This window comes from Polyodon spathula, chromosome 13, assembly GCF_017654505.1.
Source record: "Polyodon spathula isolate WHYD16114869_AA chromosome 13, ASM1765450v1, whole genome shotgun sequence".
Taxonomy (NCBI): Eukaryota; Metazoa; Chordata; class Actinopteri; order Acipenseriformes; family Polyodontidae; genus Polyodon; species Polyodon spathula.
Window position 1 is genome coordinate 16485231 of NC_054546.1, and position 144179 is coordinate 16629409.

Below are 144179 nucleotides of genomic sequence, written 5' to 3' on the forward strand. Positions count from 1 at the left end.
TAATGCATGACAATCAGGATTTTATTGGTTAAGAGTGCAGTTACTGTCATTATGCACTTTTATAAATAATATTTACCCTTTGTTTCCAGGGCTATATGAAGACCATGATGAAGCTGAAACTGAAAAATGAGAAGATATCTGATGTGCAGAAGGCTTTAGGATCTGGATCCAAGGAGCTGGAGTATGAAGATTTTAAAAACACCCTGAGACAGTAAGTCTGCTGGATTTAATGAGCGGTATGAGATTTAATGAGTGATATGAGAAGCTTAAGTCTTACTTCCTTGATCCCATGCTTACACTGGTAGACCATAGACAGGGGACTGACCTGTGACTGGGTAAGGAATATTTTTAACCCTAGAGCGTGACATTTGATAAATCTGCACATTCCCAATTTAGAAAACAAAATAACAAAGCAAAAAATGAGAGATAACATTGCTGATGTTAAAGAGTAAGTAGATTCAAATGTACTCAAATCTGAGTGATTATCACCGTGTAACAATTTTTTTTTTTTTTTTTTTTTTTTTTTTTGTTCCTGGGTAGTAAGTGTTATTTCCTAATTTCTTATGCCTCAGAAGTGTAGAAAATGCCTATTATTCCCCACAAACTTTGCTTTTGTGACCAGGACAGTGATATTTCAAAATATCACTATTTCCAATGGGAAAACGGGCAAATGTGTGTCTTTTCGTTCACATAAAGTCAGAAAAAAACAACATATGAATCCAAATTAACATGTATTTATACTAAAATAATACAAAAATGACTACAAAAGATTTAGAAGTGGGCAGTTTTTCGAGATTTACGATTATACTGTAAATACAGCATAATCGTAAATCTCGAAAAACTACTCACTTCTAAATGTTTTGTAGTCATTTTTGTCCTGGTCACAAAAGCAAAGTGTGTGGGGAGTAATAGCCATTTGCTATACTTTTGAGGCATAAGCAATTAGGAAATAACACTTACTACCCAGGAACAAAAATTGTGTTACATAGTGTTATGGTTTCTGAAGCTCCAATATTGAGGTATTATATATTTTTTTCAAAATCTGCTTTTACTTGGCTTTGAGCTATTCTGGACAATATTATGATTACTCTTCATTATCATTAAAGAAGGTATACGAATCCTTTACATTACAGCAGTGTTCCAGTTATGCATATGGAGCGAAGCCCAATCTATACAAAACTGTATTCCTCCTCAGATTTTAAACCACAGTACAAAGCTTCACTCAGTAACCTCTAAAATCATAATTTTTCAGAATGGGTCACAGTGATCATGAGATCTCTGAAGCCTTTACTAAGTTTGACCATGATGGAAATCTTATCTTGGATAAAGAAGAGCAGAACAGAATGATAAGTGACCTGGAGGAGAAGAAGGTAAGATACTGCATTAGGGACTCACATCTTACATTGCTAGGGAGGAGTTGGAAAGAAATACCGTTCCTGAAATGATTTGGGTCCATGGTGGAAGTAGTCCATGAAAAAACTGTATGTGATAATTAAGTATAGAAAAGATACCCAAAATATTCAGTTAACCCAAAGAATCAATATCTATACATAGTTGGATATAGTTGTATCAATGTGTGACACAACTCAGTAAGCTAAGTTCCTAACTTTAATTCCTAGAAACTGAGCTCACAACATAAGTCCTTGCTAATCCACACTGATATAAGGAACTGTGAAACTTTCCTATCCAAAACCTAACATTAATAACAAAATCAACCAGCAGCATTTTGTTACCTCAGGAATAATTTCACTTGGCTAGCACGTGTTAACTAATCATGGAAGAAACTGCTTCTTGAGTTTTATTGTAAATGGCACATTGTACTAATTCAACTACTGTAATACAGTAAGTAAGTTTCAGATACAGTAGGTCAGTAGTAGCAATGGCTAGGAAGGAGGAGCATGGAGAACCAAGAAGCTGAGAGGAAACACTCAATTCAGAAGACAACAACTTTAAAATTATACTTCAAATATGAGAACCATTCATAATGTCAAACTAAATGTTAAATTAGAAACTTTCAAATGCTGTATGTGATTTGTACTGAAAACCTCAACACTGTATGCGTATGAAGGAAAAAGCACAGGAAGCTTCCAACATTATTGTTCACTTCAGTATGCTTTGGTAATGATGTCTGTGTTTAATAGGGCAGACATATACCGCTATTGTAAAAGCAGAGACGTGATTTCATAATACTTTTTTTTTTCTTTACCACATTGAATGTGCAGTTTACCCTAATATAATTGTATAGTAGTAGATTGATACAAAATTAAAATGTATACCTTTTTAATCTTTTCCTGTCATTTCTTACCAAACCTGGTGTTTTACAGATTTCTCTGAATGCAGAGATAGAAAACCTTGGGAAAGACTACAGCAATAACACACTTGGCAAACCAGTGAAGAACAGTAACAGCAATGACGTATCACAGGCAGAGTTTCAGATGTATGTAATTATTTATTCTTCTGTCTGTCTGTCTGTCTGTCTGTCTGTCTGTCACCATTACATTTTACAGGGATAAAGCTGAGGTGGGTGTCCTATGACCTATGTCACAATTTAGAGATTTGCATATATCTAGGGAATTGCTTATCCAACTGTGATATGTAAGCAGAAACCCATGACAGGGTGTGTGGTAAGACATGTCTTGCACGTGCCTTTACCTACCCAGAAGTGCAGTAAGATATGTCTGACTGCACACCCTGGAATGGGTTACTGCACATAAGATGGCTGTATGTTTATTTTCTAAAATGAAAACAAAAACAGAAAAATAGGATTTTGAACTTTAAGTTTTATTGAATGTACCCTTCACCAGTGCAGAATAGTTCCTACACTTTGTCTGCTTATTTACATGTTTTATACACTTTGGTAAGAAAAGTTAAAATTTGAAATCACTGTTTTCATAGTACAATAATCACACTCTACCCCTTTTATATTCCTCCAAATGCGTCTCTTCTCAACACTACAGTAGTTTAACTTATCCAGAGTCATGCAGAATGTCACTCATATCAGTTTAACTGAACAAAACTGCTCACTGCATTATAATACACACTGATGTCTGCAATTAGCGTGCATTTACCTTTTACCATTTTCTTGAAAATATGAACCTAGGGTTGTTTTGTTTTGTTGTTTTTTTTTGTTTTTTTTTGTTATAGGTGATCCCTTTGTTGTTAAGCTACAATGCAACTGACCTCTACCCTAATTTCAGATCTTGCAGTCCGGCTGAATTTGGTACTTCAGCCTGGGGCTTCACAGGAACTGTCGAGATTGAGATTTTGAGATTGTAAAGAAATTAAATCTGAGGAAATGGATTGTCATTTCAATTTTGTATGATTCTGCTTAATTTCTGTTAACTGTCAGTATGGTGTCAAGAAGTATTTTATTTCTGTTTTTAAGCTGTTGACCCAGACATGCTTTGATCTTCAGAGATGATTCTCCCCTAGCTGTGCAGTAAGACAATTCTTACTGCCCGGTCATGTGCTTTTGTTCAGCCAAATACGGCATTTACTTTATCCAACCCATTTTATAAAAAGCTCTAGGAACCTTACTTAGCTCCAGTTATTGAGTGCACCATAATCTGGGGGTATATGGAGGCTGTTTGATTACATGTTCACTAAAGAAATCTAATTATAATCGAACTTGTACTTCCTGTGCTTGTATGACTGCTGTGGTGGTGGGGGGTGGCGGTGGGGCGTGGCGGTGGTGGGGAGGCTAACATAAAGATCTTCTTATTCACCACTCATTCTCAATTCATGGGGCAAGAGCCAGGGCTGGAGTAAAAGGTCGTTACTTGGAGAGGTAGTTTGAGGAGTGGCCTCAGGGGATAAGATAGGAAAGGAAAGAGGTTCCAGACCGGCAGAACCCTTCTTGACCAGAGGAGAGAGAGCAGCCTTGAAGGCAGGCTATTGAACAGCCTCGGGAACCAGAAAACACATAAGATAGATTGGCTTGGTGGAGCCCATGACAGGCTCTGCGGAGCGGCAGTCATGTAGGAGGAAAGGCTCTTCCGTTGAAGAACCTGGAAAAGGAATGATAGAATAGGGAGCTGGAAATACAGCCCAGTCTCAATTTGAGCAAGACAAAGAGCAGGAGCTGCTAAAGGATACAGTGTGTGGCCGGGGGTCCCTTCTGACTCGTGTTGAGAACCGCCCCTCAGCGGAGGCGCAGATGGCAGCAGCCATAGAGGTCGGAGAAGTGAGCCTCACTTACCCCCAGAGGAGACTTTGGGACTTTGCAATGGCAATGTGGGTAGGAGGAGGGGAGGAGGGGGAGAAAACTAACTGAAAACGCTAAACAGCGAGCTGTGTGAGACTCAGACTTAAATAGGAAATATGAGAAGATTGACAGGGAAAGCAGGGTGGAACCCTGGATCTCATCCCTTGAAATAGGCCTATAGGCTTGCTCCTCTGCTCCTTGCTATATTTTGGTTTACTACTAATCGAATTAGTCATGTTTCCAACAAGGTCCTTTTCTATAAACTGAAGAAGCATGTCCAAATGTGAGGGCAGCTCATGCGGAAATGATTATATTCTGGCTTAAGAGATGCACTGGTGTTTAAAATCCTACAGTAAAGTAAACTCACTGTGGAAGATAAATCTGTGATTGAGCCTGTTTAACAGAGTCTCTGTTCTTTTAAAAGGCTGGTGCGACGAGTTGTTCAGCTGGAGCAGTCTATTGGCAGCATTGTGTCTAAGATCGACGCAGTGGCAGTGAAACTGGACACACTTGATGAAAGTAAAATAAAATGCAAAGACCAGATGGGCAGGCTGTGGAATATCAAGGAGGTGAGTTTTTTTTTTGTTTTACACTTATCCAGTTCTTAACACAGCCCCCGTCCACCCATAGTATGACAGTCTTGTAAGTTGGGTTACAGGTCTCTGTCATACTGCAGGTCATAGGCTGACAAAGGGAAGGTAGATGATCAACCTTTAGCAGTGAACAGTGAAAGATAATGAAAAAGCTTAAACATTTTAAAGCATCATACATAGCTTAACATTTCATTGTGTTGTACATGCCTTATTTTTCAATTGTAAACAATTCTACCTTAACTGAAAAAGCTTTTATGCTGTATTTTGTGTGAAATGCTGTTCTGTTTTATTTATTGCTGCCACATTATACAAAAATATGTCAAGTTTTCCAAGTTGGCTGATATGTTTTTTCTACTGTTACATTAACATTACCATAACAACAAATTAATTAATAGCCTATACAAAATGGCGGAATGACAGTTTACTAGGCTTCTGGTTACTAGTCTTCTGGTTCAGCACAAGATGACAACCGAACGCTGGTTGTGACCTCAGCTCACAAACATAGCAGAGAATAATAGGTGCATCAACTGACTAGTTGCCCGACACAATTCATAATGCCTGACCAGGAAGATGGGCAACAGCACAGCAAGGTCTAATACACCACAGGTATTGTTACAACTTATGTGGAGGTGATACTGGCTCTTTAAGTACCAATAATGTAAAACAAAAAAGACACACAATTACTGGTGGGGTTCTTCATTTACCCTTAGGCTTTTTGTCTTGTAATAATCAGCTCCATCTTCATCAGTAAAAATGTTAACTTGTTTTAAAACCTGTGAAACCTGAGCAGCAAAGAAAAAACTAAACTTCCTATAGTTGTTTTATGGTCAAAATACATACTGCAATAACGTTTCCCACATTTACATATATAGATATATACACAATACTGAACGCACAACAGTTGGTCTTTTATAAAATATGTTGATTAAAAATAACTATGTGTAGGGGATTAAATATATAACAATGTTTTCTCCAGGATGGGAAGCCTTTTCAAGGCTAGTACTTGGTGACAGAGATGGATGATTTGGAGGGTCCTATGTTCAGAGCCAAGAACAACTGGCTTTCCAACACAGGACAACACAACACCAATCAGCAAACATTTCTAGAGAAAGAGTCACAACCCCCTTCTGGCCTGATGTACACTCCCAGGGAGAGATAGAAAGAAAAATAGACATATTTTAATCGGCCTCCTTTAAAAACGGTACTGAAAAGGTATTTCTGCCATTCTGATATGACATTCATTTCAAAAACTCCACTGTGGCTGTACACATGTGTTACATTAATGTTGTAAATGTGTTTATACCCCACTTGGTTATCTTCCCAGTCTCAAAACTTCAAGAAAATGATGCTGTAATGAATGTTGTAAAAGTGTAGTTTAGGACATCAGAACATTGTGGCTACCCACTACACTCACACACACCTAATATTGGGTTAGTCTGCCTTTTGCCACAGTGACAGCCTGGAGTTGTTCAAGGCACAGTATGATCATTAAAAAAACTGACCAAAAAAAAAAAAACCTGTTTCAAATATAATATGAAAAAATTCAATTTCCAAAAATGTACTTTAAAACATATATAGTACAGTATAGTCCTGTTTAAAACAACTGTCAATACATGTTGTTCTTGTATGGATATCAGTTGTATGATTTTGCATTCTGCCTTGTTGGTTTTAGTTTTAGTGACATTAGCCACCAAGAACTGCTTTCTAAAAAGCACCATGCTCAGAAGGCTATACTATGGCAGAGTACAGTGAATTATATTTTAGTGTACAGCTATAGCCAAAATGTTTGCATCACCTACAATTTTATGATTGAGACATAATAACATTTTTAACTATATGAACATAATTTAGATATTTTACTTTGTATTGTGTAATCAAAGAAACTACAGAATTATAATGCAAAAGTGTACCAGAAGCCAAAATAGTAGTTCAGTATTTCATGTTATTTGTTAAATATGTGGAAAACTACAAAGCATTATGTGATTCAATACATTAACCTAACATTATTTAGCAGGTTTCATTCAACTTTGCGAAGCAAAATTAGTTCATTCTATAGTAATGCATTATAACTGTAATGTTATTGTGGGACACCTTTAATGTTAACCCTGTAGAACGAAACAAAGCTTACAATTTCAAAAGGCCTAAATGTATATTGGTTTATTGTAAGATTGGACTTTAAAACAAAATAGACATGTATTTATTCAAACATATTTGTTTAATTATAATAAATAATGTAATGTGTACTGCATGTGGGTGTGTTAGATGATGTGGTGGAGACTGGAGTTGCTGTAGTATGTAATGTTGACAAACTTCTTCTGGAAGTTGCCAGTGAGATTTATTTTGTGACCTGTTTTTTATGTAATGATAGGAACTGTATCTTGTGTGTCTTTAGTGTGTAGAAGGACAGCTATATATTGAATGACATTTTGTAATGAAACGTAGGTCCTATAGTCAAAGCTATTTTAGTTATTTAAATGATGTTTTTTTCAGTCTGTTTTTGATTAATAAAATTAAGTTTGATATTCATAAAACTGGTCTTGGAGTTTGGTAAAGGAACCAACAGCAGTCTAAAAGAGTTAAGTGAATACCAAACTTTATTTAATCCATTGAAACAGATTATGTAATAACTTTTTTTTTTTTTTTTTTTAAAAAGGACATTAAATGTATAGTTTCATTAGGGCTTTGTAACATTAACTAAGTGTACAATTGCTGCATTTGAAATTGCAAATAAAGTATCTGACATGCGTGCTTGCCTTTACTTGCTGTAGCTATCCACATGTTCTGACTGCTGTGTTACAGGTCCCCGAGGAGGAATAGAGAAGCATAAAGTAATACAGCAAAAAAACTGTCCTTTGTGGTAAATTTGGGCTTTCATGTGTCAAGCCCCAAATCAGATTTCTTCAATGTTTTTGCTGTAACTATGTGGAGATTCAGTGCTTTCCAATGGGTCATTTTAGCCTATGGGCCCAGCCGCTGTTATCACAACACACAATTATAGGGGCTCTGAAACAGAGATCAAACCTGCTCTTTTCAGCTAATATCACTTTCGAATTCAGCTGGTGATTGGTCCCAGTTTGACATACAGCTAGTATTACATTTATGGGTGAACTTTTGACAGCAATGCAATAATTTTCCAGTAAGATTCTGGGAAGCAGAAGCACAGGGCTCTACACATGGTAGCGAACAAAAGTTAGGGTTGAAATTGCAAGATATACCGGTACCAGTGCACAGTTAATAAGGGGATCCAAACTCATGTAATAAATACAAAAAGAATGAGACTTCTCATTAAAACAGAGCAGTAAGTCTTAGGATTCCTTATGTAAATCACAGTTACAGTCTGTAATTATGTCTACATAATGTTTACAAAAGTAATATTTGATTAAAAAACTGGATGCCTAATAAATACATAATTCACCATGAACCAGGCATGAGGTGCTTATTATTCAGCTGGCTCCCGATTCCTTGCCACTGAGAAAATAAATTAGAGGTGTGTCCTGGAAAAAACTTTAAACCCGCAGTTTTGATTTCTTTAGATATGCTGCCTTTGCTTTATATCAACAACGTTTTTTTTTAAAAATGAGATGCTTGTTGATTGTCAAGTGTTTCAACCACAACATTTTCCGATGAACATATGAAGTCCAACTTGTGGCAGATCAAGTTTTTCCATCCCTATTTTTTCAGGTTCACACAGGTTCTTTTTTTCCAGAAATTATTACTCTGAAGCATTTTGCATGTTAAGTTTTGTATAACTTAAATGACATTGCAAAAGTCCACCAGAAGCTATAATATTAATACAGTATGTAATGTTAGATTTCAAAATGTCACATACTATTATAGCTTCTTGTATAATATTACAATGTCATTTTGTAGTTTATTTGATTACATGATGTTAAATAAAAGATCTAAATTATGTTCATGTTGGGGGTTTGTTTGTTTGTTTGTTTGTTTGTTTGTTTGTTTGTTTGTTTGTTTTTATTATTATTATTATTATTATTATTATTATTATTATTATTACTATTTCCAATCCTAAAATTCTAAGTGATTTGGCCTTTGCTGTACTTTCACTTTCTCACGCACAGCCAAAAATGCCAGATAAAGGGAACCACCTAATTCTAACCATGACAAGGCAGATAAACATTGGTATTTGGCAGTGGTGCAACGCATGACACCTATGAGCTCTGGAATGTGAATGTTAGCAGACTGTAATAGGTAGGGGAGTTGAATCTTCCAATTCTATATGCATTGTGACAGAGCAGAATCCCATATCAGAGCATAAGAGAATATGAAACTGAACTAACGAGAGGAGGCCATTCAGCCTGTATTATGTACAAATTGTAATCCTTTTTTTAAATTTAACATAAAATGTAATCCATTACCACATTTCATTACCTGTCTTAAAAGATTACCATTACAGTTACAAGTTACTGAGAATTACAGGATAACTCATAGTAATCTGATGGTCATTATGGCCCTAGAATTGTTGGTTTAATGGGTCAATCTTGAATTCCAAGCTATGTTTATATAATTTCACAATTTAAATTTTAAAATGTGTGTGTTTCTGTAGAAAAAATTTATAAAATCACCTAAAAGCCTTGGTAGTGGGTAAAATTGACGTGCAGCCTCAAAAGCTGCTGCCGGGGGATGGTGCCCCCTTAAAGCTTCCTTCTTAAAAATTATTATTTTGATCTTCAATAAACCAGACTACAGAAGCCTGAAAAACAAAACCAAAAAAGAAACACTAGAGGGGAAAGAAAACCAAATATATAAAGGTTATTTTTTAAATCTGGACAACAGTTTAAATGTTAATAATTACACCTCTGTTTCAAAAAGCATTGTAAAATTTTGACAAATAATTTATCTAATGTTAAAGAGCTCATCATAACCACTGTAAAAGCTTTTAACATTGTTGGAACAGGAAAATGTCTTCATAAAGACTGAAAAATGCAGTCAGAAATGAGGCTAGTAGCCTACTATTCCAATATTATAATAATAATAATAATAATAATAATTATTTATTTATTTATTTATTTATTTATTTATTAGCAGTTGCCCTTATCCAGGGATACTTACAATTGTTACAAGTTATCACAGTACAAACTATCGCACTATAGAATATCACATTACCGGTTATCACATTATAAAATATCACATTACAGAATATACATATACTCATACAGATAAGAACAGATATGAAAGTACAATTAAATCAATTAAAGTAAGAGCAAAATAAAGCATACATTAACTTATAAGTAAGAGTGAGTTTGACTAAGTGCAGTCAACCCTTATAGTAACTATTTGCTTATATGAGTAAAGTCCAGTAAGAACATGCAGTAAGTGCGATAAATGAATGAGAATGATTTCAAATAAGAGCAATTACAGAAAACGTGAGTACAGATACCTATAAGAGTAAAATCAAATACAAGATACAGTAAGTAGTTATAGGTAGGAGCAGTAAATTGCCACTGGACAAGACACACTGGTTTCACTCAAACAATGCTAAACAATGCCATTCTCTAATTTGGCAAGTCAATGTACATTAGTATTTCTCTTTGTAGTAGTGCTGTCACTACTGAGATGTCCTTGTTCTTTGCTTGTAAGTAAGCTCCTAGGTAAAGTGTTTTTTGTACTGCAGGAGAGGTTAACCAATATATGTTTAGTATTGTACACCAACATTAGCTAGCACTTGCACAAATCATTTATCTGACTTTAAAGAGCCGATTACAACCATAAAAAGGGTTTGTAAATAAGCTTGAGCAGGAACAGTTTAAATGGCTTTGCCTTCTTGAAACTTTCTCATTTTGAATTTACGGCCATGGCTGGGATAAATGTTACCGATATACTTTTTTATCCTCTGCTATATAACAGCCGGAAACATCTGCTATCTGGTACAGCTGTTTCACTTTCAAATTAAGTTGATGGCACACACAAAAGAGGTGGGTGTTCTGTTGTACTGTTACTTTTCACCCAGATGAGGCCCCCAGCCTGCCACTGTACTCTTCAGCAGCAGGCAAAATCAGTTAATAACCAAAAAACACTACAGACCACTGAACTGAATGCAAAGCCACGGGCTGGACGTGAAACGCAAACCTCACGGATCAAAGACAAACATCTTAAGTAAAGAGCAAGCTGTGCAGTCGACAGGTAAACACGTGTCTTATGCTAATGTCAATATTACGAACCCATGAGCTGCTAAGAAGAGAACCATTATAAAATCTGTATAAAGAAATAGTTGTATTTGATAATATATGGAATGCAGTTTTCCCATGCATGACTAAGATTGTATTCTCTGCACACTGTGCATTCCAGTGTCTGTTTCAATTACATCCTTTATAAGGTTAAAGGATATGAAATGTTCTGGAGCATGTGCAAGTACAAGACACCTTCATGTGTATGTTCTGTCACATGAGAGCAGATCATGTTTGTGCAAGGCAACCTTTAAACTGCTTAAACAAACAGTATGTTGTGAAATATGAATCTGAAGTGAATAAAGCATATGTGCCCAAAGTTGAGCATATAAAAATACCAAAATCATTATGATGTTATATATGATACAGACATGTGATGCACATATCAAATGTAAAGTAATACAATTATTTTTAAGTCAATAAAAATGTATATAGATGGATTGATGGGCTCCTTAACATGTTGCAAAGGGTCCAGATGTTTGAACAGATCTGAATATTTATTTTTGAATACTTAGAGATTAGATTCCACATTAAATCTATGCAAGTTAAAACACAATACGAACCCTAAATGTTAATACAAGAATACCACTGTTACCGAGGAGGAAATGGGAGGAAACGTGGTATTAACATTATGTAGCATAACTTACTGAATACTAGATTCTTTGGATTAATAAGGGTGTCTGTCTGTCTGTCCATCTGTATGTCACACTTACATTAAAATCGTCAAAGACAACAGAAAGGCCGCTATAGAAGATTTACATTATCACTCAGAACAATATAAAGTTATATAAATTCACAGTGTTTTTGTATAAATTTTAAGCACTCTTTGGCAATAACGTTTTGTTTAAATTTAATTATTGATCTTACAGAACATTTATGAATTATTTAACTATTGAACTTCACGAACAAAAAATGAAAATGACCAAAAGCAGATTACAAATATCAAAGAACTATTTACATAGATGGCAGCCACGGTGCTGCAGGTTCGTGGAAACGAGATATCAGTTTAAATTCTGTGAGGCTGTGCAGCTGGAATACGTGATAAGACTCCAGCTGTCCGTATCCATCCAGCACAGCTGTAACCTTGCTCGACCAAATCATGGATTATAAATTAATATATACAACGGTCATCAACTTGTATGTCACACTCACATCTCTAATTCTGAACTTGTTATTATTTGGTCTTTGAAAGTTACAGAATATATACGCAACAGACGTGGTATTTATTTGTAGTTATTTGTTCTAGAAGTAACTCTATACTACAGGTTATATACTGTCTGTATTTAAGGAGATTCCTGAATTACCTTTACACACAGTCGTAAGTTGTTATGTCATGCTGCTGTCAAGCCGGTATCTTGAAACAGGTTTGATCACATTTGATCAGGGAAGTGAAACTGCAGGTGTTGCGTGAGAAGTGAGAAAGTTCACTTCTTTACACGCAATAACTAAGGACCATACTAAAACAGTATTGCACATTGGCTTTTTTCCTAACATACAGAATCACAGAAAAAAAGCTCACATTCACACACTGCTATTAAAAATAAATAAATAAATAAGATCTGAATATTTAATAAACTTACCTGCGTGACGGGGTACTCCACGCCCCTGTGCATACTGTATTTGTTTATTATTATGATTTATGCATTTTATAAATGACGGCGGAAAAGTTATGTATTATTTAGCAGTACGAGCGAGGTGCCGTGAGCCATTATGTTATTGTTTTGTTATTTTAAAAAATACCTCGTGAGAATGCGTGACTGTGGTAATTTAACTGACTGTCAAGCAGACTATGAAACTTGTGCAGACTATAGGACCGTGGGGTAAAAGATGAACTTCCAATTTGAGTACACAGACAGTGTGAAACTAAGTTGGAAAGATACGTGTTGCGTGTAAACTGCAAAGGAACAAAACGAATGCTAATTACTTAGAACCATCCTGAATGTCATTGTGTCCTTTGTTTGTGTTTGTTTATTTTGGCCACCAGGTCGTTTTCTTTTATATTTGAAAGTTTGTTTATTATTTTGTAAATAAATACAGAGCACAGCCAGCGACTCTTTCAACCGGCAGGTACGTTGTTTATTTGGATTCATTTCCTGGTCTGTTCATCCACCAGCTTATTTCCTGGTCTGTTCTCTCCACCATTAAAAATAAATAGATAACCAATTTTCTAAACCTCAATTGGATACCAAAGCGGTTGTTGAAATTAGACCCCGTTCACACTTACTGAGCTGGCCTTGGGTCCTCTCTGGGCCGCCTCAAATTTCCGTTCACAGTTTAGGTTTTAGGGGGCCTAAGTGCGTTCACATATGTGGCTGAAAAGGAAGCCTATATTGAGGCGAAGTGCTTGTCGAGAATGTAAACGGTGACGTAAACACCACATTCCCGGAAGTTAAACATAAGAGATTGAGCTGGGAGATTTGCAAACATAAAAGTAAAAAAAAAAAAAAGAGAAAAAAAAATTAAAAAAAAAAAAACAGAAAAAACAAAAAAAAAAAAAAAAAAAAAAAAATGGTGTCACCATATATATATATATATATATATATATATATATATATAATCATAACAAAATGTCTGGTAATATGCAAGCTAAAATAACATTTCCATTTTGCTTGCATTTCCTTCGATGAAATCCGTCTTAGGCTTGTATTTCCTTGGTCATTAACTCAGAAATGCATTGGGTCAAGTATCTTATTGGCTGCATCATTTACAGCAGTCAGGATTACGAATGTTAGCTTTCTTATAGAAAACTGTGACAATACGTGTTAGATGTACCCATTGGCCAGGTGCAGGTCCTATACAGTTATGGCCAAAAGTTTTGCATCACCTAGAATTTTCTCTAGGAAGTACAAAATTATATCGCCAAGGTCTACTGGAAGCCATAATAGTAGTACAGTATTTCATGCTAGATTCTGAAATGTCACATTTTTCAGTTTGTGTAAGTTGTTTGTTAGGTCGATGGAAAACTACAAAGCGGTATGTAATTCAATATGACCCCATTCACACTTAATGAGGTGGCCTTGGGCCGTCTCTGGGCCGCCTCAAATTTCCGTTCACAGTTGAGGTTTTAGGGGGCCTAAGTGCGTTCACATATGTGGCTGAGAAGGAAGCCTAAATTGTGGCGAAGTGCTTGTCGAGAAGGTAAAAAGTGATGTAAACACTTCATTCCTGGAAGTTAACATAAGAGAGTGAGCTGGGAAATTTGCAAACATAAATGTGGCCATCTTATTTTTTGCAACACTGTTGGTATTGTACTTATTGCATAAGATACGACAAAGGCGTGTGTTGACAGTGCAGTCAGTTACTGCGGAAAGAAGCGATCGTGTTGTATCATGAGTAAATGCAGCAAACAAGGACGTGTACATTACATTAGTCACAATAGAGATTACTATATTAATGGTGACTGAATACAGAACGTCGTATGCATTATTTGTCAATATTGAGATTTACAATCTTAGCTACAATCTATAGTATATAGTAAGTTTTATTGTTCTAATGAAAGCTGTACGATGAAGAAATACTTACTATTCTTCATCAAAAGTGTCAGTGTATTCAGTGCATTCCCCATTGCTATTTTCCGGGCTGGAGATCACCGTAGGTCCCATAGAATCCAAGATCTGTGGTGGGTTTATCTCTGGCCTGCTGCTCAGTATTTCTGAGAGTTCTTGGAAAAACTTGCAGGTTTTTCTCTGAACTCAACTTAAAAGGGCGTATCTGATAGCCCCTTGCACCACAGAGATAACATGGACATAAAGGAGATCGCTGCTTCTGCATCCAGCGCTCAAAGAATATCACAGACATTTGGAGAGCTTTTTGAGATGTTATAGTAATAAAATAATGACTTGGATTGCATTATTGAGGAGTTTGGTGATAAAACGAGTGATCAGGAGAGGATTTATCAGTATGAACATCTATAAAGAAGTATGTGAAAAATACAACGAACAAGGGGTGTGACTTGGCTGGAGATTCAGTACTGAGTGTACTTGTGATACAGTGACTTTTAACCCTGTTTTACTATGAAAAAATATATATATTTAAAACAGCGCGTGTAAAATAAACAGTGCCTGTGAAAATAAATTGGACCTGACACGTCTGACAAGCGCTGAATAAATGAACCACTAAGGGTTCATTTCTGCATCATCCAAGTTGCTACCTCTTAAAACCGACATTGTTTGATCTACTACGTTCGACCTAATAGGGGAGTGGTTTGAGCTACGTCACCACATTGATGTGATAAGGCCAGCCCTGGGCCTGCGCTGGGTTCACACATACAGATAGGCCGGCCCTGAGGCGGCATTGGTACTTTAGGCCACATCAAAAAGCTGGTCTAAATTTCACCATGCCCAGGGCCACCTTTTCATTTTTTGAGCATTCAGACATGAGATAAGGTGGCCCTGAGCCAACCTAAACCACAAGTGTGAACGGGGTCCATGTTAACGTAACATTATTCAGCAGGTTTAATTCGACTTCATGAAGAAAAATGTGTTAATTCTATAGGGTGATGCAAAACTTTTGGCCATAGCTACAGATCTAGCTTAAGGACTGTGGTGTACCTGCAATCATGACTCATGGTACTGTAGTTATTTCTTATGAAAACAATTCATGAGAAGGGAGCCAAACTACCTGGGGGCTGCTACTGTAGTCTTCCGTTTCTTAAATAAATTGTGGCTATACACACTATTGGAAGCTGAAAATATATATAGCATGCTAACATTTAGTTATATTACCCCACCACAAGCTTTTAGCCTGAAGTCTATAGTCTTTCTTTACCTTTTAGCAGAAAACTTGTTTCATGGGTTAACTTTTGTAATGCATGATTACCTTTATAGAGTTTACTAGAATTCTAGTCGTTGATAAGTGAAATGGTAGCCGTATCAGTCCAGATATGATAGACAAAGAGGAGAGGTGACAACTTTTATTGGACGAACTACACAATAATTAATCACAAGCTTTAACATCAAAAACATCAATAGTTGTGATTAATTTTTGTTTAGTTAGTCCAATAAAAGGTATCGCCACTCCTTCTCTTTGTCTAGAATTCTAAGAAAGGCTAAAAGATTTTAACAGATAATCACTACCATTCAGGCTCCTTTTGCATTTTAGAGTTGTTAATTAGAAGGATTTGAAGTGTTGTGCCTTGTCATAGTATATGTATTGCCCCCAGTCTTTTAGGATATTTAGCTACAAATGCAATTTATATCTGTTGGTTTGAACCCCTTTGTTTGCTTTTTTATGCAATAATTCTATTGCTCAGTTGAGATTTAACATTTTTCAACCAAAAACATACTATTTAAACTTTCATTTTGAACAATGTCTGTGTTGGGAGTGAACTGTTCTCTAGTTATGTCACGAGCTACATTCACATGATGCAGGTTTCCTGCAGGTTTCCTGCAGCTCAGCCAGAATAAATTCATTGTAAACATGAAAACTCCTTCCTGCCTTTGGTCAATTCAATCTGCTTATCACATCTGAATTGAATCTAAACTATATTGTACCGTGAGATCTAACTTCAAGAGATACAGAACATCCTGTTTATAAAAACGCATAACATTATCTTTTGATGCTTTAGTTGTATGAATCGTGGTATTATATTTATCCACATTTCAATATATTTTTGGGTCAGCTGGGAAATAAACATGTGACAAATGACTCTGCCCATTGCATGCACACAATGTTCCCTTCTGCAACAACACTTCTTTAATGAAATTGTAAAATCATAATATAAATAGTTCAGTACTAATACAAATATAACTTTTATATTTGTTTAAGTTGATCTGCTTAGTGTATATATTCAAACAAGAACATAAAAAGGACACTGTAAAGCTAAAAGCTATATAAAACACTATTTTATAAAAAAGGGTAGAAATATGATAACTGTAACTGTGACAGAGAAAGAATGACTCTGAGTTACAAATCTCCCTCCCGACCTGTGAGTACGCTGTGTAAAGGGAACAGTGTGCTCCGGACTGGATGGTTTGACAATTCATTCCAGGGAAAGATGGAAGTCGGCCATCTAGAAAGGGGGTGGAGTCACAGTACACCAAATCATCGCCCCAGATGGGAAGCGATGTGGCAATTGCGCATTGGAGGAAAACGATTGCACTCGCTAACCAAGGGGGCATGGCTGACACTATAAAGGGGATGTGACGATGTGAACTGTTCCTTACTTATGGTTACAGACAAACCGCTGAAGGAGGCCAACCGGCGTCTCCCAAGCAGCATGCGGCTCTTTTGTGGTCAAAATGCGGCTCTTCGAACTTCCCATATATTTCTTTACACAATGATTTATTTATTTTATTTATTTATTTATTTAATATGCGAATAGCTTACTGTACTCTGTAAATCTCCATGGCAACATTTGGGCAGGAAAACTACAGTATGGCTGATAAAATAAAAAGAAACCCAAACTGGACAGAGGAGGAAAAACATAATACTTATGGAGGAATATAATAAAAGAAGCAAATAATAACAGGCAAACTATGTCTGAATTTGACAACTGCCATGAAGCAGAAGAAATTGGTAGAAATAACTGAATGTGTGAATGCAAGAAATTTAACGGTAAATTGCAGCATTCACAAGATTTAAGATTTAAAAAAAAAATATATATATATATATATATATATATATATATATATATATATATATATATATATTCTGATTTCAGAAGAGCATCACAGAAAACAGGTAAATCTACAAAAAATGTACACTAAACATATTTGTTTAAACAATTTGTATGGTTGTGTTTGCAACAAAAGTGAGAGCAGTATCTTGTATTTAGCAGAATTAACCATTAATCTCACTTAAGATGTTATGCAACTGGCCAAATGTGTTTTTTTTTTTTTTTTTAAGTATATACTTTTATAGTGATAAAATGCCACCAGTAGCAAAAAACGAAGTGCTACCACTGTTTTGAAGGGAGCAGTGCGTGATTTCTTCTTGTTTGGGGTTGTTAATCTGCTTCAAGCATTATACAGACATTTAAAAGACAGTATTTCGGTCAAATCAATAGTTTGTTATTAATTGCTCGTCATCCATTATATGCAAAGGATTTTCTCTGCAAATCCTTCTGCTACGTGTGGCTCTGTCCTCTTCAATTTCCAAAAACACTGCCATACCATTTTTTCGATTTAAGGGGCCTCAAAAGGACATTTAAGAATTTTCACTTAGTTATCCCCTAAAGTTGTTTTGTGCAACGGTTAACTAACTTAAGGGACATACTTAAATAAAAATATTACTTAAGTAGAACATTTGGGAAAACTAAGGGGGGAATTTCACTTAAGGTGTTATGCAACTGGCACTTATGTTGCAGTTCAAATCTTCAAATCTGCAGCGTTATTTCACTACAAACCATGCCCGCATTGACAAAGAATTTCCAAAAGATTCTGAACTTCTGTCTTTAAAAGTTAACGCTAGAACCGCCACGATAGTCAAATGTAAAAACAAATTTCAGACCTGCAGCTCTCACATCACACGGTAGAACACATCCATCTCATATCTAAACAGTGACACTGAACTACAGCTGCATTCAGAACTCCAACAATGTGCGTAGTAAAGAATGCCAAAAGTCACACTGAGTACAGATCCTGCCTGTATGTGGTATAAGAAAATAAACGATAGTTAGATACTCACCCAAATAAGAAAGAAAAACAGAACTATGCTTTTATATATTGTGAAAATGTATTTGTTTGGATATCAATATTACTTATGTACTGGAAAAAATAAAGGTCAGCTTCATTTAATAGTGTGTGTGTGTGATAGCAATTGTAGTAAAAAATATCAGTGAAATGCTAAATTAAGAACTTTTTAAAGTTTGTGGCTCTTTGTCACTGTACATTTTATTTCTTTGGCTCTGGGTCTATGAAAGGTTAGCCACCTCTGCCCTAGAGGATTAGAGATGGCACTGCGCAATTGTGCTAGATCCCTCCACAAGAACACCTAGCAGACTTGTCAAATGGTAGTGTCACTTTGGCTGCCTACAGTGACTCTACACCTAAACACATAAACACAAAGAAAACGTAGTTTCATAACAGTAACAGACACAACCCAGCGGTGTGCTTATTTAATTGTAACCCAGCCCACTGTGACTTTTTACATACTACACAACCACTACGTTTATTCAGCGGTCATAGTGCATTTATATAACATGATATCCACTCCACAAAAGGTTTAATGTCATGTAATTTTCATCTGATACCGAGTGACTTGGCTGAATATTGAAAGTAGCACTCACCAATCAATTCTTCATTTGCCCAACCAAAAAGAAGCCATGCAAGTAAATGTCACCTCCAATATCCAAGTTATTCCTAAACATGTCAGAGTGACATAGAGCAAGTGAGGGTGCTTCCACAATATCCCTGTTCCCACTGATTTGCATTACCTGCGGGGACAGCCAGCCATTCACTTCCTTGTGATTTTCTCATTTGCAACACAGGTTTATTCAACTTACACCATGGTACAGAAATACTGCGTTGTTATGATTTAAATATATTTACACATGTTCTGCCATTAACAAGATTTCTCAAATGTTGCACTTTTATCAATGTATTATTTGATCAAGTATTAATTTATAATGTGTTTGAAGTTGTTCAAAATCTGTAGATTAACTTTTAAATGTAATTTAAATGGTAAATGTGAATTCCAAATTCCATTCCTTTGGAAAAATCCCTGTAATATTAACTACGTAGGACAAAGAACGATGACCTAATGTGCTATATTCTCGAATATATATATATATATATATATATATATATATAGAGAGAGAGAGAGAGAGAGAGAGAGAGAGAGAGAGAGAGAGAGAGAGAGAGAGAGAGAGAGAGAAAGCTAGCTTTCAAGATATTAAGTATTTACTGCACTTAAATTATACAACACCATCACATCATAGGATTCTTCCGCTTTCCATAATTTGAGGTTGTATAACTTTCTTTGTTTTTTGTTTTGTTTTGTTTTTTTCATTGACACGAGCAAAGATTATGAAACCTGTAATCTGACACTAAATCCAGACTCCAGCCTCTGCCAGCACTGGCTGGAAGTCAATACATTTACCAGCAGTATATATACAGGTTATGGTACAGTACAGTATGGATATTTCATCTTCTTAACAGGCATAGTCAGACAAAAGAGTGAGTTCATAAATCATATCGCCACATCGGTAAGTTATGTTTTGCAGAATAAAGCGACATACGGTGTGCATTTTTGTTAAAGTAGAACTTTAAACGCTTAAATAAAAAAACAAGAATAATATCGGTTCGTATTCGTTTTTTTTTTTTTTTTTTTTTTTTTTTTTTGTATAGCAAAACTGTTGTTTTTGATTGATTTTGTTTGTTTGTTTTGTTTTTAAATTTTTAAAAGTTATTTTGCTTGTATCGTTTCTGTTCTGGAAGTCGCCCCGTTAAGGAAAGGAAGACCACCCTTAACAAAACTTAACTTTTAATTGCCTGTTTGTTACAAGAGTTTCCCATGTATTAATCATGCCTTATTTCTGTTACCCTGATTATATTGATTTCACGATATTTCAGGAGATATAATTATGTAGTTGAAATCCATGTATCTGCAATTATTTGTGTTTTGAATAACAACGCATGCTTGCTTTGTGTCTTTGTATCTTTTTCCCCTAACCCTTCCAAATCTTTTCTTCTCGTTTTTTTTTGAGAGGGTATTGCTGCAAAACGCAGCCTCGCACAGCGTAGCTCTCAAATACAGCTCACACAGGGTAGTGCTGCGCGCGCAACTCGTAACAGAAGTCATCATTATATGCTACAGACCGATCACATAATAAGCGTGATGAATTTAGGCGCTAAAACTAATTTTATCTAATAACAATAGCCTAACCCTAAACCTATGGTTCATGAGGTATTGGCCGTGGATCGGCAATTAATTCTCACAGGGTAAACACTATGTTCAGTGTTCTCCTGCCACAGCCTGTTTATGGTCACGTGGTAGAGGTGTTGAAGTGAATGAAGAACGTAAATTACAAAATTCACACACAGCACTACCCTATGTGAGCTCCCTGGGAGAGCTGTCCAGGAGCGACATACCTTTGGGTTTTTCCACACCAAAGCTGTGCTGTAAATACTAGCCTATGGGGCAAAAGTGATTTAACTTACATGCACTAACTTAAAACAGAGTAACTTAAACGTGGTGAAGCCTATTTCAATTTATTTATTTAAATAAAGATTTAAAGCATATGCTTTTTTTTTTTTTTTTTTTTTTAGATCGTGCCTGGCCAAAATGGGAAGTAAAACCAGTAAACGAGATATTTCTAATACAGGTATCCCAGCTGTAGAAATAGTTTCCTACAAAAAAAAAGTAGGGGATATCTGGGCTTCAAACCACAGTATGGTCTCTGTAACTGCAGAAGAGGAGGATACATTCCAGCGAGCTGTGCCGACCAGAGAGTCGCTGAAATGTCCCAGCGGCTCGGTGGTCAGCTTCCATAACATTCAGTATAGCGTCAAGATGTCCAGCGGCCTGCCCTGTAAACGCAAAGTCGTGGAGAAGCAAATCCTCTTAGGTGTCAAGTGAGTATGCAAACTGAGATAATTCAAATTCCAGCACTGGGCCGCATTGAATTAATAATCTTATACATGTACACACTCACTTGTGCTTTATAATGACATAATTTAGAAATACATAAAAAAAAAAAAAAGACAAACTAAAAATGTTCAATCTCTTTAAAGGCTTAGTCCAAGTGTTTGTAATTAAATGTATTAAGTTTCTCTTAGTGTTTCTAAATTAAGCACTATGGAGAGGTTAATAGTTATGGACGCTTTATGAATACTGTCTAAATCATCGTTTCTTATGCGGCCACAAGTGTGATTTTGTGTGGCCACAGCAGCTCCTGAGTAGCCCCTCATCAACTCCTTAATTAGTGTTGCTATGCCACTTACTAGTGCCCTACCTGATTCACTGCAGTGAAAATAGCTACACAGGAAGGTAAACTTGTACTGTGAGATGTGTTCTGAGGTGCATTAAATATAATGTGTAGCTACACATAATAGTACAGTGTAGTGCTATGTTTTCTCATGGCATCTTTACCTTCTGGTGGGTGTAGGCGGCAACACAAAGCAAACGAGAGAATGCAGTGCCATGCTGAAGACGCAGCGCTAATACTTTGGGAGAAATGTCATGAAATAACAGCTTTTTGAATGCAATATGGGAAATGTAATGTTTTTTTTTTTTTAAAAGTACTTGAACGAGAGAAGGCTTTGGTCGAGCTACATGAAAATAATAGAATGGATAACAAAGGGTTTTTTTTTTGATAAATTATTAGTACTGTCAGAAAATTGTTGCAGTCTGATAATAACGTTACAGAGACATGTAGCACCAAACTGCTAAGAAAAGCAGAACATGGAAAGAAGAGAAGTGAACATTTCAGGACCAGTAGGAAACCCAGTTTCTTAAGCCAAGCAATTCAGCTTCTGAGCAAGTTGCAGCGTGCAAGGTGCGCAACACAACTTTTATCAAAAAAATCCCAAAAAATCAATTTAACCGTTTCCTAAAATGGACTGCTTATATCTAAAAATAATACAACATTCACCCATATCTGCAATACCCTTCACCTTTAGCTGCAATACATCTATCTGTCTATCTATCTATCTATCTATCTATCTATCTATCTATCTATCTATCTATCTAGGTATTCTGTGTAGTGGTGCATACTGGGAGAGTGAGGAGTGTGTGTGCTGCTGTGAGAGGTGAGGTTTTTGGTGTGATTAGGTGAGCATCTTTTTTTTATATTTATATTTATTTGTGATACATAAGTGTTAAAGTCTAGTGTTTTTGTGTGACAACTAAAAGTAAGCTGACTTAGTCAGCTTTAGGTCAGCATGGTCAATTCGAGGGAGCTCCCCCAAACTTTTCTTTTGAAAAGTTAAGAAGCCGTCATTGGGTGAAGATAGTGACAGACGGGTTTGTTTCTTTAGAGCAGTGTGTTTTGGTGTTAGGTGAAGTTGAATGGATCAATTGTAGCTTTTTTGAGCAAAATTGATCTCATTACTAAATTTGTGGAGAAAGGAATTGTGGTAAATCATGCCTATGTTAAAGTGTTACCATTGGCTTTACATTCCAGAAAGGTAATTCTTTCAAGTGTTCCTCCTTTTTTGTTAAACGATCTAATAGAGAATGCACTTTCTCGATATGGTCAGATTGTTTCAAGTCCCAAGATAATCCTGCTTGGCTGAAGCATGTTGTCAGGGCTTTACGTTTAGATTTTTAACTACTGGCCCCTCAGGCCACCGAGCCAGTGTTTTTACTGGCCTGGATGGAATTTTATCTGGCCCAATATATTTATATATTTTTTTTCATGATGGTTTTTATTTTCATTATGTTTCTAACTGTGTATGGTAACCAAAGAGAGCCCACGTCACAAAAGCAAATGGCTAAACAAAGCCTTTCAATATATGTTACTTGAGCCATTTAACATATATATAGCAAGTGCTGTAAGAAGTAATCCAAACTTGGGTAACATTGAAATTAGAAAGGTAATTTAACGTTATGACTAATATAAAGACATACTAAATGTTAAGCACAACAACGCAGTAACTATAAGAAAAGGCAAGGTACTTGGAGTAGGAAAATAGTTTTTTTTTTTTTTTTTTTTTTTTGAACTCTGAACTGCTGCTCAATGTAAAACATCTACTGTTGACTTTGTGTGAATGGATGGAGTAAGGACAACATTTGCACTGAACATTAAAAGTACAACCAAGTATCCTTGTTTTGAATTATTTACAGGTTATTGAATACACAAACTTGACTTAGATTTATCTGATGTCAGTACTTGATGGCTAGTTGTAATTAGTCATGTTAAACTATTGTAATGTTGGAATGTATTTTTTATTTTGGCCAGGTTACAAAATTTACACTAAGATTATTTTATAAATGTTATTTGTTAGAATTAAACAGATGTAGAATATTTAGGTTGCTATATGACAGGTGTAATTTTATTCTGAATACACTACAGCAAAACTTATTTGGTGGTTTGCACAATATTATGCTACTGTTGCTTTAATAGGAAGAGATACGCGTGTGACGTTGTTGCTTCTCATTGAGTTATGCACTTCAATTCACTAAACAAAACAAAACAAAAAAAATGTGCCTAAGGAAATAGGGTACAGAGGAAAGAAATCTCGTCTTGGACATTGTTTGAACACTTTGTGAACCCGGCTAAACTTCACCAGCTTTCACCGTTATGCTGTCTGCTTGTGCACACGCATTTACCTTTCACTCTTAAGGAACTAGAGTTTGGGTAATCGAATACAGAAAAAGGTTGCACCTTGTGTATTCAAATAGGAAACAATTCGAAATTCCCACCCCTAATCCTAATTATAAACACTATTAAAACAATATTTATAATACAAAATAATAGCAATCCTATATTGAGCGTTGTCGCTTGCGTAGCCTCTCCCAAGTCAGCGCTAATCTTGCTGAGTGATACCAGCGAGTCCTGTAAAGTTTGTGAATGGCATTTTTGACCTGAATGCATCGGATCCCAAATAAAAGTTTGACAGTTCGATCGCGTATCCATCGGGGCATCTTACTCTGAGACGAGATATGATGTAAATGTTGAATTCACAACAAATAAAGCTGCTATTTGATCTGCAAGACTTGGAAACTGACGCCAAACAAGGCTAAATGTTACTTTTTTTTCTCTGTCATAATGAAGCCTCCACTCTAAATGTTCGTTTTTTTCATAATTACATTCTTTATGATTTATTGATTTCAGCTCTTTCCTTTGGCTTATTGGTTGCTTAGTTGTAGAAAACCTGATTTGTAAAATATTTGCCGTAGGAACAAGTACCAACACAGCACTTCGGTACGTAGTCTCAGATTCTGACAGTTCAACAAATATGACGTGCAGCGGAAAAGTTAGGATTAGTTCGTAGTTATGTTTTTAAAAAATGGTTTGTTAATTATTTTTCAGCTTTTTGACACACTGGCCCATTTTCCTGGATTCATAAAAAGGAAGCCAAATGCACTATATATTATACTAGTTAAATGTAACTGGCCAAGTTGTGCCTGTGGTGCTTCATAACTACCTGCCAAACTTCGCTTTATACCGACCCCTGACCACCAGGCCATGGTTAATGTCGAACCCTAATTGTTTCGTTTTGCAGACAAGACAATATGATTTTAAAAGATGTGAACAGAGAACTAAATGTAGCTCTCAAATCTAAAATAGAGGACTCAGTACATCATTTTTGCAACCACGGATGTAATGAAGTGTCCATACTGTGGTAAAGAGGGGAACATTGTTAGTGAATAAAGATAATGATGAAGGAGAAAAGGATGAAGGAAAAGAGAATGAGTGCAGGCAGGGAGAGAGAGAGGAAACTGTGCAGTCAAAGGTGGAGGAAGCTGGAAACGGCTTTAAGGACCCCGGCAATTCAGAGAGGGGTAGTTGTGAGATGCAAACTAAAACTCTGGGTGATGAGTTGCTGGCTCAAAAAAGTTGTGCTGAGGCGAGCTGACAGTCATTGAAAAACAGGGCAGTGAGGAGGAGGGAAAGTCTGCTCCGACTGTAGATGGTAGCACTGTAGAAGCGGAGAGCACTAGTGAGAAACCTGGCTGTAGCAAACAAGCAGAGGGAGAGGATGTGTCTGCAGAGCTGAAACAGAAAACAGATCATTTTGGAAAGGGAATAAGGAACACACAAGATTAACAGAAGGTATTGACAATCCAGTAAAACAAATGGAAGAGGAAATAGTAGGGTCAGATTTTGAAGTTAAAACTCCTATAAAGAAACGACAGAGGAAAAGGACAGCTGATGGAACTGCAAAGAAAAAAAGTAAATGTGTCAAATGATAGTGTGGCCGAGCTGAATACAGCTCCTTAAGCAGAGTGAGGTGACAGTGTCGTGGACTGTTAGTGCTGCCTGCAGAGCTCCAGAGGAGAGCTCAGAGATAGATAGTGAAGAGGAGGCGAGTCTGACTGACTGTTCTCAGACATCAGATTCCTCTCTTTCTGGAGCAGGGTGTAGAGTTAGCAGTATAAAACAGTTTTTAGAGATTACAAAAGGCAGAAGAGGAGTTAATGTGCAGGGTCATTTTCCAAATCTTAAAATGTTTTTATTGTCAGCACTTTTCACTTTATAAAAAGCGTCCGATTCTAACCTCACTGAACAGGAGTGCTGGCGCTTGAAAAATGTAATCAAAAAAGTTAGTAAGCAGTTGAAAAATGAATGCTTTTTAGATGGATTGGAAAATATTATTTTTCTTTTCTGTGTGCTTGCTGTTTATTTTTCCTGTTTGCTTTTCTATTTCTCTGCCTATTATGAATGCTATTACAATTGAATCATTAAACATTAGTAGGTGTAGAGATGAGCTAAAGAGAGTTGCTTTATTTGAGTATCTTTGTCAGAAAATTTTTAAAGTGATCTTTTTACAAGAAATGCACATTGATATTAAAAATCAAGTAGATTGGGCTAGAGACTGGAAGGGGGATTGTTTTTAGCCACGGGTCCAATGTAAGCGCTGGGGTGGACGTATTATTTTCAGAAGGTTTTAATCAACAGTCCTTTGATGTTATTTAGGTGGTGAAAGGATGGCTGCTTAAAGTAATGTTTATGCCCTGAATGATGGCAGAGAACGGGTTCATTTTTTTAAGATTTTAGATCAGGTTTTAGATGACTGTAATGGTGAGGACAGGGTGTTTTTAGCAGGTGATTTTAATTTGACTTTAATTCACTTGGAGGATAGCAACCATCTTGAGCCTTACCCTCAGTCTGATTTGTCAGACTTCGTACGCACTAGTTTTATTTATATCTATGCTCTGAGCACACTCTTAAACCCAGAAATGTTCAAAACTCCTATAAGTGGTTTTGTTCATGCACTGGGGAAACTTTTAATGGTTAGGTTAAATGGTCTAGGTAAAATTTTACAATAATGATGTGCCCATGGCCAGGTTAGACCTTTTTTATACTTTTAAACAGCATTTTAACTTGGTCAAAAATGCTTTATTTCTCCAACTGGGTTATCAGACCATTCCCTTTTAAGTATAAATGTATTGATACCTGTGTCGTTGCTGTGTATGGACTATAAAATCATTTCAGAGGCACTCGTGCTGTGTTGGATTATGTCATACATCCTGACCAAACCTACTGTATGCCCAATAGATGCATCTTTGATAATATTTTTTAATTCAAGACACTTTGTCTGTCTCCAAGCTTTTTGATTTCCCTGCAGGCCTTATCTCTCTTGATCAAGAGAAAGTCTTTGGCAGACTCGACCACAGAGATGAGGGTATTCAGATTTGGCCCAGGATTTATATCCCACATGCAGTGCCTGTACTGTGACATTTTCAGTTTGCTGAAGATCAGCAGTGAGTTGAGTGCACCTTTCCCAGACCACATGGGTATCAGGCAACACTGTTCTGTCTCAGGAATGCTTTATTCTCTTTCTATTAAGCCTTTTATTAACAGATTTAGACAAGGCTCTCAATCCCAGGGAACCCAACCCAGCCAATAAAAGTATCTGCTTATGCAGATGACATCTCTGTTTTTGTAAATAATCAGGCAGATGTAGATATTTTGTATGAAAGCCAAAAAAGTTCTGAGAGAGTTTCATCAGCTAAAATAAACTGGCAAAAAAGTGAAGCTTTTTTAGTTGGCGATTGGCAGGGATCTGCCGGGTGGGTTACAGTAGAGTCGGGAGGAGGTGAAGTACCTAGGAGTGTATCTGGGCAATGAGAAGGCAGCTGAGAAAAACTGGGAGGGAATTTTAGAGAAGGTGAAAGGACTTCTGCAGAAACGGTGCTGGATTTTACCAAAGCTCTCTTACAGGGGAAGGATTTTAATTATAAATAATTTGGCAGCCTCTATGCTGTGGCATAGATTTGTATGTGTGGAACCTCGGCAAGATTTTTTAAAGGAAATACAAAAGGGATTCTTGAGTTTTTTGTTTTTTTTCTGGGATGGATTACGTTGGTTGAGGCAGAGTGTGCTGTACCTACCTCTTCAGGAAGGCGGGCAAGGATTGATGGACTTGTCCTGCAGAAGTACAGCATTCAGGCTGCAAACTGTAAAGAAACTGTTTTATAACAGCGAGAAACCTCCTTGGACAGACTTGGCTTTGTTTTTACTGCATCAGACTGAAGGCTGAGTTTAGACAAACGGCTTTTCCTTCTGGATATTGCCAAGGTTGATTCTTTTAAACTGCCTCCTTTCTACCAGAGTCTGCTGAGGACATGGCAGTGGAGACTCCTGCACACCATTCTCACTGTCCATTCATACCTCTGTATCAGGAGCAGTGGAGACTCCTGCACACCATTCTCACTGTCCATTCATACCTCTATATCAGGAGCAGTGGAGACTCCTGCACACCATTCTCACTGTCCATTCATACCTCTGTATCAGGAGCAGTGGAGACTCCTGCACACCATTCTCACTGTTCATTCATACCTCCAAGTTCTGAGCATAGAGCCTGCTGGTGCATCAAACAGTGGATAGCAATAAGGCCTGGTTTCTCTTTTCAAATAAAACTGGCCAGACCTTTGTATTTACCGGTCATAGAATGAGCACCATCTGTTGTTACAGTGACTACGTTTTTAAATTCAAGTCCAAAATTAGAACAGACCCTTGTTAATACACCTAACCCATAGACATTCTATGCATATCCTTGATATCTGTTGACTCATCAAGTGCCAAGCTTATTGCGGCAGCGCCTTCTAATGTCCCCCGCAACTGAGCATTCTTTCGTTAGTTCCCCATCCACTAAATGACTTGCATTTTCTTGCTAGAAGCCAGCAAATACGAAACAAAGCTAAAGTCACCAACTGAGACTCGGTCAAGGCCGCAGTGAGAGATGCCTTTTGCGGTTCGAAATCCCGTGTCAAATTCCTTCTTTTTAAGATTCTGTCTTCACTACCAGCGGGGTATTTCTTGTGGAACTCTGTATGCCGAGTTTCAAAACGTCATTTTATGTTATACGTCTTGCAAACTGACAGGAAAGATAGTCAAAGCTGACAATATGGCTTACCCTGCTTTTCAGTTAAACTCTTCCTGGATGCTCCAGCTGTGTTGTTTCAGTTTCAGTACCCCCTTTTCTTTTGAAAAGAAACTTATCCATGTTCAGGACAACAATTTTATAGTTTTCAGAAGCAGTTTTAATTCAAGCCTGAGTCTTGTTCTACGTTTGACCGTCAGCGCGTGAAGCACATTTTAGTGACGTCACTCGCAACAACTGCTGTTTTTTATTGTGCTGAACATTGTTTTTGTGAGAGAATTTTAGGTTTGTCAACCCTTTGTGATCGGCCAAGTGACAAACGCATGTCGGAGTCTGTTAGAGCCAGAATGGAGGAATGCCACATTAGCTTTGACAACATGTGCAGCTTCACAGCCGACGGAGCAGCACAAGTTGGCATGTGGAATTATTTCCAAGAGAGCTGCCCCCAAAAGCTTTTTATGTTTCACTGTTTTGGCAACCAAGAAGTTCTTGCAAGTAAGGCTTCCATGAAAATAGTGGATGAGTTTGAAACCACAGTGAAAAAAAGTATAAATGCCATCAACACTAGCAGTGTACCAGTTTGCAGAGAACTATAACTCCCTGACTAAAGTTACTTTGCTGTTCCCTACTTACTGAGAAACAAGCAGTGAAACTGCCTAAGTGAAGCAAGCTTTGCTCTTAGTTTCACAAGAAACCTGTGAGCCTGCAGACTTTCCATGTAGTAGCTTTTGCAAGTAGTGAGTCAAATCCACATGCAGTCCACTAACAGTTTTGGCACTATATTGCATGAGGTTAAAATTAACCGTAGCTTATTTTTTTAAACATAGAATTTCTGGGGTGTTAAGTGGTCACAGGTTTAAACAGAATTTTTTTTTTTTTTTTTTTTTTATAAACTGAAAAGTGTTCTTATACTAACTCTGGCTGTTCTTTTTACTGTTCAAGTTTTGTGCAAAAAAAGTTTTCATAAATGTCAAAGTTTTAGAACATTTTAGATTGCTATTATAGCCTTTTCACTCTGCACACCTTAGCGGAGCTGAGCGGAGCCTTCATGGGACGGCTAGTTTCACACTTGTCATTTTGTTGAGCCGAGCCGAGCTGGAACCGCAAGATATCTCGTATTAGCTCGGTGCTGAGCAAGAGGCTGGGGGCAGGGTTAACTCATACTGTCCAGAGCAATAAAGTCTACCAAAAGATTTAACAGGAATTGAAAAATACGGGACTAAACCACAGCGCAAAACAGTGTTGTAAAAAAATAAAACAGGATTACAAAAAACTAAAGATCATAACAATAAAGCTGGTCAGACCGCAAAAAAAGTAAATATTATGATTTAATGGACGCAGTTCTTGGTCACAGACCTGCAATGACCGATATGGAGTACACAACAAAATATGAAAGCTGAACATTAATTTCAACAAAGAACAATAGCAACTTTTTAATGAAAAACAAACATTGTAGCCACTTTAATAGGATCATTAGCCTGTTATATGAAACCAAAACAATAATAAAAAATAACGATCTGGTTCTCTCTTGCCTTTTTCAATGAATATAATTTAATTACTAGAGAATAAAAACATACTAAGATAACAACTACCTAGCCTAAGTTTAACTAATCATTTTTGTAAATCTGCCAGTGGCTTCTGTTGCATTCACATCAGACAGTATGACCTTGTGATCCATTCTGAAAACAAATCCACAGCACTCCTCTGTGCGCCTGTGTCCACTGATTGTGACATCACGTTCCACAGCGCAGCTTCAACTTTGAACAGTAGTGCGAACGCACCCGAGCCACGCTGGGTGGGCTCAGCTTGTTTCCGGCTTGGCTCGACTACCTCTGAATTGTGCAGCAAGTGATGATTGTTATATTTTATCTGCTGACACAGACACTCAAGTTTTACCTGTTATCAGTGCAATAATAATAAAAAATAAACCTTGCAAGTACCTGTTTATTGTTAGAAGGGCCTTGGAATTAAGATCCAGTAGAAATGGACTGTTGTCATTTTGCTTTATTACAGAAATGAATGAACACTATTTAGATATGTGTATGTCTGCATATTCTATATTTATTTAGATATGTGTATGTCTGCATATTCTATATTTAGTAAACAATTAACAAATTATATCTGAGGCCACCAAAGAAAATTGTTTGAGAACTGCTGGTCTAAATGCAGGTGGTGTTCCCTAGTTATGTATGCCTAGCGCTGGGTAAAGGCCAATGTCCATTTTGTAATTTCACATTTTTAACCGACTTGGATTTAGAACTGGGATTGCCTATTACCGTACCTTATGTTTGCTATTCGAGAGGTTCCCCAGGCGTCGACAGGGTTTTCACTCTTCGAGCTGTTGTATGGGAGACATCCCAGAGGTTTGCTTGATATAGCCAGAGAAACATGAGAAAAAGAAACCACCACCTATAGGAGTGTAAATGAACAAATTACTCTGATGCAGGATCGCATCGCAAAAGTGATACTGATGGTAAGAGAGCACATGAGACTAGTTGAAGAGGCCCAGAAACAATCATATAATAAGGAAGCAAGAATAAGGGTGTTTCAATCCGGAGACCAGGTGCTGGTTTTAGTACCGATGATTGAATGTAAATTCAGGCAAAATGGCATGGACCTTATGAAATCCTCGAAAAAGTCGGGGAAGTAACTTACAAGGTTAGCCAGCCAGGGAGATGGAAAACTGTTCAGATTTACCACGTCAATTTGCTGAAAATATGGAAAGACCGCACGTGTAAAATAAACAGCGCATGTGAAAATAAATTGGAGCTGATGCACCTGACAAGCGCCGAATAAATGGACCGCTAAGGGTTAAAGAAGTGTGCTGTATGCACCCCCGGTGTTGGTAGCGCCTGATTTTTTCACTGAATTCCTTGTCCAAACACATGCATCTGATGTGGAGTTGGGAGCAGTTCTCTCCCAATGAAACACCCCATTCTGTTCCTTAGCCGTAAATTGTCAGTAATTGTATGCTATCGTAGAGAAGGAATGTCTAGCGATAAAATGGGCCTTAGATGCATTAAAATATTACTTACTAGGCAGGAAATTCTGACATGGATGTACCTCTGACAAAATAAAGAGCGCAATGCGTGTTTCACCAGATGGTTTTTGGAATTGCAACTATTTAATTACCAGATTGAATGTCGAGCTGGCAGCAAACAAGGGAATGCTGACGGACTCTCGAAGGTACACTGCATGGTGTCCGATGGATCAACGCTGCGGAGGAGGATATGTGACCATAAATGTGGGCTGGTCACGAATGGCAAATATGTAGGTCCTAGCATAGTAAATATACATGACTAGGGCACTGGAAAATGCCGGATTGAGCAGGGAAAGACTACATCTCCCAAGAGACAATGCAGGAGTTGTAGTTAATAGAGCCTACAAAAAATGGCAGCCACCAAAGAAACTACAAGAGCCAGGCGCGCATAGGGTTTAATTAAAATGTAAACCAGCACAGCTGCAGGTGTTTAAGAGGTGTTAGTTTTGTAATTGGCTGGACTGGTTGACAATTGACTGTAATAGTGATTTTGATGGTCAGACTTAAGAATGGCTAAAAAAAACTTTATTTCAGCAACATTGATTTGTTTTTTTTCATTTTCTGTTTAACAGACTAGTTTGTGTTAGTTTAGTCTGTAATCAGTTGATTACATGGGATGCACCACCATTTGTTCACATATAAACAGATAGGTATTTTGAATATGTAACACCTTCTCTTTTTCTGTAGTGGGATAATGAAACCTGGCTTAAATGCTATCCTTGGCCCAACAGGGAGTGGCAAGTCTTCGTAAGTATCCTTCTAGGTGTATAAATACGTATTAATGCAGGAGCTGTCTCTTTATAGAGATTGTTTTCTTAAAGACTGTGTACTTTATTTCAGCTGTTTATTTCAGCAGTGCAAGCACCAATACAAAGAGATACCTATGTAGACCATACTCAATCAGTCACTGCATTCTCACAATGCTATTCTATACCAAGGTCAGCATATTCAGTTTAAGTCCATGACAATTTAGATACCATGGTATTAGCTCTTCATAATTTCTCATAATTTCTGTAAATCTCTTAATTTTACAAATGTACGTGTCACAGTTAAAGGATGACTTATAGAAAGCATTTTTGCATTCAGACTTGCATTTAAATCAACCAGCTTTTGCACATACATATAATAATAATAATAAATAATAATAATAATAATAATAATAATAATAATAATAATAATCTTTATTTTTATATAGCGCCTTTCATAGTGGACCACCATCACAAAGCGCTTCACAACATACGAGACTAGATACATTATGTTTTTTTTTAATGGAACATAATATTTAATCCAACTTTTTACCCCTGAATTTTTTTATTATGGGAAGCTACAATACAAGGAGCAATGTTACATACAAGTTTTACTTAGTTTGCTGCAAGTTACAACAATGGCTTATCTATACAAAACTAGAGGTAGAGCATGATGTTAGATATTCGTGTATTTGAAATCAGTTTTTAAACTTTGCAGACAGCTGGTCTGTCTCTCTCTCTCTCTCTCTCTCTCTCTCTCTCTCCTCTCTCTCTCTCTCTCTCTCTATCTCTCTCTCTCTCTCTCTCTCTCTCTCTCTCTCTACTTTCCTTCGAACTATGTTACATGCAACCACCTGTATTTACGTTAAAACAGTTTATAACTTATATAAAATAAAAGGGAGCATGATTTTAGTTTTGCACCATCAAAACCACCCAGAACAAGCCTTGTTTTAACTGCTGCAAGCCCTCATTCCAGATTGCTGGATGTTCTGGCTGCAAGGAAGGATCCAGCAGGTTTGTCTGGTGAGGTGTTGATTGATGGAGTACCACAGCCTCCAAACTTCAAGTGCATCTCAGGCTATGTAGTCCAGGTAAGTGATTCACTGTAGCATGTTAAAAATATAACATCCACCACCCCCCCCCCCCGTTTCCCCCCCCCCCCCCCCCCCCCCCCCCCTCCACGGCAGTACATTTAGTGTTTTTGAAAAGTTGGTCACCATGACATATAAACAGTATGTACAGAGTATTATAGAAATATTATCTAGATATATGCAAAAACTTAGTTGGGTTGGTGAATCGACAGGCAGGCCCCACCTGTATAATTGATACTTTAATGACTAAAAAATAATAATAATAATAATAATAATAATAATAATAATAATAATAATATGAACACCAAGTTTCATGGCAATTGGATAAAGTGGTTCTTCAGATATATTGTAAAATCTGTGAGATGTGACATACACATATACTTAAGGATAATCTGTGTGTGTGTGACATATACATGTAGTTAAGGATGTATGACCACCTTCATTATGTCCCTAAATGGAATATACTTTAAGTCCAAATGGGTTTAAACTGATGTTATTTTAAAGGGGGAAAAAACTGTTTAGCAAATTTTCAAAATCAGCATATAAGGGAACAACCATCTTATATATGTAAAATCTATTTTTAAATCCATGAAAGGCTTTACACCTTTTAAATATGTTAAAAATGAGGGAACTACTCCTTTAATTGGTTACACCTGTAGGTTATGAGTTGAACTGCTGTAATTAAACAGATATGATAATACTCTCTTAATCTAGGCAACCATGTTGAGACATTTTAGCTGCAGATGGTTGTGAAGGTGGTATTTCTAAGCAGTTTACACAAATAAGGTGGTCTCAGCTGTACACATTCTTAATATTGCTGTCTTGGTTTTCAATCTCCAACAGGATGATATTGTCATGGGCACCCTGACGGTCAGGGAAAACCTCCTGTTCTCAGCGGCTCTCAGGCTTCCCACCTCTATTACCTACAAGGAGAAGGAAGAAAGAGTGGCAAATGTTATCTCAGAACTCGGGTTAACAAAAGTGGCTGACTCCAAAGTAAGTAGATTTTTAAGTTCTCCGTTGTCACCAGCAGAAAATAAAATAAGCTAGGTGATTTAAACACTTCAGTATTGTACTGACATTGTAGATCTAATGTGGGGGTATTTTTTTTAGCAAAAACATTAGCAGTGCTAGTCTTTGCCAACCATTAAACTTCCCTTGACTTAATTTTGCCACAGCACAACACTAATGTGATACCAAATGACTATTCCATTCAATTTCTGAGTCTGTCAGGCTCTTATACTTTGTACTACAGTGATTGTTACAGTATCCAAATTGCAACCCAACCCAACAAATGGTCTCTCCATAACATAATTTCAAAGATGTTTTCAGTAAGTAGAAAAACACCAAATAAAGTTACCAATCCAGCATTTAAACAATTCAGACATTTGTTTGAGGGACTTTTTGGATGTAGTTTCTTTTTTCTTTTGAATTGTAATACGTTGTCGATAACAGTTTGGAATGAACAGTTTTGAGAATCTGGCCTTTAGTTTGACATTCTTTTGTCAAGTACCGAATGATGTGCTCAAGCATTTGTTGTGATAGTCCAGTGGAAGTCTGTTTATGTGAAATGCGTGTTCGTTCAGGTTGGCACAGAACTGATCCGAGGCGTTTCTGGAGGGGAGCGAAAGCGAACAAATATTGGGATGGAGCTGATAACTGAGCCCCCTGTCCTGTTTCTGGATGAACCAACAACAGGCCTAGATGCTAGCACAGCCAAGGCAGTACTTATACTTCTGAAGAGGTGAGGCGCACATTGACTTTTTTGGCTATACTGGGTCTTATCATAATGTATCCATGTAATGGTTATGACACAGTGGCTTTATATCAGTGATGTGAATTTCATCCTTGACACCTTGCAGAGACATTTGTTACATTAAGTGATTTTGCATTTTGTAAATGGGATCTAATTCTGCTTAAACCCGTGAATGACATATAGATGTGAGATCACAGGTTTCTGCACCTGGACAAATGGATATTTGGGTTACTAAAACACCTACTACTGTCCTTGTTATAAAATGTACCAGTGATCTGAGCTTCTTACATTTTCTAGGCTTTCACGAAAAGGGCGAACTATCATATTTTCAATTCACCAACCCCGGTACTCTATATTTAAGTTGTTTGATAGCCTGACGTTATTGGCTTCTGGGAAAATGATGTACCATGGGCCATCCAAATCTGCACTGGAATACTTCACTTCTATTGGTGAGCATTGTTTCTAACATTGTACCAGATTGAGTATTAAAGTTTTTCTACAAAATATGCTTCTTTCAAAACAACATTCATGAGAACTATATATGGTAGCGAATGAAAGTGCACAACAGGTTAGGTTTTTTAAATGCTTTGGTTCGCTACAACCGCTCAGAAGTAAATTACATTGATATAACTTTCAGTGATGGAAAGATTTCTTTGTAGCTGAGTGCTTTCCATTTTCTTTCTTGCAGGTTATGAATGTGAATCCTTCAACAACCCAGCAGACTTCTTTTTGGATATCATCAACGGAGACTCTACTGCTGTAGCAGCAAGCCAAGCTTTCGATACAGACAATAAGGATGGAAATAAACAAACTGGTTAGTGTTTCCAGGGACTACAGATGTGCTGAACTTCAAGTATTTAAATTAGGTAGTGCAGATTGCTGCTGCCCCAAACTATTACTAAGATTTAGAACAGGTGTCTAGATTTAATACAATTCTAATGTAATATGCCACAAAGCTCTGCTATAACAATCAATATGCTGTGTATATCATGCAGTTTGCACGGGATGACATCTGTACACCGCATAAGATGTGCAGGGATTTTGAAAAATCATTAAGTCTGCATTCTGTGAAAGATGGACCACGTACAGTATTTAAGAAATCGTTTCTTTATGATGTTAAACATTGGTCTATATGAAAACACTGGATCGCGCACTCAATTTTACATGAAATGTACTACAGAAATACAAGCTTTTCTCTTGAATTTGCATGTGCAGAAAATGGCAGTGAAGATCCAGACACCATTGAAATCCAGGATCCAGAACACATTGATAAAAGCTTAGTGGATAAACTAAATGAACAGTACATGAAGTCGACCCAGTACAGCAAAATGCAAGAAGCCTTGACAAAGATTGAAGCCAACAGGGGCGAGAAGAAAAAGAAAAAGCTTCAATCGATCACTTACGCCACTTCATTCTTCAATCAGCTTTACTGGGTTACCAATCGTTCCTGCAAGAACCTGGTGCGCAACCCACAGGCTTCAATAGCACAGGTACGGGAAGGGCTACAGTCTTGCAATCAGTATTGTTAAACCAATGGACTCGCACAGCTGTATTCTACAAGGGAGTTTAATTTAATCCACATGGGAAATGTATATCCTAGCACATTCCATTTCATAACTCAACTTTAATGAGGACATTTTGGAACATTGTTTATAAACAATAGCTCAGGCAAGTTCAATTTTTGCATTAAGTAGGGCATTGTTTCTACAATACAAAAAGCAAAAGGAAATATGAAGGCTTTGAATATCAAGCTTAGAGTGAGTAAAAGCATTTACAGTTGATTTGTTTTTAAAATATATTCACAATTGTTAATGTTATGTTTTGTATTTAGTGTGAACATAGTGTATAATATTGTGATAACAAACTAATATTATTTTAGTTGTATACATGTTGATATAGCTTAAATATCAAAGCTGAAATACTGAATTCCTAGAAAATCAATCCTGGTGTTTACAGTGACAAGCATATTTCAAGGGTAGAGTGGTGGGACTTTAACCCTTACTGCTAAAACTACCTTTGGGAAAAGTAAACAAACAGGACCTGCTTTTTAAAAGCACAGACGGCATTATATTTCAGTGTGAAAATGAACCTGATTTTGGTACATTGCAGCATTATCATATAATTTAGTGCTCAGATTCCATTTTAGGGTTCTGGTGATGTTGAACACTTCTAGTGGGTTTTATCCTGTCAACAGAACATCTCTATGAAATTACAACATTATGATGTTTTGACAGATTTATAATATATGTATTATTATAACATTTATAAGTCACATGTTGTAATAATACTTTTAAAAAATACATATAGTACCTGTATAGTGACTTTTATCATAACGATTTCTCTGCAAAACAACATCATGATGAAATGCATCAAAATGCTTTACAACAAAATAAAATAAAAGAGAAACCAAACCATCCTTAGCTGGCTTAAACACCATAAGCCAGAGTAAACTAGTGTGTTTTAAGTTTGTAATTAAAACACAGAAATAGAACAACTGTTTTGAATATATTTAAGCAGCAAACTGTGTAATTGGCACAACCAAGAGGCTAGACTCAGTTAACCTGTGCTGGCTCCTTTGTATCTTTCCTTCTCCATTCAGGACCAGGGGTTAGGAATCTCCATTGTAAAACCAGGACCTGATCAGGGGACTTGTTACAAAGATAAATCAAACCAAAATTACCATTTGTGAGATATGTTTACAGATAACTTAGATGAGATTGAAGCTTGTGCAGGTTTTTTTTTTTTGCTAATGAAGCTGGCATTTCTTGCAGGTGGTAGTAACAATCGTTTTGGGTGCAATTGTTGGTGCAATCTTCTTTGGTGTAAAACTAGACCCCAGTGGAATTCAGAACAGGTACAGTGCACATGTTAACTTGTATAACACAGTCTCTATAACATTTAGACAAGCATAAACAGAAATGTTTTTTGAAGGAATGTAAACAAACTGCTTTCTGACAAAATGCACATAGTTAAACTATGTAAACATAAAGTCAGCAGGCACCATATATGTATACAGTCTACTGTAGATAAGAGTGCATCTAATATTCTTGTATGAAAGTATATTTTTAAGGATTTTTTTTTTATTATTCTTTTGTTTCAGATTTCCCAGGGATTTTTGATTTTGTTAAAGAAAATAATTAATTTCCTAGTTTTTTGGGTTAATACCAGGGGTAACTTGGGGTGACTTACAGAAAACAAGCAAACATTTATTCACAGTGAATGCTGTGAATGTATCTGATAAAATTAACCTGCAAAAGAACTACTCTACTGTATGTTAAACAGACAGTCACGTATTGCACTAAAATAATTCAGTGGGACACTTTTTTGTTGAAAAAACTACCTATACCTATACTTTATAAAATCCGGAAATTGTTTGTAAAAATAAAAAAAATAAAAAAAAAAAAGGTTAAAAAAAAGTGGTAACGGTCAGCAAATTATGTCATATAGTACCTACAAATATATATATATATTTTTTTTTTTCCAGAGTGGGCTCTCTCTTCTTCCTAACCACAAATCAGTGTTTCTCCAGTGTGTCTGCTATTGAACTGTTTATCAAGGATAAGAAGTTGTTCATGTAAGTAAAAAGGTCTTTCCATTGCCTGTGTGTTTGCATTTTTACCATTGAAGAATATAACTACCTTTCTTACAATTTCATTCAGTAATTGGTGTCTTCTCCTGCTTTAAAAAGGCCTGAATGTTTTAACCGTACCAGCTTGCCTTCATTTCCTGTCCCCTTGCACACGTTTGCACTTGTTCTAGAATTCGTTTTGCACATGTATATATTCGTTTTATCTTTGACACATTTTGGATAAGGATTTCCTATTTTTCTCAAAAGGTATTTGTTTTGTTTTTTAATTGTGAAGAATACCAAATCACAGGTTTGATCCATTGTTATGCTTTTGTAAAAAAACAAAACTAGTATTTAGTAGATTCAAATGGTATTTTCAGAGTGGTTCTTATTGCACAAAGTTACAATAGTTCTATTTGCTTGCCAGAGATATATGTAACAGGCTAGGTCAGTCTAAATTAACCCTTTGCAGTCTGTTCCGACATTACAATTTCAAAAAAGACTTAAAAGCATAAGCCTCTAGTTGTTTTTTCTACTGAAAAAGCCACATCAGACTGAAAAAGCCAAGAACTCTAGTTGTTTGAGTTTTTAAAGTAAAGTTAAATGGCCGAGCTCAATGGCCGACTGATAGACTGATAGGAGCGGAATGACCCCCCCCCCCCCCCCCCCCCCCCCCCCCCCCCCCCAAAAAAAAGGGCGTATCTCTTAGCCCCATCCACTACAGAGATAACATGGACATAACAAAGGAGGTAGCTGCTTCTGCACCCAGCGCTCAGAGAATATCACAGACCTTTGCAGAGCTTTTTGGAGATGTTATAGTAATTAAATAATGACTTGCATTGCATTATTGAGGAATTTGGTGATAAAACGAGTGATCAGGAAAGGATTTATCAGTATGAGGTAAAGAGGTATGTGGAAAATACAGCAAACAAGGGGTGGGGCGGGGCTGGAGATACAATACCGAGTGTTCATTTGCATTTCAATGCCTTTTAAACCTGTTTTACTCTAAAAAAAATATTTTAAGCAACGCATGTGAAAATAAATTGGACCTGACGTGCCTGACAAGCGCTGAATAAATGGACCGCAAAGGGTCAACATAGGCTAACATAGGCTAGGTCAGTCTAAATTAGCCAAGAGTCTGCATTACATATAACAACTAGAACTGAAGTGCTGCTTCTAAACTTGTCATTTACATCTGCTTACTCTTATGACAAGAATAAATATTAGTTTAATAAAATCCACAAATCTAGTGTAAGAAGCAAGGTCCTTACAAGTTGTAGGCAGCCTATCTAGCAAAGAAATGCCATGGTCGTTCTGATTTTCATTCACCTTCCCATGACCTGATGTCAGCAGCTTTTAAAAATGGAAAAGCACTCCACCATTTGCAAATCTTGAATTGTGCCTTTTTTAAAATATCTTAGACACCAGTATACCAGTGGTTACTACAGACTGTCTGCCTACTTTATTTCAATTCTGCTGGGAGACCTGATTCCTATGAGGACTGCCCCTGCTGTTTTGTTTTCTGTCATCACCTACTGGATGATAGGTGAGTATCTGTGACATCCTTGGTATTTCTTTGGATTGCTAATGTACAGAAACATTACATTTTATGTCAATAGAGGAGATGTGGTCAAATTCTCAACATGGTATTGTTTTTGTAGCAGTTAATGATGAGATATTGGTAGAACTGGTATTACAAGTCTGTGTTTAGTTTGTATCCCAGCCAATCTGCTTCAGGAGGTCACATGAAATAGAAAGACTGCTGTGCAGGATTAAAATAAGTGTGAGGATAACTGGTCAATATTTATGTAAGAAAAATTATTTTAGAAGTTGGTTTTACTAAAAAACATATTTCATAATCGTCATGTCCTTTAAGTACACAAACATTTCTCTACTTTATTTCTTTGAGTTTCTAAGAGTTTTAACTCAAATTTATAGGTTGCACTAAGTATTGTATTCTGCGTTCAATATCCTATGATTTCTTTTTTCATTGCAGGTTTCCAAAGATTGGCTGGAAACTTTTTCTTCTTCATGCTCACACTGGTGATGGTGTCATACACAGCCACCACAATGGGTCTTGCTATCAGTGTAGGGATGGATGTTGTTGCCATAGCAAATCTCTTTATCACTATTTGTTTTGTCTTCATGATTGTAAGTACAGTCAGGCACATCTTCCAAACATGCCCAAGTTTAACATTTATAATTCTTAAGCAATACAAAGGAATCTAATCCACCTAGTCAGCAGAACACATGGAATTATTGCTCATGCATGCTTTTTAAATCTTTCTTAAAGAAAGATTGAACAGGATCTACAAATGTAAGTCATTTTTTTAAAAAACAAAAATTAACCTGTTAGATTGTAAATCTAAGTTTAATAGCCTCTTATCTTACAAACCATTTGAGATAGGGGCAGGGTTATACTTTATATACTGTATAATCTGTATAAGCCCTTCATATTTAATGTGTTGCTGGCCATAACATTAACTCTGCTTTAATATGGTTGCCGTCTTGCTGAACTCAACCACAATTCCATTTGTGTATACAATTTGTTTCATTGTAATACTAATATGACATTCTTTATTTCATCTTTCAGATATTCTCTGGTCTTCTAGTGAATCTTCCCTCAGTCATGGGTTGGTTGAATTGGCTGAAATATTTTAGCATCCCAAGATATGGTTTAACAGTGCGTTCACAAGCTTAAAATGCTTTTTAATACTACGATTGTTATCAATAGTTCAGATTGTCTGTGACACTGTAAAGTGTGTTCATTCTGGATCATTGCTTCTTTCCACAGGCATTGCAAGTGAATGAGTTCAGAGGTTTATATTTCTGTGGCAGTAAAACAAACAACGAAACATCTTTCCAATCAGCTATGGTGAACTGTTCAACGAGCGCTTCAAATTTTGGAGGACAGTAAGTCTGTCATATTATGATCTTTTTCACTGTTTCTTTCTTAACCATCCTGGAATGCATTTTAGTAACATCATAATATCTAAGGTTATATAAATACTTAATTTAAAACATGCCAATAACCATGAGCTTGCCCTGAGATCCAATATGGCTGCCGTATTTCTCTACTGAGATACTTCTCTTTTCATATGATAGAGGCTATATACGTATGCTTCTGTAACTGCATGTCTAAATTAAAGTTCAAAATACAATGTGTGACAGAGGTATACTTTTTTGAGTGGTAGAAAGCTAACGCACAGGCAATCATGGTAAAGTACATAAAAGTGAGGCATACACTATGACTTCATTTTAAACTGTCCACTTAATTCTCTACACAGATGCTATGGAGAGGCTTACCTCTGTGGACAGGGCATTGGGTACAATGACTGGGCAATGTGGGAAAACATTGTTGCTCTTGGCTGTATGATTATCATCTTTCTAACAATTGCTTACATGAAACTCAATTTCATGAGGAAATTCACTTAGATCTTGGGTGTCTTTCCCCCTGTTAAATATTTTAATCGCAGGTAAGAAATAAGAAAATGTATATACAAGCAAATTTAAAATTGATACAGCTTGACAGACTTGGCCATCAGAAAAAGACTAGCAGTATTCTGCACTTGAAGGGCAAAGATAGATGGTGGAGTAGCATGCATTCATTTACTGGAGATTTAATCACAGCTAAAAATTCAGAACATGTCATTTATTTAGCCCATTTATTTATTTTGTCAGTTTTTTACAGAATAATCAACTAGAATTGCTACTTTGTATTTCTGGAGAGCACAAATGTGTTATTTATTTTTTTTTGATACAGTCTAAGTTAAACCTAATATTAAGATTCTGAGTTTGAGTTATGAAAAAAATACATTACTTTCTCCATAAATAGCAAATATGACTCAGCATTTATGTTGGATTTGTGCTGTTCATTATGACTACAATCATAACATTTTTCACAGCAATTGACCTGTATATAATGTGTTTATTGTTGTGTGTAAAATGTTGGGAATCAGATAACTTTAATTTGTACATTTTTTCACGTTACATTCAATAAAATGTTTAAAAAGAAACATTGCGTCTGTTTTTCATTTGTTTTGTCAAGGATGGATAATCCTCCTAATATCTTTCGGTGTACTATCTATCTCCCAAGTTAATAATTACTAGAAGGTATAACTTTAAATATTAACGAGCTTCACAGAAAATAAACCAGCAATTGCTTCCCACTACAAAATGCGTACCATCAAGCCAGTTATGCAAGTCTACATCCAGATTCCAATTATAATCCAGGTGCAAACTTGTTTAATGATTTGTATGTCCAGTGCCTGACAGCAAAATAAACAATAAATGATGTTAAGTGATACAGCAGCGTGTATTACTTAATTTGTAATTCCCGGGTTTGTCCCAAAATAATAATCCTGTTTATTATACAACCACACAAAACACATACACAAGTCTGGTTAGTGTGTGAATTAGTGCTCGTGGTGCAAATACAGTTTCTTCATGAGGGAGATTTACCATCAAGAATCATTGCCTTTCTATCACAACCCTTTATGACAAATGGGGCTTTCAGGCAAACTTCTCTTGTTTTACTGTAACGTGCCAAAACTTGGTTTTTGACTCTTCTGGTTTGGAAGTCAGGAATCAAGCACACCAATCTAACAAAAAACAGAGCAGAGAACACAGGACATAAACTGAGACTCAGAACAAAGAGTAGGAGAGGAATAGGTTGCAAAGCCGCATTCTTGATACTGAATCACTGGGATCCTTTAAGACCAGACTTGACAACGTTTTGGCATCAATCAGCTCCTAGGAAATGGTGTAGCATTGATGGATAGAATAACAGCATTTGTCAATAAAGGGTTAAACATATTCCTCTAAATGGTGTTAAACAAGATAGATTACATTAAAAAAATACATTAGTAATTAAATCTCAAAACGTAAAACAGTGAAAATAGTGAATAGTGATGGCAAAAGTTAACTAAATCTAGGTCTAAAAGTCAGCAACACAAGTATGCAGAAGCCCTCTCTCAGCCTCCTGGACCTCACCAAAACTAGAATGAAACTACCTGTTATCTTGAAGCACTTTAACAGTAGTGTATGGCAGGGGGCTTTCATCACTATGCCCTGAGGGATAGTTTTAGCTATTGTTTAATAAAATACAGCTACACATATACTGCATCACCATGACAATTAAAAAGCAAATCAAATATTAGTGTAAACAATGTTTAATGAAGCAACAACCACACTGCACAACTCACTATGCAGAATAGTACTAACTGAAACTGAAACAACAGTAGCTTTCAAAACACTGCAGGAATTACTCTGATCATTATTTAAACAACTCAAAAGAGCAAACTGTAAATGGAAGCTGTGTAAAAGTAAGTTTAGAACAGAAAGAGTTATCAATGCATGGTATATAAGGTGAAATAGTGGGATCAAAATCACTGGAAATATTTTTAGAAAATCTCGATTCTGTCCTATTAAGTTAGATTCCCTGAGTAGAGGCACATGGTGTGCCAACAAGGGGTGAAGAGCCTCTTCTTGTCCCCAAATGTTTCTTATGTTCTTACAAGTTAAACCTATTGCATATGAACAGAGCCATGCGCATCATATTCCATTTCAAACTTCCAGTCACTGTATTTTCAGTTTTATGTAAGGTTCAATAATTGTTTTTGCCATTATATATTTTGGTGTGAAAGCAGTGCTATTGCACACACACAGAAAGAGACAAAAACTGTTAGTGAGTAAGATTATCAAGGAACGTGCAAGAAATGCTGCAGAGGTTCAAGAAACAAACTAAAAAGAAACACCAGACTATTAGTGGAAATGTTGCTTAAACTGTTTGGCAAAAATACTTACTTGGCAGGACGCAAGAAGGAACTTGGGGCAGGTGTGGATAACACTGTAAACAACGTAACATCAAGCTGCCAGACTTTTCTTATTGTATATAAGGGTCAGTAATTACAATACCTGTTAGCAAGTTAAATGTAAAGTAAAACAATTTAAAACTAAAAACTAAACCTTAACGACTGACACAATTACTATTTTATTCATGTTTAACTGCAGTCTTCAACATTTTTTTTTTTAACAAACAGCAATAAAATGTGATTGCTGTTGATCAACACTATAAAAACGGTTATACTGTTGCAGATTGCAGTTCCAATAAAGCAATTCAACTTTAAACTCTGCTGTTGCCTCAGAAGTTTACCTGCTTTCTTTGTATGCAAAAACTGAATTTTAACTTAACCTTTTTAAAAGAACCATGTTCATTCACCAGGTTGTTGTCAAAGAAATGTATGTGTTGATTCATAAGGTATACTTTTTATTGAGCATTTCAAGGATACGTTGGAGAAAAAAGTTTGTTATAGAGCTATGAAACTTTGAAGGTAGCTACAGCAGACAATGGGTATGAGAACTTTCAACGTAGAGGTCTTTGTCATGGATCATTTGTGTAACAGATCGACCAGGACACTGCAGAACAGCAGACACATGATTTATTATGCTGTCATTTACCATAAAATGTTTGCATTATATTTTTATGTCTTCTATGCTGTCTGCAAAACTTAGTGTGACTTGTAGTGAACACGTAAAGAAACTAAAAAAAAATTTAAAAAATCATTCTGACAGTATACAAAGTTCTGGCACATTGTACTAATTCAACTACTGTAATACTGTAAGTAAGTTTCAGATACAGTAGGTCAGTAGTAGCAATGGCCAGGAAGGAGGAGCATGGAGAACCAAGAAGCTGAGAGGAAACACTCAATTCAGAAGACAACTACTTTAAAATTATACTTCAAATATGAGAACCATTCATAATGTCAAACTAAATGTTAAATTAGAAACAGTCACATTGTAGCACCAAAAAATGTATTTCAAATACTGTATGTGATTTCTACTGAAAACCTCAACACTGTATGCGTATGAAGGAAAAAGCGCAGGAAGCTTCCAAATTTATTGTTCACTTTTAAATTGTCTACAACAGTATGCTTTAGTAATGATGTGTGTGTTTAATAGGGCAGACATATACTGCTATTATAAAGACAGAGACATGATTTCATAATACTTTTTTTTTTTTTTTTACCAAATTGAATGTGCATTTTACCCTAATATCATTGTATAGTAATAGATTGATACATAATTAAAATGTATACCTTTTTAATCTTTTCCTGTCGTTTCTTACCAAACCTGGTGTTTTACAGATTTCCCTGAATGCAGAGATAGAAACCTTGGGAAAGACTACAGCAACAACACACTTGGCAAACCAGTGGAGAATAGTAACAGCAATGGCATATCACAGGCAGAGTTTCAGAGGTATATCATTAATTATTCTTCTGTCTGTCTGTCTGTCACTGTTACATTTTAACATTTTAAAAGGATATAGCTGAGGTGGCTCTCCTATGACCTATGTCACAATGTAAAGATTTGCATATACAGTGCTGTAGAAGGGCAGTAGGAAAGCCCTGCCCATAAAAAGGGGGCAGGGCAAAGCCCTGCTGTAAAATGTAGTTTTGTATTATGATTTAAAAATGTGTTTATTTTTAGAACGGGGTCTCCCCCTCCGCCCCTGTGTTATTTTGTGTTTGTTTATTTATTATTTTTTGCATTTATGTATGACAGCGAAGCGCCGTGTGTTTTGTTATTGTTTTATTTTTCAATGTGATCTGGCAGAGGTGATGTTAGAAAACTCATCCTCTGCCAGGAATGATTAAAAACCTTGTGCAGAATGTGGCCATCTCCCAAATTAAACTCTGAGGCACTGACACAACAAAATGTGAAAAAAGTTCAAGGGAGTGTAGACTTTCTATAGGCACTGTATCTAGGGAATTGCTTATCCAACTGTGATATGTAAGCTGAAACCCACGACAGGGTGTGTGGCAAGACATGTTTTACACACGCCTTTAACTACCCAGAAGTGCAGTAAGATATGTCTGACTGCAGACACTGGAGTGGGTTACTGCACATACAATTGCTCTATGTTTATTTTATAAAAAGAAAACCCAAAAAAATACGATTTTGAACTTTAAGTTTTATTGAATGTACCCTTCACCAGTGCAGAATAGTTCCTATACTTTGTCTTTAGAACCTACAGGTTTGCTTGACAAATGTATGACTGTGGAGTACATTTTGTATTATTTTATTGATATATTCAAGGTTATTTTTTAAAGTGTAGATTAAATGATGTATTATTTTCCTGTAAAGGAAAACTACAAAAAAAAAAAAAAACCCTAAAAATAACAATCTTCTTATTTCCCACTTATTCTAAATTTTCTCAAATCATTCAAAACCTCTTCATCCCCTTGCTCCTCTGCTCCTTGCTATATTTTGGTTTACTACTAATAGAATTAGTCATGTTTCCAACAAGGTCCTTTTCTATAAACTGAAGAAGCATGTCCAAATGTGAGGGCAGCTCATGCGGAAATGATTATATTCTGGCTTAAGAGATGCACTGGTGTTTAAAATCCTACAGTAAAGTAAACTCACTGTGGAAGATAAATCTGTTTAACAGAGTCTCTGTTCTTTTAAAAGGCTGGTGCGACGAGTTGTTCAGCTGGAGCAGTCTATTGGCAGCATTGTGTCTAAGATTGACGCAGTGGCAGTGAAACTGGACACACTTGATGAAAGTAAAATAAAATGCAAAGACCAGATGGGCAGGCTGTGGAATATCAAGGAGGTGAGTTTTTTTTTTTTTTACACTTATCCAGTTCTTAACACAGCCCCCGTCCACCCATAGTATGGCAGTCTCGTAAGTTGGGTTACAGGTCTCTGTCATACTGCAGGCTGACAAAGGTAGTTGATCAACCTTTAGCAGTGAACAATGAAAGATAATGAAAAAGCTTAAAAAGTTTAAAGAATCATAGCTTAACTTTTCATTGTATTGTATATCTATTATTTTTTAATTATAAACAATACCTTACCTGAAAAAGCTTTTATGCTGTATTTTGAATAAAAGTGAAATGCTGTTCTGTTTTATTTATTGCTGCCGCAATATACAAAAATATACTTTAAGTCAACTTTTTCAGAGTTGGCTGACTCCAGATGTGCTTTCAGATGGTACTTTTTGAGTAACGGCTTCTTTCTTGCAACCCTCCCATACAGGCCAGTGTTATGTAGAGCTCTTGATATGGTTGACTGATGCACCATTACTCCACTCCCAGCCACTGAACTCAGTAGCTCCTTCAAAGTGATTGTTGGCCTCTCTGTGGCTTCTCTCACAAGTCTCCTCCTTGTTTGAGCGCTGAGTTTTGAGGGACGGCCTTTTCTTGGCAGTGCCTGGGTGGTGTGATGCAGCTTCCACTTCCTGATTATTGATCCAACTGTGCTCACTGGGATATCCAAACACTTGGATATTATTTTGTACCCTTTCCCTAATCTATGCATTTGTATTACTTTATCTCTAACTTCTGTAGAATGCTCTTTGGTCTTCGTTTTACTTCAGATTCACAGCCTTACCAACAATCCTTCAACACTGGGGTTTTTATCCAGAAAATGTGACTGCAACTTTAATGGTTCATAGGTGGAGGCCAATGGTAAGATAATTGTGGCCTCGTTAGGGCAATTTCTTTCATCGGTGCAAACTGGGAGTTTCGACAGCACAGGGGTTGAATACTTATGCAAGCAAGATATTTCAGTTTAAAAATATTTCCCAACATAAACCAATGTCACCTTACAATAACTGATTTTGAGTTTCAGTGTTTTAAAATAAAATATCAAACAGAACAAAATTTCAATGTACCATTTGTAATTCGGTAATATGAGAGAATTGGTCAGGGGTCTGAATACTTTTGCAAGGCACTGTGTGTATATATATATATATATATATATATATATATATATATATATATATATATATATATATATATATATATATATAAACATACACATACGCACACACACACACACACACACACACAATACTGAATGCACAACATTAATTAAGAATAACTAAAAATAACTTTGTGTAGGGGATTAAATATATAACAATGTTTTCTCCAGGATGGGAAGCCTTTTCAAGGCTAGTACTTGGTGACAGAGATGGACGATTTGGAGGGTCCTATGTTCGGAGCCAAGAACAACTGGCTTTCCAACACAGGACGACACAACACCAATCAGCAAACATTTCTAGAGAAAGAGTCACAACCCCCTTCTGGCCTGATGTACACTCCCAGGGAGAGATAGAAAGAAAAATAGTTATCAGATATATTCGAATCGGCCCCCCTTAAAAACAGTACTGAAAAGGTATTTCTGCCATTCTGATGCTATATTCACTTCAAAAACTCCACTGTGGCTGTACACATTTGTTACATTAATGTTGTAAATGTGTTTATACCCCACTTGGTTATCTTCCCAGTCTCAAAACTTCAAGAAAATGATGCTGTAATGAATGTTGTAAAAGTGTAGTTTAGGACATCAGAACATTGTGGCTACCCACTACACTCACACACACCTAATATTGGGTTAGTCTGTCTTTTGCCACAATGACACCCTGGAGTTGTTCACAGCGCAGTATGATCATTAAAAAAACTGACCAAAAAAAAAAAAAAAACTGTTTCATATGTAATATGAAAAAATGATGACTGTGTACAGGTGCAGGAGTGATGCAGTGCGCAATGAACAGACAAAGATTTGTAATCCAGATAGACAATGTGTATTGCACTGGAAACAAACATGTATCTTTCCCACAATGTACAAACACGGTCACCAATCCTGGGTGTGTGCTGCAGTGCTCGTGGTCAGTGATCCAAGTTTACTCGTGACAAAAGTGAAGTGCTGTTCCGGGTTTTGTGCTGGCCCATGGCGACAGCTCCGGAACGTGTTAGCTGTCTAATAATTACAAGGAAACAATTATTGACAAACAAAACAAAACACTCACGGTACTTTTAATCAGTGGGTCTTTCATGGGTCCTTACAGGTTTAAATGCTCAAACCAAAAAGAAGGAACAGATACATCACTTTGACCCCTTTTTATACTGTCGCTCATGACCCCTTGGTAGACGATTGCAGCTGCTTTTTATGATCTGCACCTGCCACATCTTTTGCCCTCCGGGTCAGTGAGTTAGTGTACCGAAGCTCTGTCTCTTTTCTACATGACCGACTTCCTTTAAACCCTCGGAAAGAAGTGTCAGGTCAACTAGTCCAGAGTATTCTGTTCCCATTACTTAGTGCCCTCACAAGTCAAGAGTGAGACTGACCACCAAGAATCGTTGTCTTTCTGTCACAGTCACCAAGAACTGCTTTCTAAAAAGCACCATGCTCAGAAGGCTATACTATGGCAGAGTACAGTGAATTATATTTTAGTGTACAGCTATGGCCAAAAGTTTTGCATCACCTACAATTTTATGATTGAGACATAATAACATTTTTAACTATATGAACATAATTTAGATATTTTATTTAACATTGTGCAATCAAAGAAATTACAAAATGATATTGCAAAAGTCTACTGGAAGCCATAATAGTAGTACAGTATTTCATACTAGATTTTGAAATGTCACATTTTTCAATTTGTGTTCATTTTTTGTTAAACATATGGGAAACTACAAAGCGGTATGTAATTCAATATGTTAACATAACATTATTCATCAGGTTTCATTCGATTTCATGAAGCAAAATGTGTTAATTCTATAGGGTGATGCAAAACTTTTGGCCATAGTTGCAGATCTAGCTTAAGGACTGTGGTGTACCTGCAATCATGATTTATGGTACTGTAGTTATTTGTTATGAAAACAGTTTGTGAGAAGGGAGCCAAACACCCTGGGGGCTGCTACTGTAGTCTTCCGTTTCTTAAAAAAATTGTGGCTACACACACTATTAGAAGCTGAAAATATATATAGCATGTGTGAACAGGATGGCTTTGCAGGGGTGACATCATATCAGAAATAGACTCCACAATCAGGACTGGCAGATGAAAACTAAGAAGCTTTCGCAGTCAGTATATTTATTAAATAATAAAGAAAGATTTAAACAAAACACACGACTGAAAATAAAGGGCACGTTGGCCAAAGTAAATAGACAAACAAACAAACAAACAAACAAAGTGGATGGACAGAAAACAAGTACCGTGCTGCAGCTTCCAGCACGAAATAGCAATTGTTAACAGACTCTCTCCTTCTCTCGCCCGTTCTCTACTCACGAACACATAACCACGAGGGCGTGAAAACATGCAGCTTTTACGCAGCTGTACCGAGACTCGATTGCTAATCAATCATTCAATGGAGTTGCGATACAACTGCACGTGAATTAATAAAAGTGCAATTCCCTGTGCTCACATATTATTTTACCTGCACGTGAAGTGCTGTGCAATCCTCGTGCCTAAATACAAATATACATTTTAAACACTCGTGTTACACAGACCTGTTTATATCCCGTGTACCAATGACCATACACCAACATTAACACACAACATACAACACAAAATACACACAGGGGTGGGGCACTTTGCCACAGTACCCAATAGTGTCACTTCCAAATAGTGTCTCCAGTCTGGTGACACTATTTGGCAGTGACACTATTTGGCAACTATAGATGCCACATTCTGCCAGATGACACTATTTGGCAGTGGCACTTTTAGGCATAACACTGGTCCGCGAAAGTTCTTTAAGTCGGTTTGCCGGTCCAGTAATAGAAAGGTTGGGAACCACTGTCCTAGAGGAGACAGCACTAAGCAATTGGGCTAGATCCCTCCAGAACAACACCTAGCAGATTTATCACATAGTACTGTCACTTGCACTGTCTATGGTGACCCTCCACCTACTAACAGTTTTATGGCAGGTGTTATTTGGCCAACCCTCTGTTTGCATATCACTTTAACACAAAGAAAACCTGGTTTCATAACAGTAACAGACACAACCCAGCAGTGTGCTTATCTAATTGTAACCCAGCCCGCTCTGACTTTTCACATACTACACGACAGCTAAGTTCACTCAGCAATCACAGTGCATTTATATAACATGATATCCACTCCACAAAACTTTTAATGTCATGTAATTTTCATCTGATACCCAGTGACTTGGTTGAACACTGAAAGTAGCACTCACCAGTCAATTCTTCATTTGCCCAACCAAAAAGAAGCCATGCAAGTAAATGTCACCTCCAATATCCAAGTTATTCCTAAACATGTCAGAGTGACATAGAGCAAGTGAGGGTGCTTCCACAATATCCCTGTTCCCATTGATTTGCATTACCTGCGGGGAGAGCAAGCCATTCACTTCCTTGTCATTTTCTCATTTGTAACTCAGATTTATTCAACTTACACCATGGTACAGAAATACTGCGTTATGATTTAATTATACTTACACATTTAAAAATGATAAAGTTGAAGTCTAGGAGCAGCAGTAAAGGTTCAGCACAGTCCCGAATTGCCAGCACACAAAAACAATATCATTCATGAGTCAGGCTAATGAATCAGACCTAGTATAGACCATTAAAACCAACCACCGGGGTCTGAAGCTGAGACCAAAAACCTGTTCAGGTTCCGGTGTTTACAACAAGCTGGATCCATCTTTACTACAAGGACCAGTGATAAAAAAACGTGATCTGAAAAACCTTGGTCATGACACCTTTATAAGAATAATGTTTAACCCCTTCAATGTTAACGTAAGTTTCTGTATAGTAGTGAGAAAAGGCAAGTAAGAAAAATAGTGCATCAGCTGTATTGTTATGCAAGTGAGCGCAAGCATGTTTTAACATTTGAGGCCAATCCTTCCTCAACTGTAATTGTGCAAGTTTAGACTTTAACGTCCCATTTACCAAAATAAATGTTCCCATATATATATGTGTGTGTGTGTGTGTGTGTGTGTATAGTATATATATATATATATATATATATATATATATATATATATATATATATATATAGATATATATATATTCAATAAAGGAGTTTCTTTTTTAATTGTATTACTGGCATATTTTTCAGCTGGACAAAACTAATTCAGCAGTGTGCAAGGAGTGTGTGTTAAATTCGTTAGTTCTGATGCTAGTGTATAGGAAAATGCATATTAACACTTTATTACAACTTGCATTAATCTAGTACTTACTTTTACCATTTGTATTATCTATAGCATATTTGAATATGTGAGAACAATGACATTATATTTTACTAAATGCAAAATGTACCAGTAGACAAACGTGTTCTGCCAGCTTTCTCAAATGTTGCACTTTTATCTGTGTACTGTTACTAACAATTACTAACTTATAATGTGTTTGAAGTTGTTTAAAATCTGTAGATTCACTTTTAAATGTCATTTAACTGGTAAATGTGAATTCCAAATTCCAAATTCCATTCCTTTGGAAAAATCCCTGTAATATTAACTACGAAGGACAAAGAACGATGACTAATATATATGAGCATTCAAGACATTAAGTATTTACTGCACTTAAGTTATACAACATAACCCGATGAAAAAAAAAAATGGACGCGTTACATCTTTGACAAATATAGGGTTCTTCCGCTTTCCATAATTTGTGGTTGTATAACTTTTTTTTTTTTTTCACTGGCACGAGAGCGACATTATGAAACCTGTAATCTGACACCAAGTCCAGACTCCAACCTCTGAGAGTCAATACAGACACCAGCACTATATATACAGACGAGAAGATTACGGTACAGTACAGTATGGATTTTTCATCTTAACAGCAAAAGAGTGAGTTCATAGATCATATCTCCATATCGGTAAGTTATATTTTGCAGAAAAAAGCGACATACGGTGTGCATTTTTGTTAAAGTAGAACTTTAAACATAAAAAACAAGAATGATATCGGTTACTCGTTTTTTTTTTTTTTTTTTTTTTTTGGATGATACTTTACCGTTTGTGTTACTGAACATTCTAATAAAACTGGTGTTTTTTTGTTATTTTGCTTGTACCGTTTTTGTTCTGGAAGTCGTCCCGTTAAGGAAAGGAAGACCACCCTTAACAAACTTAACTGTTAATTGCTTGTTTACCCTTCCAAATCTTTCTTTTCGTTTTTTGAGAGGGTATTGCTGCAGAACGCAGCCTCGCACAGCTTAGCTGTCACAGGCAGCTCACACAGGCCAACTCGTATTAGACGTCATCATTATATGTTACATCCAGATCTCGTGATAAGGGTGATGAATTTTGGTACTAAAACTAAGTTTATTTCATAACAATAACCTAACCCTAAATCGGGGTATTGGCTGTGGATCACCATTTAATTCTCATAGGGTAGAATGAATCCTGCTACAGCCTGTTTATGGTCACCTGGTAGGGGTGTTGAGGGTGAATCTACATTAATGATTTAGATTCTGGTATAGTAAGCAAACTTGTTAAATTTGCAGACGACACAAAAGTAGGAGGAGTGGCAAACACTGTTGCAGCAGCAAAGGTCATTCAAAATAATCTAGACAAGATTCAGAACTGGGCAGACACATGGCAAATGACATTTAATAGAGAAAAGTGTAAGGTACTGCACGCAGGAAATAAAAATGTACATTATAAATATCATATGGGAGATATTGAAATTGGAGAAGGAATCTATGAAAAAGACCTAGGAGTTTTTGTTGACTCAGAAATGTCTTCATCTAGGCAATGTGGGGAAGCTATAAAAAAGGCTAACAAGATGCTCGGATACATTGTGAAAAGTGTTGAATTTAAATCAAGGGAAGTAATGTTAAAACTGTACAATGCACTTGTAAGACCTCATCTTGAATATTGTGTGCAGTTCTGGTCACCTCGCTATAAAAAAGATATTGCTGCTCTACAAAGAGTGCAAAGAAGAGCGACCAGAATTATTCCGGGCTTAAAAGGCATGTCATATGCAGACAGGCTAAAAGAATTGAATCTGTTCAGTCTTGAACAAAGAAGACTACGTGGCGACCTAATTCAAGCATTCAAAATTCTAAAAGGTATTGACAGTGTCGACCCAAGGGACTTTTTCAGCCTGAAAAAAGAAACAAGGACCAGGGGTCACAAATGGAGTTTAGAAAAAGGGGCATTCAGAACAGAAAATAGGAGACACTTTTTTACACAGAGAATTGTGAGGGTCTGGAATCAACTCCCCAGTAATGTTGTTGAAGCTGACACCCTGGGATCCTTCAAGAAGCTGCTTGATGAGATTTTGGGATCAATAAGCTACTAACAACCAAACGAGCAAGATGGGCCGAATGGCCTCCTCTCGTTTGTAAACTTTCTTATGTTCTTATGTTCTTATGAATGAAGCACGATGTAAATTACAAAATGCACACACATCACTACCCTATGTGAGCTCGCTGCGAGAGTTATCCGGGAGTGACATACTCTTGGGTTTTTCCACACCAAAACTTTACTGTAAATACTAGCCTACGGGGCAGCAATGATTTAACTTACATGCACTAACTTAAAACAGAGTAACGTAAATGTGGTGAAACCTATTTCAGTTTATTTATGTAACCTACAGTTGCTGCCTGCAAGTAATTACATTTAACTCTGCTGATGATTCATTTTAGATTAAATGTCAGTGCTGTTATACAAAGTTAGATTGTTAGAATTTAAATATATATTTTTTGAAAATAAAGATTTAAAGCATATGCTTTTTTTTTTTTTTTTTTTTTTTTTTCTTTTTTAGATTGTGCCTGGCCAAAATGGGAAGTAAAACCACTAAACAAGATCTTTCTAATACTGGTATCCCAGTTGTAGAAGTAATTTCCCACAACAGTAAAGTAGGGGATATCTGGGCTTCAAACCACAGTATGGTCTCTGTAACTGCAGAAGAGGAGGCTACATTCCAGCGAGCTGTGCCGACCAGAGAGTCGCTGAAATGTCCCAGCGGCTCGGTGGTCAGCTTCCATAACATTCAGTATAGCGTCAAGATGTCCAGCGGCCTGCCCTGTAAACGCAAAGTCGTGGAGAAGCAAATCCTCTTAGGTGTCAAGTGAGTATGCAAACTGAGATAATTCAAACTCCAGCACTGGGCCGCATTGAATTAATAATCTTATACATGTACACACTCACTTGTGCTTTATAATTACATAACTTAGAAATACATAAAAAACTAAAAATGTTGTTCAATCTCTTTAAAGGCTTAAATGTTTGTAATTAAATGTATTAAGTTTCTCTTACTGTTTCTAAATTAAGCACTATGGAGAGGTTAATAGTTATGGATGCTTTATGAATACTGTCTAAATCATCGTTTCTCATGCGGCCACAGCAACTCCTGAGTAGCCTCCCATCGACTCCTTAACCCTTTGCTGTCCATTTATTCAGAGCCTTGCAGGCACGTCAGGTCCAGTTTATTTTCACACGTGCTGTTTATTTTACATGCTCTGTATAAAATATTATTTTATTGAGTAAAACCAGTTTAAAGGTCATTGCAATGCTAAGCGACATCAATACTGCATCTCCAGCTTAGCCCCACCCTGTGTTCACTGTATTTTTCACATACCTCTTTATAGACATGCATACTGATAAATCCTCTCCTGATCACTCGTTTTATCACCAAACTCCTCAATAATGTGATCCAAGTCATTATTTTATTACTATAAATTTTATTACTATCTCAAAAATGTCAAATGTCCATGATATTCTTTGAGTGCTGGATGTGGAAGCAGCTACCTCCTTTGTTTATGTCTGCTTACCTCTGTGTGGTGCAACTGCTAGGGCTATTGCTCACACACCCCTTTTTTATCGGTTTCATCCGGCTCCTATTGGTCTCATTCGGCCAGTGAATGGTTTTCTTGGCTTTTTCTGGAGAAAAAACGACTAGAGACCTGTGCTTTACGTCTTTTCGATGATGTCGGACAGGGTCCGACATTGGACTGGAAAGGGAAAATTGTAATGCCGGACCTGATCCGACATTGGACCGCAAAGGATTAATTAGCACCGCTATGCTACTTACTAGTGCCATACCGATTTCCATTACATGAGAGTAGATGTTAAAACTTCATGCTGACTTGAACTCGGCTCTCACCAAGATAAGCACCAACTAAGATGTAGCTTCGCAGTAAACTAATGTGATCCATCTGCGTCTCCATCCATTTGCATTTTTTTTCCATCTGATGATGAAGATATCTTTCTACCTGCTGTTGATGGCTGAAGTGTAATCCTGTTACAAAGTTAAATCTGTGATGAATGACAAATCCAGCAGCCACTTGTCATCACTGAACTGAGCCACATTGTGCATTTTTGTATATTTCTGGGAGCAATTCAGAAAATCTGCAGGACCCGACCCCTGCTGAGCCAGCGAACTTCTGTGTGATAAAGTCCATAATAGGTCAATTTCCTATTTAACAGACTACTTTGTATTTCTGTATGGGATACACCACCATTTGTTCACATATAAACAGATAGGTATTTTGAATATGTAACACCTTCTCTTTCTCTGTAGTGGAATAATGAAACCTGGCTTAAATGCTATCCTTGGCCCAACAGGGAGTGGCAAGTCTTCGTAAGTATCCTTCTAGGTGTATAAATATTTATTAATGCAGGAGCTGTCTCTTCATAGAGATTGTTCTCTTTAAGACTGTTTACTTAGTTTATTCACTTTGTGCCTGCGGGGCCAGCACTGGTCCATCCCAGTAGTGCAAGTACCAATACAAAGAGATACCTCTGTAGGACATACTCAATCAGTCACTGCATTCTCACAATGCTATTCTATATCAAGGTCAGCATATTCAGTTGAAGCCCATGACAATTAAGATACCATGGTATTAGCTCTTCATAATTTGATTTATCAAGTTAGCAATGTGCGATTTCTTGTACATTGTAACATTGCCTTGTAAAACAGCATTAAATCAAAGTTAAAGATTTGCTTAATGAAAATGGTGCTTGTGGTCATATTTCAGGATTTGATCCAACATTGAATAAAAGCAGTATTAATGTATAAATGCTGTAATTCTCTTAATTTTACAAATATAAATGTCACAGTTAAAGGATGACTTAGTTATAGAAAGCATTTTTGCATTCAGACGGGCAAATTTAAATCAACCAGCTTTTACACATTCATATAATAATAATAATAATAATAATATATTTTTATATAGCGCCTTTCATAGTGGACCACCAGCACAAAGAACTTTACAACATACAAGACTAAATACATTATGTTTTTTAATGGGGCATAGCATTTAATCCAGACTTTTTCTGAATTTTTAATTTTAGGGAAGCTAAAATACAAGGAGGAATGTTACATACAAGTTATACTTAGTTTGCTGCAAATTTCAACAATGGCTTATCAATACAAAACTAGAGGTAGAGCATGATGATAGATGTTCATGCATTTGAAATCAGTTTTTAAACTTTGTGAACAGCTTCAGGTGCCTTGATGGAAATGCTGTACTGTAATTAATACAGACTAACTTGGTAACATCTTCTACGTAATTTAAGCCATTAATATGATTCATATTAATGAAACCTTGTCACGGTTATAAAAGATGCCAACCAGCTGTATTTAGTTTAAAACAATTTATAACTTAAGAGGAAGCTTTTAACTTTTACTAACATAGTGCATGATTTTTAGTTTTGCACCATGAAAACCACCCAGAACAAGCCTTGTTTTAACTGCTGCAAGCCCTCATTCCAGATTGCTGGATGTTCTGGCTGCAAGGAAGGATCCAGCAGGTTTATCTGGTGAGGTGTTGATTGATGGAGCACCACAGCCTCCAAACTTCAAGTGCATCTCAGGCTATGTAGTCCAGGTAAGTGATTTACATTAGCATGTCAAATATATAACATCCCCACCCCCTCACCCTACATGGCAGTAGATTTAGGGTTTTTGAAAAGTTGGTAACCATGTCATGTCAACAGTTTGTACAGAATATTATAGAGATATCTAGATATATGCAAAAACATAGTCGGATGGGTGAATGGACAGGCAGGCCACACCTATATAATTGATATCTTGATAAATAAAAAAACAAAAGAAATAGGAGTGGCTGCAGTCGTTTACCAAATGGTCATGAGTGACGGTATAAATAGGAGTCGAAGCGATGTATCTGTTCCTTTGCTTTGGTTACAAGAAGAACAAGGAAGGTCCCGTGCAGTATTGTGATAACACTATTGTCACGCATTAAACTGTATCACCAACCACGAGCACTACAGCACGCACCCAGGACTGGTGACCGTGTTTGTACATTGTGGGAGGGATACTTGTGTTTATTGTTTGGGACTGCAAACCCGTTATTATTTACCCCGTGCACTACACACTGCTGTGTATTGCCAGGGATCATTGTTTGGTCACCAGACCTGGATTGTATAATAAAAGTACTTTTCTAACTGGATTACAAATCACTGTCTGTTCATTGCACACTGCATCACTCCTGCACCTGTACACAATCAACCATTTCGCCATAGGGAACTACACCTTTAATTGGTTACACCTGTAGGTTATGAGTTGAACTGCTGTAATGAAACAGATATGCAAATACTCTTAATCTAGGCAGCCATGTTGAGACATTTTAGCTGCAGGTGGTTGTGAAGGTGGTATTTCTAAGCAGTTTACTCAAATAAGGTGGGCTCAGCTGTACACATTCTTAATATTGCTGTCTTGGTTTTCAATCTCCAACAGGATGATATTGTCATGGGCACCCTAACGGTCAGGGAAAACCTCCTGTTCTCAGCGGCTCTCAGGCTTCCCACCTCTATTACCTACAAGGAGAAGGAAGAAAGAGTGGCAAGTGTTATCTCAGAACTCGGGCTAACAAAAGTGGCTGACTCCAAAGTAAGTAGATTTTTAAGTTCTCCGTTGTCCTCAGCAGAAAATAAAATAATAAGCTAGGTGATTTAAACACTTTGGTATTGTACTGACTCTAAAGATAACGTGGGGGTATTTTTTTTTTAGCAAAAACATTAGCGATGCTAGTCTTTGACAACCATTAAACTTCCCTTGACTTCATTTTGCCACAGCACAGCACTAATGTGATACCAAATGACTATTCCATTCAATTTCTGAGTCTGTCAGGCTCTTATACTTTGTACTACAGTGATTGTTACAGTATCCAAATTGCAACCCAACCCAACAAATGGTCTCTCCATAATATCATTTCAAAGATGTTTTCAGTAAGTAGAAAAACACCAAATAAAGTTACCATTCCAGCATTTAAACAATTCAGACATTTGTTTGAGGGACTTTTTGGATGTAGTTTCTTTTTTCTTTTGAATTGTAATACGTTGTCGATAACAGTTTGGAATGAACAGTTTTGAGAATCTGGCCTTTAGTTTGACATTCTTTCATCAAGTACCAAATGATGTGCTCAAACATTTGTTGTGATAGTCCAGTGGAAGTCTGTTTATGTGAAATGCGTGTTCGTTCAGGTTGGCACAGAACTGATCCGAGGCGTGTCTGGAGGGGAGCGAAAGCGAACAAATATTGGGATGGAGCTGATAACTGAGCCCCCTGTCCTGTTTCTGGATGAACCAACAACAGGCCTAGATGCTAGCACAGCCAAGGCAGTACTTATACTTCTGAAGAGGTGAGGCGCACATTGACTTTTTTGGCTATACTGGGTCTTATCATAATGTATCCATGTAAAGGTTATGACACAGTGGCTTTATATCAGTGATGTGAATTTCATCCTTGACACCTTGCAGAGACATTTGTTACATTAAGTGATTTTGCATTTTGTAAATGGGACCTAATTCTGCTTAAACCCGTGAATGACATATAGATGTGAGATAACAGGTTTCTGCACCTGGGCAAATGGATATTTGGGTTACTAAAACACCTACTACTGTCCTTGTTATAAAATGTACCAGTGATCTGAGCTTCTTACATTTTCTAGGCTTTCACGAAGAGGGCGAACTATCATATTTTCAATTCACCAACCCCGGTACTCTATATTTAAGTTGTTTGATAGCCTGACGTTATTGGCTTCTGGGAAAATGATGTACCATGGGCCATCCAAATCTGCACTGGAATACTTCACTTCTATTGGTGAGCGTTGTTTCTAACATTGTACCAGATTGAAAATTTAAAAAGTTTTTCTACAAAATATGCTTCTTTCAAAACAACATACATGAGAACTGTATAGAGTAGTGAATGAAAGTGCACAACAGGTGAGGTTTTTTAAATGCTTTGGATCGCTACAACCGCTCAGAAGTAAATTACATTGATATAACTTTCAGTGATGGAAAGATTTCTTTGTAGCTGAGTGCATTTTATTTTCTTTCTTGCAGGTTATGAATGTGAATCCTTCAACAACCCAGCAGACTTCTTTTTGGATATCATTAACGGAGACTCTACTGCTGTAGCAGCAAGCCAAGCTTTCGATACAGACAATAAGGATGGAAGTAAACAAACTGGTTAGTGTTTCCAGGGACTACATATGTGCTGAACTTCAAGTATTTAAATTAGGTAGTGCAGATTACTGCTGCCCCAAACTATTACTAAGATTTAGAACAGGTGTCTAGATTTAATACAATTCTAGTGTCATATGCTACAAAGCCCTGCTATAACAATCATGCAGTTTGCACGGGATGACATCTGTACACTGCATAAGATGTACAGGGATTTTGAGAAATCATTAAGTCTGCATTCTGAGAAAGATGGACCATATACAGCATTTAAGAAATCGTTTCTTGGAGATGTTAAACATTGGTCTATATGGAAACACTGGATCGCGCACTCAATTTTACATTGAAATGTCTTACAGAAATACAAGCTTTTCTCTTGAATTTGCATGTGCAGAAAGTGGCAGTGAAGATCCAGACACCATTGAAATCCAGGATCCAGAACACATTGATAAAAGCTTAGTGGATAAACTAAATGAGCAGTACATGAAGTCGACCCAGTACAGCAAAATGCAAGAAGCCTTGACAAAGATTGAAGCCAACAGGGGGGAGAAGAAAAAGAAAAAGCTTCAGTCGATCACTTACGCCACTTCATTCTTCAATCAACTTTACTGGGTTACCAATCGCTCCTGCAAGAACCTGGTGCGCAACCCACAGGCTTCAGTAGCACAGGTACGGGAACGCTACAGTCTTGCAGGTTAAACTAATGGAATTGCACAGCTGTATTCTACAAGGGAGTTTCATTTAATCCACATGGGAAATGTATATCTTAGCACATTCCATTTCATAACTCAACTTTCATGAGGACATTTTGGAGCGTTGTTTATCAACAATAGCTCAGGCAAGTTCAATTTTTGCATTAAGTAGGGCATTGTTTCTACAATACAAAAAGCAAAAGGAAATATGAAGGCTTTGAGCATCAAGCTTAGAGTGAATAAAAGCATTTACAGTTGATTTGTTTTTAAAATACAGTCACAATTGTTAATTTTATGTTTTGTGTTTAGTATGAACATACTGTATAACACTGTGAAAACAAACTAATATGATTTTAGGTGTATATGTGACAAGCATATTTCAAGGATAGAGTGGTGGGACTACTGGTAAAGCTACCTTTGGTAGAAGTAAACAAACAGGACCTGCTTTTTAAAAGCACAGAAGGCATTATATTTCAGTGTGAAAATGAACCTGAATTTGGTACACTGCAGCATTACCATATAATGTAATTCTGAGATTCCATCTTAGGGTTCTGGTGATGCTGAACACTTCTAGCAGGTTTTATCCTGTCAACAGAACACCTTTGAAATCACAGCCTCATATTGTTTTGGCAGATTTAAAATATATGTATTATTATAAGTTCATAGCATAGATATCGTAAATCACATGTTGTAATAATAATAAAAGAATACATATAGCGCCTTTCATCATAATTATTTCTCTGCAAAACAACATCATGATGAAACCCATCAAAATGCTTTACAATAAAATAAAATAAAAGAGAAAACAAACCATCCTTAGCTGGCTTAAACACCATAAGCCAGAGTGAACTAGTGTATAATATGTATAGTAACTAGACAGAACTCAAGTTGTACCTTCTTTCCTTTGATATCTTCAACAAAGAAATAAATCCCTGTGGTCACAGTTTGTAGGCATTTTTGTACATTTTGCCACAATTCTGTTTTAAATCCTTCGTATTTTAACTGCAATTCAGCTTTAAATCCCACTAACACTCCTCCATCCTGTTTGTAATCTCGTTTTAAATGTCGTAAGCGGAGTCTCCAATAGAAATGTAGGAATGTGCTGTCACTCAGTAGTTGGGGCGGGTTTAAAGTATTCAGAATGAATCAATGATAGATACAGGTCAGGAAGGCGGCACATTGCCCTGCAGCACTGGGAAATGTATGTATTATTATTTTTGTAGTAGGTTTTATTTTTCAAAGGGTTAAGGGGAACCTTAACCATTTCCACAGTTTTTCCGCTGTTTTCCGGTGTTTATTGGCTATCCACCGATTTTATATTTTTTGTATCAGGAATGTTTTGTTGGTAAAAAACAAAAATCAGAAGCTCTAAATATATATATGCAGCAAACTGTTGGTGTCACAAAGCCACAACGACCACCAAAAGTGGCTTGTTTAAATTTTGGCACCAGAGGATAGACTCAGTTAACCTGTGCTGGCTTCTTTGTATCTCTCCTCCTCCATTCAGGACCAGGGGTTAGGAAACTCCATTGTAAAACCAGGACCTGATCAGGGGACTTGTTACAAAGATAAATCAAACCAAAATTACCATTTGTGAGATATGTTTACAGATAACTTGGATGAGATTGAAGCTTGTGCAGGTTTTTTTTTTTTGCTAATGAAGCTGGCATTTCTTGCAGGTGGTAGTAACAATCGTTTTGGGTGCAATTGTTGGTGCAATCTTCTTTGGTGTAAAACTAGACCCCAGTGGAATTCAGAACAGGTACAGTGCACGTGTTAACTTGTATAACACAGTCTCTATAACATTTAGACAAGCATAAACAAACTATTTTTGAAGGAATGTAAACAAACTGCTTTTTGACAAAATGCACAGAGTTAATCTATGTAAACATAAAGTCAGCAGGAACCATATATGGATACAATCTACTGTATATAAGAGTGAATCCAATACTTTCATACAAGAATATATTTTTAAGGATTGTTTTTTTTTTTTATTATTATTTTATTTCAAATCTCCAAGGAATTTTTGATTTTATTAAAGAAAATAATTAATTTCCCAGTTTTTTGGGTTAATACCAGGGGTAACTAGGGATGACTCACAGAAAATGAGCTTACCTGTGAATATATCTGATAAAATTAACCTGCAAAAGCACTATTCTACTGTATGTTAAACATGCAGTTACATATCGCACTAAAATAATTCACTTGGACACTTTTTTTGGTGAAAAAACTACCTATACCTATACTTTGTAAAATCTAGTGGCAACTTATGTCATATAGCACTACAAATATTTTTGCACCTTCCTACAAATACATGTGCAGTTTACAAGGATATATTTGTTTCATTAGTGTTATATTTACCAACACAAACTATAAGCCTTCAAACTTTAAATGTATGCTATAAAAAGGATTGTAACTGCTTTTTTTTTTTTTCTTTTTTTTCCCAGAGTGGGCTCTCTCTTCTTCCTAACCACAAATCAGTGTTTCTCCAGTGTGTCTGCTATTGAACTGTTTATCAAGGATAAGAAGTTGTTCATGTAAGTAAAAAGGTCTTTCCATTGCCTGTGTGTTTGCATTTTTACCATTGAAGAATATAATTGCTTTTCTTACAGTTTCATTCAGTATTTGGTATCTTCTCCTGCTTTAATAAAGGCCTGAATGTTTTAACCGTACCAGCTTGCCTTCATTTCCTGTCCCCATGCACACGTTTGGACTTGTTCTAGAATTCATTTTACGTATGTATATATTCGTTTTATCTTTGACACATTTTGGATAAGGATTTCCTATTTTTTTAAAAGGTTTTTTTTTTTTGTTTGTTTGTTTTTTAATTGTGAAGAATACCAAATCACAGGTTTGATCCATTGCTATGCTTTTGTAAAAAAACAAAACTAGTATTTAGTAGATTCAAATGGCATTTTCAGAGTGGTTCTTATTGCACAAAGTTACAATAGTTCTATTTGCTTGCCAGAGATATATGTAACATAGGCTAGGTCAGTCTAAATTAACCCTTTGTAGTCTGGTCCGACATTACAATTTTCCTTTTACAGTCCAATGTCATAATCAAAAAGATGTAAAAGCATAGGCCTTCAGTCGTTTTTTCTCCGGAAAAAGCCAAGAAAACGGCCGAGTTCAATGGCCGAGTGAGAGTGATAGGAGCGGAATGGACCGCAAAGGGTCAACATAGGCTAACATAGGCTAGGTCAGTCTAAATTAGCCAAGAGTCTGCATTACATATAACAACTAGAACTGAAGTGCTGCTTCTGAACTTGTCATTTGTATCTGCTTACTCTTATGACAAGAAGAAATATTAGTGTAATAAAATCCACAAATCTTTAGTGTAAGAAGCAAGGTCCTTACAAGTTGTAGGCAGCCTATCTAGCAAAGAAATGCCATGGTCGTTCTGGTTTTCATTCACCTTCCCATGACTGGGTGTCAGCAGCTTTTAAAAATGGAAAAGCACTCCACCATTTGCAAATCTTGAATTGTGCCCTTTTTTAAAATATCTTAGACACCAGTATACCAGTGGTTACTACAGACTGTCTGCCTACTTTATTTCAATTCTGCTGGGAGACCTGATTCCTATGAGGACAGTCCCTGCTATTTTGTTTTCTGTCATCACCTACTGGATGATAGGTGAGTATCCGTGACATCCTTCTTATTTCTTTGGATTGCTAATGTATACACACATTGCATTTTATGTCAATATGAGAGATGTAGTCAAATTCTCAACATGGTATTGTTTTTGTAGCAATTAATGATGAGAAATTGGTAGAACTGTTATTACAAGTCTGTGTTCAGTTTGTATCCTAGCCAATCTGTTTCAGAAGGTCACATGAAATAGAAAGACTGCTGTGCAGGATTAAAATAAGTGTGAGGATAACTGGTCAATTTTTCTTTACTAATTGCCATAAAAAATACCTTAACATGTTTGATCTTTATATAGGAAAAATTATTTTAGAAGTAGGTTTTACTAAAAACATATTTCATAAGCTTCATGTTCTTTAAGTACACAAACATTTCTCTACTTTTTTTCTTATAGTTTCTAAGAGTTTTAACTCAAAAAGATAGGTTACAATAAGTATTGTATTCTGCGTTCAATATTCTAAAAAAAATTAATTGTTTCAAAACTTGCAAATGTGGCACCCAGCTCAGTGGTGTGTGGACAAATTAGGCATGCTCACTGACATATTCCACTTACACTGGTGTGGGCATCTCCGATATGTCTCTTGTTTATAGCAGAGAGCATGTTACATGTCCATTAGCTGGGTTACTGTGGTACATTAGCCAGCTGTGTTATCCCATAGAAGGAGTTCTCGACCACAACCCTACCAGAAGGGTATGTGGAAACTATCCCCTTTGGGGGAAACAGGAACTGCATAGTGTGCGACATCTTGTTAGTAAGGGGAAAGTATCCTTTAGGATATCAGGAACTATAGAATTAATACTTTAACATATGTATACTTTTCATTGTTGGCATAATGCCTTGTTCAACTGCTAGACTGGAAAGTATCCTGATTTCTTTTTTCATTGCAGGTTTCCAAAGATTGGCTGGAAACTTTTTCTTCTTCATGCTCACACTGGTGATGGTGTCGTACACAGCCACCACAATGGGTCTTGCTATCAGTGCAGGGATGGATGTTGTTGCCATAGCAAATCTCTTTATCACTATTTGTTTTGTTTTCATGATTGTAAGTACAGTCAGGCACGTCTTCCAAACATGCCCAAGTTTAACATTTATAATTCTTAAGCAATACAAAGGAATCTAATCCACCTAGTCAGCAGAACACAGGGAATTATTGCTCATGCATGCTTTTTAAATCTTTCTTAAAGAAAGATTGAACAGGATCTACAAATGTAAGTCATTTAAAAAAAAAACACTGCCTTAGTGTAACAGCCTCTTATCTTACAAACCATTTGAGATGGGGGCTTCATATTTGCAGGGTTATACTGTATAAGCCCTTCATATTTAATATGTTGCTGGCCATAACATTAACTCTGCTTTAATATGGTTGCCGTCTTGCTGAACTCAACCAGGTGTTCCATTTGTATATACATTTGTTTCATTGTAATACTAATATGACATTCTTTATTTCATCTGTCAGATATTCTCTGGTCTTCTAGTGAATCTTCCCTCAGTCATGGGTTGGTTGAATTGGCTGAAATATTTTAGCATCCCAAGATATGGTTTAACTGTGAGTTCACAAGCTTAAAATGCTTTTTAATACTACGATTGTTATTCATAGTTCAGATTATCTGTGACACTGTAAAGTGTGTTCATTCTGGATCATTGCTTCTTTTCACAGGCATTGCAAGTGAATGAGTTCAGAGGTTTATATTTCTGTGGCAGTAAAACAAACAACGAAACATCTTTCCAATCAGCTATGGCAAACTGTTCAACGAGCGCTTCAAATTTTGGAGGACTGTAAGTCTGTCATATTATGATCTTTTTCACTGTTTCTTTCTTAACCATCCTGGAATGCATTTTAGTAACATCATAATATCTAAGGTTATATAAATACTTAATTTAAAATGTGCCAATAACCATGAGATTATCCTAAGATCCAATATGGCTGCCAATTTCTCTTATGAGATACATCCCTTTTCAGATGATAGAGGCTATATACGTATGAGTCTGTGTGACAAAGTGCCCGCCCCTGTGTATATTATCTGTTATATGTTGCGTGTGGTGTGTTAAATGTTGGTGTATAGATATTGGTACACGGGATATAAACGGATCTGTGTAACACAAGTGTTTAAAATGTATATTTGTATTTAGGCACGATGATTGCACAGCGCTTCACGTGCAAGTAAAAAGTAGTTAATATGTGAGCACGAGGTTGCACATAATTAATTCACGTGCTGGGCTTCAAGTGAATAATTAGTAATAGAATCCCAGCACAACAGTATATATAGATGCACGTTTGACTCACTCGGGGTTGGGTGTTCGGTGAGTAGAGAACGGGAGAGAGAGGAGGAGTAATAGAGCTTGTTATCAATTGCTATTGCGTGCTGGTGGGACCAGCACGATACTTGTTAGTCTGTCTATCTGCTCACCATGTTTGTCTAGTATTGTCCGTTTTGTGTGTCTATTTTGGCGTAAAGTGCCGTGTCCTGTTTTCTGTTTGTTTAAACCTTTTATTTACAATAAACCGGCGCAAGCGTCTTCATCATTTCAATTAATTCGTCCTGTGTTTGTGTATTTCATTTCCTGGTCTGATGCCACCCACTCCGGCTGTCTTTGTGGCAGTCTGTAAAGCATTTCAAAATTAAAGTTCAAAATACAATGTGTGACAGATGTTTACTTTGAGTAGAAGAATGGTAAAGCACAGGCAATCACGGTAAAGTACATAAAAGTGAGGCATACACTATGACTTCATTTTAAACTGTCCACTTAATTCTCTACACAGATGCTATGGAGAGGCTTACCTCTGTGGACAGGGCATTGGGTACAATGACTGGGCAATGTGGGAAAACATTGTTGCTCTTGGCTGTATGATTATCATCTTTCTAACAATTGCTTACATGAAACTCAGTTTCATGAGGAAATTCACTTAGATATTGGGTGTCTTTTCCCCTATTAAATATTCGCAGGTAAGAAATAAGAAAATGTATATACAAGCAAATTTAAAAACACAATAATAAATTAGTTTAAGATAGCTGTGCTATTTCATACCTGTACCATTTTTATGTGATACAGCTTGACAGACTTGACCATCAGAAAAAGACTAGCAGTATTCTGCATTTGAAGGGCAAAGATGGTGGAGTAGCATGCATTCATTTACTGGAGATTTAATCACAGCTAAAAATTCAGAGCCTGTCATTTATTTAGCCCCAGTTATGTACAGAATAATCAACTAGAATCGCTACTTTGTTATTTATTTATTTTTATTTTTTCTGACTACAGTCTAAGTAAACCTAATATTAAGATTCTGCAATTGTTTGTGTTATGAAAAAAATACATCACTTTCTCCATAAATCTCTTGTACTTGGACATTGAACTCATTGAAAGCATGTACACAAGCCTAGCACTATTCCACTGAGCAGTTGAACTCTTATTTAATATCAAGCTGCCGTGAGAAGTATTATTCAAGTACAAACCAAAACTTAAACAATACTAACATTAATGGAATGTAATCTGGTATCTGATGTACATTCCAGACAGTGTAATCCATAACTATAGTTTTGTTTGGATAGCAAATATGACTCAGCATTTATGTAAGATTTCTGCTGTACATTATGACTACAATTATAACATTTTTCACAGCAGCTGTTGTGTATATAATGTGTTTAATGTTGTGTGTAAAATGTTGAGAATCGGATCACTTTAATTTCTACATTTTTTCACGTTTAATTCAATAAAGTGTTTAAAAATAAACATTGTGTCTGATTGTAATTTGTTTTGTCAAGGATGGATAATCCTCCTATAATCTTTCGGTGTACTATCTATCTCCAAGTTAATAATTCATTAAAACAGAGCAGAGAACACATGACATAAAGTGTGACTCATGACAAAGAGTAGGAGAGGAATAGGCTGCAAAGCTGCATTTTTGATTTTGAATCATTGGGATCCTTTAAGACCAGACTTGACAACATTTTGGCATCAGTCAGCTCCTGGGAAATGGTGTAGCATTGATGGACAGAATTTGTCAATAAAGGGTTAAACATATTCCTCTTAAACAAGATAGATTACATTAAAAAAATACATTAGTAATTAAATTTCAAAACATAAAACAGTGAAAATAGTGAATAGTGGCGGCAAAAGTTATCCAAATCTAGGTCTAAAAGTCAGCAACACAAGTATGCAGAAGCCCTCTCTCAGCCTCCTGGACCTCACCAAAACTAGAATGAAACTACCTGTTATCTTGAAGCACTTTAACAGTAGTGTATGGCGGGGGGCTTTCATCACTATGCCCTGAGGGATAGTTTTAGCTATTGTTTAATAAAATACAGCTACACATATACTGCATCACCATGACAATTAAAAAGCAAATCAAATATTAGTGTAAACAATGTTTAATGAAGCAACAACCACACTGCACAACTCACTATGCAGAATAGTACTAACTGAAACATTAGTTATTAACAGTAGCTTTCAAAACACTGCAGGAATTACTTTGAAAAATCTTTATTTAAACAACTCAAGAGAGCATACTGTAAATGGAAGCTGTGTAAAAGTAAGTTTAGAACAGAAGGTGGGAAGCAATTTTTTTACACCAGGGGTTGTAAATGCATGGAATAGCCTATAAGGTGAAATAGTGGGATCAAAATCACTGGAAACATTTTTAGAAAATCTCGATTCTGTCCTATTAAGTTAGATTCCCTGAGTAGAGGCATGTGGTGTGCCAACAAGTGGTGAAGAGCCTCTTCTTGTCCCCAAATGTTTCTTATGTTCTTACGAGTTAAACCTATTGTATACGAACAGAGCCCTGCACATCATATTCCATTTCAAACTTCCAGTCACTGTATTTTCAGTTTTGTGTAAAGTTCACTAATTGTTTGTCCATTATGTATTTTGGTGTGAAAGCAATGCTATCGCACACACACAGGCAGAAACAAAAACTGTTAGTGAGTAAAATTATCAAGGAACGTGCAAGAAATTCTATAGAAGTTCAAGAAACAAACACCAGACTATTAGTGGAAATGTTGCATAAACTTTTTGGCAAAAAGACTTACTTGGCAGGCAGCAAGAAGGAACTTGTGGGGTGAACAATGTAACATCAAGCTGCCAGACTTTTCTCATTGTATATAAGGGTCAGTAATTACATACCTGTTAGCAAGTTAAATGTAAAGCCAGTAAAAAATATAAAACAGTTTAAAACTAAAAACTAAACCTTAGCAACTGAGCCAATTACTATTTTATGGATGTTTAGCTGCAATCTTCAACAATGAAAGATTTATAATTGAAAGGCCCGGACAATGCATTTTTAAACAAACAACAATACAATATGATTGCTGTTCATCAACACTATAAAAATAGTTATACTGAAGCAAATTGTAGTTCCAATAAACCAATTCAGCTTTAAACTCTGCTTTCTTTGTATGCAAAAACTGAATTTTAAAATGACCTTTTTAAAAGAACCATGTTCATTCACCAGGTTGTAGTCAAAGCAATGTATGTGTTTTCATAATGTTACTGTTTATTGAGCATTTCAAGGATACATTGGAGAAAAAAATCTGTCATAGACCTATGGAACTTTGGAGGTAGCTACAGCAGACAATGGGTATAAGAACTTTCAACGTAGAGGTCTTTGTCATGGATCATTTGTGTAACAGATCGACCAGGACACTGCAGAACAGCAGACACATGATTTATTATGCTGTCATTTACCATAATGCAGTATAATTTTAGTTTAATAGCCCATTCTTCTGTGCTGTCAGCACAAATAAGCGTGACTTGTAGTGAATACTTACAATGTGCTGATTGTAGTCAATAACCTTGAAAAAAATGGGAAATTGCATAATGTGAAACTGCTATTTTATCCAGTAGGGCAAAGAAAACAAAATATGCTGATCTACTCCTAAACTAATTAAAATGTTACCATTTGCTATTGATTTCCCTTTTATAACTGATTTTGTAAAGCCCCCCCCCCCATTACTAACGTACCGTTTCCATAGTAAGAAATGATATACCCCAAAAATGTTGAGACAAGTTAACACTGAATGTTACCTTCTTCCCCCATTAATCTTGGTTACCAGCTGCAGCCAACCTATGACATGAGGCTGGGCGTGACCCTACGACCATACACACCGCAAGCGCGCACATCTTACCCGCTCTGCAAAAGAGCCTGGCTTGTTTACAGTTTTTGACCTCATCTCAATGACAGGGGTTACAATCTGTAATGGCACTGCATCACATGACACTGGCAATTACTTTATCACATACCACTGTACAGTAGCTGCTCTTGTGCTACTCCCTACCTCCTTTAGAACCATTGCATTCCCATTGTTCCGTGGAAGGTCATTTGGGAAAGGATTTTACAACCAGCGTTGTCAGCAAACTCCCCACAGCAACAGACCAGATCCCCTAAACAATGATACTGCCACTATAGCCCTTTTGTAGTGGCATTGGCACTCGTATAGCAGCAATGCATCAGTCATTTAGAATATTGTGTATCAGTTTACTTTTACTGCCTCCTCCTCTGCACATACTGTTGAACATCCTACTGTAATTGTTATTGTTTAGATAATTGTATCCAAGTGTTCAAGGGAATGCTGTCAAACACATACCATACATAATATCTATGGGGTGTGTTTACTGGAGGTCACAAGATCAAAAGCAAAAAGGTGAATACAGTTTAAGAAAACAGGAAACACCCCTACACAAAAAAAGTTGTATAACAGCACTGCCAAATATGCTTAGGTAACAGCCTCAAGAAAAAAGTGTGAGGCTTAAAATTAAACTACAGTGACCTCTAATGGCTTGGTAGAGTAAGATTATAGTAATGCTAAAAGAAACCTAATAGTTTTTGACAGACAGTTCCACTAAATTGCAAAAGGTCATCAGTTGAAGACATTCATTTATACTTTTCTTGCAGGATTTCTACATATTGTAGCATTGAATGTTTTTATGGCTAAGTATGGAAGAATAACAATGTAAACTGCTTTTAATACTGTATCAAACACTTAGGGGGCCTGGCGTACTATCAAAAATCTGTGACTGCCACTGATGTATAACCAACATTTAGAAAACCAACTAGGTCACACCTAACATGTAGGAAACTATTGAATGTTTAGTAGTTATGGAGGAAGTTATTTGACATCTAAACAGTTTCTACATGTTTTATAGAACACAAGGATATGAATGAAAGTCAATGTTCATACAGTGCTGTTTTGTGTGTAATAGAAAAGGCTTATGAAAACAACACACAGTTCCTGAGTATTTTACTTATACCTACAAAGTATATAGCCAATGAGCAAAGAATGAATTCATTTTTTTGGTATACCTCCAGTTTTCACCACAAGAGGGCAGTCTATACTAAATTGTACAGATGGGAGGATTTACTGTATCCAACTTACCTGCAGTGCCAAGTGAAAGTGCACACACCTTCATTATCCAGGTCTGTTTCAAATGTCAGCATCTTTTCGGAGACTTTCCTTTTGACTGCTGTTAGTGCCCTTCATGTGCACCAATCTTCTCAATTCTGCAGTCCTGGTACTGTCTTTAGTTATTGAGATGCTTCATCTACATATATACCACTTAAATAAAACAATATGCACTAGCAGTAGCCATAGTCATTATCCCTTTTATACAGAAACTTTAACACATGGTACATGTCTATATTTAAGTAAAAGTTCAAACAGTGAGTAAAACTGAGTCAATGCTAATCCCCAGCACTGTCAGGAGCAGGCTGTTTCAAATTGCATTTCTAATAATCCTGCTTTTACTTTAACCAATTTCAGACAGTTAACTTCTGACACCTTCAGGTGAGGAGTGGAAACATTTTAATTTTAAAATATATTTCAGGTAACACTTTTTACAGCGTGAGACCACCAACACCACAATAAGGTATATAAAGAAAAAATACATGTATTTTGTAGGGAATTTAACAAATCTATCTAATTAGTGGTTCATCTGCTTTTCAACCAAAAATAACTGGGCTGAACAATCTAACCAGCATTTTTGTAAATTGTTCAAGCAACCCCCCCCCCCCCCCCAAAAAAAAAAAACAAACACACACTTTACAATGCATCTTTAAAATAATTAGTTTTTTCTTTACAAACATTTATGCTACATAAATTTACAGCTATACAATGAATTAAAATACATTCATCAGTCCGTCCCCCCCACAAAAAAACATTGTCAGCCTACTACAACCTCTGGTTTAAAACAAATGGTTCCATCTGAAGCTAAAATGGGGAGGAGTGATGAAAATGGCACTTTTTGAAGTGCATTGCAGCACAAATCTGTAAACTTTCATAAACAAAATGTATGGTACAAGAACCTCTTAGGTCCAGATGTCCTGCTTGCTGTGCTTCACTTTTCAGAACAAAAGGCGGACAGCAGATGTGGTTTGCAGAGTACAAAAAAATCAATATTATACAACTTAATCCTTTGGGCACAGTAAAAAAGACAAACATTTTTCACAGTATCAATGGCATGAAGAAATAAGACATGTGACAACAGTACAAGAAATACATAACAGTCATGGCTCAACAGACCAATCGTACTGCATTTCCAGTTAACTCCACCGGCCGCTAGCCACCATGATTCTTCCAAAGCTTGAGGATGTCAGGGCATTCTTGTATTTTCCCCATGCGCCAAGTGGCACCACCATCGTAGTTACATTATCTTGCGATCCATACTGTAGCGCCTGTCAAATTCCAAAGCATGTCACTCAAAACACCAATCAAAATTTCTGAGTATATTAAATGAATATACTATTAAGTGAATATGCCAGTTGTGTCCCTGATAAGTTATGGATAAGCTTTTAATATAAAACTCTGCTTGGATAGGATTCAAATTCCAAGCCCCCCTTTACAAGTTAGGTTCCCAAGTATTTTCAACCATTGAGGTATTTTGTGGCGAGATATGGAATTGCAAGCATTACTTTACAATTGTTGCACACCTCTTGATGACCTATCATTTAAGTACATAAAGACAGTACTATAGTGTTGCTGTTAATACAATCGTGTGTCTAGGTCTGTTTAGTAATAACATTCCAAACTAGCATTTAACTTTTTGTCCTGTATATATTAGTCAAAAGCAGTGTTTCTGCAACTTTTACTGGCTGGAATCACTACTGTAGCTCTAGATAGACATATACTTACTTGATCAGCAACAATAAGAGCAGCTTCTGATGGGTCCTGACACTTCTTCACAAGGTCACACATTTCCTGTCCTTCAATGAACCCACTAACTCCATCAGTTGTTAAAACCAGGAAGCAATCTTTATTATGTTGCAACTAAAAAAGACAAAACAACTTAATTTCAGTTGAACAAAGGCGGGGGTGCAAGAGAAGAAACAGCAGCAGTACATGAGGAGATCAATGCTCATCTTACCTTTACTGCAGTAATTTCAGGCTCTGCTGTCACTCCGTAAGGTTTAACATGGACATCACCAATACTCCGAGTCATAGCTAGCCTTCCGTTGACATAAGGCTCACCACAACTGTTCCAGTCAATGAAACCACCACACTGCTGAATTCTGCAAAAAGTTTAAATAAAAATGTGGAATGTGGATAGTGGGTAGTCACAGGGGAGGTGGGTTGATAAGGTGAATGAAACAGACCAAGCTAACATTTACTTTGGCTAACCTGATGGCTTAAGAGCCAGAGGACCAATAGTTCATCTAGAGATCCCCAATGCAAAGTTATAGCAGTGGGCCACCTTCATATACCCCTTCCCAATTGCTGGCCTGTGCAGTATGCAATCTAAAAAAAGGTACAGTTCTGTGAATGATACTCTTTAGGGATCTTGACACTGGACTCACCTTTGCCTTTCATCTTTACGCCTTGGGCTATGATCTTCAGTTAAGGGTTCTGCTTTCCCCTCACGGCAGAGAACAGCTGGACTGTCTCCAACACTTGCAACCACAAGCTCAGTCTTACTGCGCAACAAGGCAACTGTCGCAGTCGTTCCAGCAGAGAGCACAACATCTAAAAGGAAGAAAATTAAATGTCAGCAAACTGAACTACAAAAAAATGATACTGCAAAAATCAAAGCCTTTAAACCATATCGCATTAAATACAATATAAAAAATGCATTAATTTATTAATTGAATTTACATTAAAATGTAAAATTTTAAAACAAATAGGTTAGAATAAATTTGAACATGTAATTCATCAAATGCGTAATTAAACATTTTAAACTATTTTAGTAAGCATCTGGAGTTACAATGGGAACAGTAATGTTGTATCAGTACTGCTTGGTTTACTTTTAACTGTACAAAAAGGTTGAGATCTGCTACATAAACTACAATTTCAAACCATAAAAAAAAAAAAAAAAGTTAATAATTACTGACAATCTGTGCAAAACTACTCAAAAGAAGAAAGAACTCACAAGGAGTTTACATGGTTTTTAAAAAACATTCGCAGTCTTCAGTAGTCCAGACATGGAAGGGCTGGACTCCATCACCTAGGTTGAGATATAAAAGTAGTAACAAACCACAAAGCAGCCAGCTACGGCTTCATCAAATGCCTGTTAACTCAATTTCAAGACAGGAACAGCTCTATTCCACTTTGCAATGCTTAATCCAAGAAAGGCATTGTATATTATACAAGCATGGACATGTACACTTAGGGCCTAGAAGATCAAATACAGTTTATATTCATTTCAGCTCATGGAATAGAGTTGTTGCTTCAAACTCCATACATAAAGCAAATCAAAAGCCAGCCAACAAGATAGATCTGCCTTTCAATACAGTTTGTAGCTTTACTTTAGCGGGCACTTTCCAGTGCCATATGCTTGCAAGCCATTTCACAACTTGCATTTGTCTGGTCAAATCCAAACAAATGCATATTTAAACAAATCCACCAGTTCGATAATTATCATTAGGGATAAAATATGCTGGATTACCACTACCCTGCATAAAATTGTTCAACAAAACTTTTAGCAACATTCAATGGCAGATGTGTTCAGAAGAAACCAATTACTGATGAGCCACGTGTGTATTATGGTCTTACCAGTTACTACATGCCATTAGGTAAACTCATTGTCTAACCTATTCATTTACAGCATGTTTTCCATACAAAGCAAACCAGCACATGCCCAATTTGCCTTGCAATTAATGCCCCCTCCACAGAACAGCAAGGTTTCACAGTAAACTAACTCAAAATAAAATGTAAAACAAAAGTTGAATATGTGCCATACCCTGTGTGAAACCCATACTGCTGTACAGGCAAAGCAATTTAACAGCCAGTTAGTTTAAACTGACAGCATTTCATTTTAAAATCTCACCTTCTCCTGAACTGTAAATGCTCTGCAAGAAAGCATTGTCGATTTGAAGGAAGGACTTCACTAGAACTGATTCCAGCTCAGACTCCAGCTGAATGTTTCTCCTGGAAAAGATGGGCCACAGGTTATTAGAAATGCTACTCGCATGTTTAAGGTATAAGGCATATTTAACAGAAATTAATTACCACTACATTAACCTCAACTATAATAACTTACATAATGAAGTGTCGCAGATTCCTGGAGCAAAACTCTGCTGCGGCAGCTCCGCCATGCCCATCGAACACCGCGAAGAAATAAATATTGTCGGAAAGCTTTTCAATGCAGTAACGGTCTTCGTTCTCTTTTCTTTTTCCAATCTGACTTGCACAGCCAACATTGGGAATGTTAGTTTTTATGTTGTGGCTGGTATGTACTGAACGAGGCGGAAGCACAACAGGCTCGTCTAACCAAATTCCGAAACTGTCCCATGCGGCGGGCTGCTGAACACGCCTCTCTGCTACTGCTGCCAAATTCTTTCTTCCGCTGGTTGATGAAATCCCCCGTGAGATTTTGGGGCAAGAATTCTTACTACAGAAAGCGCCGATATTCACTGCTCTCTCAACCACAACCCTTCCATGTTTGAAAAATGCGATGGCCATAGACATAACTATCTGACGATTTAAAGAGTAAATAAATACCTGCAAATAAACAAAACAAGGCACCAAGTTGAGCAAAGCATGCATTTGTTATATTACAGTTTACATACAATGTACTCAGTGTGTGGGGTGGGATATTTCACATTGCGACTGGGATACGGTTATAATTCTTGCTGCTTTTATGAATAATTGTCAGTTGTGATGTAAATAACGCATTCATAATTAATCCCATAATACCACACAAACCCGATTTTTGATTTGCGCAGCTTATGCTACGCATGCGCAGTTAAATTTGTGGGGGTGGGGGTGATACCAATGAATATTTGCCGGCTGATGCAATACAATCGATTAAAGCTGCATGTTTTTTGCAGAAAGAAATCCTTGTTAGATAAAAATGTAGCATGCATTGTTTTGGCATATAACAAAAACAATATAATACTTGCATAACCCAATTAAATAATGTTACACTTAACATTTTAAAACAGTCTCATATATTTAACCGCCACCGCCCACCCTTATAAGAGACTAAAAATGACATTTACATTTATTTAGTCATAAGTTTAATGGAAAAAAAATGCACAGTTCACCAGCGTTTGTATACATACCTACTGGGAAGCGTATGAAGCAGTTGAAAATAGCCCGGTCTCTACGATGCTGTCTGAAACGTTCTGCAGCTTTCAGTTCAGTCAGCAACTGGCGCTGCACGCCACGGTTTTTATAACCTATCGGTGGGCGGAGTAATAATACCCCACAGACTGGCCTGGGAGGCGTGGATCTCTTCGGGTAAAATAGCCTCAATGTAACTGAGCATGCGCTATTGACTACAGCTGCTCGATGTAAGGAACATTACAATAGCTTGGGGCTAGGGGTTGGCTACTTGTCCATACACGGACATCCATGTGGAAAGAGTTCAGTGTCCGTTTCAGTGAATATGTCAAACTAACACACACGCATGTGATTGTACATAACTTCCGTTTTGTTTTTCCGTGAACAATGTTTTTATTTTATTTTATTTTTTTTTTACATGTCCGTCAATTTCAAAGAAGTCTTATATTTGTTTGCAAAAACCGGATTTATTTTCAGTTCTCTGGCGAATGCAACGCCCAAGTGAAGCCACCAAAAGATACAGAACATTCCAGAAAAGGCAACAGAGACCAAACTGTCTTAAATTTAGGAAACCTAATGCTTTTTATTTGCACTTTTATCTAGTGGAACTGGTAATCACCACTGCAGCATTCCTCCACAGTTTAGCCTTTCTTTAGTACATATAAATCAAAACAATACCACCTTTATAAAAAAAAAAAATGTTCTTGATGGAGCTGAAAGTATAGAAACTACAAAAAAAAACAACATTTTATTTAGAAGGAAAAACAAACCAATGACAGCAGGAGACTACTGTATAGAAAATCTGCCGAGTTGAGAATTACAGCCACCTTCTTTGTAAAGGTAATAATAGGGTTAACACATATTGTGCCTACAGTACATGCTTACTATACAGCAGGCTATGTGACTTATGTAACCCTCAGAGGGTATACACACAAACTATTAAGAACAAGTTCAAATGCCATAAAAAAACTAAAAGACAAAAACCCCATACAAACAGTATTGTAAACTACCAGTATTTTACATTGAATTGTAATCAATTGATGCTCAACCACTTAACTTGTAGAGCTTCTATTATTTTGTAAGGAAGAGAAGTAGCATTTGGACACTAACAAATAATTAAGGATTGTAGGATATATAACTCCAGGGAATGATTCACTAAAAACAGCAAATAACAAAGGCTACTATAATATTAGCATTTTATTTAGGATGAAACACATTTATACCAAAAATTTTACCTTCCTAATTATTGCAGTCTTAACAGGTATATTTTAATTTTGCTGTGAATGGATCTAAGTCATCAAATACAAAACCCCACATTAGATCTATTCATAAGTGGCCAAGGGGGTGTTCTCTCCAAGCAGATGATGATTGGTTGAAAATAATTCCCAGCCTCCCTGAACATCTGGAGAAAAAAGAAATGCATTATCCCTTGTAAATCTGACAAGGCATCAATTCAGTTCTGCATGCAACCAAGATCTCTGGATAGTTTACAAATATCCATGTAGTTCACAATAATTTACAAGCAGGTAGACAGTTATTTTTGCTGTTGCTTAGTCATATTACCCAGTATGAAAGTTCATTGATTGAATGAACACTAGTTCTTCGGGTTAGAGCTGTTTGATAGGGTTAAATTACACACAGGACTAAAAAAAAAAAAGAAAAAAGAAAAAAAATTACATGGCCATTGCAGTGGTGGTACAATTAATACAAAATTGGTGAATAGAAAACTTGACTGGAAGGTGGATAAAAAACAAATCTATGGAAACCTCTGCTATATGGACAACATACAATTTACCATTTACATTTATCTATCCCACTTTCTTCACAGTGAGACTCCCTGTTTCAACCTCTCTTCCAAGTTGTCTTCACTTATTAGAACCCCCAGAGAGAGAGAGAGAGAAAGATGTGTATATATACACATGCTTTGCTGTCCTGCTTTAGTGAAACTATGTGAGGACAGAATGTCTCAGAGTTAAACATTTCCCATTAAAATACATTGTGCAGAACAGGGAATATTGGGTGACACCAATACCTATAGACCAACATGGATATAGATGGCTGCTACAATTGAACCTTCAGAGATGTTTCAGAAACAACAGATTAGAAAGTCAAACTAAATAATAATAGTAATATGGGTATGATAAGGGGGCAGTGGAGATGGCACTGAAACTATAGCAATGAATGCAATGGGACTTGGGTATGTTTGTTTTCCAGTGCAGCAAAGTGGAGTGGTTTAGCTATTTGGGACTCTAGAATTACAAATAGCTGAACCAAATACAAAACACAAACTTTAGTAAACAAAATACAAATAAATAAAAACCCAGCTGAAATTCCTAAATTTAATAAAATCCAGACTCTAAACTATTAGATAATCAGCCTAAGTGATATAAAAGATCAAAAAACAGGACACAGCGCTCTTAAAATGGTTAGATTTGGGGGTTACACAAAGCCAAAGGTTAATAAATGTCTTGTACCGGTCATGTAGTATTCAAGCAACATAAGGCAGGTACCGAACTGCAGCAGAACAAGGCCATTATAAGAAAAGCCTTAATTATAGTGGATTCTGTCAAAGACCCAGCAGTTGGGGGAGCAATTGAAAAGGCAAACAGAATGCTTGGCTTTATAGTCAAAAGTGTACAAATCAAAGGTTATGGTGAGGTTGTATAATGCACTGGTGAGACCAGACTAAGAATGCTGCATTCAATTCACAGTGCTGCCCTAGAACTTGTATAATGCATCCCTTATACTGCATTTTGTTGTATTTAGTGAAGGTAACAAAGGGGTAAAAATATTTGAGAGAATGCACCAATTAGATCATTTTATGGTTAAAGGTGTGACTGTATTAAGATTTGCCACCATTTAAATAATTCAGATAAACCCATTATGTAAGAAAAAAATGCTGCTGTAAAATGTGTTAGAATTTGGGAAGATTTTGAAAAATATTTAATAGCTGCTCATGTTTCCAATTGGTAACACTAAAACTTTGAGTTCTCTAAGCCAAGAGACAGCTGTGCTTCTGCCAGTATTCGATAATTATTGTTTGTATGCCAGTAAAAGTTTTCTGCAAGATTTTAGCATGTTAAACAATGGGACACTGTTGAACTAACATTGGTAAAACATTACAAGTTCATCAACTTGACACGTTCAGACCTGAAGTGTATACAGAAAGATTAAAGCAAATGCAATCATGGAGATATTTTTCAAGAGGTGTTCCTTTTTTTGGCAGCATCATCATCATCAAATTATGTCAATGCAGTAAAAAAAACTGGAATGTGAATTTACTCATGCTGATTTCATAGGACTAGCACACAATGTGTATGATGACATTCAATGAAATGGCTACATGTAGCAATGTATACAACTAAATATAAATTAATATCCATTGCAACAATACCGATAAGCAACTATTGAATTATTTGTAAATTAAGGAAGGTATTAAAGAAGGCTTAAAAGTGATAACTTGGTCTTGGAGCTAAAAAGTATCGGATCTGACAACCATCCCATAAAGATCTGTAGAAGCCCTACCAGCTCTTCGGCTTTAATCTCCCATGTCTCTATTGCCCATTACATTTATTTTGAACTGAGTTATGGTACGAATGGTAACTTACATTGCTACATAAAGAATAAGTAGCTTCAATGACAGTTTAATAGCTTTTTTAAGCTTAATACTGAACCATCATTTGTAGCTAACTGCTTTTTATCAATGAGCAATATAACTGTTGAAATAACACTTTTGAATCCAATGTACAGTAGAAATACTTAATTCCTGAGTAACTAATTTAACATCTGTTTCTGCTTTACAAAAAGCCCTTGTTAAATGCTTACTAAGCATATTGGTAACACCTTTCTGCATGCTATAACAATTTCCTCTGGAACTTAATGTCTTCTTGGCAGCTTTTTGTTGGTTTTATGTTACTGGCGAAGCCAGTAAATTCCCAAAGGTGTTTAAGACATATCATATTTCAACAGGCCTTTTCAAGACAGTATCATACAGTGCTTTTTATAACAATTCTATAACTGGCATGCACATGAAATAGCATTTTGGAGACAATAGGGGCCTGGTTAGTTCTGTAGAAAGATCTAATGCAGCTTCTTGAGCTAACAAAAAAGAAAAGACAAAACACTGGTGCTTCATCTTATACATCATGTCCATCGAATTTGTGTATATATTATTTTGCTCTGTTTATTAACCCTATTATCATCAAGTATTCATGGGTATTTGACATTAAATTAAACTTACCAAGGTGGAATTTCTCTAATGAGGTGTAAGTCATATTGCCTTCATTAACATACAGATCAAGTCATCTAAGTAATACAAATTCAGACTGACAAGTCTGAAAAGTTCCTTAATCAAAAACACCTGTGTAATCAATACAAGTCCCAACACCTTCACTTCAAAGGAATTGCAAACTTGTTAATGTTCCAAACACTATTCTTAAATTCAAATCAGACACAAAAGAACCCACGACTAACACCTCCAGGAAGTGTCCACTCTGCCATAAACTAGCCAATCAGAGACTTTTTGTACCCCCCTTTGTTCAAAATCATATAAAATTGGAGGCCTTTATGACAATGCCAGCTGAAGCCAGTTCTTGTTGCGCCATACTGCTTTTGTCTAACGACACAAACTGAAACCTCACAGTATTACGTTAAGGCTAATGCTAATTAAGGCTACCTAAAGAAGAGGCGAGCCATCATATGCGCTTCCAATCTATGCATGCGATTAAACAACAAGTATCTTGCCGTATAAACTTTCGTTTAAAAAGCTGTTCTATTCGGCTGATTGTATTCAGTGCATTACACAAATATCTAGATACAGAACCAGATATTTCAGAAATGAAGCGCTGCCTTTTAAAACCAACAGCTTAATGTTTGTTTCTCGTTTGTATCGATAATGGGACACTAGAAAGAGTCCCCACTGTAATTGCAGTTTTAAACTAAGTGATTGAATCTCCTACATTTAATACTGAAGTTGCTTTGATGGATTACCTAGATGATGTTATTGCTGGTTTTGTCATGTTTTACAAATAAATCATTCTTTTTTTTTTAAAACAAACTGAATAGTCTCATCGCAAGTTTGCTTATATATCAACCGGAACTTGAATCAAGTGTAATAGTCTACTGATTGTTAGAGCATATAAATCTGATGTTATTTTTAAAGGATGACACCACAAAGGATTTATGCACAGTGGATACTATCTATGTTAAATTACTTAATAAATTATACCTTTGCTTAAATATTCCCTACAAAGGCCACTGAGCTTTCATTAGTGGTGTATACCATCAATTGCTGACAAACTCACTCTCTCAGGGGGGCATAACTTGCTCCCGATCTGCAAGGGATGTCTAAAAGCTTCAAACAGGTTTAAGGAGGTCTCTAATACTCCTTTCACACACAAATGCTACTATCGAGCTGTATCAGAGACATTTCAATTTATTTATTTATTTTTTTAAATACCCTTTCACACAGCATGAAATTACGCAATCTATGCCAGTATAATACTGTCACAACCCTTTCACACATGCAAGTACAACTTTCAAAACTGTCAGTCAACATATCATTTAAGGAAATGGAAACCAAACAAAATTGCAAAACAAACAAAAGTAATAAATATGGTTGCATTTGGTTTGCTTTTATTTTATTTTTCAGTTATATTATACATGTAACAACCTGTTAAGTGTCAAGTTGCAGAAGCTTGAGGCATAATGTAGGCTGCGTATTTTATTGCAAACTAGCTGAAGTACCCAGCGTTGCCTGGGGAAACACAATATTTCAATATTTCATGCATGACAAATTGGGGAACGGTAGCGTTATGGTTTTTCATACGTTACCGATCGTGGGTGTCGCACAATGCGCTTGGACCCCTTTCCCTTTTTTTAAAAAAAAGTTTCTTGTTTTTTTTGCCATTTTTTAAATGGCTACTGTATACATGGCTACTGTATTGATCCAGCAATGGGGTTACTAAATAAAGTCAATTTTGGATCCAAACATAGCCCTCGACCTTCCCCTGGATGAAAGAGGAGGCCATGCATAGTTTGGTTTTACTGGCTCCTGTGGGGTCCGAATGCATAAAGGAACAGACAGACAAACATTCTTCTTTATATGTTAAGATAAGGCAATGCAATATATTTAAGAGAAAGTAAGTCCAGCTCCTCAGGCAAAAGCAGAGAGTGAAAATATGGTGGATGCTGGTATTTGCTATATATAAAGGACGCTCGTGTGAACACTCCACTTGGGTAATGGAACGCCAGCATTGTGATGTGTTTTGCAACCAAACACTGGCAAGATTTTCGGATAGTGAGTGGGAAAAAAACATTTCCGCATGTGAAGAGAAACATTTGAGTACCTGGCTGAACAAATGTGTCAGGTATGTAGTCGTGTGGGAAGTTTGCTTTCAATCAATACCGACTCCAACAATTCAGTACCAGTGTAGTATTATTTTCAAGAATGCGTTAAAAGTGGTATGTTGTTCAGTGCGCTTGATCACACGTGCCTTAACAACTGCCGTTAAAACACCATTCAAATCTGGTACGTTATGCTATTTCCAGTCTTTTACGTCATTTTTAATATAATTTATCATATTTTTCCACTATTAATATGCCAATATTTATCATAAGCAATATTGGGTCTTTGCGATGGATTTCTCATTTTGTCTTGATCGGGAATTGTTTTTTCATTTCTAGAGAAATTGATTGTCCGTTTCCAGTTTAAGTTTGCAAAAAAAAGAATATATAATTAATGGTAAATGTACCTCTTTTTGACAATAAGAAAAATCCATCAGATCACAATTGATTGTACCTGTACCAAAAATCTGAGAGCATACCATTTTCTGACATTATGTGCGTCACGTTTTTGTACACATACCACTACACCGGCATTGCATATTACACAGGCAGTTAAGTAGGTTCTGTGCTATCTCTGAGCCATCATAACTTGCCTTTATGAAAGGAGCAGGAGATGTGAGTTGTACAATTTTGCAATTACTTAAAATTAGAAATATTTCAACTTGAATCCACTAATTCAGGAAGAAGCATCTCAGGACACTACAATACTGTAGTTGACAGTGGAACTTTAAAATAAAACATCCAGCCTTAAAAAAGCAAAAGGAAAGCAAAAAAAAAAAACATTTAGAAGGTACATTTGAGATTTACAATGTTTTAAGCTGCATTAAAAGACACAGTTATGGATTTATATTCACAATAAAAGTTGAACATTTTCCTGGTAAATTAGTTTGTCTCTTCAGTACGAGGTTAGATAACAACCAGTGCATCCTTCTGTAATTTGTACTATTGTTTGTGATCGGTTCATCAGTAAGAATACTAAAAGAAATTAAGTTAGACACATGTTAACATCTTAAATTGTTCCTTAACATGAAAAACATAATTCTGAACAAAAGCAGTACTACACTGAACAAAAATATAAACACAACATGTTTCATGAGCTGAAATAAAAGATCCCAGAAATTTTCCATATGCACAAAAAGCTTAATTTTCTCAAATTATGTGTTAGTGAACATTTCTCCTTTGCCAACATAATCCATCCACCTGACAGGTGTGGCATATCAAGAATCTATTAAACAGCATGATCATTACACAGGTGCACCTTGTGCTGGGGACAATAAAAAGGCCACTCTAAAATGTGCAGTTTTGATTGCAGGAATGTCTCTACCATAAGCCGCCTCCAACGTCGTTTTAGAGAATTTGGCAGTACATTCAACCGGCCTCACAACCGCAGACCACGTGTAGCCACGCCAGCCCTGGACCTCCACGTCCGGCTTCTTCACCTGCAGGACCATCTGAGACCAGCCACTTGGACAGCTGATGAAACTGTGGGTTTGCACAACCGAAGAATTTCTGCACAAACTGTCAGAAACCGTCTCGGGGAAGCTCATCTGCGTGCTTGTCGTCCTCACCAGGATCTTGACCTGCTGCAGTTTGGCATTGTAACAGACTTCAGTGGGCAAATGCTCACCTTCGATGGCCACTGGCACGTTGGAGAAGTGTGCTCTTCACAGATGAATCCTGGTTTCAACTGTACCGGGCAGATGGCAGACAGCATGTATGTTTGCTGATGTCAACGTTGTGAACAGAGTGCCCCATGGTGGCGGCGGTGGGGTTATGGTATGGGCAGGCATAGCTACGGACAATGAACACAATTGCATTTTATTGATGGCAATTTGAATGCACAGAGATACCGTGACGAGATCCTGAGGCCCATTGTCGTGCCATTCATCCGCCGCCATCACCTCATGTTTCAGCAGGATAATGCACGGCCCCATTTCTCAAGGATCTGTACACAATTCCTGGAAGCTGAAAATGTCCCAGTTCTTCCATGGCCTGCATTCTCACCAGACATGTTTGGGATGCTTTGGATCTACGTGTACGACAGCGTGTTCCAGTTCCCGCCAATATACAGCAACTTCGCACAGCCATTGAAGAGGAGTGGGACAACATTCCACAGGCCACAATCAACAGCCTGATCAACTCTATGCAAAGGAGATGTGTCGCACTGCCTGAGGCAAATGGTGGTCACACCAGATACTGACTGGTTTTCTGATCCACACCCCTACCTTTTTTTTTTTTTTTTTTTTTTTTAAGGTATCTCCCTTTTCGCAATTTGATCATATATCTTTAAATCAAAGACTGAAGAAGTTGTCTCTTTTCTGTTTCGTTCTTCGCTTGTTTGGTATTTTACATTTCCCAATTTTATCAAAATAACCTTTCATTTCGTTCTTTGATAATTATTAATGCTCAAATCGCTAAATGGTTATTTGCCAGTGATTGACCGAATCCTGACACAAATTAGGTGTGTATCCATCTGAAAATAAGAACGGATAGTGTTGGAAAACATGGATTGAGAATTGGTTGGCAGTTTGCTACGCATGTGGACTGGCAGAGCTATACTGGTGTTTTTTTCTGAAAAGAGACTAATATTGCAGATAGCAGACTGGTTCAAATTGCATGTACTGCTTACAATTGATAGAGACGATGCGTCTACAAACTGCCCAACAATGAATGCCCAACTAACAATGCTGTGGACTAGAAGGGAACAGGCTCTAGACTTCAGAGAGATCAAAAGAGATAATCCCACTGGCATCAAAGGGGGTCGCAAGGAGATAACAAAAGGCAGATGTATGGACCTTTTGTCTCCAGGAGTGTGAAGAATGCACTGAGTTCAGAGGTTGTCACACTAGACTACACACACAGACACACACACATTAACACTCACATAATAAATTAAATTACCTTGACCATTGGTTAATGTCAGAGAAAGGGGAGGTGGACCATCTATACAGAAGGGTATTTAACGTCACGCAAACATTGTAATGTTGAGTATTGTGTTTGTCCTGTACCTGGGACCAGACTCCCTGCATATCTCAATAAACCTGGCAACTGACTGAAGAAAAGGACTCTCTGCATTTTCTTGAATCTACTTACTCACCATCTATTTTTTGTAAGTTACTTCAGATAGTATCTTGAATTTGTAATGTATGTTCTGTTGTTCAGTGGTGTTTCATTATTGGCTACTTCACTGAACCCCCACATGCACCCAAGATGTATTTTAATAACTTCTACCACAAAACCTTTGGAAATTAGGCCCAATGAGTGCACCCAACCTCATTTTTGTGCACATGGAGAATATTGATTTTCACAATTACAGTAAATATAAACCCACTGGGTAATGGCAAAATGTATACTTTTGTATTTAAAATACCCAGTACACACACATACAATGAGCCTCAGTCGTGTAATAATCACACAGTACCCGAAAAATATTGGCATAAAATCAGATAAGAATGTTTATAGGAAGCGAGTGTGACAGACAGACCGACATGTTCCACATGTTATCCAAGTTTCATCACAACTGAATAACTGCTTCTCTAGGAACAATATGTAAAATGTAAGTGTATGACGTACGGATGGACAGACAGACATGTTGCTTCCATAGAGCCTCAGATTCTGATGCTAAATGCTAAAAAGACTGCTCTTATCAATTGCAGAGATATGGTCAGTTGAACAGCCTCCATATATCACCCAGATTCTAATGCTATCAAATACTTGTGCTACAGAACTTAATTTTCATCATAATCGAATGATTGGTGAATAACAGTTCTGAGGTTTCTCAAAACATGGGCTGAAAAATACTTTAAGCCAGCAGTGTAACCTTTTATATAACACTCAACGTCGTTTCAGCCAACCAGAACTCAGACAGCCATTTATTTATTACATTGCAACAGCACAAACTCAACCCATGTATAAATACCCTCAACAGTTTACTGTTAAATGTGTAACTATATCCATGCAGTTTAACTACAGCCCCAGATGAAACTGCATCAAAGTTGCATCATATTTAGACTTAAGGTCTTTATGTGCAAGATCTAGCTCAAAACAGTTACCCCCATTCTATTTGAGTGGGCTACTGTACCTACGGTGGTACAATGGATCAGCCCCCCTGAGCTCACTACAATAAAACTATGCAGATAAACTATAATATAGGTGGTGTTACATAAATGAAATAATCAAACCGCATTACCTGGTAAACTCAGTAATAATTACTAAAATGCTGTCCACGGGTACATATTTCCTCGGTAACCAGGCGCTGTTGTTGAATATTTCATGAACTGTATCAAAGTCTTTGCAATGGCTTGGATAAGTGTGAGCAGAGAACTGAAGTTTTTGTTGGCAAGGTGTCAACACCGTCCATATAATATTTATGATACCAAGTGGGAACAAGAACCTGCTAATTACAATCATAGCAAAAACTTCCAACATGTTTTTCAGGTGTTGACACACTTACTGTATAAACAACTCGATTGGTTGAAAACAAAAGCGACAATATTAAATATCAGGTAAGGTCAGGCTGTATAGAGCAATATTGTTGCAATATTATCACGTACAGACACAGCTCTATTTCAGAGGCGGTGGAATGATTTTAAATATTGGAACAGATAGTAAAGTACTCCGCTTCAACGAAGGTCACTGCCAGTTTTGGCAGTAAATAAAAGGTTGGCATCTTCCCATGACTGTCATTTAAAAATAGTCTTGCAAGGCCCATGGCATTCACAGTTCCAGTTCCATGGTTTATTACCAAGGTCAATGCACTCAAAGGACTACAGATATACACGTACAGCTTTGCACTGTGCACCGGAATGTAGGCTCTATTAACCCAATATAGTAATATATATATACCCCTGTATATATTTACTAGTTTTCTATAGATATTCTGTCGTTTTATATTTGAAGTACACCTATTTTCTGTCATACCCTCATTTGTCTCTGAACTTTATATTATAAAATACACTGATAAAATACAAACATAAAATAACCGGTTTGAATACCATAACAATAACCTCCTCAGTCCCTGAATCCAAAACAGGTTGCGCTTGTTGCCTTGAAAATTGCCAGTTGCCAGTAACAATTACTAATGCATGTTCTCCAGAAGCTGACAAATACAAACAGCATTGATTTAATGAAGCATCCTCAAACCACTGCAAAACAATGTCAAAATAATTAAATACAAAAGGAATAGTGTAGAAACGTTGCCTATTGAATTTAGATGCCAACAGTAATGAACAAAGCAACAAGATTAACTACAGTACCACCATAGGCCATAAACAGCGCTATAGGAAAAGACTGCTCAGTGGTGCATCTCAATATTGCTGCTCTTTAACTGAACATTTATCCAGCGGAGGTTTTCCCATTGAGGTGATTGGATGCCCCACTAATTAATGTCCCACTAACACTTTAGGAATGTGGAATTAAGAGCAACTTGGTACAGGTATCTTACAAGATATCATAACTGATGTGTTCTTGTTTAGATTCTCTTTGTATCATTTTTTGTTTGTCATTGCAGCCTGGGGACTTTCTAAAAAAAACTTTATTAAAAGCAGCACAGTTGCTTCAATGGCACGCCAGAGTACACTAAAGTATGACGATGAACCTGTCCCTCTGTAATATTTCTACCTTCCACTACGGGTAGTGCTGCAGAAGGCCAGGTGGACCCAGTGTGAATGCGAATGGGTGTCTACTGTTACAGCGACGATCTCAATTCCAACCCTGCATGATAACATTTCTTATCACACGTTGAAGTCCCCTGCTGAGGGTCCGCAGTATATCATGGGACAGTATCGAGGTTCCTGTAGATACATACCTCTGCATTTTCCTTACAGACAACCAATGAATGACTAATATATATATATATATATATATATATATATATATATATATATATTATGCTCAGTATTTCTTTCAAACAAGGACATTTTCACAGAGGAATAAGATCATTTTCACAACATAAAACTAGCAAGAAACTACTCTGTACCCATCGTGCACTTTCTTTGTGTTGATTTGAAATGTACAGCTTTGAAAGTTAACATGTGTTTTCATTATAAAACATGACATCTGGTACTGCACTATGTTAAAGGAAGTTCTCCGTTTCTCGCAGGATAATCTTATACATCTACTTCATAGGTCATTTCATATCAGCAAGGTTTTTGGGGTCAATGCAGTATATGACAAATAGAAGCAGACAACCCACAATATTTATGCGATTACTTTGTTAGCAAAAACTACTTTATGATAGTGCCAAGCAAATAAACTTGGTAAATAACTGAGATTTGGAAGCACTTCTCCTGAGCAATGTATAATGAGCACTAGTAGTAATAAAGTACTGAAAGCATCTGTGTTTCTACAAACAGAAAACATCAGTGTCGCAGAATTTCTTACAATTTTTTACAATGCTAAACATGTTAAGCTGTTGTAAGCACGGAAAATCATGATAAACTGCAAAATGACTGCACAGTAAAGTTTAGTAAGCAACTAAAATAATGTGGCTTGGGACCCAATTAGGAATTCCGAGATTAAGTGTGTGAATTAAAGTAATCCCTGTCCTTTAGAATTGACAGATCAAGCGAATAAATTAGAGAATTTGAAATTTATACCTTTATTTCCTGTCAATGTTACTTTTGAAAACAGTAAAGACATACATACATAAATAAATACATACATAAATAGTAGCAAGTCTCCCATGCTTACCATGTCAGGTTTGTGTTTGTTTTTAAGGTGTGTGGGGGAGGTCTTTTCACCACCCAATTTTATTAAGAATTGATGTTCAAGTACTAAACAAACTCTGTCAACAGAATATAAATCAACATAAACCTTGCTTGTATTTGTTATTTCAGGGAGTTTACATTTAATATTTTGCGTGTGTCTGTGGTCAAGTCTGATGCCCTAGTCCCTGCAGCATTTACTCTCTTGACGTCTTGGCTGACATACCAAACCTTGCTACTTCAGGTGTTACTCATTTTTACAGTAGTTTTCCACCTGCAACTTGTCTACTTTACTGTGACCATTAGGTTTAGCCTATTTTAAGACTGTACTTTTAAAGGTTTGCAATTCAATGCTCTACTGCTTGCAAAACCAGCTGGTACATTTCCACTGTGAAGTGGTTGTTGCTTATAATTGCATAGTATTTGTTGGAAAACATGGATTGAGAATTGATTAGGGGTTTGCTACGCATGTGGACTAGCAGAGCTATACTGGTGTTCTTTTCTGAAAAGAGACTAATATTGCAGATAGCAGACTGTTTGGTTCAAATTGCATGTACTGCTAACCACTGATAGAGACGATGCGTCTACAAACTGCCCAACAATGACTACAAGCTAATGAGATAACAATGCTGTGGACTAGAAGGGAACAGGCTCTAGACTTCAGAGAGATCAAAAGAGATAATCCCACTGGCATCAATGGGGGTCGCAAGGAGATAACAAAAGGCAGATGTGTGGACCTTTTGTCTCCAGGAGTGTGAAGAATGCACTGAGTTCAGAGGTTGTCACACTAGACTACACACACAGACACACACACATTAACACTCACACAATAAATTAAATTACCTTGACCATTGGTTAATGTCAGAGAAAGGGGAGGTGGACCATCTATACAGAAGGGTATTTAATGTCACGCAAACATTGTAATTTAGAGTGTTTGTCCTGTACCTGGGACCAGACTCCCTGCATATTTCAATAAACCTGGCAACTGACTGAAGAAAAGTACTCTGTGCATTTTCTTGAATCTACTTACTCACCATCTATTTTTTAAGTACTTCAGTATTAATTTACATATCTTGTCAAATTGTCTGCTTGATTAAATACCAGAACATCAGATATCACAAAAAGTGATTGCACAAGCACTGCTATTGAAATTTGGATTTCCAGGATTAGTGTTAAATTAGGCATTTTGACATTTAAACATTGTTTAAGATCAAAGGTGTAGCACCCCAAACTAAAGTATTGAATGAAATTAGTAACCCAGACAATAAAGGTTTAAACAAGGGAGATTACAGCAATCCAATCACTGTTCAATCAGACATGCAGAGAATGCACCCATTCAGTAATGTAATCAAGAATAAATACTTATCTAATCCTGCACCTTTTAATAATTATTCTAGGTTCGGGGTGCATATCCAGTTAATAGAACCTCAAATAGAAACTGCTGATTGTACTAAAGTATGTTTGCATTCCAAAGCTTGCCAGAGCATTTACTCTGTATTGGAAACATTATTCAATCCATGGAAAGCTCAGGGGTCATATTACACACTAACAGAGCCAAAGAAACTGAGAACATCAGATCAGTCTGAAGATCTGTTAGAAATTCCAAAAAGGGCCAGCACTGGTTTATTATGCCAGAGCAGTGCTGTTGGTTTTCAGCTGGTCATGCCAGTCCAAAAGACTGTGTTGCAAGTTAAGAAACTAGCTATACAGGTTCAAAGAAAATGCCAAGTCAGTATAAACCTGTGTGGGAGTTTAATTCTTTAGTAAGAAACCATTAAATAAGCCCAATTCACAGCTGGAGTTTTCAGGAGGCTATTGGGCCTGGAGGTGTCTCCTAAATATGCTGGTTAATACAGCATGGAAAATGCAGTTAGATCAAACAAACTCATGAGGATAGCCATAAGCAACCCACTCAAGCCCTCCAGGGGATAGTGTATTAATTGGCTATCCAGGGTCATAGAATACAGTACTGAAATTCCTCTATATATGGTACACGTTTTTAAATCTCCACAGACTACACCAGTAAGGTAACTTGGACGAGCTTGTTTACTGACCATGTTTATTTCTTTTGCACTAAGGGCGGACATGGCTTTACTGTGTGCCTTGAGCTCCAAATATGCTCTTAAGTGTTTTTCTTCTGGAAAACATTCAGGCAACACAAAAGGAAATCTGTTTACCTTCACCATTTAAGAGCACATGCAATATGTGCCTGTAGCAAAGTGGTGAATACGTGCAGGTGAGTGCAGTGCAGAGCGGATTAATCACACAGACGAATGATTTACAGGTGCAAGGGTGTTTATTAATGATTATAATCTCCAGCGCCTTATGGCAAAACCTGCAAACAATAAACAATGATGCAAGTGGTACAGCGGCGTGTATCACTCCTGTTTGTAAAATCCCACGGGTTTGACCCGCAAACAAAATCCCTTCTTTTCGCACCCACACAAAACACAAATACAGACACAGTTCCGCCAGTGCGTGATTTTAGTGCTCAAGGTGCAAAGTCAGTTCCTGTAGTAGAAAGGTGACTGTGATATCCGAGTTTATGGTGGCCTGCGGCGGCAGCTCCGGATCGTATTTAGTACTCTTTAGTGAGAAGACAAACAACACAAGACACACACGGTGTTAGTACACAGACTGACAACACTCACGGCTTTCTGCTTAATAATATGGCCTCCTTCTAGGTCGTTTCGTATACCCATATGCAAACGAACCGACCACCGCACCTACGCCCCCTTAAATATACCCTCGCCCATGACCCCTAGGTTAACGAGCGCATCCGTTCCTCCAATCCTCGGATGCCACGCCGTCTACCGTCCGGGTCAGTGAGCTTGTGTGCCGTAGCTCAGCCCCCTTCCTAAATAGCCGACTTCCACCTACCCTACGGAATAAATTGTCTTGCCATTTGATTAAGGGTACTCTGTTCCTTCTTTCTAGTGCCCTCACAGGTTGGGAAGGAGATCTAACACCAAGCGTCATTCGATCTCTGTCACAGTGCCTGATTACTGGGACCTGATTATCTTTGTAACACATTCAACAAGGTATTTGTTTAAAAAGCAGTTTCTCCCACAGTCATTCTAGATTTTGATTATATGAAATTGCAGATCTTAAAACAGGGTGCAGAGAAAGTGCTACCAAGCTCTATGTAAATGAATTATACAATGATGAACGTGTCATGGCATGAAATAGATAATTGGACCATTCCTCCACTAGACTGCCTACTAAGACTTATCAGAAAGTAGATCTAGGATATGTGGCTCTGTCCCCTGATTACTGCTTGCTTCACAGCAGTGGACTTTGCAGAAAAACTTTCCATTTGGCTTTGCAATGAATAGCAATCACTGTGTTGGCTTACTACTAGGATATACTATAAGCACAACAATAACCCAGACTATCATGGTTTTAAAAAGTAGCATAAAAATTGCCTTTTTGTTTAAGACGTTGAAAATTTTCATCAATGGATTCTATTCATATGAGTAACCCATTGTAACTGAACTTAGTCAATTCTAACTTGTTAAATTGCTTAACACCCTTACTTCCAGAGACCGCTCCTTCTCCTCCCTTGCTCCTCAGTGGTGGAACGACTTACCCACGAATATCAGGACTGATCTGCCCCTGACCACCTTCTAGCGCAAGACACACCTGTTCAGACAGCATCTGTAAACCTCACAACTCTCAACTGTACTGGTCTATATAGCACCCAATTGTACCAGTACTTTTATCAGCTTGTACTTGTACTGAACAGCTCCATACCTTGCTGTATTCTACTACTGCTCTTAAGTGTAACTATTCACTGTATCTTGTACTTGATTCTACTCTTTGTTATCCCTATTCGCGTTTTTGGTAACTGCTCTTATTTGAAATTGTTCTTATTCAGTTATTGTACTGTATTTATTATAAATATTTGATTGTTTTAAAAGAGGTACTCGCTCACTTGGTTTAGTCGGAGGGAGGGGTAAACCCCTTTAGGTATATATGCTGGCAGCTTTGGTCATTATTAATGGTGCCTTAATAAAAAAAATTGGGTTTGCACCAACTCCTTCTGTTCTTGCCTTCCCTGTATGACAACACACACCGCTGGCTGTGACTTTCTGTGGCAAAGTGCCCGCCCCTTTGTATATTTTGTGTTATGTGTTGTGTTTTTTAATGTTGGTATATAGTCATCGGTACATGGGATATAAACGGGTCCGTGTAACATGAGTGTTTAAAATGTATATATATATTTTGTCATGAGGATTGCACAGCACTTCACGTGCAAGTAAAAAGTAATAATATGTGAGCATGGGGAATTGCACTTTATTAATTCACGTGCAGTTGTACCGCGACTCCAATTGAATGATTGATTAGCAGTCGAGTCTCGGTACAGCTGCATAAGAGCAGCATGTTTTCACATACTCGGGGTTGTGTGTTCGGTGAGTGGAGAACGGGATTGGAGACAGAGGTAATAATAATAAGAATAATTGTTAAATCAGCTCACTGTGTTTGTCTGTATAGTTCGTTTTGTTTGTCTCTTGTTTTGGCGAATGTGCCATGTCCTGTGTTTTTTGTATGTTACAGCCTTTTTATTTTCTGTTCTGTTTCTTTAGCAAGCGCTCAGCTCCACCAAACTCCACCTCTCGTTGTTTATTTCCTGTTTTTGGTCTGACATCACCCACTCCGGCCGTCTTTGTGACACTTTTTGAGTCTGTTTGTTTGTTTTTTTTAATTTTTTAAATAGTCTTTAAAATAAAGTGATCAAAACTAATGATGACAGAAAAATATGCAGTTATCCAACTTCTTTCTTTCAGCATTGAGGCAAATGTTGGAGATTACCTAACAGGACGTCATTAGGGTAGTACATTTTCCACGATCTGATAAATGTTTTGAGCCTTCATAAATTGAGGTTAAGGGTTGCATGAAGGAGGCAAACAAAACATATTGGGCTGCCATGAACAGTTCCAATATGTTTCAAAATCAAATAATCTTCTTATTTTTGATCAGCACCAGAGAATGAAAACATTCTTATCTTGCAACACAGCAGTGAGACCTTGAGCAGAGGATTTCCTGTCTATCTTGTAAAGCAATGCCTACTTCCTGTCTGATCGGTAACACTGTGGTTGTAGGTTTCTCACTTGTTTCAGTTGCCTGTCTGGTAGAATTGTCCTCACGGTAGGTTTTGAATAGTTATTCAGTCAGTAGGCCATTTTCAATAAGTCATGCAAAGATTCTAGGAAACCTTTGAACCCAAAGGTCACCAAATGCTCAGCCTTTGCCAATGCCATTCCAGCATTTTGTTTCGGGGGTGGATGGCGACTTTTTGTTGATGGTTAATAACACTGGTGCAGCAAGAATTTGGTCCCGGGGGATGTTGGTGACGGATTGAGATTTTTGCACATGGCTGATGTTTGTTTATTTATTTATTTATTTATTTATTTATTTATTTTTGTCCCATGCAGTTAAAGAATTAATTTGGAAGGGGGTCAAACCCCTGAAACCACCCCCTAGTTATGCCACTGGCCTCTGTGCTGTTTGAAATATATCCAGGGACCGAATTTAGGTCATGACAGATCTTAAAAATAGGCCCAATCCACATTTTCCTTGCTGAAAATAGTAGCAGAACCTGATCCTATTTGACTATAATTACTGTTAGATACAGACTTCTGATTTTCAAGGAAATAGGTCATCATGGCTGTCATCTTTTGCGAGGCACAGTTCACAGATTCTATGATGATTTTGTCTGTGTAATGTTTAATAGACTTCATGGTTCTAGTCTATATTAGGATATGAATATCTTCTTGTTTAGTTACCATAACTAAGTAATGAAGTGAAACAGGTTGTGCAGGCACAGCATGTTAACTGCATTGTGGCATCGCCTGCCAAGGGGGCATCTGCAAATTTCAAGCATGACAGGAAGGACTATTTAAAACATAACCACTTATGTATAGTGACAGACTAGGGTGAGGAAGGGAGAAAAATGTAGTCCAAGGAAGAAGCTGCAGTACTACAACCCCCAGAATGCCACGGGAGGGATCCAGGATGGGGATCACCTGGCTCCAGCCTTTAATCATTATCTGCCTGTAATTAGAAGGCAGGTATATAAACCTGCAGAAATGTTTGTTCCAAGCAGTTTCTAATCTGTGTGAAACAAGGCTGTTATAGTGAAGAGTGACTAGTGAGGAAAAAATAAATAAATAAATAAATAAATAAGGTACTGTGTGAACCTTTTATTGTTTTGTTCGTGTTTGTATGTTGACATTGGCAAGCAGCTTAGCTGCCCAGTTTGTTAGTTTAGGGTTTTGTTTTGAAAAGTTTAGTCAGTTCTTCAGTGTGAGCTAGGTTTTTGTTTCTGTTTTATTTCTTAGTGCACAACTGTGCTAAAACCATCAATCTTGTGTCTGGGTCTGTAACTGCAAAGAGCAAAACAAACCTGAACTGCAAAGCTCGTTCACAATATATATAGACACACACACACACACACACACACACACATGCACACACACAGTGCTCCCTCACTATAACGTGGGTCTCGGGACACATAATATGAGCGTTATAACCAAAGACTGTTATAAACGGGGGAGGAGGTGGGGGGTGCTGCAGGACGCATAACACACATCTGACTGAAATACAAAATAAAATAACTCCTCTATATTGCACATATAGCGAAGGAAACATGTAACTTTCTGTGAACTAACCATGCATAAAGCACAAAGTAATCAACGCAATTTTTTATATAAAAAAAAAAAAGGTTCCCACTCATGTATCATTTTAATTATCAATTTTTAAACTATAACTAGCCGGGCTAAATGGCATTCAGGAGTTCAGTTCGAAGCAACAGACAAGCAAACCAAGTGCGAGAAAGAGAGCAAGTCGGGTCGAGGGGATGAGGAAATGGGCTTGCCTCTGGTTCTGCTGCTAGAACGTGCCCATCGAGGTTCTTCTCTCTCTTATGCTGGTTGGTCTGACCAGGTTCGCAAGGATCATTATGTTCATCACTAGTTCTATCCACTCAAGTCCTCCTCACGTCTATGACAGGGGTGCTGATATCCTGCAAACTGTGGTTTGCTTCCTGTCGCTGGATTTCATTCGACTGACTTGACTGACTTCGAAAGAAGTATTGATAAATGCAAGGTCCTTGTCCCTTCTCTCTCAAGCATTTCATTCTCCCTTGATGAATTTTCAAACCCCTGACGTTGTCACCTTGCTCCAGCCACAGACACAAACCTGGAGTTCCATGCCTTTGCTAACTGCAGATTTTGAACTAATCTTTTGTGAAGTACTTTCCATTCTCATATCCTTTTCCGTTCCTAAGTCATTAACCGTGTTATCCAATGTTGCTGGCTTCGGGGATCAACCACAGTGCGGTGTCCCCAGCACATCAGCATGACAACCGTTTGGATTGAACTAAGTGAGGTACATCTCTGGGGTCTTCAAGTAGGTACCTTCTGTCCTTGGTGTTTCGTCGACTAGCCCACGACACCTCAAGAGGGCTCAGCAGTGACTCTGGCGTCCCAGCCTCACTCCCTCTGTCCCTCACTCAACTCAGCCCAGCTTACTTACCTGTACACTAGCGCTGCTATCTTTCTATTGTGCTTGAGATCCCCATCCAGAATCTTTCAGACTCAACCACAGCCAATTAATGCTCTTTTCTGCCTCTTCAGATAAGTTCTTCACTGTGTGACGCAACTCTTGGCCACTGACCCGATATCTCTGAGAAACCGAGTTGTGTGGAGAAAGCTGCAGCTACTCTTGCAGCAAAAACATAAATGTATTCGGAATGATAACCACATAATAGGCCTAATATTTTAATTATAAAATGAATGCTGAATAAGATGTCTGTTATAAAGTGTAGCACAGCTTTTCTTCAGTTCAGATACTGTAGCAAAAGGGAGAGACAGAAACGGAAGTTAGGCTGAGTAGTTATTTACAGTTTGAACTACACCAGTACTGTATTTACTGTAGAAGTATTGCATGAATCACTAGTATAGGGAATTGGGGGACATGCTGTAGGAGCGTTATATCCGAGGTGCGTTATAATCAAGAGCCTTACAGCGAGGCACTATATAAAACCTACTAATAACTACAGAGGACATTAATATACGAGGAGATAACAGTCTTCCAAGTGGATACAATCCAAAACTAAGTCTGGGATGTTAAACTAGCAGGGGTGACTTGTCTCCAAGGAGACTCCATGCGTCCTCTAGCTATTTTATGACAAGTGCTTTGGTCTTTCTGTGTTTTAAGGTTTTAAATAAACCGCTTCTGCTCTGGGTTTGACCAAATCAGCTCAGCTACTGTTGCTATCCTGTCAGTGGGTTCTTTTTAATGTTTGTTTTTAATGTTTGTTAACCCAATCTGTACTGTATAATTTATCAAAGGATAACATTACAATATTGTTTTTAAAAATAATTTTAAAAGGTGGTGGGGATGGGGGCCTATTTTCAAATATTTGTCCAGTTTCTTTTGTCTATGTGTTACTATTAAAAAGAGAGAGAAAGTATAACAGTGACTGCTGCTATAGAAGTTTCTTATAAGGGCATTAGACTAATGTTGTGCACCGATCATACTTGGCAGACCTTCAGAAATATTCAGCTTATGCTTTTCTTGGCCTAGCAGTAATCAATCACAAACTATACACAATTTGCATTACATCATACTGGCTGGGATTTCCTTACACTTTAAACATGCCGAAAATGTGTTAAATTCCATAAATGTTTCCTGTCACGCACTTACATTTACTGTAAAGGTTTTTGGATTCACTCTCAATGTCTTTGGATTCAAAGCATGTCAGCCATTAGAAGAAGCAGCTGGTTTGTTAATGACAGGAAAGAAGCCCTTCTTTCACAATTGCACACAAGAGGCCTACATAATGGAATGGAAAAGCACAACAGGTAAGATTTCTGGAATTATTTTATTAGCTCTAATTGCTTTAAGGTGTATTTTTAGGCACTTTCAGCAACCCCTTCCCCAAGTCTAATCAGACCAACATTGTAATCGTTTTCAAAACCATATGGCATATATAACTGACAGACACCTTACTCTTTGCAAGCTTACTGTATGACATCTATTGACTAAAATGTACAGTAGCACTCTTTGTTCATATTCCTGGTGTTGAGAAAGACCTTTCTGTCAGTAAGCAGACATTGTGGGGGAGCAATTAAAAAGGTCAACAGAATGCTTGGTTATATAGTCAAAAGTGTAGAGTGCAAATCATAGCTGGTTATGATGAGGTATAATGCATTGGGTGGACAGTACTTACTGGGTTAAATTCCTTGAAGAGAGTCCAGAGCGTTGATTGGCCAAATGGCCTCTTCCCTTTTAATTTAATGAATTTTGTTTGTGTAAAACCCTGTCCAGACCTTTAAGTCTATCACCCTCAAAATCAATACAACACGTGTTAAACAACGCTAGAAAGGGCATTATATTCCATCAACTTGGAGGTTATCAAGTGTCACAAAAAATGTAAGGAGAACGATTGTCACATGGTTAATTAAAACTCTGCTATACTATCACCATTAACAACGCATTACCTTTTGATCTGCAATGGCCTTTTCGTCAAACATTAACATTCACGCTTGATAATGTCAGCATCCTTGATCTTTTCAGTTTGATTGCAGTCAGCTGTTGCTTGTACCTGCCAAATATGCCAACACACCCGGTATTGCAGTCATGGTTACTTGGCTGCCCTGTATCTTTAGGCAAAGGACGATAATGAAAACTAGATGTTCCAAAGTGTGACTAAGCAAGGCTGCCAGATCCACACAGCCACACAGTGATTACAGCCAACTGACAGTTTCTAGTGTACTGGGGAATTGTGAAATGTAAGCACCATCTGAAAGTAAACAGCCTTAAAGTGTTACAGAACATTTCTGGAGACTGAATTAAGGAATCTAAGGACTGTCAAGCCTCTTCTGCTGGTGGATGAAAAGCCTCCAGTTTGCAACATCTGAAGAGAATCTTATTTCCCACCATGGTGACATGGTGCTCCCTCATTAAATAAAAAATAAGCCAATGGGAATTTGGTCTTTTTAAAAGCATTTTCTTTATTATATTTATTTCAGTAAATGTATCACATTTTCACAGAACATTGGTTGTTTACATAGCTACGTACTTGGCTTCCTTGTGCTTCTAAGTTCTGAATCTACATTTAGCAGAACCTGAGGCACCATAGAGATTAAGCTCTCCAGAATCTTGTTACAGGTTCCTGAGAATATTGTAGCTATTCACAAGTGATTTCTTAATATGCTGTTGTAGTCACAAATCAGAGAAAGTAATTCTATATAATTACCTCTATTTGAAGAATTGTGAATTGGTTCTTTCAGGTATTTCTGGTATTGCAATTATGTCCCGCCTCTGCTCACTCATAATTGGACACCTGTGTAACAAGGGCAGATCTTAGACTCCCATTGGTTAAACCTACTAAAGACCTTCAACTGTTTATGTCCTGACAAATTATTTTGATAAAAATGTAAAATGTTAAACAAGCAAACGAAACACAAAAGAGACAGCTTCTTTGGTCTTTGAAAAAGTGATATACTCAAATTGCGAAATGTAAAATACCAAACACGCAAAGAACGGAAACACAAAAGAAGACAGGTTATTCTGTCTTTAGTCAGCTGGAGGATATAGTCGGAATTAATTTCAATTGTCCAATAGTTAATTGCTAATTTGGACGAAGTACCCAAAGAAAACAAACTTTCTCTTGGTACAGCAGCAGTAGCTGCTTCTGGGGCTATGGCCTTAATTTTTGTCAAGCAAAGAATTGCTACAGTGCCTATAGAAAGTCTACACCCCCTTGAACTTTTTTCATATTTAGTTGTGCCACTGCCTCAGTTTCATGCATTTATGAGGATTTTTTCCACTTATCTACACACTTTACTCCACACTGTTAAGGGGCTCTGACTGGGCCACTCGAGGACATTTACCTTTTTGTTCCTTAGCCACTCCAGTGTAGATTTGGCTGTGTGCTTTGGGTTGTTGTCATTCTGAAAGGTGAAATTCTGTCCCAGTTTCAACTTTCTTGCAGAGGGCAGCAGGTTTTCCTCAAGGACTTATCTGTACTTTGCTCCATCCAATTTCACTTCTATCCTGACAAGTGCCCCAGTCCCTGCCGATGAGAAACATCCCTGTAACATGCTTCACAGTATGGATGGTGTTCTTTGGGTGATGCACTGTGCTGGATTTGCGCCAAACATAACGCTTTGCATTTAGGCCAAAAAGTTCCATTTTAGTTTTGTCAGACCACAAAACTTTTTGCCACATGGCTACATATCTCCTGAGTGTTTTTTGCATACTTCAAATTTGATTCAAGATGGGCTTTTTTTAGTAATGGCTTCCTTCTTTCCATCCTACCATACAGGCTAGATTTGTGGAGTGCTTGGGATATTGTTGTCACATGCACACTTTGACCAGTCTTAACCATAAAAGCGTGTAGCTCTTGCAAAGTTGCCATTGGCCTCTTGGTAGTCTCTCTGACCAGTCTCCATCTTGCTCAGTCATCCAGTTTGGAGGGACGGCCTGATCTAGGCAGGGTCTTGGTGGTGCCATACACCTTCCACTTCTTAATAATTGTCTTGACCATTCTCTAAGGGATATTCAAGGCCTTTGATATTTTTTCATACTCATCCCCTGATCTGTGCCTTTCAACTTTAGTGCCTTGGTGCTCACGAGTCTTTGCTTTGAAATGCACTACCCAGCAGAGGGAACCTACAGGAACTGATGAATTTTTTTCACTTGAAAGTTGTGGGGTGGGATGTGTAGATAAATGAAAAAAAACGATTTGAATGCATTTTAATTCCAAGCTATAAGGCAACAAAAGCTACACATTTTTAAAGGGGGTGTAGACTTTCTATAGGCACACTGTATATAGATATATCTATATATATTATGAATATATCTAATATATATATATATACATTGTTCCTCTGGTCATGAGACTCAAATCAAGAGACAGAAACAGGATTCAGGGGCTAACAAACTAATTTATTAATTAAACAGGGTCCGTGTTTGGGTCAGGACCACACCACAAAAACGATAAATCTTTTCTCCTGTCTATCCTGCAAACTCGCACACTCTCTCCCTGTAAACACCACCCACCCAAGCAGGCTCTGTCTGTCTTTTAGTCCCCTCCCACACCCACAGAAGTGTAGCATGCACGGGGGATGGCAGCAGCAGAGCTGGTAAGTGACGTAATCACACATGAAGACATAAGCACGATATATGCTCCTTGCAAAGGAGCCGGCTCTTTTGTACAGCGGTATTTTGCGCTATGCTTTAGTGTGAGAGGTCCCAGGTTCACGCCCACCCTCTGCCTGTGTGCGGATTGCCTCGCCCTGTGTGATGTGCCTGCCTGTGTTAACCAAGATCTCTACAATATTTATATAGACACACAAACCACAGAGCTACAAACACCAAACTTGCAAACTGAAAGGTCTAACACTCCACTTTCAACAAGAAGTATGCAATCACTCAACCATTGATGCAATGCATAAGCAGCTGGTCACAGGGAATACAAAATTACTGTACCAAAAATGTATCCAGAAAGGTGAGTGTGGCAGGGTAAGGCCCTGTCTGTAAATATTGTTTTGTGGTGATTTGGGAGTGGTTTTTGGCAGGGATGGGGTTAATTTCCTAACCTTGCCAAAATACATGTGAGAATGTGGCTGGACCTAATTGAGTAATTGATAATTAGGCTCCAGACACATGCTATAAAAAAGGGGAAAATTCCTTTGTTTGTTGGAGGTGTTTTGGGGTGAGTGTTTCTGAATTTGGTTTGTGTTACAAAGTTCAGTGAAGGCTCTGAACAGTTTTTGTTTGACCTTTTTTTTTTTTTGGCTCTGTGAGCAGTATTTTATTTGACTTTTTGATTTATTTTTGTTGATTAAAACAGCCCAGCAGCACTTTAACTGCAGTTTAACTGTCTCTGAGTCTCTGGGGGGCACTATCCCACTACTAAAACCACGTGTGACAGGATAGCTGGGAGGACAGAGACTCTGAGACAGTAAATATGCAGTTAAAGCGCTGCTGCGCTGTTTTAATCAACAAAAGTAAATCAAAAAGTCAAACAAAACACTGCTCATACAGCCAAATACAAAAGGTCAAACAAAAACTGTTCAGGCTGCGCAGAGCCTTCACTGAACTTCGCAACACTCACCCCAAAATACCTCCAACAAACAAAGCCATTTCCCCCTTTTTTATAGCATGTGGCTGGAGCATAACTATCAATTACTCAATTAGCTCCAGCCACATTCTCACATGTATTTTGGCAGGGATAGGAAATTAATCCCATCCCTGCCAACCACTCCCAAATCACCACACAACAATATTTACAGACAGGGCCCTGGCCTGCCACAGTGAGGCAGATTTATTAGGAGCATTTTAGTTCTAAACAAAGCACAGGGTTTTGTTTTTTCAAGCCAAAAGAGCCAAGCTGTAAATTTGCATTTTGTTTTTTAAAAAAGGCACTAAGTTAACTCAGGTATTGTATTGTATTACTGTACTGTATCCTTGTGTTATTTGACAGATTGAGGGTGTAGATGGCAGGCGTCCACATTTAATAATACCACAGGAAAATTCAGTTTTCAGAGTTAAAAACATTTTAGTTACGATGAACCTCCATTCCCAAGGTGTTCGGAACTCTGAGGTTCTACTATACTGTGTGTGTATGTATGTGTATATAAAGCTGACTTACCGATACTGTATATCCACCACTGGAGGGTGCCCTTTCCATATAGTAATACAACTCAACAGTCAGAGGAGCCAGATATTTATTTTATGTAGTATTGTGGGTTCTAAAGAAAGAACATCTATTTTGGAATGGGCTAGGCTTACAGTGGGTTAATGTGCTAGCTAGTCACGCTGTTCTCCTCTGAAAGCCTATTCCAACACAGCAAGTGAAACATGGTTTATCCACATCAAGAAATACAATTTGGTATATGCCTGCTCCCAAGAGGTCTTTTTGTCAATTTTTGTAAAGTTCCTGGGGCAGAAGATGGAGCTGCAGACTATTTCACTAGCCTTTGCTACCTTTCACCTGAGCTCAAATCTGGGTGAGGATACAAGGTGGCCTAAACCTAGCTCCCAGTGGAAATGGCCATTAATATTGCTATTACCGAGCTTCATAACTTGACAAATATACTGTATAACCTTTGCAGGGGCTTTTTTTATATCTATTGAAAAGGAACTTCTTATAAAAGAGTATCACAGTGAGGATAGGTGGTCTAAACTAGCTCCCAGTAGAAATAAATTAATTTGGAAATAGTTTTAAAAACACTTGGTAATGCCGCTATTTATAGTATGGCACATAGGCAAGGCTAGAAGTCAAATGTATAAAATTAGAGAAAAGTGTGTTTGCTGATTCCTAATGTGAAATATTTTCTGGTATAATGAGGTTATTTTGTTTATTATGTATGGGTGATCTGTTATTTGTTGTGCTATCAGTTGTTGCTCCATTTTTCTTTTCTGGCAGCCTTTTGGCATTTCTAAACTTACCATTATTAAGTGTTTTATAGTTATGGGTGAACATTAGTCCCTATCACAAAACCATCACACACTTCCACATATTCAACTGTGGTCTCTCTCAACAAACATTATGTAGGCCTGCCTTTTATGTCCAGGAAGGCTTGGATCAGGGAGCTTGATTGGTTTACAATGGCCCTCAAGTGTAAACCCTTTGTCTAACAATGAACCTTGCAGACCTTACCAAGATGGCCAACAAGAACTGCCCACCTCCCATATTAGTAAAGGCAGCTTCCCTTGATACTCTAATAAGGACTTCCAGCTCTCATTGTGCGGTTTTTCACATAAACATCAACACACAACACAATTATCAGTTTCACCTGTGAGAGGGCCAAGAATGAATAGCAAGGTAATACAAGTCAAGGTTAAAGTGCAGCCAATCTGTGGGCCACATGTTTAAAAACAACATACAATCTAACCTGCATGGTTTAATGGACTACTATTGTAATCTGGTCTCTTGTACTATATTTACTTCTATGGTTATTAGGTGGTGCTATTGAGCTATTTAAAAAAAATATATATTTTAATGACAATTGTATTTATATATTGAACTGAATAAATAATTGTAAGTAAGAATTAGCAACTAAAACTATCTATTTTTATAACTTGTTTTTCAGTGCTGGGGAGTAGCACATTACATGGCACACATTATTGTAATCTTTAGGGGTGTGCAGAATACTTACTATTCATTATTTTCTTTAAGAAGTATTTTTTAGCAGGTCTCCAGTACATCAATTCATAAAGTGTTAATTTTAAAACAAAGAAAGCCATCTCCCTCCTGTTTCCAATTGAGTACCAATCAATGGCAATTCGACATTGAGCGCTTTAAAAGCAGATTGGAAGCAATCTTTCCTCTCACCAGGGAAACATTTTTACTGTTGTACTGATGTACCAAGGTCATATCACATTAATGTTTTCTAGAGCTGCAGCAATTCACCTAAAAGGGCAACTAGCTCTTGAACTAGGGCAAAGACAACACAATAAAAATCAGAGAATCTTTTCATATATGGATTGAGCCTAGTCTTCTGTGCTGAAGTTTTTAAACCTTCCACATAGACAACAGCATTACAGCTTTAAAAAAATAAGTAAGTAAGTAAATAAATAAACAGATAAGCTTGAATAGACAGGGGAGCATTCTCTACAAAACATTTGAATCCTCTGTTTTATGTAGTACAATGGGTTTTCACAAAAAACTGCATAAAAGCAAGCTGCACTCTGTCACGATATAATGGTTTTTTGATTGCTTAAAAAGAGCAATCTTAGGCACATGCATCATTTCACATTATTATCTTTGGAGAGGAACCCTAAACGGATTGCTAACAGTAATTCTGTCATTATTATAACAGTACTTGTGCTGTTATGACCAGTAAATGGCACAAATTGTTTCTATAAAATTTCCCCATACTTACATAAGATCATTTTATACATGCATACTGTGGTCATGTTTTCTTAACTAAGTAAAAAAAAACAGTTTAAAATAAATAGTTTTGATTTCCCAAGGGCATTTCTAAAATAATTTTAAAATTGTTTATTTGGAAAGGGGGTGGGTGTATTCTGTTCAATATGTTATGTTCTCAATATGAAAAATATAATTGAAATTCTCCAAAGTATATCAAATCCTGATAATTTTTTTGTTGTTTTTGAGCTGCTTTGCTTGGTTTTGGTTTTCTGTCATTTTGCTCCACAGTAGCAAATAAAACCTCCCAAATGACCATTAATGTGTAAGGGACTCCTCCTAGTGGCTGATCAGTTAATGACATGTACTGTACATCATCTCAAACAAAGAGCTTGTTGAATGGTAAGACTTTTGCCTTTGAAACGTATGGTTTGCGGTTCTGGTCCAGCCCTTTCCTTCCCATGCAATTTAATGGGTTGAGGTGCCAAGTCGTTACAGTGGTGCCCTATGGAAAACAATGCTGACCACTGTGGCTGAAACAGGTTATGTAATGTCTGTGTTCTTTGCATTATTATAAGCTATAGCATGTACAGCAATGGCCAAACGTTTCGCATCACCCTATAAAATTAACAAATTTTACTTCATAAAGTTGAGTGAAACCTGTTGAATAAATCTACCTTAATATTGAATAGGTTTCATTAAATATATGGAAAAACTGAAAAATGTTAAAATGTGATTTCATTTTGTAGTTTTTTTGATTGCATGGTGTTGAATAAAATATCTAAATTATGTTCATACAGTTTTTTTTGTTTTGTTTTGTTTTGTTTTTAATTATGTCTCAATCCTAAAATTCTAGGTGATGTTAAAAATGTTTGGCCATAGCTGTACACTATACCATCACAGCTTGCCAATTTGAAAAGATGGACACCCTGGACATGGCCTCACTTTGGCAGACCAGGCTTAATCTACCTATAACAAAAAATAAATAAAAAAAACTATATAAAAAGTGAATAAAACATTTTCAATCCATCAGCAGTATCCTCCTAAAATTCATTTTCCTTCAAGCATTGCTGAGCTAAAGTGGAGAAATGCCCACATTCTGAAAGTAACAGGTTGAGATGGATGATCTTAAACAACACAACAACTCCGTTCTAGATCAACATTAGAACTGAGACCCAAAGAATCACTTAGTGTAGCATACATGGTGCATATCTCAAGGATATTTAATACCAGTGCTACATTTGGGATGTGCATGTTAAAACAGTAGGCCTGCTTGCATACTAAACTCATTGAGAAGGACTGCATTAAAAGCTATGCTTGTTATGCTTGGGAGAGCAGCATTAGTTTCTTGTTTCACCCCATTTAAGGCACTTGATTTCTGTGTTCTATCTAAATAGATAATTGTTTTCTCATCAAAAATAGGCTGATTATGTTTATAAGCAAGACTCCCCTTAATTGCAGTTGTACCCCAAATGCTGTCCATTTACTGCCAACAAGAATGTGTTGGATAGTGTTAGACAGTTTTATGATCTACAACGACAAGAAATAAATAGGATGCAGCACCTCCATTATACTGGCAATGCTCCCAAAGTTATTATAGACACATTTCAGTATAACCTTTCTTCTAGTAAATCTGGGATGTCAATTTAACATATTATTTGACATTACATTTGAAATAGTCTAAAACAAAACAAAACAAAAAAAAAACCACAATCACACACAAGCCATTATTTACGTATTTTCTTCAGAAATTGACTGAAATACATACTATTTCTCCCAAAACTCAATACTCCTGAAGAAAATGCGATGTCAAAATACATCGAGAAGCCTTGAGGCTACAAAGAGACATGGGAATTTGACACTAAAATACATTTGCAGGGGAACATTCGGAACAGCCTGCAAAATCTTGGCTGGATAAAACATACAAAAAAATGATCTATTACGATAATTCCCCAGTAGGTGAAATAAATAAGTAGAATATACTAATTTGAGACATAAATCTAAAAAACTGTAAAAACTACAGAGACGAATTGCAGGAAGGAAACAATAAATCAGTTTAATTCTATTTTTGTTGGATTCAAATCTCTGAAAATATGTATTCAAAATACAATACCCATGGCACAGCATTTCATTAAACACCTCTAATAAAAGCAATGTGGTAAAAACATGATTAAACTACATACAAAAGGAAATAATGTTAATAGAAGCCTTAGTAAAACTTGGTGCAGGAATATTATCTATAAGAAGATTATTCAACAACACCAGAGAAGACTCATTATGTCTGTGCCACATGCTTTGCTACCTGTAGCTTTAAACATTAGAAAGAAACAAACAAACACAGAGGGCTGCTTTAGCCTAGATGCAATTTTAATTTTGTAACAGACAAGGTTTTGTGAAGTTTAATTGTGTAGTGTAAGTTACATTTCCATATAATGCAGTAGGTTGTGCATAAATCAATCACACCTTGGCTGTATCCCTGCTAGTTGTAGAAGAAACTGTCTGGCTGATTATCTTAACTGGCACGCAATAACAACATGTATGTCCCAAATTCTAAATCGGAGAACTTTCCTAACGTTCAGAAATATTTGTATGGAGTTTTATTTGTTTATATCCCCAAACTGTTTGTCTGTAGGGACACAACCTTCCTTTTTTAATCCACTTTTCCTCACCCGGCTGTCCAAATAAAAACATAAGAAAATTGACAAATAAGAGCAGACTATCCGGCCCATCAATGCACATTTGCTTCCTACTAGCTGATTGATCCCAAAACTTAAAGGATCCCAATGATTGGCTGTTGTCTCAAGATCTGTTTAAATATCTAGGTGTTATTTGTGTTCTGCCTTCTGTTACTAACTCTCTCCCAGTTGAAAAAAACTTTCACTTCACATAAAACACAAATTCTCTCCCTCTGATTCACTTCTGGTCTGTCATGTTTCTCCTAAGTCAATAACTTGATATATGCCTGGTATCAATTATTTACTACACTTGTGAAACTAGATCAAAGTTTGGCTGTTTGAAGATGACTATAAATCATTGCTAAGAACATTGTAGTAAAGAATTGAAAATGATGTGCCATTGTAACAACCCCCATAAATCTGAAGACAAAGCAAACACTACAGTCTTTCAGATAGAACTGTTTCTCTGGCTTTAAAACAACCAGGAGTATCACAGATATATATGAAAAAAGATTCTAGACCTAACGTGAAATGCAAGGTTAAAATGTAATCAAGTAGGCACATGTTTTGTCTAATCCATTCACATAAACATAAAGTCTACTGGCTTCAGAACAGAAAAAAATGAGTTAACAAGTGGAGACCTTCTGGCCCATCAGTGCTCCTCTGGTTCCTACTAGCAGGTTGATCTCAAAATAGCATCAGCAACATGGCTAGGTAACCCATTCCATACCCTTACCACTCTCTGTGTAAAGACATGCCTCCACACTCTTAAATCTGGTTCCTCAAATTCCTCTGCGTTTAAAGCAGTGACTCCAGGGGTAAACCCATGCCCCCCCCCTCCTCTCCCCTCTCCATTTAAATAAAAATAATAACCACCAAGAACAGAAGAGGTAATGACAGAGCATTAAGTCAAGGTACCACCTGTACTTCGAGGAAAGCCATGTTTAAGAGCTTTTCACGGGGCCTCTGCAAAGGCGGAAGAGGAATGGAGTGCTTGTGCAACAGAATGTTAGTGAAAAATTCGAAAAGGCATGACAGGTCCCCTACTGCATGGAGGTCCGCTAGCTGCTTGAGGGGTTGTGGAGAGTAGCTTGCTTGGTGGTAGGGAGACCCGGTTACCCCGGGAGGACAGAAAGGTACCCGGACCTGGAAAAGAAAAAGATCTAGACAGGTCCCATCTGTAGAACCGACCTCCATCAGGCGTGAGCCCCGAAGTGAGGGCCAGGCATCCACTGGATGCCCGCGGGACCTAGAAAAAAGGGAAGAGGGTTAGGAGAAAGGTGTATAGATTACAGCCTCGCTGAGGCTAAAGCGCATGAGCTGTGAAAGAACAGGTGTGGCCAGGGGTCCCCTATTACCTACGAGGAACCTGAGCGGCAAAGCCAGGCCCAGCCAGGGGAGTGAGACTCACTTCCTCCCAGAGGAAGCCCTGTGCAGATAATGCAGTGAAGGAAGAAGAAGAGGAGGGGGGAGGAGGACCAACAAAAAACAAGACAAGAGCAGGAAATAGTGCACAGCTTAAATAGGGAAGAGAGAGAGATGGACAGATGGTACAGCCAGAGGGGATCCCCAGCGTTGCGCAAACCCCGCCCAGAAACTGGTGAGACGAGCACATTGCAAGTTATTGGGAGCGGCTGGGAAGACAGAGCTGCTACATCATCCCTCACCCAGAAGTGGATATTAAAAAGTGTGGCCGCTTCCTTTCCCCGTCCGAATACAACCAGAAAGGACAGAATGATGTGGTTTTGGGATAACTGGCTGAGAAAGAGAGATAGAGGAGATCAGGGGAGTGCCTTCTACGGCGTCCCCCGAACTACGCCATAAGGCTACATTAAAAAGATGTGAATGAAATAGAAAATTAAAAACAAAGCAATTAACAACAATATATTAGTTAAGAGAGTTTAATGTGCCTGCCAGTACACGATTCCACTTATCTGGCCGACTCAACCAATCTACAGAGAACCATAACATCCACCTTAAACGGTGCCTCTTCTGGTTGGGAGGGAGATTTCTCTCTCTGTGACATACCCGTACAGAGTTTCTCTTTAAAAACTGTCTGTGCCAACTTGATTTAGCTTGATTTTAATTCAGTTTTTATTCATGAAATTAATCATGAAAGGAGTTTGCTTTTCACAAGCATGCATATTGTGGATTTCCATTTTAAGAAAGGCTTTACTACAGTCATTTATAAATTGAGTTTCTTAAATTCTGGTTGACATGAATGTTACAATTATCACAATTATTACAATTACAAAAGGGAAATCAATGGCTGGCTGCTAATTCAATTGCTGTCATTCTCCAGGCTTCTGTTTAAGTGGGGATTTTGTGTGTGTATATATATATATATATATATATATATATATATATATATATATATATATATATATATATATATATATGTGTGTTTCTATTTTATTTCTAATTTATATGCCAAGTGGTGGCATTCTGATTTTTATCCATAGTCACTCAAGCAGGGAATGGGACAAAATGAAAACTTGTTTGCAGTGCATAGGTGTGAACACTTTTGTTTTACTGATGTGTGGTGAAAGCTACAAACTGTTCAGTCAGACGTATTTACTTCACTGTCCTTTTCTACAAACGGAATTCTACTGATGGACAACCAGATACCACAGCCCATTGTTCACATTCCTGATTGCATCCCACTTGTCCCACTTTTACTTTTTGTATGATTTATTGTCAGTCTGGTCTTCACTTACAGCCCACTCACTAAAGAAGCCTAAAGAAGTACACCTACCCGATTTCCACTCTTCAAGTCTTGACAGGGAAGCTCTAGGGATGTGTGAAAAGCTGATTGCTGACAGGCTATCTCTCCACACAGCAAAGCCTACTATCTACCCATCAGTCACTACAGCTGTCATACTGCCTTCAGCACTGCACATTTAGAAATGCAGACTTACAAAATGGAGTCACCTGCAGTCAAAGCAAATGAAGAGTTACAAGTGTCAGTCTGCAACCCACTCTTAAATATAACATTGCTCCTCATTGGCTGAAACCTACCCAACATGTCTGAACTGACAGATACATCAAGATGGTTTTGATTCTTATTTCTCAGCGTGGCTGGTAAGTGTAATGGTTGTTTGCGTCCTGATAGTTACCTACTTGTCCAAGTTATTTTTGTATGGTTGCATTTCCCTATTACATGTCTATTGACATGTAACCGAATGTCAGTAAATAATTAAATTCTGTTTATTGAATATGCACTTTGATGTTTACATGCAACTTTGGTAGTGTTCTTAATACAGAGCACCAGAATTTAGAATGCATGTACAGACGTTTGCAAACTAGGAAGTCACAATGTCGCTCATGGTTTAGAGAAAAAAGGAATTTCACATGTCCACTGCACATCCTTTTGTGAGCATACCACCAGTATTGTACCTGTTTTGTACTTCCATTAGCTACATATGTCTCAAATGTGGCTCAAATCATGTAACTGGATGACCATATGTCAACAGGAGAAAAAGATGGTTGGTTAATGACATGAAAGCCATTAAAGGTATGAGCACAATTTCATCCTCTAACTGAAATCATGGTTTGCTAACTGCTATTTCTTTAAGTGTACTATCATGTGTCATATTTATAAAATAAAAATATAAGTTTACTGTAACATGATTTTCTTTTCAGTATAGACGTATGTAACGAATGGAATTCCACAACCTGTAGTTCTTGTATTAGCTGCACTCACTTTAAGCAAGCAGTTTAACTTCTGTGCAGAGGATAGGGTCTTCTCACAACTTACATCCCATTGCCTCGTCTTAAATGAACATCATCTGCAGCCATTCCTGAGACTCCCAGTCACCATACCAATGAATGTTTACAGTTCTGAAGTCTGAATTCCTCTACAAAGTGAACATGAAGGTGCCTGCTTGGAAAATGGGAATTTGCCAGTTTGTTACATAAGCAAGTCCAATTCTAAAACTTTATTTCTCCATGCTTTATAAACTATATGGCTTAGCAAATAGATATCACTTGATGCATGTATCCTCTATAATAAAAGCTTGTTGTTTCATAGTAAACTAGTTTTGTTTATCAAATACCTTTTTTGGCTACTACTGTATAACATTAATACACTTTCTCAGTTTTTAATTGGGCTGGTAGCCCATAGAGATAAATATATGTGCACATGGATTGGAAGGGTATTCATTTTGAACGCAATGAAAAAAAAAGCTTTTTGTATTTGTGCAAGTGGAATTGCTTATTGCTCAATGCGAATATCTACAGAACAGTGAAACAAGATCAATGAGAATTAAAGATCGTTTTTAAAGAATAATTCATTAGGGTGTCTTAATCCTTTTTAATTGTGTTCCTTCGAAGTGTTTTAACACAGCACAGAATACAAGTAGGCAGCAGCAAATTAAATCAAAATCCATGCCATTTTGCATAAAAGACTAATATTGTTGTATTCCACAATGACTATGCCAGTTTCAAGATACTGGAACATATACCACCACCAAAGCAGACAGTGGTACCAAAGTACTACCCATTTGAAAGGAGAAATGCCCCATATGACATCACAACATTTGTTTTATATGTTCTGTAACAAAACTACCTCTAAACATTTGAAGATTCACCCATAACTTCCTACTACAGCAAAGAGCAGCAGAAGAATGCCTTCTCAGCAAATGATCAGGATCGTAAGTGTCACAAAAATATAAAGTAAAACTCCAAAAGGTATTATTCAGCAGTCTTGCATACTTTATCAAAAAGAAGCAGCAAATAAAAAGCATAAAAAAACAAAAGCTGTGGCTAGATAGCTGTATCTCTTTCTTTGATACCCTCTTACAGCGTCCAGTTGTTCAAACAAAAAAGGTCTGTTGATTTTACACATATACACACACACATTTTATATATTTTTATATATATATCTATATTATTTATTAAAATCCGTTTAGTCGAGGCCGACTTTCGGTCACTTTATGGGTCATCATTCTCCACGCATTTCTGTCTTTGACCGCTTCTTTCAGATCTTTCATGTGCATGTTTGTGTCAGCCTTGATTGTGTCCAGCCAGCGGGTTCTCTGACGCCCTCTTCTTCTTGACTCACTGACTGTGCCGAGCATTAATGCTGTTTCTAGGGAATTAGCTCGCATGATGTGTCCAAAATATGAGAGCCGCTGTTTCGTGATTTTTCCCTCTAACAATGTTTGTGGTTTGACACGTTCAAGGATCGTCTTGTTTGTGATTATTGCCGTCCATGGTGTTCGCAGCAATCGTCTCCAACACCAAAGTTCAAAAGCATCGATCCTCCTTCTGTCGGCCTTCTTGAGCGTCCAGCTTTCGCATGCGTATGTGGAAATCGGAAAAACGATTGCATTGATTATGCGAGTCTTTGTTGCTATGCTGATGTCATTGCTCTTCCATATTTTTGCCATTCCCTGCATTGCGCTGCGCCCAAGTGCGATTCTGCGTTTGATTTCTGGTCCCGATTCGCCACCTCGGTCGATCTTGGATCCAAGGAAGAGGAAATCTTGGACTGATTCGATTTCTTCATTGTCAATTGTCAAGTGGAGTGTACCATTGCCTGCTGTTGTCATTACCTTTGTTTTCTTGATGTTGAGGTACAAACCCATGCGCTCGCTTTCTTCTTTGACCTTTCGGACCAGATATTCTAGGTCTTTTTCACTCTCTGCGAGCAAAGTCGTGTCGTCGGCGTATCGAAGATTGTTGATGTTCCTCCCTCCAATTTTCACTCCGATCGGTGATTCTTCCAGATTACATCGTCTCATGATCGTTTCGGCATATAGGTTGAACAGGGCCGGTGATAGAATGCAGCCTTGTCTAACGCCTTTTCTGATCTCAAACCAGTCCGTGTTGCCGAATGCCGTCCTGACCGTGGCTTCTTGATTCTTGTAGAGCGATCTTATCAGTTGTTCTAGATGTTCTGGGACGCCCATTTGCTTCAGACATTTCCATAACTTGCCATGGTCAACGCAATCGAATGCTTTGCTGTAATCGATGAAACACATATACACGTTCTTTTGATATTCGCGAGTCTTCTCCATGATCCACCGCAAGTTTGAAATTTGATCTCTGGTTCCACGTCCTTTTCGAAATCCAGCTTGCACATCAGGAAGTTCCCTCTCGACAGATGAGGCCATGCGTTTTTGAATAATCTTTAGCAGGATTTTGCTTACGTGCGGTATAAGTGCGATGGTCCGATAGTTGCAGCATTCTTGCGTGTCGCCCTTTTTTGGAAGCGGGACATGGACTGATCTTTTCCACTCTTTGGGCCACGATTTGGTCTTCCAGATCAGTTCGCAAAGCGCTGTGAGTATCGGGATCGGTATTGGCTTGAGTAGTTCGGCTGGTATGCAGTCGATGCCCGGGGCTTTCCTGCTTGGGAGTTCTTTCAGTGCCCAGGCTACCTCCTTCTTCAGAATATCTGGTTCTTGCTCGATCGAATCTTCCTGACTGGCTGATGGACTCTGTCCTTTTCCTGCATATAATTCCGCTGTGTACTCTTGCCACCTCCTCTTAATTTGGTCTTCATTCTGTAGTACCTTGCCATTCCGATCTTTGATGGTCGTTGCTTTTCGGGGTGCGAAAGTTGCCCATGCCTGCTTCACATGGGCAAAAAGCTCACAGGTATGTCCTTGTTTGCTTGCAGCTTCCAGTTTTGCGCACCGTTCGTTCCAGTAACGCTCCTTATCCCTCCTTGCTTCTCTCTGAAATTCCGCATTTAGCAAACTGAATTCGAGCCTCTTGCCAGTGGCTTTGGCTGTTCGTCTTTTGTTGGCGATTTTGATCGTCGCATACGAGAGCCATTGTGGTCCTTTCACTGGCTTTTTGTGCGGGATCAGTTGTTCCACTGTGTCCATTATGATCGATTTCATTTCTTCCCACAATTCATCCGGGGCTTTTTCAGTTGTGCTGAGTGCCTCAAATCTGTTGTGTACCTCAACCGCATATTTTGCTGGGATGTTGCAGGTGTCAAAACGTAGCTGTGCTGGTTGCCTTTTGATGGTGTTGAAGCGGAGTTTGACTTTCGCGACCAACAGCTGATGGTCGGATCCACAATCTGCACCGGGTAGCGTTTTGACTGCTTGCACTGAGCTCTTCCAGTGTTGTTGGCAGAGGAGGTAGTCGATCTGGTTGCGATATTGTCCATTCGGTGCTATCCACGTGTATGCGCGGCGTTTAGGCTGCTCAAACCATGTGTTTGCGATCAGTAATCGATTTTCTTGGCAGCACTGAACCAAACGGTCGCCAGCCTCGTTTCGTTCACCTAGTCCGAATTTGCCTACGACTGGTGGTTCTCCTCCAGCGCCGACTTTTGCATTGAAATCCCCGCCAATAAGGATGATGTCTTTGGTCGGGACTTGATCGATTGCTTGTTGGAAATCCGAATAAAATTTTTCGATATCCTCTTCTTTCGCGTCGGTGGTCGGCGCGTAGACCTGCAGGATTGTGAGATAGATATATATCTATATCTATAGCTATATATATAGATATAGATATATATCTAGAGAGAGAGAGAGAGAGAGAGAGAGAGAGAGGCAGAGAACGATTGTGCCACTTTCAAAGTTTGTTGCCCCTTTAAGACCAGACCCAGGACACGGTAATGGATTTTTAAAGTGCTGACGCGCACCTTTTAAAAAAGACAGACAAAATTAAACAAACAGAAATAAAACACCTAGCTCTCTTTTGGAGCTCTAACTAAACATCACCAGGAACCTAACTAATACTCAGGACAGCTAAGCCGTTTACCTGACAAACACCAAAACACAAACAGGCTTCTCTCAACACTCTCTTCAATACGACTGGACACACACACAGTCAGGCTCTTCACTCAGCAGTCTCTAGCAGATTGGCTGCCTCACTTAAATAACCTGCACCTGGCTCTAATTTATAATTACCACCAGGTGCAGGGGATTAACTAAATCATTAAACAATTAACAATAACAAAAACCCTTAGCCCAATTCACCCATAGTGCATTTTCACATGGTTTTAGCAGGGAGGAATTTTAACCCCCTCCCTGCTATCTTACTATATATATATATATATATATATATATATATATATATATATATATATATATATATATAATTTATTTATTTATTTTTTGTTATTTATCTGTTAAAGAGGCGAATTTTGAAAAATTATTGAAAATTGTTTCCAACTGTTGACTTTTCCAATTTACTTCAAATTTGTTGAGTAGTAAAGTCCATAGCTTAGGTTTGGTGTATGTAAAGAGAAGACTAGATTTCCAGCGGTTCAGTCCATCAGGACAGTGAGTTTGTTGCAGCAGTGAATCAATGTTCAATTTGGGAAATTGCATATGGAATTTTGAAGCTCAGTGGGATCACAATACCTGCTGCTCAGGAAGAAAATTTAGTTCATGTGGTGGCATGATAAATTGGCTTCAAAGTGAAGACAAATCTGGAAATTTTAGTTAAACACTATGGAACTTTTAAAGTCTCAGTTACTGTAAGATCTTCAACACTCAAACGACAATACATTTAACCTGGATCTGTCCTTACTACAAACATATTTTAGTACCATTACAACTACGTTGTTATCAGTCATGGCAGTTACAGCTATGATCCCAAGGAAATGCAATAGATTTCCAATGTGCATGAATTCATACAGTTGTACTACCATTAAATATAGTAGTTTCCACTATGGTACCAATAGCTCACACACTGACAGAAAAACGTGAAGTGTTACATAGTCCACTCTGCCAATAAAAGCTGTGTGAAAGTTGTGCACGACTACTCTTCAGTGGTTGCATTGATTAATGTGTGCATCAAATCACTCCCAGTTGTTCCTGGATTGGCAACATAGTCAGAAAGGGAGTCATGGTGAATCAGTCTCACAGACGCATGCAACATTTGTGACAAGCTACAGATGTAAGCTATAGTATAGGAAAAGCATGGTAAAACTGCAAAAATACCATACCAAAATACTGTGGTGAACTTTTATAAGGGATCTTTTACCAGTGTAAAACCATTCAAGCATTTTCATAATCTCAATAATATATGGATGCTTGATTAAATACTGCGGCCATTTAATAAAGAGTGTAAAATTATACTTTAATATTCTCATTTCATGCTGGCCAATTTTATTATTTTGCTTTCAAAGACACCTTAATGAAAGTAGCTATTAATACTTTGGGGCGCAAATGAGGGATAGTGTGCATTAAAGTGTCATAATTCAATGTTATAATTTAACCTTTAAAGCATTTTTTTTCAATTATGTACAATGCTTTGACATCAACAATCCTTTTGAGCACTTTTGATTTAATTAGAAAATAAATAAATACATTATTTATTGATATAAATAAAAACCCCAAGATCAAAGAAAGACTGGAAATAATAGTGACTTTAAAAGTAGTAATGAGCACAGGTAGGAGTCAAGATTTACCTGCTTACCTTGATAGAAGTAACCTGACATTCAAGCACTGCCACCTTGTCAGAGGGAGGGAATGACACTTAGTTAACTATTCATTATGAACAGTGACAATATCATTTCTGTTTACATCATGTTTATTATAAAAATGAAACATTAAAACATTTGAGCCAAATGACAAGAAATAAAAAAGAAAAGCTATTATTATATTTTTGAGATACCAGGACAAACAATATGTTTGGCAAGAACTATACTTGCTTAGCCACAAAACTGTGCCTGTTGTTATGCATATTTCTAAATTGGGTCACAATCCTAATTTGAAAAAAATGAACTTGCTTACGTGACTAATGTTCCTGAATACAGCAGATCCAGTGAAGTTCAGCAGACAGGGTTATTCATACATCTGATGTCATACAGAAAGTGGTCGTCATTGATTTATGGCCTAGGATGTGTGAATAAAAGTACCAAAATAATCATGGTTATTTTGAAGCTATTACAGACATACATACAACCCAGTAGGCAGACCCTTATAAAGTGTTACCTAGTAAAAGCACAGAAAAGTGTAATAAAGCACAGTGAAAGCATGGTAAAGCATAAGAATGTAAAGCCCATAAAGGTGTAGTAAAGCATATTAGGATAACTGGAAAATAATCGAAAACAATGGGAAAACTAAAATGATTATCTATCAGATTTGTTAAACTTTTAAAAATGGTAATGGTCAATAGTGTGCTTTGTTTTAAACTATAACAATTTTAATTATTTGGGGAAAATTTGTGAAACTGTACTTTATTGGACCTATCATATATCTATTTCATCGTAGTCTGTGGTAAAACTGGGATGTTTCATTTGCTGTTAAACTGTGATTTCATTTTCCATCACTGGCAAAAAGGGAGAAAAAAAATGGCCTACAGTTTCTTAATTAGTCATGTTACAACAGTAAAAGATTCACGAGAACCAGAGTACTCCAGGAAGTGTACTTCATGGTATTCAGTATACAGAGTTCATATCCCTTCTCATATTAACATAATGACCACCATCTTTATATGGGAACAGACAGTAACTTCCACCAGTAGTCAATAACTGTGTAGCACTCCTCTCTTCCATGTCAATGGCTTGTCTAGTTTATTCAAGTACTGATGCCTTTTCTTGATCTGGACTGTGACTCAGTTTCTCATTTTCAGCCTTTGAATTGTCTCTCACACCATCAGTCTGAACTATCATTCACTACACCTAACCGAACATTTCTCAATCTGAACAAGATGCAAAATTGCTCTTGAATAAGAAAAAAATAAAGTCCTTTACTTTTTTTTACACATCCATTTGTCTCCTATAATTACCCAGGTTTCTTTGCTATTTCTCAAGTATTTGTATTAAAATGTTCTTGCTGCTAGCTGTAATCCTGTGATTACAGGATTTTGTTATTTTTCGACATGGCCTGCAAGTACTTCACAGCCATTAATAGACATTCAAAACCCTTGTCATTTGGAAGTATTTCCAACTTTTCAAGAAGTCGTTTATGCACTGGAATTACAAATTAAAGTAACATTTATTATTAAGATTATATGCATGGCATATGAAATTACATATACAATTACACACAATGCATCCACAGAAAGTAGTAAGAATGTTGTAAAAGTCACAGAGTGATGTACTATCTTTGGGTTATTTGCATTTCTTTTTTTCCTATATCTTGAGAACTGCATATCCAATTGTGATGAAACTGGGCAAGGAATCGAGGATGTAAGGAGGGGGGCAGTCTGGCACATGTATTCAGTTTAGCATGCCCAGATCTTTTAACCTGTTTAGGTCAGTAAGCATCCTCTGATCCCATAACGAATCCAAAACCAAGTCCATGAGCTCTACAGACGATGCAGTCATACTCCAGGCCCCTTAAAGACAAGGGTCAGCCGCCCAGGTGTCTGCTTTGAGCTTTTTGGGAGTCTGGCGAGGAAGATTCACTGTGGATTGGTGAGGAGAAATTAGAGCAATCAGTAAAATGCACCTTAATTTGCATCCACTCTACGCACATGTAAAAATTCTGCTCGGGTTGCAGGGGGGAGTCAGGAGAATGTATTTGAATCCTGCTTGTGGCAAGCTGGTGATCATGGCTGGGGACCAACTGGAAGATCTGCATTGGCCTTTCCTTGGGTAAAAAGAGACAACTGGCTTAATGGTGGGAATGAAACGACAATCTTCAGCTATTGAGTAGGTGGGTTGCAGTAGTGAAACATTTAAATTGGAAATTTCAGATTGGGTTAAAATCCTTGTTTTAAGGAGGATGCAAACTGAAATCCGAGATTAAGGGGTTTTACAAATGTATGCCTCAAAGATACTTTATCACATTTCTTTTGTTTTTACATTATGCCATTTTCACTGAGTAAATGTTTTTTTTTAGTATTTTAAGTATGTTTCTTAATTGTTGTTAGAGTAATTGGTTGCTTCTTGATTGTGAAGTAATTAAGAGTTAAGTGTTGTACAGGGGTGATTGGCTGAATACAAAGGATAAGCAATTTTTGATGTGTAAGCAATGTTAGGTGCTCTATCATTTTAATCATCATTGTGGAGGAATGCAACAGCCATTATTTTAGTGCCTTTGAAGCATTCTGTCAGACATTTGTACTTCACAGGTGAAAAAAAAACTAAGTAAGGTAAAAATAGAAATTGATGAATCCAATTGATAAGTTTTAATGTTTAACGAGAGATCAACACTTAATGAAACTCTTCATTTTGTTTGTTTAAAATTTCCATGGAATATAACACTAATGAAACACTGAATAAAAAATCTATTAATTGAAGCAAGTTCAATTGAAAATGTTTTTTTAAGTATTAGTGTATCTGTTTCATTGAATAGATGTAAAGTGATGGTACTTGAAAACGAAGCACCAATTGAGAATAAACAATACATTAAACTGCAAACAGTGGCAACATGTGACTTTTTGGATTCATGAGAGTGTACATTTTGAATTACTTTCTTCAGATTTTGTACACAGCGGTATTCTACAATATTCTCAATTAACTTCTATTACCAGCGTAATGAATGCTTTATTTTGTGATGCTTATGAAACACTGAGCCTACATGGAGAGGGAGGACTGACAAAAATCTGCTAATCAAGAATGTTTTTCAAAATGGTCAACTTCCCTGTACTAATCCCTGCTTTTCATCTGACTGACGCATTTTCAAAGTCAACTATGTTCCTTCATGCAACCTCTTGAAGTAGAATGTGGTGAACAGGGAGTATAGCAATGAAGTAACTACAAGACGCCATCGATACATTTTCTTCACTAGAAGCTTCCAAAACCACTTATGTAGGGCTTTTCAAAGCCGTAGCTATTTCCAAAAAAAATCATCAACCAGAGTCCCAGGTAAGGGAAGGAAACCACAGTCTGGAAGCATAAAAGCTGAAACCCTGTCCCATTGGTCATGGGGATGGAAGGTAAACAATTATCAGAGGAGTGAAAATGATGTGTATGGGTTGATCAGCTCCTTCAAGAATGCTGTCTAAATGGCAGATAGTACAAAGATGTGAGTAGAGGTGAAAAATATTCTGGTCAATACCCCGACAGCAGATGTTTTTTTTTACTGACTTTGGCCTGGATATGACCAGATATTAGAACCTCACCTGTGCTGGATGTTCGTTTTCTATGCTGTCAGATAGAGTCCTATTAATGGTAACACTGTGGGAAGACCACTTCCATAAAAGTCATAGCACCATGGTACATGATTCATGGGTAAGTAAAGGGTAAAGATTTATCTTTGCTTTTCAAATCTACTTTTTTTTCTATATTAATATTGAAAGCCAAAGCAAAAGAGGTGTTGAATGCGTGTAATTTTTTTCACCCCATTAAAAGTAATTGGTGTTCAGCTCAGTTTACTATATTTAGAACAAAGAATCATTACAAGAGCCTAGTAATTTTTTATTTTTTTTTAAAAACCCACTTTGGGATAAGCTTTATTTGTTAGAGTTACAGAACATGTTGACCTAAGAAAGACAGCAAAAAGTACAAAATAATATGTGAAAATGATGCTTGTGGTGGCAGACATTTCTTAATCATTGATGTCGTAGATAATGCTGCAAAGCGCTTCTAAAGTTAGAAGCTAGAAGGCTGCTAAATTAAGATTTAGAAGGAGTAAGATCTCTTCAATTCGGTTTCACAAAGGCTCCGCTACTGTCCTGATAGCTAGCATAATTCTAGGTGGTCTGACTATTTCTTTAGATGAATATGGTTACATTGTTTCAGAAAGCTTTAATCACTGTACTTTTCATTTCAACACATTGTCAAAAATCTAAAAAAAATAAAAATAAATAAAAAACATTTAAAAAAGCAGGTACTGTTGATCCTATTCTTGCATAAAACATACCACAATGTAACAAAGTAAGTTGTGCAAGTTTCCATCTACTAGTTTATTTTTAGAAGATGAACGATTTTAATCCTGCTAATAAAGCCATGACTAAATGTATATAAGGATGCTAACTAGTTAGAAGCCTGATAAATGCTTAGAAGCACTTGGTTCTTAAATATCTCTATTCAGATGGATAGCTAACAAAATCAACATGAATTGTGTCCTGTGGTGCTTATACCTATGAGAAGGTAGAAATAAAAGAAAGAAAAAAAATTATCACACCACTGTGTGAACATTGCAAGTGTGTGAAAATTTCAAATGAACAAATTTACTTAGAGTACAGTGCCAAGAATTACTGAGCACAACATTGACTTTCCTCACTTTTTTTCAGGACCTCCACATTTGCCAGCTAAATCAATTGTTTACATCACCGCTCTAAAGCTTTTCAACCTATAAGGCTGTCTGGATTTTCTTTCAACTCAGTAAGATCAAGACCAGATATTATTGATATATTGCTGTCTGATTGATGTCTGTGTTATACTGCAAGCTGGGGAAGGCAGTCTGAGGTAATGTTTTCTGCACTACAGAAAATATAGTTGGGAAGCTCAGATAGTCCTACTTTGTCAGATTACCATGGTAACCTGCAAGGAGATAAGTATTGTGATAACCAAAGGGAACAGGGACAAGCATGACAAGATACCAAATGGCAGCAGATGATAAATTAAAGGACATTACTAGTAACTTCCTTGGATGGAAGTGCCTAATTGACTGGGGAATTTGTTTCATGCAAATATAGCATTAAACATACATTTTTACTGAATGCAAAAAATCTCATTCTAGTACCAAACTAGGACAGAGGTTCTATCAGCAGTCTACAAGCTGGATGTTACAGAAAGATCACTATATATATATATATATATATATATATATATATATATATATATATATATATATATATATATATATATACATACATATACATACATACATATATTAGTGCTGAGAAGAACACAGGATTTTCATGTTTGGATATTCACTCATAATTGAAATATTCATTTGGATATTTGTTCAAAATGTAATAAAAGCTAATATATTTCGCTGAACGCAGGCAGAGACAGCATAGCAGCAGTGGGAGGGGGCGTGGCTGTTGCCACTTTGTGTGTTCTTTTATTTTACAGCAAGCCCTTACAATATGTAACATGTTACAATAGAAAAATATCCCAGGAGTAAAGAATAAGTTGGGTAGGACTTACTTTACCCCAGTGAATTAACAACAAAACAAAGGAAGCCAAATAGCTGTTCAAGTTAAACGTTGTTTTGTTTATTCCCGATATAAATAGTACATAAAGTTGACAACGCATTTTATTTCTTTTTTCCTTGCCATTGCTGTTTCTTCACAGTAAACAGTGGCCATCAACACGTTTTCATAAAGTAGTAACATGAGGTTTACTTGTGCCTTTTTGTAGCTGAACAAGCAAACAAAAACTTTAGGTTAGGGATATAACCATGGTTCCCTGAAAGAGAGGACAACCAACAACCAGTACTTTTGGGATATGCCTGCCACAGGTCAGGTATTTACTGAGCATTTTATGTCAAAGCTGCCGATAGGCCCCTGTGGGGAGTGACGTCCTTGGTCCCGCCTACTGAGGGAATAAGTAGTCACTCCGTGGAGCTCACTTTCTCTTTTGCTCCTCACTATAGCTATAACTAAGCGGGACTAGCACTGGTCAACACAACCCAGGGTAGTGCGTACCGTACGCCAGGGTGGATACACAGGCTCAAGTGGCTACAGTAGGCAATCAGGAAAGCAGTATAGGGAGGCACATGGTGCCTAATCACGGTGCAGCGCGGGCGATAGTGTTTTTTTTTTTTTTAACTACAAGACAGTAGAAGAAAAACACACACACAACAACAACAACAACAACAAGGCTGTGGCGGTAGAACAGTCATCATGCCAGATGCGTGAGCTGTATGAGCATTAGTATGCCTGGGCACCGAAGCACCAAGGCAGCAAACGTCTAAGCACAGAGGTCCCCGAAGCACTGAACAGCGAGTGTACTGGGGACAGGCACCTAGCCTTAACTGCGTACAGTCAACACAACCAAGGGTAGCATGTATCATACGCTGGGGTGGATACACAGGCTAGAGTGGCTGCAATAGAGCAGTACAGGGAAGCGCACGGTGCTGCATCAGGGTACAGTGCAGTTGACAGCCTGGCCTGAACCGTGTGCAGTCACACAATGGAACAGCGTGTAGCATACACCAGAGTGGAGTACAGGCTCAAAGATCTGCGGTAGGAGTATTAAAAGGAAAAAAAGATTGTACTGATTTTTGTTGTTGAGTAGAACCTATTTCTATGAAAGACATGCTATACCTTTAAGAACGTAAGTACCAATTGAGAACACACAGGTTGCTTGTTAGGTGTTCTAATTGTCCTTTTGTACGTAAATGTACTTAAACTGAGTCAACCATCATTCCAAAAAGAAAGCTTTTTGTGAATGAAGTGTGGAGGTGGAGGCGGAGGTAGAGGAGGAGGAGGAGGTGGAGGTGGAGGAGGTGGAGGTGGTGGAGGTAGAGGAGGTGGAGGTGGAGGAGGTGGAGGTGGAGGAGGTGGGGGTGGAGGTGGAGGTGGAGGTGGAGGAGGAGGTAGAGGAGGTGGAGGAGGTGGAGATGGAGGAGGTGGAGGTAGCCGTAGCCATAGCCGTGCAGACTATTGGGCTATTTTGTTGAGAGTGCTTGAATACCGGCTTCTGTGTCATTGCTGTAAGACGTTCTCTCTGCTCTGCCCGTTGCGCTGTTTTGTAACTTCGGAGATCTACAGTGAAGTATTCTGTATAGATAAGTACTAAACTAAAATTTTTACTAACTGCTTGCCCTCCACGCTCCATGTTATGGAATTGTGTACTGTATGTGAGCTTTTTATGTATGGATAATGATTTTAGGTTGTTGCAACAACTGTGAACTGTTTATTTTAAAACTTGTAACTTTACCATGATTGTATTACTATTGTGCAATTAGCCTTCTATAAATAAATGTAGCAGGATAGTCTGGTGTGTTTAAAGGGCGAGTCGCTTGTTAGCAATTGAGTATTTTTTAGTAGAAGTGCATTTGATATTTGTTTTGTGATATTTTTCTGTTGTGAAGTTTATTTGTTTTGTTGTTTTTATTTCTTTCACCTAGACATTTGATTTGTGTTAAACTGCATATTTGATATTTATTTTTCTTCCGTGTTCACACTGCTACTAAGGGCTGGGACTTTTGACGGTAACTTGACGATTGCAGCTACATGTAAATTATCACTGTTGCATTAATTATTGCTGAAACCATTTTTGTTATATTGTCACCATTGCTATATCTAAATTATTGTTGCCATCTCTAAATTGTTAATTGAAAACAATCACTGTTACATTGAATTGCCTTTTGTAAACTTAATTGTTTTCTGGTCATGTGCTTGGGAGTAATGCTAGTATCAGCATAAGTTCAATTAAACAAACCTTAATCGGGATTCTCTTTTTCTCCCTATTATAATTGGGAGCGGTGTAGCGGCTATACTTCAATTCATTTAATTATGTGATAGGTGTTAAAGCCTGTTACAGTTTTTTACAATTATTAACATGCCTGGACACTGAAGCACAAAGGCACAGAGCGTTTAAACACTGAGGGCACCGAAGCACCAAGGCACGAGGCTCTGGGACACCAAGAGCATCAAGCACTGAGGGCGCAAGCACCGAGGGTACTGGGCAAGGGTTGCTGAGGCTTTCACTTCCCTGCTGCCTGAGTTTAATAGGCAGGTTTTTGCAAATCAAACTACCTTACACAGAATTATAGCATATACCTACAGTTGCACATCTACTCTTATATATAACCAGCTTTTTTATCATTTCTGTCAATTTACAGCACTAGTAGTTTATTCAGATCTGTATAAGAGAAGCACACACTTCTGTGTTGTGCATGTTTTTCAAGTTAATTGAGAGTGAACTTTTCCATTTCCACTTGAATTAGTTTATTGAGAACTTAAAATTGACTTTGTTCGATTTGTTTATCCTTAATAAAGTAACTTAATAAAGTAACTTTATTAATGTTCCTGCATTATTTTCAACTTGGAGATTCGCTTTAATTGGAGATCGTAGCCAATGGAATTGAATGACAAGGCAAGGGTTTGGAGTCAAACAACCATGTGGTTATGAAAAGGGTAATAAACTACAACAACTTTAAAATGAGGTAGTATTTAAACATTTTAACACAGACAGGTTTGAAAATGATCAGTCATATAAATATATGATACAAAGAGGTCTAGATACAAGACAAAAGCTGAAGAAGACAACTGGAATTTGGAACCATGTTTCATTCTTAAATCTAAACATGGCCGTTCGTGGAAAGTTGTTTGGGAATACGTAATTGATTTAAAAATGCTTTGCTAAGTTAGCCCTAATTGAGTTTTCTACTTTTTTTTTTTTTTTTTTTACTTAAAATTGATATTTTTTGTTATCTTAATCTATTACCACAGTACAATCACAATAACACCATGTTTTAACCAGGGCATGGGGAAAAAATATAATTTAAATTCATTACAGAGATCTCAAGATAAATGACCTCAGGATCTCGCCATTTCAAATTGTTAGGTCGAGATAACAAGATAAATGATTTTATTTTATGCACAAAATATATTTAGTAGGTTGGACAATCGTGCTTTCTGCATTATGAGAGCCAAGCACTGATTTGGTAGATTTCATTATTTTGTAAATTTGATGGCTTGTCAGTGATGTGAAATCTCTGGTTCTCTGGGAACAACCATATGGTTACTTTGGTGCCATGCTGTGAAAATAGATGCTTTGTAATGTAGTAATATTTCTGTTTGTTCCTTATCTGTGTCAACAACTTATATGGTAAACTTGGGTGAGTTGCCAACACGCTTCCAGCCACCCAGGAAACCCAAAAAGATTTAGAGCTCATACAGAATTGGGCAGAAAAGTGGTAAATTAAGTTCAATGTTAACAAATGTATTACATGATGGTGACAAACATATAGGATCCAAATGCCAAATAAGTGGTTGTCACTGATAGCGTGTGGTGGTGACCCAGAAGACAAACACAAATATTGCAGATGAATGGTAAATGAATGTGCCGCAGAGCTTTTATTAAAAAAAACCAAAATAAAAAGTTTTGTCAAAAACAATGCTCACAGTGCAAAATAAACAGTTGAATCCAAAACAGATCACAACCACAAAACTGACACCAACTAAACAAGTATGGTGCTGGTGCTTCCAACACTCGTAGCATTTGTTTTATTCTCTCTCTCTCTCTCTCTCTCTCTCTCTCTCTCTCTCTCTCTCTCTCTCTCTCTATTAGGCTAACAAATACTCTCCAACCACTCCCTTGTTTTATCAGGGGAGTCAGGTAAATCCTCTACGCAACCTGCCTTTTCTAATTTTTTGTATAAAAAGCAGCGCACCATTTTAATTCGTACACCAGGGGGTAATTGCTTCTCATCAACTTCAGTCTCCAATTAATTTCATGAATCTTCCTCTCCTTTCTCAAATGCCCAAATCCGCTGCATTGAAATAATCCATTCCCAACACAGGAGGCTTGTTGCTAGGGGGCTGCCGTCACTGCCTTGTGACTTTCCTTGTGACTGTTTAAACATTAAGTAAATCTAAGTAGACAGTATTTCAGAACACTATAAAGCCTAAAAATAGTGGCACTTACTTCCTTACTAAAACAGAGTAGTGCCATTTGTTAAAGGCAAGCATGCAACATCCCCCTGCAGTTGACTTGCCCATACATTGAGACTGCAAGTTCTGCATCCACTCAATTGGTTGGAAGTTAAGGCAAACCTTTGCCAAGTTATACAAATGTGGAAATCGATTAGAAACAGTCACAAAAAACTTGTTTACCCAAGGGCATCTGGCATACTTTAATAAAGGCAATATATGCAGCACGTTCGTTGTCATGTTATTTGTGCCATCCAATAATTTATTTTATTAATACCGAATCAAAACAAAGAAAACGTGGCTATTTGGCTCTAAAATTGCAAATGTGAAAAAGTAAGCAACAGGTTGAAGCAAGGTGGCTGTGCTAGATCATTGTAGTACTGATTTAATTTGCCAGCAGGAATACTTTTTGTCTGCGCTGACTTTCCAGTTTGGTTTCTGAAAGCTGTTTGTTTTACGTTCTGTTCAGCAGCCTCTGTAATAGCCTTTTGTTTAATGTGTGATTCTTAAGCTAAATAAATATTGATCGTATTTTCTCCAAAGACACATTAAGATATGTAATAAAATTACCTCAATCTGCATGTACAGTTTATTTGGGAAATATCTCGACACGATCAATCACCAAAATATACTTTGCTTTTTTTGCTTTGTCGTCCATTTCTACTATTTTACCTCCAATGCTGAAAACTAGATTTTAGCAACCTAAACCAAAATAATGCAGCACTGACTTTATCCCACCTCCTACTGCACAGTACAGGTCACAGAAAAGCAGTACAGATGCACTGATAGGCTGATTAAAACTTTGTTGTCATTTGAATAGTAAACAAGATTGTTAACCGCTCTGGACATATTCACACAGCGCAAGCCTACTATTGTATCAATTAAGACCTGGTAGGCAACTAAAAAAAAAAACTGCAAGCATTGGGACTTTTTGCTTTGTGCATTAATCACTGTACAACGTCTAGCTGCCTTTTCATTCTTATGGACTGTCACAAAGACGGCTGGAGTGGGGGACAGCACACCAGAAACAGGAACCAGGAAATAACCAAAGAGAGGTGGAGTTTGGTGGAGCTGAGCGAATGGTCTCATTCAGCATTTAATAGTGCACAGACAGACTGAAAATAAAAGGTTGCAAGACAAACAAAAACACAGGGCATGGCACATTTGCCAAAACAAAGAGATAAAACAAAATGGACTAACACTAAACAAACATGGTGAGCTGATCTTTTTAACGATTATTATTATTGTTATTATTATTACCTCCATCTCCAATCCCGTTCTCCACTCACCGAACACACAACATACAACACAAAATGCACATACAGGGGCTGGCACTTTGCCACATTGACATATAAGCAAAATAGTGAACAAATTAATAATGCATTGAGCAATACATATTAAAACGGAACAGACAGGAGCAATTTCAGGGAATGCTGCAGAAGCTAGCTACACTGAACAACCTCTAATTTGGCTTCAAGCTTTACTTGATCACCAGACCAAACAACCATAACAAGTATTGTCAACAGCTCTACAGCAAATTAAATCAGCTGTGAAATGCATTACTAAGGGTGCCAGCTCTAGTGCAGAGGATAAACAATGATCAAATAGCTTGACTGCTGCTCACAATGTCACACCCAGTCCACCGACCCCAGCTCTGTCATTGTATGGTGCCACGCCCAGATCTGCCTCCACCAGCCCAGAACAATATTTTGCTCCCGAGCTGGAAGTTATAAGTCAGAGATCCCGCAGCTCAGCCCCACCTCAGAACACGGACAGTCTCACTTAAGAACCATCTACACACCACCGTGTTCCAGATATACTGGAATCGCTGGGCTTAGCCGATGGTATATCTTCAGAAAGTGTGCTAGTCACAATGGACCACTGCATGTCGATCAGGGTCTGTAACATTTCTTCTGTTGGTACAGCCTTACCACAAGGTTCTTGCTTGATTCTTGTAGAAGCCTATCCAGACCTATTAGATACAGTTCCAAAAGCACTGATGGAGGCAAAAATGCAACATCAGCAATTGGTGGAAGAGAGCGAACCCCCTCCATCTCGCATGACAGGCTTGCAAATTGGGCTGCCTCTTTAATGCAGCTTGTTTCCTCGCCTAAGAGAATGGAGAGTTTTTCATGGCCTTGCAGGTCTGGAAACTGTTTGTATATATTTTCTATTTTTGGGAAGAAGGCTTCCCTTAATTAATTATATTTGGAGCACTGCACTAGATAGCATAATTCTGTCTCAACCTGGTTGAGAGGACAGTGAGCACACAGCCTGTCCTTTTCAGGCAGCCATGTCTGCCTGTCGGCCGGTCTCAATGGCTTGGGTGTGTTCACTGAGCCTGTACTTTGTTAAGGTCTGTCTGTGTTTGTTGTCTTTCACCCTGGTCAGGTATTCAGTCAGGGTGTATTGTCTTTTTAGGGCTGTGACAGAAATATAATGAGTTCTGGTTGTAAATCTCCCTCCCAACCTGTGAGGGCGCTAAGTAGCGAAAGGGGAAGTCTTTGGACGGGCTGGCCACCTTCCCCAGATTACTGCTCACACAGATGCCCCGGTAGTAATTGGGGTCGAACTTGTCTCCATTTTTATATATGGGTGTAATTAATCCTTGATTCCACATGTCAGTGAAATAACCCACCCTTAGAATTATATTGAACAATTTGAGCAGGGCCTCCTACAGCTTTGGGCTGTGTGTTTCAGCATCTCATTGGAGATGCTGTCTGCCCCTCTGGCTTTTCTGTTCTGGAGGGCCTGCAGCTTCTCCTTTAGCGTCTGCTCAGTGATTGGGGAGTCAGGGGGTTCTGATTGACTTTAATTGACAATTCTACTTCCTTTAGTTTTTCAAAATGTTCTTTCCATGTGTTTCCATTTGAATAGCCAATTTGTCAAGTTTTGATTTATTCAGTTTGTTCCAATTTTCTCAGAATCTGTTTTAGTTAATGGACTCCATTTCTGTCAGTTGTCTCTTGATGTGGTTGTTCTTTTTCTTTTTGAGTCTGTTTGTAATTACTTAATGTCTCACCGTAACTAAGGAGTAAGTCTTGGTTGTCTGGTTGTCTATGTGGTGCCATGTGTAAAAAAAAAAAAGAAAGCGCTAATACTTTAACATGTCTTTTTATCCAGATTTAGCTTAAATATTGTATTTTTTCCCCAGATTTATAAATGTTGTGAAAATAAATAAATATATTTTTAAATGTATAGATTCAGATATAATTTCTAAATCTAGTTACAAGATTTAACATTTAGCTAAATATTTAAATAAATATTAAATCTCTTAACAAGATTGCATTTTTAGCTAAATATCTAACTGACCAGCTAAATCTGAAGTTTGTATGCAAACGAGCTTCGCCTTTTTTTTACACATGGCACCTCATAATTGTAGTATTAACATCAACAGACACAAAAAATACACTATGTAATAACTTCAACAAAAGATTTTAAGAATTTAGAAGCAGTTTGGTTTAATACAAGAGTTTTCAAAAAGACAAGTTTTCTTTTTCTGTTCTGATTTTATATATATATATATATATATATAGATATATATATATATATATATATATATATATATATATATATACACACAGCCAGATTTACACCTTGTTTACTGTGTGGGTATGGGGTGACCAGAAAGGTGTCTATTAATGACTGTATTTCTGGGTTTCCAATTGCTTTCTGGAATTCTTCTGCACTGTTTGTAGCCTATCTGTAAGAATGATTGCGGTTGTCCAGCTTGCTGGGCTGCGCCTCCATGTTGCTGCTTTGCTCTGTTCTTTTAAGGAACACAGTGGTTTGGCGGTGCTCTAACAGAGTGGATTGAGGCCTGACAGTGACTGTACGAATACAGGAGGGGTCTAAGTCAGTAATGGTGTAATCTTCTACACTGTTGCCAAGAGCAGAGCTATAGGTGTATCTTCCTAAGGAGTGCCCTCGGAACCTACCATTGACAATGTACAGACCCAGGCCTTGACAGAGTTGCAGTATCTTTATCTCATTTTTATTTGTCTCCTGGTCATAACTGTTTCTGTGGGAGCTGATGGGTGTGGAGTATAAAGGTTTTTGACAAAATATGTGGTTATCTCCCTGTGTGCAGGCAGTGTGCCTGTCCTGGTGTTCAGATCTCCGCAGATCACCACATTCCCCTCGGTCTGGAAATGGCAGATCTGTCTGGAGACTGGAAATGATTTCCTCATCAAAGTACAGGGATTCTGAGGGGGGAATATATATTGCACACAGATAGATGTCATTCTGATCTGAGACTATATTTTTGCTAACCACATATGTGACGCTCCTTTTTTATGGGCTGAATAGATTTGGTGAGCTCTGCTTTATACTAAATGATACTTCCCCCAGAGTCTCTGCCATGCCGAATTGTGCTGTTTCAATGAGGACACTTTATCTCCCTGTAGCCTGAGGGAGAGTGAGTGGACACGTTCGCCCTGCACCTTATCTCCTGTAGAATAATTAAATCGATATTTTGAATACTATTTACAAATTCAGGAGCAGTGCTCTTCAGCCCCTGGATGTTCCACATTGTTATTGTTAATGCTTTCATCTATTTCAACTACTATTCGTCCCGAAACCATTTAATTACTTAGAATGAAATAAAAAATGTTTTGAAAAAAATAAAACTTGCTATTTACTATTATTATATATTTTCAAATGTATTAATATTATATATACACATTTCTTAACTATTGTAGTTACAATACATGTGGGGTTTTTTGTTTTGTTTTGTTTTTTTTATTTTGGTGTCAGTTACTGAGCAGATGAGGTTGAGGATCTCTCCCCAAGTTCTGTGCTTTTAGTTCCTGCTGGCCGGCTGAGAGCCGTGGCGTAGCTGTGCTGGGCCTGCTGGTGGACCTGCTGCTGGGCTGACTGTGTGGGATAGAGTGCCGGGCCGGTCTTGGGTCTGCTGGGTTGGGCTGGGCTGGGCGGGTGTCGCTGGTGTTGTCCCTGTGGTGGTCTCAGGATCCTGGGGGTCCACCTCGCTGGCTCTGGGCTGCACTGCACTCCGTAGCTGGGAGCTCTTCTGGTGCTCTGTGGGGTGCTGGTAGGGTCAGGCCCAGGATGACGTGCTTTAAGTTCTTTGTGAAGTTTGCTACACCCTGCCTGTGGAGGTGTACATGATCACAGAGGTGCTGGGGTTGAGGTTGGGGTGGTGGGCCAGATGAACATTTGGAAGCAGACTGCACCCACAGAAGATCTCTGCATTCATTTTTCCTACAAAGAAGGGTGGAAATCCTATGGTTGAAATTATAATTTTTGTGACCCTCTCAGCCACTTTAATTACCGATATGGCCACGTTGTCTTGCTAGGGCCCACAGGTCATTGGTTCCCGTATATATTATTATGTGGCTTGGGGAGCCGAGGCTCGGCACAGACAGCTTGTGAAGGGCCTTCCCTGTCATCAGGCACCATATCTTTGATACCTTCCATCCGGGGAAGAGGCGCTGCTTACTAATGAATTTCCCATTGGAGTCTATCAGCAGGGCTACTTCAGCTTGGTGCTGTTGTCTGCTTGATGGGGTCGGTTCTGCCTCTGACTCTGGTTATGGCTGTAGTCCAGTGTCATACTGTGTGTTTTCGTTCTGTGTGAGGTCTGCGGTGTGTGTCGGTGTGCCTGGCCGGGATGGTGGGTGTGTGTGGAGTTGTTTTTCTTTCTCTCTCTCCCATATCTCATTGCTGTACACCCGACACCGAGCGAGTGAAACATTCGCCATTGTATGCAGCTGTACCAAAACTGGATTGCTAATCAATCATTCAACTGGAATCTTGGTACATCTGCACGTGAACTACTTTGTGCACTTCCCAAGCTGCCATACAAATACCCCTTTAAATCTGCACGTGAAGTGATTGTGCCATCTGGTCTTAATGGAATGAAGATAGACTAAAACTACTGAATCTATGCAGCCTAGTAGGAAGAAGAAAGGGGTGACATGATTGAAGAAAATTTTAAAAGGAGTTGACACAGTTAACCCCAACTAATGAAGTGGAGTTAGACTTAAGACAGAAGGAAGGAGGCACATCTTCACACAGAGAATGGTGAGGGTATGGAATGTTGTGGAGGCACAGTGATTCCCGAATATAGCGTTATGAAGAGGGAGCACTGTAAAGAATACAATCAATAGACTACCTAATTAACTAGGAGAGCAAGGAATCCATGTGTTAAAACTGTGAGACCAAGTTGGTCCCAACTGTGTCCTGTTTTAGACCCAGTTAATTCTCATTTTTTTCTAAGCCTTGGAAAGATAAGCACTGAATGGCAGGGATAATCCATATATAAAAAACACAGACAATAAAAGGTTGGAGGGCTAGGAGATTAATGAAATTAGATAAATGCCTGCCTGGATAGCCTGCTTGGCTGAGATTAGTCCCTCAACTTAAAATTCTTGAAAACTGTGAGCTCTAATGTGAAGTTAACAGACAGGCAGCTGTAAATCAAATGTCTCATTTCAACAGATTGAAAGCAAGCAGTGCTACAATTAAACCAAATGTCTCATATTTTAGCATTTTAATATCCTATTTTGTACCTTAGCCCTGTGTTTTTCTCATATAGCTCACTAGACAAATCATTGTGGGTTTTTTTTTTCTTGCCTCAGCTATCCAAGCTTCAGCTTTGAAACTAATGCCAGGCTATTAGGATTTCATTTGACCTTGGAGCAATATACGATGTGCAGACCAATAACAAATACTCAGGTCTCCAACTATAGCAACAGCAGGGTAGCTAACTATTAGTGTTGGGAAAGTTACTTTTAAAAAGTAATTTGTTACAGTTACAAGTTACTTTAACAAAAATTGTTGTTACAGGAACTTATTACTTTGAAATAAATAGCAGAACATAATATTCTCATAAGGCCACCTTATTTGTGCATCTTTTTTTCCATATGTTATTTAAACAACTCCATGTTACCTTATCTGTAGCCATTGTCTGACTGCCACCGTTTCCATCAGCAGGAAATAATTGCTCTTGGATATTTACAGACAGGTTCACATGACAGTGTTATGATTGCGCGAAATCACAGAAATGTACTGCAACATAGTCATCTTTAGGTTTAAAATAAAACCAGATAAGCTGTACTGATTTATTTATTTTTGTTCTGTAACCCACTATATGTACCTGTGTGTTATTTGCAAATGGAAGCCTGATGTGTCACTTCCTCCATCAGAATCGATTCTCCGAGTCTTTACTCCAAACTCGTACCACCAGGGTCCAAGTGAAAATCACATTAATACTGAACTGCTGGTGAGGGAAATTAACTGGGCTGAAACTTGGCCAAAGGAAAAGTATTGTTAATGAATGTATTCTATACTCATGCAAATGGAGGATTAAAATAGCAACAGGATGTTACAGAACTAGAAAAGCCATTGGTAAATATAAACGGCAGCAACTACACAGTGTGGGGATGCAATTAAAAAGATTAAAAGAGCAAACAGAATTGTATAGATTTTAGATTTTAGTTAATTTTATTTAAGACAATACATTTTTATCTCGACCCTGATATACAGCTATGGCCAAAAGTTTAGCATCACCTAAAATTTTAGGATTGACACATAAAAATATATATTAACATAACTTAGATCTTATATTTAACATCATGTAATCAAAGAATCAACAAAATTATATTGCAAAAGTCAACCGGTAGACATAATAGTGTACAGTATTTCATGTTAGTTTTTGGTCAAGTATATGGAAAACTTCAAAGCAGTATGTAATTCAATATGTTAACGTAACATTATTAAGCAGGTTTCATTCGCCTTTATGAAGCAACATTAGTTAATTCTATGGGGTGATGCAAAACCTTTGACTATAGCTATAGACTCAAGCCAAGTTATAATTATAGAGTGCAGGAGGCACCAGTGTCTTTTTGTGTAACCACAGCGGACCCCAGCAGAACCTTTACTTAGTCAACCTTTCAGGCATGTTGGTAGTAACTGTCATGCAGCTTTCATTTAGCCCATTCCATTGCTGCTATTATTGTCAGCGTTTGAATTCTGGATCTGGCTTGCATCCTAAATTGACATGCTTCACTTTGTTTTGTTTCACACAGCTCACAGTTCACATGAATGAAGAGATCAGCTGGGATGGAACTGGGCACCGTGTGGCTGTAACAAGCAATGTTGTGTGATGCATTGCCATTCCAGATGATGACCTTTGCCTGGGAGATGAGCAAACATGCTGACTCTTTTGTACTTTTATCATTTTTATATTGGGTGTTTGTGTAGCAGATGGTTTTTCAGCATGGGGTGTAAGTGAAAAGCTTCATACAATATATTCTGTCTAATACACATAACAGCAAAAACTATTTTAACCTATTATAATGTACAAACCCCTTTTTAATATCGCTCTCTGAAAGCAATGGCGGATTTACAAGTTACAACAGGCCGAAAATAGACCACATTCCAGACTGTTCAAAGTTCATAAATCATGTTTGTTCAACATGAGCAAATGATTCAATACTGGGAATCTCTTCTTAGAAAGATGGTATTTATTAAGCATGCAACCAAAATAAGTTTGAAAATCACACAAAACAGTTACACAATTAATGTCACATTAAAAGCATTACAATGAGAACTAAGGTATAAAACAACAATTTACCAAATAAATATTAATACATACTGACACAACAAGGGGTCACACAATACCTAAATAGATGTTTAAGAGTATTGTTACCTAGCCTGAAAAGCAATCACTTTCAGCGTTCTGTTTCCTTGTGTTTCTCAGAGTGTCAGGGCTCCCAACCTTGATGGATAAATATTTAGAGCTGAGGGCTCCAGGTGCAGTCTTTAGTTTCTTAGAGTCTGAGCAGATAGTAGATGGGGCTATAACAGGTCTGGGGCAGCTTCTTAGGTCTGGGGCAGCTATCAAAGGTCTGGGGCAGCAAGGAGCTGGGGCTAAAGCCAGGGTTTTATACTTTTCAAACAAAGATTATTTGAATTTCCTGCTGCATGCTTCAATTGGCTATTTTGTAGCGAATGGGCTTGCAGCCTTGATTGATTGCTCCCCCCTCCCTCTGTCTGATTTAGTTTATTATCATAATCTGGAAAGGGGAAACTTTAAGACGTGCATAACTTTTGCTAAATAATTCAGATTTTATTCTGAATTCCTGTTATTTGTACCATAAGAAATTACATTTCTTTAGACACCAAACATGTCTGGTTGCGACTTTGGTTAGACACTGCAAACAGTTTAATTCTCTTAGGGATTTATTACCTGGGTTATTCTATACTTGTTAGGCAATTTAAGAATAAAACTTGCATCTTGTACTCATAGTGGTATTAAATCAATATGATGTGAAATTTGTCTTAAATCTTTTAAGCTATTTTTCTCTCTTTTTCAGACTCCTATGCTAAACCATCTCTCTCACTATACGGTTTAATTAAATCACGGAGACGGGTTTGATTAGCCTTTTGTTTCCTGAGTGCCTGGTGCATTCAGGGTGTTAGGTTGATCGTTATCTCTAGGCAAAGCCAGAGAAATTAGATTGAGGTTCACTCAATGTAGATTCCTGATAATATAATATCATACGAACATAACATAAGAAAGTTCATGACATTTGCAATATATTTGTGATGACAATGTCTATAGGACCTACAGAACTGTACAAATGTAGCATTTGGAATTACAGCAACTGATTATCCATTAAGACTCAATGCCATGAATCACTTGATAAATTAGTCCTAATTTAAGTTTCCAACAACCAACTGTTTTTAGAAAGAACATTTTATATTTAAAGTGGATGAAATTAAATCCGGAAACAAAGGGGAAATTGGATGCACAACAAGATCATTTATCAGCCTTTAATGATTTTTACTGTATCACTAGAGGCTTGGGTTTAAATCCAGATCAGGTTATCCATTTCAGTTTCTGCTTGTGAGAGGCCTGGTTAAGAAGGGAATTTCGTTGTCCCTCAGCTTCCAGGAATACTAAATTCACAAGCAGAATTTTATTTTAATAATTTTAAAATTAGAGCTAATCTGCAGCAACTTGTCTGGCAAGTGGACTTTTCTTTCCATGTGGCTTCCAAAGACAACAAGATGTGATTACCACTTTGGAAGCCCCCCTCTCAATGGATGTCTGATGTTGCCCATGTGACTGAAACATAGCATACTAGAAGAAGATGCTTATTTTTAATTTAGTGTGCCCAATTATTGTACCCATGTTTTCCTAATGTCCAGTTCTGTTTCCTCAAGCAGCCATCCCCACAGCAGCTCAGGAGAATGGAAGATAGGTGGGTGTGCTACCAATTCACTATTACACCCAGGAGCTCCACAGCAGATGTCTTCAAGCTTCTGCCCCCTGGAGGACAAAGGCCAGCCCTGCAAATATCCTCTTTGACCTCAGAGGCTTTTTTAGTGCTGAGAGCAGAAAACCTGAAAAGTACCCAGTGAATGCAATGCTCTATGTGAAATCCCCAGCAAAGATCTATGACTTTGCACAGTCAGGAGGCAAACCTGCACTCCCCTGACTGCAAGACCAACTCTGCACAGCACACAGTGCCTTTATGAGCTAAGCCACTTAGTGACTGGAAAATGCAGTCTTTTATATCAACAGAATACATGTCAGGAATGCCACTTTCATGTCAAATACATTTCCTGTCCATTTCTACACATGTTTTTAATTTTTCAACTAACTCCTGTAAGTACTCTTTAATACATATAAGGAATGCTCACTACCACAACACACCAAAACATTACAATACTTATTATGCAAATAGCATGTTACAAGTCAAATTGTATAATAATGAATTACATCTTTGACCCAAGCATAATGCCATCATTGCTCAATAAAAGTTAAGATGAGGTAAGGCAAAAGACCTGTCACTGCAATATTGCAGTAATGATATTATGAGCCAGCCAGTCAGGTAGACTGTCACTCAGAAGAATTTAAATGCCAATTCAGGGATACAGAGGACAAATACAACTGGGGTCATATTGAGTTCTTACAGTCCTTGCTGTAACAATGTGCATTGTGTTACTGTATTTCATAGACATACAGAATTACCCACACTCATTTGTTTATTCATCAACCTTCCTTACAATCATGTTTTTTCATGTTGATTTTAATATGCTTGTGATGAGTCAAAGGGGTTTCGGTCTGTGATTCAGCCTCCCGACAGTAGGTGGCATCAAACCAACTCGGGACTTCCCTTACCAAGATCTCGTGACCATGGCAAAAGTCATCTTTTTGAGGGGCGGCACCTTGGTGAGGGGCGGAAGTACGAGTATGTAAATTCCAGCCACTGGAGTCAAGTGAAGGATAAGGACACGTGTCGGTTGGGGATTGGTGTTCCACTGACTACAGAGGCGGGACATTACATACTAAAGGGAACGTACTACTGTGTTCGGGGTTGGTCCGAAAGTAAAGTAGGAGGAGTAACGGGTGGAGGGAGAGTCTGGTTTTGTGCAGCGGGATTTTTGAAACACTAACATTTCTTTTGTCTTTTTTTTGTTTATGTATGGTCACCACGAAGACAAATTAAAGACGAGTCATCACAGTTTGTTTTGGATTCCACCCCTGCACTCCTTCCCTCACACCATTTTGTTTTTCTTTTGTTATTTAATCCTTTTGTTGTGTATAGAAAATAAAAATAAATTATTTTATTTCTGTACACATAAATTACTGTCTGGACATTCCATTTAATACACTCTCGCCTCACACGTGGTGTCAGAAGTGAAAATGGATCCAGCTACAGTTTTGACAATGTTTAGGGAGCAGGAGGAGAAGCGAGAGGAGAGAGAGACACGGCACCTGGAACAGCTCGCCCAGTTCTTGGGACAGCTGGTAGAAAAACTATCAATATCAACATCAGAGAGAGCGGTTGCCCGGATGTTTGCAGCTCAGCCTAATCTTCAGAAGATGACCTCGGAAGATGATCCCGAGGCTTTCTTGATTACTTTTGAGAGAGTGGCAGAGGCTGCAGAGTGGCCTAGGGAACACTGGGCCATGAAATTGGCACCCTGCCTGACAGGGGAAGCTCAGGCAGCATATCGAGCCCTGACGGCCACGAATGCAGGGGACTATGTCAAAGTTAAAGAAGCCATTCTCTCACGCCTCGGGATCACGGAGGAAACATACCGGCGCCGTTTTCGGGAATACCAGCTGTCCAAGGGGATGCGGCCCCGGGTTGCGGGACAATATCTTTTAGATCAGTGCACCCGGTGGCTGCGGCCAGAAGAACATACACCCCAAGAACTGGTGCAGAAAATAGTTATAGAACAGTTTGCGTCTATACTACCGCCAGGGAATCGAGAGTGGATTAAGAGGAATAGACCTACCACTCTCGAGGATGCCCTCCTCCTGGCGGAGGCCTACGAAGACGCAAACGAAGGTGCCGGGTCAGACCCCACTCCTGCCCCTAAACTAACTCGGACCAACCAACCAATGAAGCCCAGAGGGGGTAACCGGACCTTCAGACCATGGAGGTCGAGGTTAGCCCCATCCTGGGCGAGAGAGAATCCCCCTAACCTGCCGGTCGCGGACTCGCAGGACAGATTAACTCCGTTGATGCCTCCTAACCAAGTGTGCTACCAATGTAATGAGCCTGGACACATTGCCAGGAATTGTCCAGTAATGAAGGTAGACCTGGTGACAAGATCCTGGTCAGCAGTAACAGGTAGGAACACTGGGGAATGTCGGGAGGGCCCTTATCAGTTAAGAGTACAGGTCGGGGGAAAGAGTACTTACGCATTTGCGGACTCTGGGTGTGCACAAACATTGATTCGGCAAGCTCTCTTGGATGGGGTAGCCTGGGAGCCACAGGGTAAAGTGGCTATCTCCTGTATTCATGGAGAAACTCGGGTTTATCCCACCACTAAAGTTAGACTTATTGTAGGTGATTATTCAGCTTACGTTAAAGTGGCTGTAGTATAATGTTTACCATAGCCTGTTCTCCTGGGAAGAGATCTAGCCGTTTTTTTATCTTATTTTAGGTCGGGAAATGGTCTTAGTTTCTACCAGGGGACAATTAAAGCAACAGGAGAAAACAATTGGCGAGATTTTTCCGTTGCAATCCGACCTGTTTAACCCTAAAATCCGCCCAAGAAAAACAAAAAGAGAGCGTCGGGTGGAAAAATATGAGGGAACTCTGAGACGACAAGGGGAGGGGTCTGACACAAAAGTAAACCAATCGCTGAAACGGCAAGGAAAGGGAGGAGGTATTCAGTGTAACCGGGGCTGCGAGGTTACTGAGGTGGAAGGTCATGTAATAAAAGACACTCCTCTCTGTGTACCTAACCATTGGGACCGAGATATTGACTTGGGATATGAACAACAAAATGATCCCACGTTACAGTATGCTTGGAAACGGGTTAGATATATCGAGGGGAAGGATATGCAGGAAGGACAACCGGTGGTATTTCCGCATTTTTCTGTATCTGGGCACTTATTATATAGAATAACCCGGGCTCCTGGGACGGGACAGCTTGTAAAACAGTTATTGGTTCCTAGGCCTTTTCAGTCAGAAGTCATGAGATTGGCGCATGACATTCCATTTTCAGGTCATTTGGGAACTGAAAAGACTCAGGAACGAATTCTGGCCCGGTTTTTTTGGCCTGGGGTTTATGGTCTGGTGCGGAAGTATGTATCGGAGTGTCCTGAATGTCAATTAGCTGCCCCTAAGTCAGTTCGCCCCGCACCTCTGGTTCCACTTCCAATTATTGGGGTACCGTTTGAAAGGATTGGTGTAGATTTAGTAGGCCCTCTGGAGGGAACAGAGTCAGGATATCGGTATATTTTAGTAGTAGTGGACTACGCAACGAGATATCCAGAAGCTGTTCCCTTACGCTCTATGAATGCAATAGCTGTAGCGAATGAATTGGTAAAAATATTCTCTAGGGTGGGAATCCCGAAAGAAATTCTCACTGATCAGGGCACTAATTTTATGTCAGACTGTATTCAGCAATTATATAAATTATTGAAAATTCGTTCAATTAGAACCTCAGTTTTTCATCCACAAACGGATGGGCTTGTTGAACGATTTAATCAGACTTTGAAAAATATGTTGCGCCGCTTTGTAGATCAAGAAAAACGCAATTGGGCTAAACTGCTTCCCTACTTGCTCTTTGCAGTTCGCGAGGTACCACAATCCTCAACGGGGTTTTCCCCGTTTGAGCTCTTGTACGGTCGGCAGCCGCGGGGTATCTTGGATCTCATAAGAGAAGGCTGGGAAGAACAGTCAAAGGAGTCTAAAAATGTAGTAAAATACGTGTTGCAGTTACGCGATCGCTTAGAATTAGTCGGTCGATTGGCACATGACAATCTCAAAGCGGCACAGCAGAAGCAGCAACAAAGCTACAATAAAAATGCAAGAATTCGGAACTTTCGACCTGGAGACAAAGTGTTGTTATTGTTGCCCTCATCGGAATCTAAGTTGTTTGCTAAATGGCAGGGTCCTTTTCAGGTTATTCGAGCAATTGGTAAAGTCAATTATGAGATCCGACAGCCTGGGCGTCGGAAAGAAAGTCAAATTTATCATGTTAATCTCCTGAAACCGTGGAAAGAACGGGAAGTCCATTTTATATCTCCTGTACAGGAGGGAGAGGATTTTGGACCCTCAATTGAGTCAGAGTCAGCAATTGAGGTCCCGATGGGGGAACAATTAACTCCTGATCAGCGTGAAGAGGTAAGCAATCTAATTAAAATGTTCAGTGATGTGTTTTCTAACGTGCCTGGAAGAACGCATTTGATCGAACATGCTATTATCACTCCGCCAGGTCTAAGAGTTAGACAGAGACCGTATCGCATTCCAGAGAGTCGGAGAGATTCTGTTCGAAGGGAGGTGGAGTGTATGTTGAAACTTGGGGTAATTGAACCTTCCCGAAGTGAGTGGTGTAGCCCAATAGTACCAATAGACAAGCCAGATGGGTCACTACGATTATGTATCGATTTTAGGAGGGTGAATGCTATCTCCAAGTTTGATGCATATCCCATGCCTCGAGTAGATGAACTCTTAGACAAACTGGGGCAAGCTCGGTTTATTTCAACTCTGGATCTGACGAAAGGATATTGGCAAATTCCATTAACGAAAGCCTCTCGTGAGA

At 37.7% G+C, this 144179-nt stretch overlaps 4 protein-coding genes across 5 annotated transcripts in view; 3 read left to right on the plus strand and 1 right to left on the minus strand.

The window, feature by feature from the left end:
* The window catches only part of LOC121325209 (polycystic kidney disease 2-like 1 protein), a 21175-nt gene extending 14554 nt beyond the window's left edge, over window positions 1-6621 (plus strand). The window contains exons 11-15 of the mRNA XM_041267577.1: window positions 90-211; window positions 1253-1370; window positions 2325-2437; window positions 4629-4773; window positions 5774-6621. Coding sequence (XP_041123511.1) covers window positions 90-211; window positions 1253-1370; window positions 2325-2437; window positions 4629-4773; window positions 5774-5797 — 522 coding nt within the window. The 3' untranslated portion in view covers window positions 5798-6621. The remainder of the gene's footprint in view (window positions 1-89; window positions 212-1252; window positions 1371-2324; window positions 2438-4628; window positions 4774-5773) is intronic.
* A 4180-nt stretch (window positions 6622-10801) lies between these two features.
* On the plus strand, window positions 10802-43094 carry LOC121325670 (broad substrate specificity ATP-binding cassette transporter ABCG2-like). Of its 2 annotated transcripts, none has more exons than XM_041268522.1 (16): window positions 10802-10938; window positions 21191-21496; window positions 32643-32702; window positions 33678-33792; window positions 34636-34788; window positions 35379-35536; window positions 35846-35997; window positions 36237-36362; window positions 36764-37038; window positions 38320-38402; window positions 39033-39122; window positions 40538-40662; window positions 41113-41267; window positions 41710-41799; window positions 41911-42029; window positions 42404-43094. In XM_041268522.1, the coding sequence occupies exons 2-16, from the start codon at window positions 21207-21209 to the stop codon at window positions 42549-42551; spliced, it is 2139 nt and encodes a 712-aa protein (XP_041124456.1). In that variant the 5' UTR covers window positions 10802-10938; window positions 21191-21206; the 3' UTR covers window positions 42552-43094. The 2 variants fall into 2 exon arrangements, with proteins under 2 accessions (XP_041124456.1, XP_041124454.1); XM_041268520.1 differs by lacking the exon at window positions 10802-10938 and adding an exon at window positions 19926-20127.
* A 10146-nt stretch (window positions 43095-53240) lies between these two features.
* Window positions 53241-69313, plus strand: LOC121325671 (broad substrate specificity ATP-binding cassette transporter ABCG2-like). The gene is made up of 16 exons (XM_041268523.1): window positions 53241-53733; window positions 55623-55928; window positions 57381-57440; window positions 58575-58689; window positions 59559-59711; window positions 60305-60462; window positions 60772-60923; window positions 61166-61291; window positions 61677-61951; window positions 63654-63736; window positions 64422-64511; window positions 65483-65607; window positions 66508-66662; window positions 67077-67166; window positions 67278-67396; window positions 68382-69313. Exons 2-16 carry the CDS (start codon window positions 55639-55641, stop codon window positions 68527-68529), a joined length of 2139 nt encoding a protein of 712 aa, XP_041124457.1. The 5' UTR covers window positions 53241-53733; window positions 55623-55638; the 3' UTR covers window positions 68530-69313.
* A 4086-nt stretch (window positions 69314-73399) lies between these two features.
* LOC121326117 (protein phosphatase 1K, mitochondrial-like) lies at window positions 73400-78678 on the minus strand. The gene is made up of 7 exons (XM_041269290.1): window positions 78108-78678; window positions 77084-77544; window positions 76871-76971; window positions 75405-75570; window positions 74975-75119; window positions 74743-74877; window positions 73400-74285 (listed from the first exon to the last, which is right to left on the minus strand). Exons 2-7 carry the CDS (start codon window positions 77509-77511, stop codon window positions 74154-74156), a joined length of 1107 nt encoding a protein of 368 aa, XP_041125224.1. The 5' UTR covers window positions 77512-77544; window positions 78108-78678; the 3' UTR covers window positions 73400-74153.
* Window positions 78679-144179: the final 65501 nt, after the last annotated feature.

Bases quoted from the DNA above. Each gene is read 5' to 3' on its own strand.
- LOC121326117 (XM_041269290.1), bottom strand. From the start codon at position 77,511: ATGTCTATGGCCATCGCATTTTTCAAACATGGAAGGGTTGTGGTTGAG. The intron at 75,571-76,870 runs GTGAGATTTTAA...TCTTCCTTTTAG, and splicing joins CATTTACAGTTCAGGAGAAG to ATGTTGTGCTCTCTGCTGGA. The intron at 75,120-75,404 runs GTGAGTCCAGTG...AACTTTTTGCAG, and splicing joins CGTAAAGATGAAAGGCAAAG to AATTCAGCAGTGTGGTGGTT.
- LOC121325671 (XM_041268523.1), top strand. From the start codon at position 55,639: ATGGGAAGTAAAACCACTAAACAAGATCTTTCTAATACTGGTATCCCA. The intron at 58,690-59,558 runs GTAAGTGATTTA...AATCTCCAACAG, and splicing joins TCTCAGGCTATGTAGTCCAG to GATGATATTGTCATGGGCAC. The intron at 66,663-67,076 runs GTAAGTACAGTC...TTCATCTGTCAG, and splicing joins TTTGTTTTGTTTTCATGATT to ATATTCTCTGGTCTTCTAGT.
- LOC121325670 (XM_041268522.1), top strand. From the start codon at position 21,207: ATGGGAAGTAAAACCAGTAAACGAGATATTTCTAATACAGGTATCCCA. The intron at 33,793-34,635 runs GTAAGTGATTCA...AATCTCCAACAG, and splicing joins TCTCAGGCTATGTAGTCCAG to GATGATATTGTCATGGGCAC. The intron at 36,363-36,763 runs GTTAGTGTTTCC...TTGCATGTGCAG, and splicing joins GGATGGAAATAAACAAACTG to AAAATGGCAGTGAAGATCCA.